Raw genomic sequence first — 144,179 nt, forward strand, 5'->3', positions numbered from 1 at the left:
CCCTTGTACGAAGGGAAAGGAGTTTTATATTTGACAAACAAGGGTTGTAGAGCCTTTGGTTGCTGCCATACCTTAGGACATCAGTCTCTTAAGGCAAGGTTGGGATATAACTGTATAAATGTATGAAAGCAGTGTGGATGTTGGGTCCAAGTGAAGAATATTATTCAGAGAATGAATTATATATTAACTTAAAAAAAATCAAAACATATGTATCTGATATGGCTAAATCTTTTGTTTCTCTGTAATTTAGTGTAACCTAATGTATTTAGGGATCTCACTGATATTAGTGCTTTGATATACTTGTGTAAAACTTCTTTTAAGATAATTCCTTGGTCTGTTCCTAGCTGAGGCTTTGGTCTTTTTTTTCCTTTAATTTGTTTTACTTGCATGAGCTGTGGAGTAAGAATCTGTGACATTCCAGTGCTTTAAGTCTGTGCATATGTTTTAATACAGTCTAATCCAAACTTACTTATTGGTAAATGCATGTGATTGTGGAAAGATCATATCCCATTCCGTTGGAAGGTGGAGAGAACAGCTTTTGCCAGGGTAAATGCTTACCACCAGTGAACAAATCTTTGCTATGGAGATGTGTCTCTCATTGTTGCTCTAAATGCAACAAAAAGTTTTCTTGAAGCAATGGAATAAGTTTTAAAATAGAAGCACGTATTAGGATCAGCCAAGACAGACTCTTCTGAATTGGATAAAAGAGAACAGAATTTGGAATAAAGCACAAATAGCGGAAGAAGAATTAGATCAGACTCCATCCAGTTTAGAGTTTTTGATTCGTTCTTCTTCACTAATAATAGTGAACTTACAAACCTGACCATGGCTTGGGTAGTTTTATTGCACTTTGTATAAATTTAGCTTGTTGTATGACCCTTTTCAGTACCTGCAGAACCAGTCCTGAAAGCTGTGAGCTCTTGGCTCCTGCTTTCATCAGACAGTGGCAAAGGGTGTGCAGCACTTCTTAGCATCTTTCTGAGATGAGTTTCCTAATATGAAGTATGGGGAATAGAAGAGATGAATGCATTGCTTTCAAAGCTTCCCTGCTCTGGATAGAAGGCTGGCCTGATGACCTATTAAGGTCTTTTCTGGTCCTGTGACTCTTAAAGATGTGAGTACATGTACCCTTGCACATTTTGCCTTTCTGTGCTTTAGTTGACCATGTTTTTTTTCTTCCCTTGAAGGCTGGTGGTAGGCACATCGGTGCTCCACAGATGCCTCAGACAGTCCTGTTGTCCTCCTGTCTTTGAGCATTACCTCATCCTCTTCTGGTTAACTCCCACTGACTGGCTCTGAATCAGGCAGCCTCCATATCCTTTGGTATCTCCTGTTAAAGGCCAGCCATGACTCAGAGTAATTTTTTTTCAAAGCTTTTGAAAGCAATTATAATTCACTGTCCTTAATAAAGTTGGTTCCACATCACCACAGTGTTATGTTTTTCTTAGCCGCTCCTCAACTTGAGGAGTTACTGGTGTTTGTTTTCCCCCAAAGGGACACACCATTTTGCCTGATAGCAGCAGGACAGACAGATCATCACTACCAGTGTTGCTGCACTGAGGCAAAATGTTGTGGTGAGAAATTAGGGACGTGTGGCTGAGAAAGTAACCCCTCCACCCAAGAGCCTTGATTCTGACCCAGTGCTTTGCTTTGGAGAAAAAAAAAGAAGCCTACATTACAGAAACAATCCCTGTTGCCACTGATCTTGAATGCTGCTGTTGCTGCTGCGGGCTTCTGAAGACACCTTCATTCTACTTGAATTTCTGCAGTTGTACTGTATTGGCCTTCTGTCTTGTCATGCTGTTCTCTGAGTTCCGGTCTGCTGGATGTGCTGTTGGCAGTGTCAGACTGATAGGAAGGTAAATGCTCTGAGGTGAGCAAATCTTGTTCTCGCTACTTGCACGTGTGTACACAACTGTGCAACACTTCTGCTGAGTCCCAGAATGACTGATTGTTCTTATAAAAACCACTAAATAACTTATTTTTCTAAAGCTTGCCTTTATTGCTGACGATGCTGATCCTTCCCCGTTCCCAAGAGATGCTCTTATCTTCCTCATTTTTGCAGTTGTTTGATGGATGCATACTGAATGTTCAGGATTAGCTGTCTGTATTGCACTTTTAAATCCCACACTTTTTGTCTACAGATGTCCTAGAAATGCCCCTTCAGCAGCTACTCAGCAGCTTAGGTGTCCAGTTTGGAAAGCTTGTGGGAGGCCTTGGGAATCCAGCTATTATTGTCAGAGCCTGCCAAATGCGAGCAAGCTTTCTTCCAGAAAACTTTGTGAAAACTTCAGGTGAGCTGCAACTGCACGATTGCTGGCTACATGGGCTCATTTTCTAAAGCAATAAGATATGGTAGGCGGTACGACTTCTTGGCAATTTCTAGCCTGCCTGGTGTGGTGGTGGGGTACATGTGAGTTCAGAGGTCAGCCTAATTAATGTGCAGTAGTTGTTCAGAAATTTGTCAGGCTTGCAGCCCTGGTGGAATGGGAAACAGCTCTGTTTGCTGGGCAATTCATATGGGATGGTGGCGTTACTAACGAGAGGTCTGGTAGATTCTGCAGTAGTCCTGGCTTTAAAGCCATTTCCAAATTCCCCACTGAGCCCTGCCGAACGGCATCACAGTCCTTGCTCCTCTGCTTTCTAAATACTCTCCATATTCACAGGCTTTTCTGTTTGATCTCTCTCTTTTTTTTTTTTTTAATAGCCTAATGGACAAATGTTTGATTTGCCTCTGTGTGTCTGTTTCAGTAGCAGTAGGATCTCTTTGCTTCAAAACCTGTAATTTTGATTGTGCCCCTTAGAGTTTGAAGCTGTGGAGATGCTTGTTCAAGTGTACTGTCCTGAAAGCCACCTTCTCTCCCCTTTGAGAGAGATGCTAATTGTAGTTCTGGTGTGTAAATAGTGTTTGAAATGTAAATAGTAGCATGCAGATTAAATGATTCTTGCACATGACTGCTTTTCAGCCTAAAAGTGTTTATTCTAGATGTGAAAGGTGTCCACCATCAGAGTTTGCTGATGATAACCGAGTGGTGGTGGTTCCAGCTCACCTCACCCCGGAGGTGAGGCGGGAGTGCTTTAACCGCCTGCCCTCTAGTGTCTCCCCAGCCGAGCTGCAGCAGGCCCCGCGGGCAGGTAAAACCCTCGGGTTAGTAGCAGGATCTCCCTTGCCTTTTCCCTTTGCTACTTGGAGTTAGAACAGCATTAGACTGTAAAACGGGGGGTCGGATTCAGCACCCCCTACCAGTTGTGGGAGATTGCCATCACTTGCGGCAGGACGCAACATGGTGCTATAAGAACCATCCTGAACGTTGCTCCTGTGTTTTTACTACTTCAGAGATGCCCTTGGTAAAATTGATTCTGATTGACAATGCTGGTTACAAGAGAAACTCTTGTGTGAACTTTTGATTCCATTTCCCTTCTTGCTGTTGTGTGCCTTTTGGGTGCATTGAAGTGGCAGTTCTGCAAACACTTACGAAGGAGATTAGATTGCAACAGGTGTTGAGTGCTGTTGAAGGTTCCAGTTCTTCCCCCCCATCTTTGTTTTCTCTCTGAAACTTTTTCAGATATCTGTAATTGGTCATGAAACTGTCTAAAGCAAACAAAATAAAACTAGCCCGTTGGATCCATTAGCTACCAAATTTTGCCACTTGAAGAAAAGAAAAAAGTCTCCCTTAACACACAGTATAAAAATAAGTGGTGTGACTACTAGCGTGAACCAGGCAGCACTGCTAGCTGCCTCTTGTGTTTCAGCAATATAAATGTGTTAATAAAAAGCTCCATCCTTATCTGTGTTCATGTTCATGCTGTGTACATAGTAGAGATGGATCTGATGCTACCTTGAGCTCTGAGGAGATTGGAATTTGGGTTTGGTGACTCAGACCCCTCTCCGATACACACGTTCCAGATTAGTTCCAACTGATTCTCTCTGGTTCATCCTGGGGTGTACGGCAAGGTGTTGGTATTTACCCTTTATGTATCATTCCTTTTTATACGAATGTATTCTCTTGTGTTCCTTTTTTTTTAATCAGTTGTAAAAATTGATTGTAAAAGCCAACTACACTTACCGGTTGAAAGTATTGCTATAACAGAACTGCATGCCCAGTAGAGTTTGACTTGAGCTTTAGTTTTCTGATTTTGGACTGGTTACCTTCAGTCTAGGAGAAAAGCATAGACCAGGTACATAATGTATTACTTGTCATCTTTAGCAATTAGGCTGTGGTATTGTATCACATGCTGATCTCAATGGATGTAACTGGAGTCTACTTAGGAAGTCAATGCAACTTCCTGGTAATTCATTTTAAGCTATTGAAAGTGGTCTTGATCATGCTACTTGTGTTCTTGGGTTTTTGTTTTTTAATAGAGGCATTTTTTAGGAATGTTTTAATACACTTATGATGGACAATACAATAGTTTTAATAGTTGTGCAGTATTCTGTATTTACTTGAAGTAAATCATTTTATATGCAATTTGTTAGATAATTACCATTTTATAAATAAAATTGCGTGAAGTATGATGTTGTGAATGCGTACTCTTGATGTAGCACTTAACATTACTGGTACAAAGATACGTTCGTGCAAACTTCCTCCAGGAGAAGACCTCCCCCAAACTAACAGGTGAAATAAATTCCGAAGTGTCTCATATGCAATATAGAAGATTGTGTTCTAATTAAGTCACAAAGCACACTATCATGCCACCAGAGGCTGCCCTTAAATAAATAATAAGCTAGTACGTGAAGAGCACGTCCCCACATGAGGAGATCCCATATCTACTGTCAACTGTTGTTGAGGTCTCTGGCTAACGAACATGCTCTGCTTCTTTCTGGCAGGTCGTTGGTGTTCCTCGGGCTGCTGCATCTGCTGGTTAGTACAACTGTTGGAGCTCTCCCTGTAATCATGTTGGTGACCCTGAAGTGTTCAGAAGTTGCTGCTTTGCAGGGAGCAGTACAAAGGGCATTTGTCACAACTTAATTAAACTTTTGTAAAGGGAGGTGGTGAGAATTTCACTTTTCAAAGTGCAAGGTGGGTAATGACGTCTTGTGCATGTTTAGACGCAGCCCAGATTTTTAGTATTTCAAAAACTGTAGAGCAAGCTAATCCAATCCAATATCTCAAACCTATAGTTTTGTTTGCAAAACGCCACCATGACTGATTTAAAAGCCCATCTCTATATCCAAATTGAAGTCCAACGCCTTTTGTGTATTTCAGGTGTATCCGTTGATCTGTGCGTATGGAAGTGACTTGGCAAAATAAGAATGCACATGTGGAGGAGGCCTTGGGTGGGGAGGGAAGAACAGAAGTCAGCCAAAAAGAAGCAAAGTTGAGGGCACTGACTAAGTCTTTGTAACATGCAGTAGATGTGACACACTTGGGTAGGCCACTTTCACAGTGGAGGGGTACTAAGAGTGGCTACCTGCATTCTGTCAAACTCTTAGCACATTTGCATACTGTTTCTTGAAGTTGTGTCTAGTTACCATTTCTAGGACTTTTGAAACCGATAACCTTTTCTGGGTCTTGTGGCCTCATTTGACCAAAGAGTCCTCTGGATCCAACAGCACAGCATTTGTGTGGATAGATACAGTCTCTTCGATTACCTCCTCCTACTGTGACATACACCCGTCTTTGCCCTTGTGCAGACTTTCCTTCTGCATCTAGGCACAGATCTTGCTTAGAGATGTAAGTCACTTGATATTCCATCCAGGGAAGCCACCTGAAAGTAGAAGGATGTCACAGTTGGCCTTTGTGCTTGCTGTGACAGTGGTGTCCCAAACACAAATTTGGTGATAAGGATATGGCTGATGCTTAACCCTAGATCCAGTTAGACAAGTGGGTGAATAGGAATTCTGTCAGTGTCGCAACTTTGGTTATGATGAGCTTGTGTGAGTGCTTGTGGTTTATGCCGATGTCAAAAGGAATAGTCTCTTTCTAGACCCGGGTAAGTCGTTGGTAACTGGCCTTTCAAATGTATTTCAGGATCTATTTAGATCAATGGGAATTATTTCCATGCCCGAGAACACTTGGGCTCACATGGGTCCACTGTGAACTGTCTAAACATGCTGGTTATGTTCAGGAGTGCGGAGGGTCTGTGCTATTTGGAGCCTGATGTCACAGGGTCCTGGTCTGTTCGCAGCTCTACATTCTGTCAGTGGCTTTATTGCACTATTACTAGCAAATCTATTTGGAATGTTTTTTTTTAAATAAGAGGCTGTTGTACAGTTTTGTATTAGAGGCTTTTTCTGTGCATTTCTGTCACTGGATTAAATGGACGTGGAATCTCTGCTGTGTGAATACTCCTGCAGCATCCACTGTGTTTTGGCACAGTCTTGGAGCGTAAACCAGCTATTTAAGGCAAGTTTCTTTTCATAGCCAGCTTATGTACATAATCCCTTCCTCATCGTGACAGGCATCTTCCCATCACAGGGTCTGTGGGATAGCCAGTGGTTTCATGGAGCTGGGAAGTGAATCTGGGAAGGTCAAAAGCAGCGTTTTTGCAACCACATGGCATGGGATCGCATGGGTGCTTGGCCTCTGGGTTTGCCACCTCTGCTGATTAAAAAACGAGCCTGAAACTTCTTTGGCACAGGGAGTGCTGAATTCACTTTAAAATGTTACAGACCTTACAATCTTTGTGCATCGTAGGCTTGATCAAGCTAGACAATGGCATCGCACAGTCAAAAAAAACATGTGCTGGCTGGCTGGAACCTGCTATCCCAGCTGCTCCCTCTTTTCCCAAAGAGTTGTCTGCTGGCTTGCTCGCTGGCATGTGACAAACCTACAAAAGAGCAGCTGTGAGATAAGATGCTTAAACTGGCAATTTCTCCTCTCCTTTACCTAGGAAAGGAGAAAAAGGAAGACTTCTTGCATGCTTTCTTTCTCACTCCATGGGGTTCTGTTGAAAAGTTGCTGCACAATAACGCCTTTAAAAATCCATCTACAAAAAACCCTCAACAAACAAAAACCCAATCCCAAGCAAGCCCGAGAGGACTCGTACCCACGTGGCTTTATGGGATAAGGATTGCATAGTGTATTCCTGTTAAAAAGCACGATTGTTAAACCACACAGTGCCTCTGTGTGAGCACACACAGTGAAAGTGGTTGGAATAGTTTCCTTTGTATTCGTTTAGCTGAAAGGCAGTGATTGCATCGGGGCCAGAGCCAAGAACGGAAAGGGCTCCTCACCAGTGCATGGTGGTGCAGGTGTGGCTTCTGCGTGTGGCTACAAAAAAGGACAAACCACAGGATAAAGTGAGAGCACTGAAATTTTTATTTGTTACCTCTAGGTACCACGAGCCTGACATTAATAGGCAAGACCAGTGAATGAGCAGCAGCACGTTGCATTCAAACCCGAATCTCCAAAGCACCAAAAATGGAGCTAGATTTACTTCTTAATCCTATGGTCGGCACACTAGCCTGGACTTGCTGCATCTTGTATTGTCCCTAATTTAGTAGTAGTACATTGTTATGCAGTTAGGGGGCGTGAGGAAAGAGTCATTGTGTAGTACCACTTCTACATCATCATAGGACTACAACATGCACATTCTACTATGTGGCCCAAGCAACAAGAATACAAGTAGAACAGTTATGGGTGGAGACAGGTTCATGTTGACACCACCTATGAATTTGTAGAAACCTTTTTGGGTGGGTACCTACAGCAGTTCATCAGTTTGTGTGGGAACATTACACGCATGCACGAGTGATACAGTGGAAAACAGAGCAGGAGCGGCAGCAGGATGGAGGACAAAGGTGAAATCTGTGATGGGATGCACTGGAAACACGACCTTCCTCAGCTTTCTACAGCAAGTCTCTGCTCTGTTAGCAAGGCCTGCTGGGCAACAGTTTTGTTCTCGTGGCTGCGGAGTTTTGATACGACTTCTAGAAACGCCATACTCTGCACTTCCTTTTGAAGGGATTCTGGAAAAAAGAAATAGTAAAAGAAACGGCGCTTTGTATGAGATGGGCAAAAGAACAGGAAAGCTTGGTGAGTGTGAAAAACTTTTCTACTGAAGCTGGTACACACATAAGCACACAAATGTGCGTCAACACATCATCTGTTTACTTTTTCGAATTGTTTTTGAGGATGGAGAGAAAACTCTCTGGGACCCGGGGCATTCACAGACTCCACAAATTTCTGGTAGAGATGAAGGATGAAGCTGCTGCATAGCAGTTAAAGAAAATCCACTTGGATTGCCTTCCACAGCAGGTGCTTAAGAAGTAATTTTAGTGAAAATATTTTTCTGCTTTATTCCTTAAACTAGCCTGACCAAGTGAGCTTGCCTTGAAAGGTTCACTACATCGTTTGTCTGTACTGAATCAGCTCTGATGGGTTGTGCAGGAGTGGGAAGTGGGTGAGATGGTTCTTTAATGGATGTGTCACCACCTGGTCACTGTTAGCTGTCCATCTACCATTCAGCACTGAAGTCAATACAAATACAACACGTGGCACATTGCTCGATGCGGTGCATAGGCATACGGCACTTATGCTTTACTTGAAACTATGAGATGCTCTTCTACAATTCTGGTCCTGGATTGCACTGTACTTTGTACTAATAAGGAAAGGTTGGGAACAATCCATAAAACTAAGCAAGATTTTAAAAATGTGATGAGTTTTTTCAAAGACCTGTACTCTAGACATCTTCCAGCTGAGGTCCAAAGCAGTTGGTTTTGTTTCATGCCCTGTTCAGGCCACTCTAGTGAATGCCTACTCAGCAACAAACACCTATATACTTTTTGTTTTGCTTACCAGGTGCTGCTGGGAGCCTAATCCCTGAGCTTCCCAGGAGAAATCCCAACCATCTGTTTCAGATTAGCTATGCTGTGTACTATGCACATTTCCTTTTTTTAATACCAAACTTTGACATTTGTTTCCTTTCCTACCTACTTTCTTGTTCACACGTTTTCAGTTTTCTTGCAGTTTAACCCCTGCTGTGCAAGAGCTGGGAACTCTCATGCTGCCGTGCACCTGGGAACCTGTATATACAGAGTGATACCAGTGAAGCTGCTGGGGTGTCTGTGCGGTGTAAGCACTTCCTGCTCTCCTCCTCTTTCTGAGATGATATTGTGTGTAAGCAGGTGTTACTGAACTGAATTTCAGGAATTTGCTGTGCTTTACAGTGGCTGAAACACTTCTGCTTAACATCCAGATTCCTGTGAGCCTGGAGACCCTCACACAGAGAAGTGGCTGTGCTAGCTATGAATGCTCTGCTTTTGCTTATTGTTTTATGTGTTGCCATTTTCCATTGTCCTCATTTTTCCCTCTTTCCATCCATTCACTCGGTTGCAAGAGCAACTTCCAGACAGCAAAAATAACATATATGTCTATTTACTGCTTAATACACAGCTGTTGGCAATATCAAGTTAAATGTGGTGCCAGATACCCTGTCACAAAGGACAGACAGTAACAACAGCAGTCACTGGAGAATTAAACTTACCAATAATTAAATCAGTGCAATCACTTCTAGTCTTTATGGAACTATACTGGGGTCAGTATCTTTAAAATGGCTACACAGATCTGTTTACAATAGAATACTGGAACATGTAAATATAAATGCTCACTGTGTGGAGATGGTGAAAGTAAGTTAGAGGCAACAGGGCTGGCAGAGATGTGTATTAGTATTTTCACGTGTAAAGAGGAGACTTGATTAAAATAGTTAAAAAAAAAAAAGTTAATACCAGGGTTGCTCAGTCATTAGTCTTATGTACTCACTAATTTTGCACAGGTCCGTTCATCAGGGCTGAGCACTGGGTCTTTACAGCTGCATATTGCAATAACGTGCCGTCTGTTCCGTGAGCCTGGCAGCAGGCTGAGAAGCCTCATGTCTTAGGCAAAGCTTACAGCGTGGTGGCAGACTGAACTCTGCCAATTGGATAACCCTAAAGAAAACCCCCTAAGACAAGGCTGCTGCTTACTCTGGTGGAATAGAGACACAGGTATTTGACTTTAAATAACGCTGTCAGTCTGGCAGGTGGCAATGCTCAGGGAAGGGAAAATGTAAGTCTCAGGCAGAATTTCTGAGTATGGTTATTTTGGCTGGAAGCAATGGGAATACATACAAGAACAACACAGGCTGAGGGGGAACCTCTGCAGAAAGGCTTCTGCTCTAAAATGGATGGCTAATCCAAGCACAAAATGGCTCAAGAAAGTTGTGAGTGACAACTAAATCACATGTCTCAACTAATTAAAGTGAATGCTTACTGGGAGCTAAGGCTTGTTAGTAATTTTTGAGTATAATCTTTGTACACTGAGATGTATATACTGCTCTAAAAACAAATACTTGTTCCTTTAAGATGGCAGTAATAATTCACTCGCATGGATACACAGGTCACCAGAGATACACTTACAGTAGGCATGGTGACCTCTGTTTAAGAGGGGGGGAAAAAAAAAGCAGCTTTGTTTACAGGGAGAGCACACAATTAGCTATGATAACTTCTAACTAACTCAATTGAATTGCTGTAAATTTTTCTCTGAGAACCTTCAAATGTTTCACACTTGGCACTGCGTGTGCTGACAGGCTCTGAGTTTCCACCTTTCTGTGCTTAATCCAGTTCTGTGTCATCTTAGTTGCCTGCAAATTTCATTCCATATAGTTTTCCGGAATTTGCTCTCCTTCTAGAGTTCTGAGAACTGAATGAAAGAAGCGTAGCCACTTCTTGAAACCTCAGCTGGAAATCAAATTTCCCTATGATACCTTTCTCTTTTTTTGTTTGCTTGTTTTTGTTTGCCCACACACAGGTGGGAAGTTGCAGTATCAAGCCACAGCCTGCTACACCATCCTAGAGCAGTCTGACCTTCAGCAGAGGGATAGCTCAGAAAGATTAGATGTTACAGTGTCCAGCAAGAGCATGTGTTAGAGCACGTCCTCCTTGTCTTTCAAAGCAACCATGAGCAGTTGTGCTTGGTGGCTGAGCACGTGAGGGCTGCTGAGGGAAGGAGTCCTCTCAGTGAGGTAAGTGTAAGGATCCCTCCTAAAGCAAGATTCTAGCCTACGTGCTGTACTAAGTACTCATTTGTGTGCACATATGTCCTTGCAAATATTACCTGCATCTTTGTTTCCTACCATTCTTGTAGGAATTTAAAACTACAGGTGAAGAGGCTCCTTGCAAAATTCCACTGAATTTTACTCGACTAAGTTGACCAACAAAAAAAAGCCACCGCATATCAGTTAAGGGGAACTTGCAGCTAAAGGTGAAAATAAAGTTCTTGTTATCTGCATATTTGGAAAGAGAGCCTAATACTGTATAGTTTTAAATGCCTTCCATTTTTCTCCTGTCAGTTGAAGTTTGAGCTAACTGCATCCTGCAGAAGCCAGAGTCCAATTTCTGCCATTAATATCCAAAACTGAGTTAACAGCCTCTTTCTTGACACTATAAATAAACACTATAAATGAAGTGTCATAGTAAATTGAACCCTTCTGTGTACACTCATTGTGAACAGAGAACCAGTCTTAGGGTGTGTTTGCACGTGTTCTATGTTCAAGCTAAAAGAGAGAACCAAGTTTAAATACATAAATCTCTTAAGAAAGCAGCCCCTCCTGAATACTCACCAGATCCTATAAGTGCACAGATCAGCACCATGGAGTTGTATTTTATTTCTGGAGCACTCCTGTCGTCTGAGAGCAGTCTGTGTAGAATCTGAACAAGCTGAGCATTTTCAAGATCCTTTTCAGCAGTAACTGAAATACAAGTGAAAATCTGTAAGTCTGGAAGTTCCGCTTGCTTTGATGCTTCTGTGTGTTAGCCATTTACTGAAATGGGGATCTCTCACCACAGTGAAAGTGGTGCTGTGGTACATAACTCACTGGCGTAGAACTGAAGCATGTATTAGACTGTACGATGATAGGAATCACAGCTCTTGCTATGAAAATGTAAAATAGCCTAACTGCTTGAAAGGGCAATCACAGAGTTTAATGATAAAATCCAATCTTAAATGTGCAGTGAGCTGATGGAAGAGCCACCAGGGTTTCTAGTGGTTTAAGCCAACACCTGCAATATTCCAGTTTTCAAGAGTTCCATTGCCTGAATTTGCTTTTGGAAATTTTGTCTAGGTAATACAGATGGTGTAATTCTTGATTCCACAGTAGAGGGAACTCAGGGTCCACTGTAAAGGCTGTGAAAAACTTTTCAAGATCAGAGTGTGAGTTATTTCCTCTGTAGTTTTCTAAGAAACTTTATATACAGAGTTCAGGCTTGAAACCTTTAAATGTCTGAAGACAAGACAAAGAAGGGTTAGACAATTCATGTGAATAGGAACATTGTTCCTTTTAATTAAAACAATTCCCTGATGCATTGGCAGCAACTTGGAAGTTGAACACAGCATTCCTATAGTACATGATGGCAAGAGATGAAATCAAGAGCAAAAATGTGTAATGTTGCCTGTTTAGTTTGTTACCTTAGTTAATCAGCAAGCAAATAGGATAAACAAAACCTCTCTTGGGCATCTACCATTTTGCTTGGTAAGCTGAGGTACTACAAAGGCAGCTCAAGACACGTAATCATCTCTGCTTTCATATGGCAGCTCTTGCACCTATTTCTGTGGAACTTAATAAAGACCTGTTGGGGGCATCATCCACCCCTGCGCGTATTCTCTAGCTCTCACTAGCAAAAAAATTCCAGTGTAAGAATGTAGTCAGGTCATATAGTCTGCACTTTAAAGTACCGTTTTCTTAACTGTTAGCCTTTTGGGTTTTGAAAGTTATGTTCCAGGGCCTTTCCAGATCACGTGATCACCTACCAGAATGATGGAGCAGACACAGCATTAGCGGCAAACTCCAGTTTTCTGCGTAACCTTATTGCCTGCCTGTGCCTGCGTGAACTGTCAGGTAGTTCCATGCTACTGAAAGACAGGTGGGAGGAGGAGGCTTTTCTATGTTGCCAAAGAAACTCCCACAACTCTCCCTCTACAGCTTCTCTTGGGCACAGACTGGAAAGAAAACAGGTAGAGTTCACCACCGGGATACTCACCTAACTCTAAAGCCGCTATTAATGCCAGCGCAACAAGAGCTTCGTTTTGCATTATTACATGTTCACTGGTTGCCATGGTTACTAAATGCTTGATGCCACCACTCTGTACAATGGTCCTAATTACATCCTAAAATAAATAACATAGAAATGAGAAAATTCTGCATTGCATACAAACTGTATTAAATAATGAAATTGTCAGGGATGCTGTTATCCTTGCGCAAGGATACTCGTTGGCTTTATGCACATATAGTCACTTCATACATAAATGTACATACATGTGGGCCTCCAAATTGTCTGCTATTACTCAGCAATTATAAGGTACAACCTGTTAAACCAAGCCAGTTAACCACATGATTAAGTTGAGACAGATGTAACGAACCCTTTTCCTGGGTATACTGTGTAACTCAAGTTCTCACGGTGTGCTATCAACTGCCTAACCATGAGTCCACTCTGTCATGTTTGAATGCAGCTGGTGTTCAAAGATGGTTAGTTTTCCCTTCTTGATGTTATGTTCAGAGCAGCTTATCGAAAGCACCCAACAACAATTTATTTGGAATAAGGAGACACAAGAATATAGTTTTAATGAAGTTATCAAATCCTTCATCTCTCTCCATGAATTTTCAGAGTTTCTTCAAAATGTTCAGAGAAGTGAGATCACAAGTATTACACCTTACTACGTAACAGAAATGGTGTACTTGAAATGAAAATGCTGACTGGGTTAAATGGCTTTTAAAAGCAGTTTAAAAATATGCAGCTGGGATTCTGTTTTCAAGTCCAAACTTTGATCCAACTTACATATATAACAAAGGATGAATAAAGGCTTCTGGTCTCTGCATGTCTTTGATTACTTGTTAATTATAATTTTAAAAAGTGAGTTTGCACCTAATGTTTTTACCATTATATGTCCCAAAATGTTTGTGTGAAAATTGGGTCACATGGCATGCTGAAGGGAAGCTGTTCAAGGAAACGTGGTTTGTTTTTTATTATTTTTTAATTTGTTCTGTGGGTGTGCAAAGTTTTGAAATAGTAGTTATTTCTTGAAATAAGAATCTGATTTAAATTTTTAATGTGTTGAATTACCTTTTAAAGCACACATCCTTTTCTAACTCCAGCCACAAGCCAAACCTTGATACATGTGTTTAGAATGATTTACGTTCCAGTGCTTGCACAGGCTATGCAGTGACATCCTTTATGCAAGGAAACAGACATAATATGATCATAATCCCTGAAAACTGCGATACATTAGATAATCATACTGAAGGTGCTAGTGGCACAAGTCATAGCCTAATGACTCGAGAATTTCACATTTAAAACCTATTTCTTCTGCATGAAGGCATGTAAGTATTTTTTTTTTTCCTTACTCGCAGTGATGTGTTTTATTATTTCTGTTTTATTTTTTTCTGGTGGAACTCCAAAGTAGTTTTGAGACTTCATGGAATAATCTCGGAACCACTAATTTCTACTTAAATTGGTGTGGAATTTTGGCTATATAAGCCTTGGGAATCAATCAGCACCTTTGACATCTTTTTTTTAAATTTTTTTTTTATTTTGTAGGTGAACATCACCCTCTAAAAGGCAGTACCAAATAGAAGAGGTGACAGCAGTTGGGTTTGGTGCTAGTGTGGCTTAACTCACAAGTACCTACTCAATTTTTTAGAATGAGACTTAAGTTTTCTAAACTACTGTCACCTTTGTAAATATTACCCCAAATCCTTTAAAATTAAAAACCAAATAAAAATCTAATGTGCTGTAAAAAATCAGAGTTCTACTCAAACCTAGAGGGCACTAAAAGCATTTAAGCCCCCCCCTCCCCCCCACTTCTCAGCTCTGTTTTCCTCTTCCAGTCAAGTTTCCTCTATGAGTACCTAAACCACATAAAAGTTCACCTGTGATAATTCTCTTAACTTTTGTATTAATATCTATTTGATGCCATCAAAAATGTCTTTGTATTTAGGATGGAATTCTGTTTTCCTCTAAAGAGTACTGATAAAAACTTGCATCTGTGGTGGCGTATGCCATCTACATATGCATCTTATGGACTGTATGGGGAGGGTGTAGAAAAAATGAGAACTCAGAAAAAATGAAACCTGATCAGTTTTAGAGGCTGAAAATAAAGTGGAGAAACGGGCATTAGAAAGAGACAGTGATATTAGAAATCAGCCAAGATTTAAATCTCTTTAAATCCTGTTGATTTGGTTTTGGAGATGCTGAGTATAGAGCAGGTCCACAATATGTTTGTCACTTTGCAAATGCCATGCATGAATGAAGAGGTCCCTGTTCAAGTTTGAGTTCTCCAAATCAGCTCAGTCACACAGCTTGTGTTCATGTCAGTGAACACACTAAATGAAGTCGGAGCCTGAAATAGCTTGTTTCCTGAGGACATGCTTTTGTCCCTTCTAAGGCTGAGTTTTGCCTAATACTTTCCAGAGCAAGGACTGTGGGCTTGGACTGCTTATGTAAAGGTATTTGGTTGATGCAAAGGTGATGGGAGGGACAGAACTCATCTGTCCCACAGTTTCTCTTAATGCCATACCTTTTGCCATGTACAAGCAAGCTTCTGTTAGAATTTGGAATAAATGATCATTTCTAACGATCCACTAGAATCTTAAAACTCTGAAATACGCTGTATGAAGAATAGGGGGACAGACTGTTTCTGGATCTCAATTTTGTATAAATATATAGCAAGATCATAACGATTGAGTGCAATGATTCTTCATATATAGCATCATTAAACCATAGAAAATATGGCATGCTGAACTTCTACAGGACACAATACATACAAAAATGAGTCGAGGCCTATCCACGTGAATCCTAACAGCATTTCTTCAACTGGCCTGCCACTCTGAAATTGTTTTGCTTTGTTTAAATTTTTTTTTTTAACTACATCGTTCTGGTGAGCATTTAAACCTGTTGCTTGCGTCTGACTGGCAGGTCCTGGGGGCAGAGGAGATGTAACACATGAATTAACCAACCTGGTGCTCTAGAAGGATTAAATACTGGAGTCCTTGGCTACCGATACCAAGTGCGGAGGTAACTCTTCGTTCTTACAAGGTGACCTTCACCACCACTAACTTACTTTTGATTTGCTGTGTCGGATGAGTGCAGAAAGTAGTCTGTTGGACTCTCCCATCACACCTGCATGATCCTTGGCTTCACACCACTCCACCAATCGTTCCACCAGTTTTACATTTTTGCCCAGCTGTTCAGCTGCTTCCGCTACACAATGCCGGAGCCAAAAACACAACAAAAAAGTTGTCACTTTTTTTTTAAGCAAGTGCTAGAAAAACGAGCTGAAAGTTACTAACTAGAAGGAGTTTGTTAAGTAGAACTTCACTAGCTTGCTCCAACAGTGGGAGAACTCTAGGGTATATGGAAGCAAGTAAAGCCAGTCAAAATGGAAAGAAAATACAGAAAAACATTCATAATCCAGTTTCTGGAAACAACTTATCAGCCCAGTTACTGAGGCTTGCGCAGTGATTAGAAGTAGGGAAAATACAGGTGATGTCACACTCCCAGGAGAGCTGCCTGAAAGGGAGCACTGTGGTCAGTTAGATTAGGTTTTATAGACTATAAGTCACATAGACATTCACTGAAGAAACTTAGTTCACATCTAATAGCTTTACTGGAACTGGAACGGATCTTTTGAAAAAATCTGCAGGACTAGGTCAAAGATATACTACTTGGCTAATTTATGTCATTAACTACTATTGGTTTTTAGCAGACTTCTGATTGTTCTCATCCTGGAACAAGCTGTTACACTAAAAGCTGCTTGTTCATTTTGAAATTGCAGTTTATCACTTAACAAGTGCACTAGTCTGTTCCAAGGAGCTAGGTACAGCCAGAAACACAGTTAAGTGAACAGCAAAACAGGAGTGGTAGCTTAAAACACTCACACCTCAATACATACTCGTAATGTGACAGTGTAGGAGAGTTCTGAAATACAAAAGTAAATAAGCATTTGACACTTATTCTGAGGCTCCCTGGTAGTCAATTTAGAAGTTCTGGGGGAAAAAAAAAATCAACCCACATCCCTCTCCCTTTGCATATATATTAGATTTATTCCAAAACTTCAGGAATAAAATTTTTTAAAACCCTCCGCTTCCCTCTTGAAGAACCTTGGCAGCATATCACAGACTGAACCAAAGAGAATCACTTAACATAGAGAACAGTTTATTTTTACCTTGTGCATCTATTAACATTCTTAATGTTCCCAGCAGCTTGAATTGAACAGGGGGCATCTCCGATCTGAGAAATTTCAATACAGCTTCTGCAACACCAGCTGATAGCATCTTAGCCTTATTTACAACTGCATGAATAAAGAACAGGAATGATCTCATAGAACATTTCTGGAAGATGCAGTTTGCTTCTAAGATGGTCTTGAAGGAAATTTTCAGACACAGTTTGAAAACTAGCTTGTGAACACAGACTTCATGAACAATACTGCATTGTGGAAGAAGTCATGCTTGCTACAACACAGGTATGAAATTAAGTGCTTTCTCCTAGCATGCACATCCTATTTTCAGTGTTCAGCCTGACCATAAACTGAAGGCTGCTTTCCTTTTCTCCCTCAGTCTAGGAAAAGTGTCTTCCACAAAATGCGTGAAGCAGTAGCCCAGGCTAGTCCTTGCACCCCAAAATATGAGGAAACTTCTCCGATTCCTAGCAACACTCTTCTATTTCACATAGGCAAAGGAACTAACACATCTAATTAACAGAATAACCTCTTAGCCAGTTCCAATACTTTATACAAACAACACTGTGGCCTGATGTGTCTGGAGCCTGTAGTCCTTGTATCGCTCCCCCAAAGTCTTTCATCCCCTCCACTACTTTAAGTTCTCCACTTTCATGGAGCTCTCTGAAATGTATGTGAGGTGCAAACTTGGTCCAATATTGTACTTAGAAAAAAGTACTTATTTCATATTCAAAGTAGTGTTTAACGAGCAGTTCATCACTGAGACCATGTATTACTTGCTCATTTTTCTATAACAATACACGTTAAATCTTATGTAGGTCTCTGGCAGACATCCTTGGGCACAGGCTACAGGGAAGCTTGCTGACTGATGGACGTTAATAGAATTACTCACCTGAGAAAGGTAAGCAAATCGCATACTACTAAAGCTGCATGGGTTTAGTGATGTATGCATGACCATTTTTAAAAAGTTATTGTTTGTCAAAACTGAAAATAGTAAAAGAAGGTTAAATGGATGAAGGAGTTATTTTTGGCTTGGTATGAGAGCATACACAAGCACTGCAGGCTTGTTTTGTTTTTGTGTTCATGTGCTCTGCCTTTTATGCTTAGGTAATCAAAACTCATGCAAATTAAGTTACTAAACGTGACAAAATTAGCATTCAGTTCATTGCTTACAAACAGTAACTAATTGCAATAGGCTGTCTATTCTAACAGTCTACCTCCAACTCTAATTTGTGAATTGTCAAAGCCGGAGGAAGTTATAGTACGATGCAGTATTTTAACAAAGTAGGCACTGCTCTCTTGTGGGGACTCTCAGCTGTGAGAGAGAACCCAAATGAAACAAAACAAAACAAAACGCAGGGCTCTGCACAGAAAGGATTGAGAAATCCTATCCGAGGCCTCCTCAGCTCCCTGCCTATTACAAAGCTGCCCCTTCCTTGGTGGGGGATGATACTGTGGGATCAAAGTGGCAAAGGATGGTCAATAGGCCTATGCCACATTTACAACTGCTGTGCAAAAGACATACAAGCGATGATGGGCCGGCATGAAAAGCAGCAGTCTGACCTGCCTCTAGGACTGTTAGGCAGTTCTCCCACTCATGCCCTGGGGGCGTGCAGTGGGAGAACAGAATGTCACTTTCGGGTAATTAGCAATGCCAAGTGAGGCTTACCAGGAATAGCCAGGTTTCTGAGAGCACTCAGTGCAGCGTGCTGCACAGTTACATTTCCATCCTCCACATGTCTGTCTAGCAGATCCATCAGCTTTTGAACTATGCCGTTATCCACCATATGGATGCAGTTTCCGTCTGCGAGATGAGACAAGTCATTTGTAAATGGAAGATTATTACTAAGATTTTTACAAGAGCTTTGTAAGAATAGAAGGGTTATTTCCTTGATCCTTTCTAGATTTTTATTGTTGAGAATTTGACCACCGTCATCAATGGGAGTTGCAGTGCTCATGACAAATTTAGAAGAATGATGTAAGAAACACTGAAGAAGGCAGAAATCCCTTATAACTCTCTACAAATGTGAAATGGTATTTTTAAAGCAGGCTTAACGCTTTTCAGGATTGTCAAGTATAAAACTACTGATGTTGCCGTATAGCTCAATGCCAGTTTTACTGTAACACACAGTTTTTGTCCGTACAGACAGGGCATGATAGAAGGGCACAGATAAATTAACATAAGCTATTATGGCATATTCTTACCATTTCTGGCAAAATTCGCAATAGCTAATGCTCCTGCAAGCTGTAGCTGATGGCTATTGGAAGGAATCCATGAAAGTACTCTTTGGAACACACTGCCTTTTCCTCCTTCAAATAACTTTTGCATGGATTCATCTGGGGTAAAAAGCACAGACAGTCAGCAAGCCAAAGATGTATTTGTTAGGGAAAATTCTCTTTGTATCTGCGAAGCTCTGCTAGCTTCACTACAATTAATTCAGTCCTGCAATGGGGTGAGAGATAAAATCTGACCCATTAAATGTTAACTGGCAGGTAGCAGGTCCTCTAAGTTATTTAAAAAATTAAAAAATAGTAAAATTCAGCAGCTGAATGGCATTACAGGTATTTGCTGTTGCTTTGCAGAAGGTGGTGAAACACTGTACTTGCCTCCAAGCAATAATAAAACCATAAGATCAGAAGCTGTTTTAAGCTCTGCAATATCATCCTCTTTGTCACTGTCCACAGTCTTCTGGACGATCTCAAGTAAGCACTCCACCAAGCCTGCTTCAACCAGCTGCAGTTTAATGACATCTGAAGAATAACATGGATAACAGGAGTCAGAATCATAACTTTAAATACATCTATTGTACATACACACAGGACAGACTGTGAAAAGAAGTAGCGATGTCAATACACTTCATGTACAGAAGAGCTACTGAGACATGCAAGTATAAAATACAGAACTTTTTGATGAAATCTCAGAGCAAGTAATCACCCATTTCTTTTAGCTGAGCCAAGATTTCTGCCATTCATTGAAAGGGCTGCAGGTGTAGAGTAAGGCCGGATCCCAAAGGCTGGGTTGGGGAAGGAAGTTGTTGTAATTTAAGAAAAACTGGAAAGTGATGAGGAAAACTAGTTAGTTGTTAGTGCCAACAAGTCTCAACAGAGAAGGTGACAAACATATTTTTCAGGTGGTGAAATAGGACTGGGGAGCAGTAATTTTTCTGCTGTATCTACAACACAATCTTTAACAGATTCTTCCCTGTGAACTTGGAGCTGGGAATGTCCTTTACATGCCAAAACTCCCTTTCTGTTAAGCGGGAATGGCAGGTCATCTGATACTGTGTTAAGTCTTTTTGTTACGTCAAAGTGATTCTGTTAGTTTTTGCATGCTGATTTTAGAAACATAGTCACAAACCTCTGCAGAAACATGCAAACAAATGGATTTCTCTTAGCTTTCTGCAGGAAATGGTGTTTTAACAATAAGGAGTTTAACCAAAGTTAAAATATTTTTAAAGGCCAAAGGTTTGGAAATATTTTTTTCATACAGTCTACAAGTGACAGCTGGCTGAGGAGAAGTGTTCTGCCTCTGGTGAAGGATGTGACTGACTCTGTTTCCTGTTGTCACTAGGCTTTTCACGTGAGTGAAATTCATTGTTCGTCTAAAAGCGGCTGAGCTTCTGATGAACTTTGTTAGGGAATGCAACATATCCAGTTGCGATTTTTTTACAAAAACTTTTTACTTTTACTTTTGCACTGAGGTACTTAAAAAAAAAAAGTAGAGAGTTCCCTTAGTTACAGAATACCAGGTTGCAGGGGTGCTGTGATTTGAAATATAAATTGCTACACCAGTGTCCCTAACAACAAAACAAAACACAAAAAAACCTCAAAAAACCCCAACCACCAAAATCCAGACTCTGCAAATACTTCATTTAGATGTTTTTGCCTGCTGACCTATTGATAATTATCTACAATCAAAAGCACCTAAATGGTACCAGCACAGTGAACTCATTTAAGAATGCCTTGAATCCACAGTGGAGGAGTTCAGCTGACTACCTTGTAACATGTTACACAAGCACCCGAGTTATGTTCAGCAGCAGTAAACTTAACAAATTTTATTGTGACTATAAAACATAGTCTAAGAAAAACTAAGCATTTGAACTGAAATGTCAAAGTTGCAAAAGGTTGAACCCAATTCTGTGTCAGTCTCCAAGGATGGAACTAGCTTAGAGCAATTGTTATTATGTAATAAATGAATATATTTTGCTAAAATGTGCATTTCTAGAACTGAAAAAAGGAATCCTGTTTTTATGTACCACTTAAAAGACCAGTTAACTTTTTAAATTGATATAAAAATTTATCTTGATTTATACTATGCAAAACAGACACAGTGTGTGTGTACAAGAGTAGGATAAAACCTAAATCTTTAGAATCTACAATTCTAGCTAATAAGTTATTCCATTCAAACAAGCTTTAATGCTGAGGTGATTAAACAAGGTTACAGAGCCATTAAATACTTTGATGTCTTCCTTATGCAGAACTGCTTCCCAGGTCAGTCCAGCTCCACCTGTTAACTCGTTTCTCCGTTTCCCTTAAGGGCAGAGGTAGATTATACAAACCACCCAGAACTCACTTAGGAGGAACATCCTGGAGGGCTGACTGGGCACACATCACTTCCCGCTCTGGCTTTGAGCAGTGACTGAAACTCAAGTCTCCTGGGGCTACCATAATATACGCCACCAAACACGCAAATTAATGTGATCTCTCAATTAACAGTACAGGGAGAGTGTTCAGCTCTTGGCTCTGCAATTAATGTGCCCCTTGCAAAATATGTCCGTATGAAATGGAACCGCCAGTAGTTCCCTGTTCCAGTTCCCTGGACCCCAGGAAATGACATAATAACTCAGGTCCTGTTGCTGTAATGGACTGTGAACGCTTGAGCCAGTGATTTGCAGACAAAAAAACCCAAAAAGCAGCTTTGGATATTCCCACTGCAGGTACAGGGAAATAAAATATAACATAATCATATACGGAGTGAATCAGAGGTGGAATTAGCATCAACAATTTCTTGGATCCTGTCATATGCTCAGACAATTAAGACCTATTAAATTCATATGACACTGTCATCAGAATGATCAACCATGGTGGCTCCTGAACAAGGTAGCCAGTTACTCTGCATTTAGTCCCTGAAAAAGACACTGATATACTGAAATACATATAAGGGAATGAATAAAAAATAGTGTAAGGAAAAAAATCAAATTCTCACCATTTTCTGCTAGTGGAGCCAAAACTTCAAAAATCATCTCTTTTTTATCATGCTCTATTTGCTTCTTGAACAGTTTCACAAGCTCTTCAGCAATGTTTGTGTAGGCAAACTGCTCTTTACTTGACTCTGTGAAGCAAAAGGGAAAATTCAGTATCAAGTAAACACAGACATCAAAAGGTAGGACTGTTTTTTTTTCTTCATTACCAGGTTTATTCAGTAAGGTGACTAATAGTGCTCTTCACAGACAAGAACAATAGACATGTGCTTGTCACTAAATGAAAAGAAAAATTTCTAACACTTTAAGATAAATGTGCTGACCTGAATTAATTATGATTAAGGCTGTTAAAAATATATAAATATATGATCAAGGCTGCTGGGGCTATTTCTGCCCAAGAGAATGTAAAGGTAGCTATAGAAACAGTAACATTAGAAAGATACCTATTAAGTCTTTGATTCCCCTCAGCTTAACAGGAAGACTAACAGATTATATACTGCATTTTCTGTGGGAGACATGAGGAGTGTTACTGAACACTTTAATATTTACATGGTTTCACAATGGTGACTTTTCCTTTGAAATCTGTGCATGGCTGTTGCAGGGCCATTTCATACCGCACAGATAGCACAAAGCAGCTTTACTGATGGGCTACCTTGCTACCAGGAGGTTAGCCAGCAGGTAACAGTCCTTCAAATGTAGATTCAACAAAAACATCTCTTACTTCATTGCCTGTATCTTATTCCTCCTCACTGGCAGTGTTACAGGGGATGCAGGTGGTAGGGCTGGTGTTCTGCATTCTCCAGTTGTCACCTCCTGAGGGCCATCTGTAGTTAGAAAACCTTCCTGCACCTTTGCTACTGCTCTAATGGATGGTTAGGGATTATTTTAACGTAGAATTGACCCCAAGGACTGGGGAAAAGCATGAACTGCAGACCTAGACCCTTTTGTGCACGTCCCATTATTGTTTTCTCTCAATATGCATGACTGCATAGCATATTCTGAGTGGATTTTTGACCTTTCCAGTATTTTTAAAAGCAGAACCATCACTCTATTGGGTTTTTGCCCTGCTTTGACACAGAATAAGAGTTTCATACAATGCTTTTCAAGGGATCTGTAGAATGCAGTTGTCTCTTAAGTGATGAAAAATGACAACCTGACAATAAAATTCCCTGAAGTTACAAGGCAAAAATAAAATATTACAGTTACAATGTGATTGACTAAACTATTGCTTAAGGGAGATTAAAGTATTACAAGCTAAATTAATTTTGTGCCAATCTTAAAGAACGAGCATCTTTTCAGCGTATGGGAACAGGAAGGGAAGCAGCTGCTGTTAAGCTTCTTTCCCATGGTTCTTATTACTCAACCGGACAAAGCTGGATCTTTGCAAAGAGGGAAAGGAAATGTAGTTCTCAGTGAAGATACCACTTATGATATTTAATATCCTTATGGTTTTAGTTGCATTTTTAGCACTAGAATTTCCAATATATGGCTCGTCTGCACAGCAGAAAGTATAACACACAACACATAGTGGCTATCTTTAACATCTCTGATCTATTAATTTCTGTAGTGTTTTATGTCTCTGTGTTGTTGTTCTGTTAAATAGACTTGTCTGCTATAAGCAAAGGTATTATGCGTGTGATCAGGCTACACTAGATAACGTGATATTCTCTCTGGCCTTGAAATCTATGAACTTAGAACAGCTGTGAATAACTTCAGGCCATCAAAGAGTACAAACTCAGAGATATATTTTTCATATTTTGAACTGCTGAATCTTCTTAGAAATACAGGATATAACTGGTATATTATTGTACTCCAGTGCAAAAAAACTCAGACTAAAATTTCACTGAACAGGTTAGCAAAAGAACAGCAGCAATGTAAACCATTAAGTGCTAATAAAACACAAGCCCTAACAACCTGTTGGTTTACGCTTTGTGGGATTCCACTGAAAACTAATTCACTTGCAAAGACACTGGATCAAAGCAGGACCCCAAACCTCAATTTAAATGAAGTTGTAACTAAACTTGCCAAAAATAACATCTACAGCTTAGTAGTATTCATGATTTATACATGCAAGTATTTAGTCTAGAACATGTTAAAACTCTACACTTAGAATATTGTATAGGCAGATTTATGAACTGTGCCCGTCTCAGTTTCATTCAGTGATTTCCATGAACCAAATTTAAGCCCAGTATAACTTTGTGGAGCTACACCAGGATACATTATTTATGTTATTAATAAATAATTCATAGTAAGTAGCAGCACTCAGGAAATACTGTTTAGATGATTTAAAATGTGCTTAGTTGCATTGAAGAATGTTAACATAGAACATAAGGTTGCACTAAGTACCCAAATAAATTTCAGTTACTGAAGGGGAAAAAAAAAAAGACACAACTATAGATTTTAGAGACAATAAGCAGAAATTGCTTGCTTTGAATTCTGAATGTACCAAAAAGAATGGAACAAGCATTAGTGCAAGGCTTTTGTTAGTCTTAAGATTAACCTTTACAAAAACTGGATGTAAATTTGAGATTAATATTGTGGACTTACCAAGTTCTGCTAAATTGCCAAATGCAACAAGGCACATCTCTGTCAGAGCTGCATTTTGGCAATGAATACCCAACAATTTCACTAATGTAGGAATAACACCCATATTGATAAGCTGTGACTGCAGGGTATCTACATAAAGAAAAAAGTAAAACAGCGAGTTAGCATTTCTGTTTCTAGTACTATTCTTTAAACCAAAAAAGCATTTTTCACACAAAGCAACTTCTAGGCTAAGCAGCATTAAAATGTATGTCTCCTCTGCTCTTCTACACTAGGATCTGGTCCAGACTTGAGATATGGACTTATAATTGCCCCTGCCCCTGGCAATGGGATGTATTCCCAGAAATCTTCCCTCCTGATATAGGGTATAATGGCTTACACAGCTACTGATAATTTTATGATTATCAAGTTCCTAATACATGTTGGGTTTGATCTGAACTCACTGAGACTAGCTGACTGAAATCAAACAAAACTATGTCAATGAAATAGTTATTTATCTGAGAGCATGTTCCTATATACTGTTTTCCCTTAAAGATCAAAACTGGAAAATTATAATTAGAATGAATATAAACTGGCACTGAAATAAACATGAAGAGTTTTATAAACACAGGAAGTCACAATGTAGATTATGAGGAGCTTGAGAAAAAAGAAAGTTTAATAAAGACAAAAAAATGGAAGGTTTAAGAAAAGTCCTTAGAAGCCATTCTGATAATTTCTTGCATAGGATGAAAGTTTATAGTATTTACAAGTAGGAAAGTTATTGCTCCTAGATGTCTGCAAATAGAAAGATGCTTTGATGGTTAGGCAGAAACATGACTGTTTTAAAGGATTATTTATAACAATATTTTCTCTTACACATTTTACCTATTAACATAGCAAGAAAGAAAAATGTTGTTTCACAGCTGAATAGAATGAAGCAGACATGAACATACCAGATGTTGTTTAGTAATTTTCCTAAGCATCTTTTTTCCTTTGTTTCTAAGCACTTTAACTATGTTCAAATGTTACAGACTCAAAAGACAAGGACCCAAAGCCCAGTGAATTCAAGAGGATTGTTATTACTTCATTTAGCTTTGGGTGAAGACCTACAGGAGAATTCATTTTTTTCCTTTTAAGGACTTAATTCTGAGCAACTGAAATAAGTTGGAGTTTTTATATCTGTGCAATCAGAGCCATAAAAATTGCAGATTTTTACAGGGAGATAAAAACATATTGCAAATTAAGTCTAGCAAATTTAGTATCATCTCATGCTTTTGGAAAAGTTTGCCCTCGAGATTCTGCCAGGTGTGTTTGAAATTTTCATATAACAAAAATTTTGAAAAGATTCTGGAATGTTTAGTTCATTTATATTCAGTGTAAAATACTTTTATAATAATTATCATTTTGGTACCCTAAGTAAGTAAATGGCATGGTTGTTACAGGTTATTGGGGATGTGCAGGAATCCTTATGGCTTGACATCTTTAATAAAACTGTATTACTTACCAGTAACTGAATTTTCTCTTTTTTTTTTTTGGGGGGGGGGGGTACCTCTGCCACAGATTTGTGGTCTTTAGAGAAATTTATGAGAACGCCATGTCAGACATGAAAGAGCTGTTGAAGTTGTCAAATTTCAGGTAAGTGCAAATTGCAGTAGCGCATGCATTGAATGCCATTTTACCTCCAGCAGATGTGTGAGTCACTACTATACCCTCCTACTTTGTTCCAAACTGACTGTAAACATCTATGTCCTGAATAGGAAAATTGGGGAGGGGGAGCTGGAATGGTTCTGTGGAGAAAATGATCGTGTAGGAGAACTCAAGTTACTGGTAAATAATCTGGTTTTGTCCTTGGTTTGTGATTGTCCCCTGCAGACACTTAAAAATTCTGAAGGAAAAATGGTAGTCATGGAGAGTAGGAGAACAAAGACACAAACCACAAATGCCATAGAAAATTATGTGGAAAGAAATTGCTTTGTTACTAGACTATGCCTTTAGTCACTCTAAAATCACTTTATCCAACTGTAATGTACAAAGCGACAATCTCTATGGGCTTCATTTGGCAAAGTGTTCTGACATCAGAAACATAAACTCTCTATTTTGAGCAGGATGGTTTTTTTTCTGCTGTCTCTTAATACAAAACATATAAAAAGTGCAGAGGAGAAGGCTGGCGGAAAAAGGGAAACCATATTAATCTTTGAAAGAGAATAGGAATCTTAGGAGCCAAATAGAAGGATGCGTTATTGTTCAAGACAGCTGCACTGATTAAAGGGCCTCTAGAATTCCTGAGTAGGAAAAAAGGAAAAAAAATATACCAAGAAAGAACAACTGTACTGGGTCAATAATCAGGTATTCAGGGCAAAAATCAGGTATGGTATATATATATATTATATCATATGTGATATGATTCCGCATCAGCCTTATTTCCCTGGAGTAGAAGGATGGCACCTGAGCACAGGAATGGTCTACAGTGATAGGAACAGGATTACGAGAATTGCCAATAAGGTAAATTTTATTGCCTTAACCACAGTAAGCGAAAGGATAAATTTTCTCCTCTGCCAAACACAGGACAACCCTGTGAGTCACAAAGCTGCACAGGAAGCAAAACCTTTGAAAATAAAAGGCTGCCAGCAGCTATTTCCTACATTTATACCTAAGCCTGGGCTTGCCACACAAATGCTGAACTTGTCATTGACATCTGTCGCTACCACCAATAGGAGGCTCTTTCTCTAGTGAAAACAAGAGCAAAGTCTATCAAGAAGAAGTTTAAGAGAAAAGTATTAGGCTTCTCACTGATATGGAGACCTACAGTGCTTTTTAGTTCAGGGAAATTAAAAATATCTAAGTGGTTCAGTCTGAACTGAAGGGACTGACAGCGGTTCTCAGGCTCTCCCATGAAAGGCTGCAGACTGGTTAAATTGGAATAACTGTGTATGTCAGCCTTTCATTGCAGCAAGTGTTAAGGCCCTACTAGAGCAGGAGACACATGCATCCATCCTACAGGCAGCTGCCTGACACAGGGCTAAAGTGAGCCACGAAGCCAGGCAACATCGTGTCTCGGGATGAAACTGCATTGCTATCAGCTTCCTAAGCAGAACTTTATGCACAGTAAGCAGGAAGCATGAAAAACTAAATGCCTCTTCTGAATTTATGACTTAAAGCCACAACAGAAATCCTCTCAAATTTTACACTGCTACCATGTGTTGCGCTAGTAAGACGCCTCTGTATTCTCTTGGGGTGAAAAGCACTGACAGTGATGCTGTACAGATGCATATACAGGTAGATAAAAGGCAATCAATACATGCGCCAGCACAAAGAATTACCTACCTAAAACTTGAATTTCAATGGCTCCATGTCCTTCGGTGACACACATGGAAACTCCAAAGAGTAAGATCTGGGGAGAATATCCCAAATTGAGAACTTTATTGGGGGCATTTGAGTTTAAAATGCTGATTTAGGCTAGTTCACGATTTTGGACAGAATTTCAGAAAACGACTAGTCATTTCATGTTTCATCAGTAACTGTGACTCTAATGCTAAAGGAAAATTTGTTTTGTACAAATTGGTGGCACAATTTTGTATGCTAGAGAAACCTTCTTGCAATCCCAACATCTATGTCAAATCATCATATAAGTGATTGTATTGATTATCTCACTATCATAAGAAACATAGTTTTTATCTGCTTTTACATGCTCTAGGTTACTTTGCATTTGTATATTTAGGTCTTGAAAGCATGCTAGACATCTTTAGCTGTGATGTAAATGAAACAAAAACCATGGTAAGCATGAAAATTAACAAAGGTAAGTCTTAGAAGGAAGCATTACTGAAATATTGCTGTTAGACCATAATAATGGTGCCATAAATCTCCCTTTCATTTCTTGTGTATTTACATAGCTTCTGCAGATGATGAACAGTGCAAATCAGTCCCCAACATTCATTTCAGTCACTAAGAGTTTTGTGAGAATAAGAAAGGCTTGGCAGATTTAACATCAGAATGTTATATTTTACAAAGGCGCTGAAGGAAATACAACCTTGACAGACTGAAGTTTAATATGAAATGAGATGAAGAAGCAATCTTTAAACATAATTATTTTTATCTACATATATATGCTCATATACAAATATATGTGTACTTTCACACATGCATACTGTATCCAGTTAACGTCTGATCTCCAACTTAGGTTTACCTAATAAGCCAATTGGCCTAGTTCTTCCATCATTTCTCCATTTCTTTAAAAATGCTTTCAGTTTGTTTTACAAATCTCAAGAGACAATCAGCTACCTTATACTGATCCCATTAACTTGTATATAGTCTTCACTCACAGGGTTATGAGATCTGTAGAATAACTGTTCATGTAACTAACTTTTTTACGTAACTGTTTGCACATGTTTATTGGCTTTATTAGTTACTAGTTTTTCACTCTTTATCCAAACCTGCTTTGCCTCTTGCTCTTAAGTAGATTCATAGCTACACAGCGACTATATGTAATGATAGCAGTCTTCAGAATGGGACAAGCACAACAACATACTGAACCCACTGAAAGGTGCCAAAACAGCAGCTTTAAGCACAGGTGCTCTGTGTCCCAAATAAAGTTTGCATAACTTGACAAAGAAAGAATTATTATAGGTTTTTGTCAAGACTTGCTTCTTTCAGGATTAAGCTATGAGCAAAAACATTCACAAAAGTGTGACATGTTTGTTTCATTCCTAGTGATACCTGCAAGTTTGTGTTTTAAGAACTAATAATGGAAAGCAGGGATAAGCTGCATCTGATTGAATTTGGGTAGTAAAATATGATTATGACAGAGGGTCAAGATAATCTGGGCTGAAGGCAAAGCGATGTGTTCCATCGGAAAACCCCTCTGATTTCTAGCAATGCAATTAAAAATCAACACTTTTTTTTAATAAGCTTAAAAGAACCTCAAAAGATGCCAAAGCTGAGTTTCTTCTGTTAACATTGTAGTGACTAATGAAATGATAAGATACCAAGGTGGCAAAGGAAGAATTGAGAGACAACAGGCAAAAATAATTCCTGAACACAGCAGATGGCACAAGAACCTTGTAAAGGGAATCTTAGTTTTAAAGCTTAGACAACAGTGTTATGAATGGAGTTACAACTGCAAGCTGAGTGTCCAGAATCGGGACGAGATGCAAGAACGCTCCATTTATTTGCTCTGTTTAGGAGAAGAAAATACTCCTTGTAGCTGCTCTTCAGTTGCCATTTCTGTAAAACTCATGTGTGATAAATCGCTATGCTAATCCAAAAACTTGAAGTACTCAAGAATGAGTTTCCCATGTTAAAAAATAAGGTATTTGGTAACTATTGAAAATAAAGTATTAGGTATTGGAAAAAGAGAGCAATTAGTTGACTGGGAATGATGAACTGTTTAGAATCAAATAAACCAATTTATATACTCTTTGCTCCTAAAATGGTAAGGATTAGAAAATATGAGGGTGTTCACAGATAATTAGATGGAACTAAGAACCAAATGTGCTGTAATCATCCTTATCTGGATAGCTAGTGCAACTTGAAAGAGTGCAAGTCGTTTAAAAGTGGTAAAGAAATCTTCAAAGTCCCCACCTGTAATTTTGCAGCATAGCATGCTAAGCAGGAAAAGATTACAGAAACAAGAAAAAGGAAGGTAGAAGTGCTGTTTCAAAGACTGGAACACTTCCTCCTTCCATTTCCAATATTTTTTCTTTTTTTTTTTTCCAATTTGTTTCCATAACTACTGATAAAGTAATCTGGGACTCTAGGCTGCAATCCCATACTCCTCACCCTTCAGCAAAACCAATGCAGTGTTTATCTTCTTTCTAAGTAACATGGGATCAAGCCTTTGCAAGTAAATCCTGAAAATGGTATCTGCTAATCTGTGAGTAGGACTGTCAGGACAATCTGAGTTTTCATGTTTAACAGGTCAGCAAAGAACTGCATTTATTCAGAATATTATCCACCTGATGCTGCAATGCGTGGAAGTAAGTAGTTTCTCAGGCTCATATCTGACACTGACTATTGTCCTGAAAATTTATGATGGTCCACAGGTGACATTTTCAGAGCAGTTCACAGCTATGGTCCAGTTGTACTTGTGGCTCTTAAAACAAAACTGGCAAGACAGGCCATCTACCTGTCTCTGCATTTACATGCTGCAGTATGGTCACTGAGTTTTCTTCTAAAAATTTAATCCACTAATTACTTTTTGTTGTTGTTGCTGTTTTTAATATTGATTTGGCAGATTATTTGGGGTTTAATTCAGTGGTTGCCCTAGTCAGTGGGCAAATTCACAATGGAACTACTGGACACAAGTCTTACACAGCATATCCATGGGTGCTGGGCCAAACAGGAGCTGGGTCCCTACCAAAAGGTCCTTTCTCATGGAGACCACCAAGTATGTGGGGTAAAGTAAGGGTTTGGTAAGCCTCCGGCAATCCTCCCTGATGTGGCGGTAGGACAGGATGGTGGTGTGCACCCAGATCCAGGAGCTGGGAATACTCCTGCATTTCTCACTTCTGACATTGCTTCAGTGGCTCCTGTGAATATTGCGTCAGTTTGTTAGTTCGTGCGAGATGAAAGATGTCTTTTAGCTGCGTAGAGAGCAGCTAGTGAATCCTCCTAGTTGTCACTGAACTACACAACTGCTTTATTGATTGCATCAGAATAAGCAATCTTCCTACATGGAATGAGTCATTTATTCAATGTTCATAACAGTTAAACTGTTCAGAAGCTGCTTGATTGGGAGATCTCTCTCATAATTAGTTTTCCTAGGGAAGGTCTGCTGGGAGCTTGGTCACTGAAGCAAAACTGATACAGTATCTCTACACAGTGCTTTTAGACTGGTCTGTCTTGAGCTACCAAATACACTGGATGCTCATTAGTCTTAATTAATCCAGAGGATTCTGGTAGCTTAGAGGTGAGAATATCTCTTTGCTCCAAGTATTTTAACAAATAAAGAAAATACAGAGTTAACACTATGAAATGTAATAAAACGTGACACTCATGCAGACATAAAGCAAAACAGTTCCTGAAAAATATAAGAAATAAAGGAACAAGGAAAAACTGTAAACAAGTATTCTTAAATAACACTAGGAAAAGAGGAGGAAAAAAAGAATGTAAGAACAAGAGAAAGAGATGAGACACATAGAATAGTGATATTTGGAGGTGTATAAGTAACACTAATAGCAAGAGCTCCAGAGAGGTGGCACAGAAAACACATAAGGAAACTATGCTAGAAGATATGATAAAGCAGATTAAAAATTTATACAGTAAAGGTTAAAAAAAAGAAGTTAAGCCTAAGGACCTTCCTGAAAAGTAGAAGAGTTTCAGGGACATAGGTTTGGAAAGTGAGTTATAGCAGGTGATAACTTTAAGGAAATGGTGAGCAGCTAATAAAGAAGCTATTTCTTCCTAAGATAAAACAGTATAATTCAGGAAATGGGCATGATTGAAGAAACAATGTGAGTAGCTAACTACATTTGCAATCTGTGCCATTGCAAGTCAGGAGAACAGCCTCTGTTTAGCTTTCCGCATTTATCCCAATTTTCCTAGAGATTCAAATTTTGAGAAACTTGGAAATGTGTGAATGCTGTAAAATATGCTTTGGCATATTGCCACGCTTGTGCGCAGCAGCAAACTAGGTACTAAAATATCAGTATGTATGTACAACTAGTGTAGAACACTAATTTCTTACCCTCAGTGGCCAAGGTTTTCTCATTTAAGATACTATCTTGTGGTTTTGTCCCAGTCCCTAAACATGTCCATGTCATGGGATAAAGAACATAAGCTTGCAATTTGTAGACACAGAAGAGTGTTTAATATACACTTAAATTATTCCCCATTTATCTTAGAAGAAAATAACATATGGTTTTGTATACATTTCACAAGGAGAAAAATGATTAAGGAAAACTGTTTGGCATATATACCCCAAATCATCAACAAGACAACACCGCATGCCTGTCACAAATTAGTCTTATGGTGTTGTTTGATACTAAATGAACAAGAGAGGACTTAATGTAGCCTTCTAGTTTACTTCTGTAAATCTGTTTTTTCCTAAGCTGTATGATATATCTCCATGTATTGCTTTTAGACAAAGTAGTAAACTCCAGATGTTAATTTTAAAACTTTATACAATATACTATATGGAATTGCATCAGGAAGATATCTAGTATTTTTGGGGACGTAATTTTACTGAAACAGAACATTGTATATGTGAATTGAGGTACTTGGTCTTTTCAGAATAACTTAGTGTTAGTATCCACAATATAAACCTACAGTTGACTTTAATTTTTATCTTTTTTTTTTTTTTTTAATGGGGTTGTTCTCCTGGCAGACATAAAGCAAATTTTCGGTGTTGTTTACCATTCTCATTGCTATAGTTCATCAGCATGCCACAAAAGACAGTCAAGAGCTTCTCACTGGCTGGATCTGTTTTACTGCAAAGTGATCTTATATGGTCTACTACAATATGTGCACCACCTGCACGGTCAACTGCGTTCCTGCCCTCATCTGTAAAACAAAGAGTTACATTTAAAAAAAAAATGAAACCAAAACCCACCGTAGAGTCCCGAACATAACAGTAATCATACAAAATGAAGTTTTTAAACAGAGTGAAGTCAATTCTCCAGTGTTGTCAAATTCATCTAGAGAGATGCTTGAGGGCCAGCTTTTAGTGCAACAGAGCTAGGAAAGTGAAAACACCTACAACAAAAGGGATTAACCACCCGGCACTAATACCTTTGTAAAGAAGCTCAGTGTTTGAGGCAGAGCCGCTGGAGCCGATAAATGGTATTTTGCAGATACATTGGGTTTGCCAGAGGGAGGTTCTGAGCACTTTACAAAGCCTAGTCCATAGACACACAGGTAAATTACTCTAGCCGTTATGCAGATCAAGAAATTGAAATACAGAAAATAAATTGCTTAGGTTACTTAAAAACAAAACGGGGAATAAAACAAACAAAGCAGACAGAGGTACTAGTTCCCAGTCACAAACTCTGTTCATGCACTCACTCTGTCACACAGCATGTTCTTTGTACTTTTATACCCGAAATTTAATATTACTATCAGATTCTTTTTGTATGGCTAAAAGAAATATTTGCCCTGCATCTATAATATACTACAATGTTCTGAGATTTCGTAAATAACACACCATAATCTTTGCATGGAACTTTTTCTGTATAACAAATCAGATTTGATGTACAAATAAAGGAAAAACTGGCCTTCTATTACAGTAATCAACAATACCACTTCCTTTGCCAGCAGGCAATCAGCAACAGACAACAGTCAGTAACCTAAATTCCAGGGCTTCCAAAAGGAGAGATTTCCAAGTGAGTTACAGTTGGAATTAACTGGAAAACCTAGATGAAAACAAAACCTTGGGGGGAGGGAAATCACTAAAGCAAGTTTTGCAAAGTAAGAAAAAATCCCCAACTCTCTCCTCAATTTCTTAATAGCTCCAAAGCAAATCTCCTTTTTCCCTTGTTATTCACCACTCTATCGTCATTCCTCTCTCTCCCCATCATACGTGGAGGTCAAGCTACCACGTTTTCCCCGTTCTGCAGATATTCAGTATGAAAACCAAGGTTGTCCACATTTATAATATGATCTTCCACTATAAAGTGTTCCAGAGGTCTGCAAAAAGACGTTTCTAAATGTTACAATTCTTGTTAATACTATTTATGAGGCACTGATAACCCTTACATACTATATATAAGTAAAAGCATAATAATTATTGTGTGTATATATATATGCTATAGTATATTCATAAATATATATACACATATATATATGAGGGGTAAATATAGGGACTTCAGATAATTTACCGAGTGGAGCTGAAGGAGGAACGGTAATTCTTGGTGGATCTTAACTATTAAATTTATTACCAAAGTAATAAATGTTTTGCAGAATAACTCTGACACATGCAACAGAGGAAGAACATCACTGCCATGACTGTCTCCACCTTGGACACAATCAGGACATCAGGGGACTGTGTTTCATTGCAGGTATGCATATTCCATTTTGAAAAAGGAGAAAGTGGAATCTGTTCACAGTCAAACAAATTCAAGATAAGATTCTATGTCAAAGAAGGACTATAAAAAAAGGAGAGAGAGAAATAAATCTCTCGCATCCTTGATGCAGTGACAAACAAAGGCAGAATGCTGAAATGAAAGGAAGTCCTGCTATAGTGAGACAACATAGTCAGGTATTCAGATTCAGTGCAAATCGTCAGGAAAAAACACCAAACTTGGCTGGAATATTCCAGCATCCTGTTTTATGTATTCTCTTCTTGTATTTTTTATTACAAAAGTTATGCAAATACACGATTTGTATTTGACTCCCCTGTTTTGTCTGTCTGTATTGATTTCTGTGGCTGGCTGTGTGTGTAAATACATTTGTATCGTGTATGTATTTGTATGCCTAGTGGGAATACACACTCAGCCTTGCTAGTGGGTGGACCTAGGGAAAGGGAGCAGCAGCAACCTCGCCGCTACTGGGCTATTGGTTTCAGTAAACCCAAATCTAACTATTTGATTTGGGGTTACTGAAACCAATAGCCCAACTGAATAACTAGTGAACAGTTTGATTCACTTCTAGCCATCCTAGAGCATTTAGGACATCAATCAAGCCATGCTTACTGCACGGCACTTTTTAGACGGACAGCGGTACATTTTGTCAACATTAGGAAAAATAGGCTTTCTATGTTTCATCCCAACCTTGTCAATAGTTTCTGTGCTACAGCAGTTCAGAATCTGTGAAGATGGATCCAATCTTAGACTAAATGAAGAAAGGAAAAATAGGGGTGGAACGCAAAAGGGGCAATCCTGTGGTTTTACAGTCATAAATTTACTGGGGGCAGAGGAAGGAAAAAAACTAGAAGTCTTTGACTCACTTTTGTGAGTCAAAACAGGTGTGCAAAGTGAAACTGAATCACTGATTCTGGATCAGATGGACTGAATGTGGTCCTCAAGTTACTATAATGCAATTGAAATCAACAAACTAAAAGCATGATAAAATTAAGCTTGATATAAGAATCAGGTATCAAGCTTGTTCCTGTATCTTGATATGGAACTGCATATAAAGTATGTAAGCAAATAATAACATAAAGGTTAAGTCGGGTGAGGGTTTGGAAGCAAGGGTTAAAAAAACAAAAACCAGTTACAAGCCATATTCCTTACCTGGATGTAATGTGGCACAATTCCACCGAAAATAATGGTGTGATAGTATTTTACAACAAATGAAAATCTAATTTGTGTATCCTTTTACTTCAATTCTCTCTGGTTTGTAAAAGAAGTTATATATGAAAAACTGCTGTATCTTTAAGTACATAATAGCCTCTCACTTCAAATATGTGAAAAAACACTTATCCACACAATATTTTTGTCAGGTAGTAGATAGATAATCAGCTTCTGCTGTTCGGACAGCAAAAGTGAGGTGGAAAGTTTCAGAAACAAATCTCACTCCAAGAAATGTCTCTCTGTCTGTACAGTATACTTAAAATGTTAGGGTAAAATGAACTTCAGGATCCCTCCCAAGTAGGTGGCAGGCTATATGTACCAGACTTTGACATGACTACATAGGCTAGTAGATTTGTAAAAGAGGTGCCTTAATTGAGTTTGTTCCTCCACCTCTTTCCTATGCTAGAGCTCACATTCTGTAGCTGCTTCTCTGCCCTAGGCAGCTGGGTGAAGAATAGACCTGGGCTGGTGCTATAATTAGGATCTCCTAGTGCTGCCTTCTTATGCTCAAGAGTATTAACTCAGCTCATTAGTGCAGGGCCGCAAAGAATCCTGTGCCAGATGTAGGAGGAAAAGGTAGCCTAGCCCTGACTACCCACTCCAAGCTCAGGCTATGACACTCCATTGCATTCCCAACCAAAAAGCGTATTTCAGACTCAGAATGCTCCACGTACTCATTACCGACTCACTTCTCCCTGCTGTCGCTAAGAAACAGATTTTGCACACAAGAATACTCACCGAACTCCAAATCATTTACAGTCAAAACAAGACCACAGCATGTTGCTGTGTCTTGTTCTCAGTCCAACTATTACCTTGCAGTTCAGCAGCTCTATGAACTCCCACACTTAACGTGGTTCCAGCCTCCCAGAAGCTGTGTTGAAATTTTTTCCTGTGACCTTTTTAAATAAACATTTGCTATTCCTAAGACATCGGTGATTGAATAGTTTAATGAGAGCATTCACATTTCTGCTTAAAAATGCTTCACTACAGCTCACAAAGGGCAATGCTGTTGCATAGCTTTTTTTAAGCACACGTAGCACTGTTTAAAGATGCCAGAATGACAACAACCCAAGAGACCAGAGGGATTTTTTTTCCTACAAAATGCACAGTAAGATTTATTACAGAATGAGTTATTACTTCCTCAATGCTCTTTAGCCCAATGCAATGCAACCATCTTTAAGAATCGGTACAGTCTCTTTTTCTATCCTGAGTTGCTCCCAGGAGTTTTATGCAAAACTGGGTTTTAATGTGGATTATCAAATTGCTGTGACTGCTCACATTCCCCCTATGAACAGTCTCGTCAAATTTCCCTGTCGCTCAGCCGTGCCTGCTCCAATGGATGCCCAAGTCAAAGACCAACATTTTCTTAATGCATATGATTGGTAGGTCTTTAAAATGCAGCACTTAGAGTAGTTTCAATTTACTTTTCCGAAGATGTGTTTGCATAATTTTCCCTTGAGTTTTCTTCCCCAGTTTACTAAACCCTAAAACAAACTACTAAGTCATAAAAGGTTAACAGGAAAAAAGAATTAAAGTGACCCCTCGAAGTATGAAAGCAATGTAAAGCATAAGCTATATACAGCCAATGAGTTATTTCTAAAGCACGTGCACCAACGCTTTGATTTTTGTCACCGCTGTAAGGTTATTATTTCTGGAAATATAGTTACATCAAGCAAATGGCTGTGCCATAGTATAGGCAGATATCAGAAAGTATTTTTGCTTTACTATAAACCTTGAATTAGCTTTTTGAATATAAAGTTTAAGCTCTGCCAATTCAAGTGACATTAAAGAAGGAGATGCATGTCATACTGATTTGGACAAAAATGTTTCTTGTTAATGTTCTATTAGGATATAGAGCTGGGTTCTTCACAAGAAAAAAACAGCACAGTTTCAGACAGTTCTAAAAACTTGTGTTTCACCCAATTTTGAATTAAATTTAAAAATTTTTTTTTTTTTGGTTCCTCCATTACTCCAAACTTTTCTCTTCATCATCTCTAATACTTAACTATTGTTTAGAAGTCATTTGTACTTCAGTAATGATCCTGGTCCTGCAAAGATGCACACCATATGCACACACATATACACACACACAAGTGTATATATGATGAGTAAACCCACAGGCTGGTAAAAATTAGGTGGGTGTCTACGATTCTGGTGATGATGGCATCTTTGATCTAAAAGCACAGAAAATTATGTTCAACATAGTGATGTACTGAATGGTTGGTTGAAAGCTTGTCTATTTTTTTTCCTCATAAAAAAGGTAAGGTATGAACAGTCCTATTACCTTTGCCTGTCGTATCTTTACATCATGATGGCCACAGTGCCACTGCTTTCCAAACAGTTCTTTGCTAAGTCTTTGTTACTGTATCTTCATTCTGAAATGCAAATTTTGTGCTTCACACTACAATTTCATATATATATTTCTCAGTAGGGGCCCCATATTGGTTTGCAGATTCAAAACGCAAAAAATAGATTTAAAACTCAAAAATAGATTTAACCTTTAAAAAGCACCAGAAATCAGAAGTTGACCTGTTGTTACTATGTTTATTATATATGTAGGCTTCAAGAAAATACCCACTTCTCAGACAATCAGCTAGAAAACTATTTGACAGCATTTCTTAAAAATTATCTTTTGGGCTTCAAATTTAAGCTTTGTACTTTGAAATGTTCTGGTTTTGTCTTGCAACTGGAAACCTGAATTCTCCTTTCTCCAACGAATGTTCTACAAAAGTTTATTAGTGTAAATAGTTGCACTGGTATAAATGGTGCAAGTCAGTGAAGAAAAGGATGATTTGTATGATCAAGGTCCCTGAGTTGCATAAACCAAGCTGCCAAGACAGTAGCTTTCGGTGACATGGAAAAAATATAGTATTCCTTTTTAAACTCTTTTAGTCTGCAATTCGGTGTAATGATCAAATCATTCAAATGACATACTGCCATTTTACTTTAAATGCTTCATCTTTACTGTGTTTGGCTCCAATCCTCCATTCTTTTTGACCAAAATATTGCTTAGGTTAGACCAGTGCTTTATGGATAACTTTTTTTTTTTTAAAAGATGAACTAATTTACAGTAGCCCAAGATGTGGAGGGGAAGTTCCTCTGATTTTTAATTAGGTCCTCTTTGCATAGTTTTTGTACTGATGCATTCACCTGCTCCTGCTGCTTATTCTTGCACCTGAAGTCATAATCTTCTGTGATATCACACTGACTACCACAGAGGAAATTGTGATGTGACATACAGAAAATTATGACCATCCGTGGGGAAAAAACAGCAGGAGGAGAACTCCAAAGGAAGAAAGGTCCTGCTTACATGTTTTCTTTCTTCTTGTTAAGAAAATAGAAAGAGAAAATATTAAAAAAACAGTTTTAGGGGCAAACCCTTAGCTAGTGTAAACCCTGTTATTTATATAGACATTAGGAAAAACATTGCCACTTAAATAAACTGGGAGTTTACCTTTTTTTTCCCCCCCACTGCCTGAACACTGTGAAGATAAAACTTTTAAAGCAATGCTGTCATTCAGTTTTAATACGTGACCTTACTTTTAATCTGAATCTGTGTATGCTTTTAAATCACTAGATTCTGGACTCTGTCAATTGTTTGACTGCAAGACTACAGACTACAACCCTGTTACAGAACACAAAGCAGCATTGCATAAATCGTATTTTTTCAAGGAAAGTAAGCTTCACGTAATTATATTGCGCTATTAGTTTTTTGTTGCTTTTGCCATGTCTTCTGTGCACTTGTCTACACAGGACTGGACATGGCAATACCGTATTTTGAGAGTCCCTTTACTTAAATCCTTCAGGAATTTTAGGACTCTGATTACCAGAAGTACAGTTTTGTTTTATTTTCTTATTGATTTAAAATCAATCAATATAGCCTTAAAATGTTTGCTTTATGTAGAAAACATAATTTTGAATTAGCATGCTTGCTTCAGAGATAAACAGAACGGTCTTGTAGTAAGTTAATCTTAAACTGCTGGCAACTATCCTTAGCCCTAAGCCCAGCTGCGTTGAGGGTATTGTCTCATAAGTTATTTTTCTAGAAATTATTGCTAAAATAGTAAATATGTAAACAGTGAACTTGAAATGCTAACAGAACACTGTCTTTTAATATAGTGCCTTCACGGACTGAAAATATATAGCATTGATCTATTTGAATAAAACTGTTGCCAGCATATTTGCTGGTCAATGACAACTGATACAGCAGCATACGGCCTCTCTTGTGAAACTGGTTTATTTCAACAAATACAATTTTAAAATGTGTACCAGTGGAGATCTAGGGGTATTTTTGGTAGGGTCCTTATATTATGTTCAATGTGTGGACCATAGGATATCAATGCCAAGATGCCCTAATCTCTCTCATGAGTATTGTGGGATTTCTTTTGTCTACAGTCAGAAGTTTGGCAGAAACATTTGAAGGGAGGGGTACATGTACCAGTATGACAATCTCCCTAATGTTATGCTCAGGTAGCAGTCAATGCAAGCCAGAGTCAACACAAGCCAGAGTCAACTCCACAACTTAACTGCAATAACATTTGCTTGTTTTTCATATTCCTCTTATGCCAGATATATAGGAGAAAAATCATGTGTTTCTGATTTCAGACAAAAGAACAGTGATGAGTTTATTGTTCAAGACTTTTCAATACTTCACTTCCAGTCAAATTCTACTAGTGGACCCGAGATTTCAATATAAAGCAGAAATGTTTTTATCAGCAACAAGACATAAAATACTATTAGTCTCAGTATTGGCAGGTGATTTGTTCTGGATTCCAAGGAGATTTTAGTTTTAAAAAGTAGTCATTTCCACTACTGAATTCTATTTGAAAATAAAGAAGCCAAGCAGTATGTAAAAGTTCTACTAGATACATAAAAGTCACGTAAAGGCCCTCAAGGTTGAATGTAACACTTCGCTCTGTCTTCCTTTCCATGTGCAATATGCTTACAGTACATTCTTCAGCTGACTTTATAACTCTATGCAACTCCTTAGTAATTCCATTGCAGTCAAACAAATTACTCTAGGTTTATGAGAGCATAAGTCAGAGCTGAAGCCAGCCTATGCTTATTATTTCATACAGCATGAAGTAAATCATGGAATTCAATTATACAGTAAAACATCAGGCAGTTTTTCTATACTGGTAAATAGGTATTTATAGCATCTCACGCTATTAACAGACTAAACCTGCACACAGCAATTAATTTAGAATTTTTACTCCCAGGCTTTGAGTGCAATGCTATCTCTCAGCTTCAAACTCTCGAAGAACAAGGGTGTGAACTGAGCATGGTGTGGTCACAGTCCAGTACAGAACAGGGACGTTCTGCTGGGTGCTGCTGAAAGGAACCTGGCAAGAGGCTTAACCCGGTATTTTGTAAGAATGGTACTGCTAGCTGAAGGAGCTTGAAGGAGCTCTGGGTCTCCACCAAAGCAGCCAGAGGAGCAGTCGCAGAAAGTGTGTAGCCCATGGGGATTTGGAGTAGGGTGTGAAAAGCCCAAGAAGCAAAAAACTAAATCAAACCAAAAAACCTGCCATAAAGCATATTTGTGGATCCTGCTAGGCCCTGGGAATAAAGCAAAATATTCAGAAAAGTGAGAAAGTAGCAAGTGGCCCTGGGATCCAAGAGAAGCTGGGGTGAGTCTTGGGTTTGGGATTAGCGCTATCATGAAGCCTAGAGGGAATGAGAGGACCCGGTCTTCTAAAGCAACTCCAAGCAGCAGTGTGTGTGCTGCTGCTTGATAGTGTGCAGTCTGCATGGAGGAGCTGACCTGTAGAAGATTCTTGTATCTGAAAAGTTGCAGGATACAGCCCGAGAAACACCAGCAAAGTGTGTTGTTTTAGGAAAACTTTTACCTCCTTAGTAGAAGGCAACCCATTGATTTGACTGGAGGGCACTAGCAGTGCACTACGACTGCAGAACAGCCTGCACTCAAGAGGCCAGGTGGTGCCAAGATGTGGGCGATAAACTGGACACTGTCTCAGGTAAGTGACTCTTTTTGCAGGGAAATATGAATGTTGTTGCAGATAGGGTATTCAAGGCATCCACCCCGCTTCCTCAGTTGTGCTGGCTGCACAACTAACCAGACACACAGCAGTCTCGGATCAAGAAGGCTCAAAGATCAGCTCTCTTTGTACATACTGACACCTCATGTGACAGGAAGACAGCTTTGTTATTGCTAATGCTAACCATCTTGCTATTATCTGTAGTTTTACCTAACTCTTTCCTCACCATCTTTTATTGAATACTTAGGCTGCAACTTGGAATCATAGAATAGTTAGGGTTGGAAGGGACCTTTAAAGGTCATTTAGTCCAACCCCTCTGCAATGAGCAGGGACTTCAACTAGATATAATTCTGCTTGATATAACTTCCTGTGGTGGACACTGTCTCTTGATCACATTAGTGTACAAACAGTATTATAGAAACCTTCTAACCAAACACAGCCCTGGTCCCCTGGCTGAAACATTCAAGAGCTTCAATGCATTAAGGAATAGATTTTACTAATACAGTTCTTTGCCAATAATATCCAATTTATGTTTGAAAGTTGCACAGTATTCCTTAGATATGAACACAACAAATGTAACTGAATTTAGGTGGTTTGCATATGTTGTATGTTAACTCTACGCTGTTATTGCACTGTATGAAATGCTGTATAAAACCAGATGTCTGTATAGCTACCATATGAACAACTAAAAGGCTTGGCCTGTGCAATATATGCGCAGTTGATATTTATAGTCACATAATGCCTACTTTTCTAAATAAAGTAGAATAAGCTAGCCACTCTGGCCATGTCTAGACATTCAACTAACAAGCCTTGTTTTCTGAGGGGCTTGAAAGCAACAACATGTGACCGTGCAGTTATCTATAAATATGAACAATTTCAAATATCTTAAAAGGCAAAGTGAAAAGAGATATGAAAAGGGAGGTTGAATTGAAAGGAGAAGAGTGAGTTACATATTTTGTATTGTTCACTTATTGTTACTGAAATTCTAAAAGCTTTTCTTCCTGATAAGGAATTTTTTTTCAGTCTTCATAAATATTACGAGAATCCCAAGTTTTTGCCTTTCCTACTTTGTTTACCTTTGAAGTATGAAGAAATAGCTCAGTCCTTAATCAAAGTTTGAATCTTTAACTTGCTTTTAGGGTCGCAGCAAAGGTCTAGTGAATAAAGCAGGTTTTCTTTCCAAGTCTGCTCATGACCTTCTTTATGACCCTGGAAACACTTTCCATCTCTTATCTGTTTTTTTTTTCTTTTTCCTTGTTGCCTGTGGCTTCTATTTTGACTGTAAATCAAGCAGGTGTCTCTAAGCCTGTTGGAATATGAGCAATACACAAACTTTAAAGACTGTGAATGAAATGCTGGAGGGGGAGAAAGTAAGGAATCAGAAAAAGTCTGCTTTGTTTCTTAGATTTTATTTTCTTTGTACCTGTACTGACAGAATTCTGATCTACTTATTCTTCTTATTCAAATAATCTTCCTGGAAAAAACAGGAAGAGGAAAAATATTTGCACTGCAGAAAATAAGTAGGACCTATCATACCTATACTCTTTAAAACAAACAGAAAATCAGGCCTCATACCTTCATCTTAAGGGAAAAGTTGAAAATCTATGGCAATTTGAGTTTTGTTCTTTTTTTTATTATTATTATTTATTTTTTCCCCATGTGGGCTTCTGTTAAGTTTTGGCTTAAGTCATGATAATTTTGCCACTTGTTTCAGTAGAGTAAATATTTAGAATGTAAATTTTAAAAAGAGTAATAGCCTGAGAATGAGAATTCATGTTTTTCCTGTCACCTCTCGAATGGCTCTTTCTGGTGCTTTAGGAAGAATTCCTCATCATTCTGATTCCATTTAGGCTGGCTATAAAATAAGTAAATTAGAATAATATCATTTAACAGCTTCCTAAGAACATTCATGATTAATTGCTGATAAGCACTAAATATTACTGTGAAAGTATGTGTTGGCATGCATATGGTATGCTTAGTTTCTAGCTGATGCAATACTTGTGCTGCAGAGGCTTGGAAAAAATACTGCATTATCAAGGACTTCTAACAAAAAATGCTATAGTTTTCTAAGACTGACTATTGCTGTACAATTAAAAACTAGAATTTTAATTCTCTGTAAACTGTTGTAAACAATCAGTTTTCAAACAAGTTAAAGCCTCTGGTCTCAATTTCATGATATTGCTTGGGAAACAGCTTAGTAGGTGGCATTTGCATTTGGTAGGATCTAGTACAATGAAAACTGAAAGACTGTGCTAAAATGCTGCCTGGCTGCATGAATCAGGGTGACCTTCATAAAACTGATTAGCCAGTAGTGTGCCATTATGAACACCAGTTGTGTTCTAGGATTCTGCTGGTTTTCCATATGGTACTGAAAAAGGTTATGCCATTTTTTGAAGAAAACTGACTTTGACTTCATTCCAGTATGTTTAATTCTTAAGTGTCTGGTTTTCTGCTTTAAATCCTGAAATTAACCTCAGCATCTGAGAGCAGATGTATGTAACTGTACAAATTAGTAGTTTTTTTTTTTTTACTTAGCCTTTCTTAGCAGATCTCTGCAAGAGGTCTGCACATCCTTAAAGGATGTGCAGCTGAGTATACAGAATTTATACCACGTGCGAGATCTTTTTAACAAGAAGTGGTATAATGTTCATGGTCTGGTGTTAAGGCTGGGATCAAGAGAGATCTGGGTCTATGTGAAAGGCCACATCGCTGAAATTCAGCGAGGAGTCTTGCCATCAATACAAGTAAGAATGAGTAGATAATAAAGAAATGTACAGCTTGGGAAATGAGAAAAGGATCCAGTAAATTTCCTGCTGAAAAAGGCAGATAAGCAGCTGTCAGAGGAGAGCCTTTATAGAATGAGTTGGCGGTTTTAGTTTCTTTCCAATTCTCTAGTTGTTTACACCATGAAGTATGGTTGGTGAGAACATGTACCCAGGCTGGTGGTTTCATGAAGAAACAAGGTTGTGCATGAGTTCAAAAAGCAATAGCTTTGAGATTTCCCCAAGGAAGTCTCTAAGCATTACCATTAATATGAATATTATGGAAGGGCAGAATGGGAAATTTTTCATTTCCCTTACAAGATATATGGAGAGCTTATTTCCCTTTGATAGCTTTCAGAATATGTAGATGCTCTAAACAGCAAGGAGGAGTTATTTTCTAATGGGTAAGAGTCTAATCTAATGTCAACTGAAGTCAATCAGAATGATTCTCTCTAGTCTGTATGGCTACTGAATAGGCTCTAAAAACCATACCCTTTTACTTCCTCTTATAATTATCACTTTTATTGCATAATTATGGTAGTTTCTACAGCGTGCTCAATGATATAAAACCACAGGAAAATAGTTTGTCATCAGTTCAAAACTGAGGTGTGTAACAAGCTGTGGAAAGATCACTGAGATCAAGACAGCATGAGCATCATAAACTTAATGATAAAAAATACCGTGAGGCTATTATCTGCTAAGAAAATAATAATATTTCACTATAGCATCATCTTCCATTAAAATTCTTGACTAAAATTCATCTGGTTGGCCTGATCTTTCATCTATACAAACTGCATTGGTGTGTGAGGTGTCAGAGCAGGACAGAGACCTGGCTACAGACAGGTTTTGTGTTTCTCCTGCATTATCATGTGGCTCTTGAAAGAAGGCAGGCCTAACTTGAAAACTGTGGTCTCGCTCTCCCTGTCCCCCAAGCACTCAATCTATCTGCCACATGATTCAAGTCACCAGAGTCTTCCCAGTCTATTAGGAAAGAAGCCAGCAGAAAGAGCTGAGGTGTGTACTAGCCCTGAGGCTGTTCACGAAGTGATCCCAAGCTGCAATTTGGATACTGCTATTCTTTCTTTAGCTTAATATCCCAACTATCAGAGTGGATAGTAGCAAATCATTTTTAGGCTTTATCTACAGCAGAATTAACTGTTCTGCTCTGACTTAAGAAACTGCTTTTTGTTGCAAGAACCATGTTATATGTTAAACGTAACCTTTCGCAACAATGGAGATGAGATCTTCATGTTGCGTGTGGAACCAAGGTGCGGGGCAAACTTAGTTTTGGAGGTATGCCCTACTAGTCTGTAACATCAGTACATCTGTAACCAGCCCTAAATGAACAAACTTACTAAAGAAACAGCACTGGGGAGAATGGTGGGGGGTGAGGGTGGTGGGGCTGGGGCTGGAAAGACTGGCAGTAGGCGAGTAGCTATAGTTTGATTCATGGATAAGGAGTGGTGAAGCAGCTAAATGTATAGGTCTTATGCTCTGACTGGACAATGCCAAAGAATTCAGCTTTGATTATAAGTGAAAAAAGGTAACCGGTGATTAAAAGGTATGAGTGGGATAGGAGCTTTGCATCTAGTAACAGAGTTCAGCCAAAATTCTGTCCCTGAGCGAGGCTGAGGTATCCGTTGTCTGGGGATATGGAAGTACAAGCAGCTGTCCTTGGTACAGGCTCTAGATAGTGGGGGAGAAAGCAGGAGGGAGTGGAGGAGAGATCTTTGCTTTGCACTTTCTGCTTTGACGAAAATTTGGGGGCCGATGTGTATGTGGCATTTACTAGGTAAAGTATGTAGAACAATTACAGACTGTACAGGAACATACAGTAGTGTATCTGTTCTTAAATTGCAGGACAGCGCTGAACAGTCTGCATACTGTGATTAGTTAAATTCATTGGTTCTGACTTAAAATCTTTTTGTCTGCCTCAATTGTTTTTTTCACGTCTGCACACAAGAGGAAGGCTGGGAGACTAGAAGCCTCATCAGTAATAACAAAGCTTCCTTCTTCTACTCTACTTCGTAATTATACTTGCTTGTATTCTTGATGTTCAGAGACTCACATAAAGCAGATCTCTTCACAACATAAATACTTTATAAAGGATGCTCTCAAGGCTGCTTGCGATAAAGTTGACCTATTTTTTCCTTTTCAACTGTTTATGAAATGCATTTAATTCTTTGTATTTCTTCCATGTTCAACCAGGTGATTCAGTATTATTTTAAGGGGCTAACACTGACGAGCACTCAGACAATAACACTGTGCACGTGTACATCAAACTTAATAGAGAAGAAAATCTGTCAGTAAGTTGACAGGTTTTCATTTCATGTTTTCTGCGGAGATGAATGTGTTCAGTAAAGGCCTCTGGCCAGCAAGTGTGTAATTCCCTTTTTACCTTTTGGAACGTACTAAACCTCTTCCAGCACTGGGACTTAGCCATGGATTACCTTTCCACAGCAGCCATGTTTCAGGAGTAGCTCCTCCTGAACTTAGGTGAAAATGGTCTTACCTTCGTGTAGCAACTCTGAGAAACCACTGCCATTTTCATTTAATCAAGAAAAAATTTCAGGCAATCCTTCTCTGCAAGGCCACTTTTAAGGGGCCTTCCCTATAGGAAAAGCCATTTGTCCCTCAATTTTCATCCTGCGCCATACAGACTTCCCTCAAAAATAGAGACACGATTAACTCCTTCTTGCACAAACTGTCACTAAACAGTGATGCATGCTTGCTGGGATGAAATACAGGATAATTGGGGCTTTCGATAAACAGAAATGTTGCTATGAGCCATTCAATATGGGCTTGATTTTGTAATTTCAGCCTAGCATTGATTTAGGACTTAAAGACCTTCCTCATTACTGCATGTTATAATTACATGGGCAGCAGAAGTGAAAAAATGCTCATGTATATGGTAAAATATAGATACTGATGTATTTCAAGTTCCTATACGAGTACAAATTATCAGAAGGGTAACAGCTGCTTTTGTCTCAATTGAAAAGAAAAAGACTATCAATACATAACAACATTTTTAACTAGAACTATTGTCTTCCGCATCTTGTCTTTGTTATACTTTAAAGCTCTTTGTTAGGGAAAATAATAGTCATACATAGAAATACATTACACTTTATAGTAATAAACATATTGAATGTATTTGTTCTAAATGAGAATTTAGGATAGGGTATATAACTGCATAATCATTACACATTAAGATAACATACAAAATAAAGTCAGATAGGGTGGATGTGATAAATGAGGACTGCAAACAGCCTCTTCTACTCAAATCCAAGATGCTAATCTTGTTTTTTGTGACATTTTATTATATTCTATTCAATAATCTTATTCAAATACACAGGGATGGTATACACATGTGGTATACAGAACGCGTGTCTGCCTACTGTAGATTCTACCAGTGCCAGCTTTGCTCCACAGAAGGGCAACACAAGGCATGTAAATACAGCTCTTCTGTACTGGATAAATCCTGCACTGTAAAAGCCAGCAGTAGTTCACAATACCCGATACTACAAAACCATTTTTGTGTGTTCTTATCATACTTAATGAAAAAATGTGGGTTGAATAACAATGACAGGAACAGTTATGTAGATTTTACTTATATGAAATAAATCAGTGCCACCTGGGAGTGAGTTTTATATCACATATGACCCTGAAATAAAATACAGTAAATAAATTATGTTATAGAAAGCTCAACAGCTTCTACTCGAAGTTTCCATGGGGGGAAGCAGCTGTTCAGTTGATTGGTCACCTTAAAGAAAATCCTGAATGAAAGAATTATGCATTAACATCCTCAAGCAGTGGTTGTCTGTAAATGGAAATGCCAGCACGAAAAATCTGATTAACTTCCCTGAGGTCAAAGGCAAGGTAATTTAAAACAATATAAAATGTAAACTTAAAACTAGGATGAAAAAAGTAGCAAGGAGAAAAGCTACTAATAATTCTGTTTTTTTCAACAGACTATTCAGAACAGCAAAACTTTTAGTAAATGCAACACATAGTATAATGAAAATTTCTTGCCATATGAAATAAGGCACTACATCTCAGGATAACAAAATGCTTTTACAGTTTCATCTCCCTTCCCATCTGCAGACATCCATAGGCTTCTAATTCCTTCATGTGCATAGAAAGATGTTTTATGGTGATGAGATGGTGTTTCTGCTTCTGTACCATATTTATCATGTACTGGCTTTTATCAAAGTATTTAAAGTAGAGGATAACGAGGCTGCATTTTCAAAACACTGCAACCACTGGTTTGGTTTTGCAAATGACATATCCATGCATGTAATCAGCACATGGAGTCACAATTGCATTTCAAAACTCAATTGCTTGGCAGTGCAAGATTTGTTGTGCCCACAAAAAGCTAAAAAAACCTCACCAACCCCTGCCCCCTCCCCCACCATAACCCCTGACTACCAAAAATACCAATATGTAATCTTAGAGCAACTGACTGGCCACATAAGAATTCTGAGAATCAGCAGCAGAGCTCAGGCATCATTTCAGCCACAGATGTAGCTCTGCACAGCTTTGAGACTGGTAGAATATGAATATTCCCTTCTGACTGTCTTTTCTCTTTGAGACATTCTATTTGAGGAAAAATTAACTATTCAGGCCTCTGTGTATGTAGCACCTGCTCTTTGAAAACCTAGCTTATTATGTTTAGAAAAAAACAACATAGGATCACAATCTTTTCTATTCTTATATCCAGTTGTATCACAATACTGGAACAGTTTTTTTCATCTTCCTGTCACAAAAGCATAATGCAAGTGTGACACTCAATTGTCCCATACAATCAGAAGAGTTGTGTTGCAAATAAAAATCAAGAAAAGAGGAAAATAACTCCTCAGTACACAATGTAAAGAACACCAAAATATTCCCCTCCCTCCTCCAAGAGCATCTACAAAATATGGCATATTTCAACACTCACGGCTATCATAGCATATATTGCCCAGGGCACGTCCTGTTTGGAGCAATACTTCCTGGTCTTTGCAGTTTAACAGCTGCACCAAAGGAGGGATCAACCCAGCATCCACACATGGGTTCCGCATAAATTCTGCAAATAATACAAAGACTGTTAAAACAAGTCAGCTATTTTCAGTTTCTTCCATTCTAGTTACACTGGCATTGCAACTGGGCTTTTTGTGAGAATAAACACATGCATAGACATCGTAAGTTCTCAGGCAAGTTTCTAGAGAATAAGCCCAGGTCAGGATTTTGGCTTATGTTCTTTCCATTATTCATTAATTCAGAAGGAATTAATAGTATTTAATTGACTTCCATGGAACCTAATTTAACATGGCTCAGACTGAGCATGTTTTTAGCATCATAAAGAAGTGCTGAAAAGAACAGTGAATTCACAACCTTTTCTTCCACCCCAACAAATTCGACATAAATCAAAATCACCAAATAACACAAAAGATGATTTAAAACTAGTATTCACACTCCAAAATGAGTGACATTTTTTTACTCTCTATTCCCTTGATTAGAACTCCTGAAAAGCTTTTGCTTTAAAAAAAAAAAAAATTTAAAAAGGAATTAAAGCTAAATAACAGGCTCTTTATTTGGAAGGTAAGGAAAGGAAAAGAAAAAGAATGAGAAATACAAGAGAGATTATGTAAGCCCAAAGACCTGTACCTTTCCACAGTCTAACTGATGCCTACCATGGGAGAAAAGCTAGAGGACTCATCCACTGGGAAGCTCTCTGCCTTTCTGTCCTTCATTCCTGATATGTCCCCCAGCCACAGAGAACCAAAATATTATTTCAAGTCATAGATAGAGAATTATCCTGGTGTCAGCGAGACAAAGGACCGGTCTTCACAATGAGCTATAGTTAGGCAGGCACTGTGCTGCACATTTTGCAAGGGAAGTTTACAGAAGCAACCACCTGATACACCAGTAGTGTTACTTAGTAATTTACTACAGAGCACCCTTCAGACATGTAGCATTGTAACAGGCAAAAGGTCAGTAAGTTTTTGATTTGTTGTGAATTGCAAATTATGTCTCTTCTGATCCTAGACTATGCTGGGTCTCCAAAACTAGCTTACCTTTGTGTTACTTTGCCATTTATGTGATAGACTGAACCAGGGTGTACAAGCCCCATAAAAAGAAATGAGAAAGGCTTTCTGATTCTGTATCAACAGAAACCCTCACACCAATAACTCAAAGATTTCATACAATTCTTGAAGTACAAATACATCTTCTTAAATACTCCCTTTGTTGCACTTATTACAATGTTTAATGTTTCTGTAGCTACAAAATCTTACATCTTTTGTAGTTAATCTTGCAGTGTTGTTTTAGCCAAAGATATAATTCAGAGGTATATCTACTTTGATATATCAACAAGTAAATGAAGTAGTATCAGCTATATCTATACACTTGCACAGATCCAACAGAAGATACCAGTCAGCACAATCAACCCACCTTCCTAAGATACTGTAAGGTTTAAAAAATGTAGACAGATTCTGTACCATTATAAATGGTGATGGTATCTACCATAATGAACAGAACAAATACCAGATACATCTGTTCTTTAAAATTGGTCTTGCCTTGTCCTTGTAACCTTTTATCTATTTCTTTATGATGCACTTTCATCTTCATATCAATGTTTATTTACTAAATGTATTAATGTTCCTCCCTGTGTCTTCTTTGTCCCCTCAGACTCTTCTTCCCTTAATTGCCTATAAAAATTCTTCTCTGTTCTTCTGCTTCTCCCTACATTACTTTTTTACACTCACTAGTATACCATAGTCTCTACATCATCAAAGTCAGATTATTTTTTTTTCTCCTAGTCTGTAACAGGAAATTCAACTTGTGCTCTCCTAAAAGATTTGAGAGTTCTCAGTCTGTTCTGCTCTATGTTTAGATTCTTGCTCATGTGGTGAAAAGGAGTAAGAAACTCTTCCTCTGCCCTCCTTCTATTTGGAGCGAGCAGAATCTTTTAAGTCTCCCATTCAGCAACAAAATAATTAGCCAATATGCTGAGCAAACGTCTATTTTTCAAGGTAAGAGCAAGCAGTAGAAGAAATGGTGTCATATATAGCAAAATAGATCTGTGAGATAGCAACAAAAATGTGGTAACTGCAACTATATTTGCAGGTGATACTACACAGAAGTAATAGAAGAAAGAGAAGGTAGTCAAGAACAGACTCATTTAGAAGGTTTCCACTAACCTGGAGGGGAAATGAAGCAGATCCTTTGAAGGAAACAGTGAAGAATTGCTTAAGAAGTTAGGAGGGGAACTACTGAGGACAGACTAACATAAACAAAAGGAGGACAAGATTTCAAAAGAGAAATGTAATTGTGTTGTAGTATTACAGACTATGAAGATAATGTTCTCATTCCTACACCTGGTAAAGAAGAGGAGACTAAAGACCTTGGAACAGGGTTTAAAAGGTCCACAGTGGGGAAAGAAACTCCACCTAGCAAGTGTGTCTGAGCCTTCAGTATGCTCACAGTTGAAAGTGAAATGGCTGTAGCTGGAGCAAGACTGACTATAAAAGGCGTTTTGTGTGTTTGGATATTTAAAATGGGAGAGTCTAACACGAGATCATGTTGGGAGGAAGAAGAATCATGTGAGCAGGAGAGGAGAAACAGAGCAAGAGCACAAAGAGGTGAAAAGGAGATGAAACATGACAAAACCACTGAGGTAAGCAGAGGGATTTGTTGTGACCAGATGTGTGTGTGTGTGGAGGACCAGATGAGGTGAATGAGAAAGGAAAACAAGAAGTGGGGAAGAAAAAGATGTTCTTTTATCAGTAAAGCCCAGATTCAGAGGCACTACTCCCAGCTCTGCCAGCACTGCATGGCACGACAAGACCGTAGGAAAATCAGTTCAATTGCCTGGGTTTAATGCCTACTATCTGCAGGATGTTGATAACACAAATTTCTCAAAGTGTCTGAAGCTTGTTGAAAAAAGGTGCAATATAAGCATGAAACATTTGTATTCTTATGTAAGACAAAAACAACAGAATTCAAATGAGGTGTTCCCTGCTATCCTGCTTAAGCAACTGTTTCAACAGAGTTAGAATCCAAAGAGAAACACCCAGCTCATCTCAGACTTGAAAGCACTGGGCACCTTAAATAATTTTTGAATACCTTCGCTTTAATCAGACACTTCACTTTAACTGGGACCTCTAGCAGCGAGTTACACTTGCTAATAACTCTTAAGACAAAAAGCTATTTTGTATGATGAACCAGGTAAAATACCAGTACTTCTGAAGGAGTGTACTCATAACAGCAATTTAAAAGGTGGCAGGGAAAAGGATACATTAGAAACTATTCAGAGATTTCATGTACTAATTGAGATTTGAAAGATATCGGCTAAAATGCTCTGTAAGAGAATCTTGCTGGATTCTGTACAGTAATCGGTTAAGCTACTGTGAACATTGTTTTTATTCTTAACTTTCCCCCTTCTGAGGTATAAGCTAAAAGGACCAACTGTGATGATACACAGTTCACTGCAATATTTTAAATATACTTATTATGAATTAATTAAGTACAGAAAAAACATGTGGTACAGTTGCATGAATCTATCATTCTGAAACATTTAAAAGTTTAAATTTCTGTGTTTACATTTTTTACTGGCTACTTATCTAAATAATTTTAAAAATTAAAAACTAACGAAGTTTATCTTCTTTTCTTGTTAATGTTGTTTCTGAATATCCATTGTGTCAAAATCAGTGAATTGGGTGGAGGAGGTCACACAGGGGTTATTAGTAAGAAGCTCTAGTATTGTGATTCCAAAGAAAAGGTGGAAAGGGAATGTGGAAATAGTCAGCAATAATGTAGTGCCTTCCCTGAGGAGGCATCAGCATGAGAGTTTACAGAGGGAGAGAGAGATATGGCTGCCAGGCATGCATGTGGACAGCAGTTAAGATACCTCCTACTTTTCCCTGCCTGGCCTCTGGGGAAGGAAAGAGCAAAATGCAATCTCTGCCTCTTTGGTTGGGAGAGCAGCAAGCCAAGGAGTGAGAAGAGTTGGCCATAAACCTCCACTACCATCATCACAGGGTCTGCCAGTAGTGCCTGCCTGCAGATATGAGGCCATTCTTTTGAACTCAAGGTATGCAGGGTATTGGGTGAACTTTAAGATAATTCTTTCTAAAGAAAATAAATTTAAATAGTTTTAGATTATCTCCTACATTATATGACTATATGTATATAATACATACCAAAATGGACCCTTGATTCTTGTTTGGGATCTTGGGTTCTTACTCTAACAAATATACTCCTACCTCTTTAGGTAGGAGTAACTGGTTTTGATGTGGTATCAAAGGCCTCATAACGGTAATAATGTTATCGCAAATCTCAGACCAAAGAAACAATCAACTGTTGTACGTGGAACATACAACAATCCCTGTTGTAACTACATGCACTATGTGTAACTGGATGCACAAATAATGCATTTTTTTTCCCATATGCATTTCATAAAGCCAATGGCGTGCTACTTCTGCCCAATAAATTATACTATTGATTGTTCAAAAAACAAATTGCATGAAAGTAAGGACTAAAAAAATTCCAGCAGTCAGATGCTGTTTTGATTGTATTAAAAAAGTAGAGACACAAAATTTGACAAAACAAAAACAAAAAGAGTGAAAGGGAGGGATATGAAAGGTGTCAAATCTACAAAATGAAAACATAAATGAAGTAAAACATACTGACAAGTGAGGTGAAAAACTGAAGATGTTCCAGCAGAAAAGTTCTTGTAGAAAACCTCACCATTTCTGGCTACTTCTGCTATGATGTTAGCTACTTTTGCTGTGCAGGAAGATTGTGGCGCCAACAGACTTGCAAACACCTGAAGAGCTCCACTTTTCTGGATTTTTTCACTTGTCTCCATATCTGAAAAACATATCACACAAAAATGACTTGTGCATCAGCTTGCTTTGGGGAAGAAAAGAAAGAAAAGCAGAAGGGAAGTTAAGTCTCCTCAAAGGTAATTATTAAAGTACTTATTTTCCCATATAAGAAACCAACTGCTATTCAGTAATCATATTTACTTTATATGACGTGCTCATAGAACTTAATTCTTTGCCATTCCTAATCAGCTGATCTTTATAAGATGACTCTGTGTTACATAGATTACAAAATACAGATACATACTCATGCATACATAGGGAAACTACTGGGGAGACCAGTAGAAAGACCAGTCATGGAGCGATATGCAGCATCCCAAAATACTATGTAAAAATCAAGGAATGGTACTCTGAAGTGATTAATTATTGGAAATGTTCAAGGAATGATGGGGGAAAGGCCCTGCAGAGGGCACAGCTTAATGCAGTGTCGGAGTCAGAAACTGGAGAAGAGGGAGAGTTAAGCAGATCCTGGTCTACTCCTCTTACACTCAGCTTGAGTATCTTCTATGTTACTCTGCTAAAGCTACAGTAGCTCCAGTACAGTTTCAATAGAAGGGAAAGGGAAAAATAACACTGAGTTTCTTGTAGTAGAGATCAAAGGTTCAGGACAACACTTTTCCTTTTTCTGCCTGTACTAGAGAGGAATTCTGCAGCTTCTCCCACCTAGCGTTGCTTGCCAACAGCTCTGTAGCAAACTGAAAATTATCATTGATTTGACTGCAATTAAAGATAAGGTACTAGATGCTAAAACATATTTTGCTAATGCTTTCAAGTAACAGCATATTTGAGATGAATATTAGTGTGACATACAATATGATTAGATGGCAGCTATCACTTTAGGAAGCAGCATGACTCCTTAAGCCACTCATAATGGAAGATACTTGCATTCTCCAAAGATGGCTGTGAGATGCTCTAATTGATGACTTTTGCAGAACAAATCCATCTGCATGCAAGTCTGTTGTTCGACAACCCTGTCTCACAGGGGCACTTTTAAGCACTACAACATGCACAAACCCCCTCACATCACTTAAAATAAAAGCTTTACAGTAAGTACAAGTTAAAATTTTAAAAAATTGCTACAGCTTGCCAGTAACAGTGAGAAACAGATGTAGACATTTCAGAGTTGAAAAGACAGGCCTCTGGCACCCTTGCGCTGGTGCAAGAGCTATCAAGACAGGCTGGGCAGCAATAGTAGTGATCAATGGATTTTGGTTTTATATAGTATGTTTCAAATCTGGGAGAAAAGGGAGCAATATTATATACTCTTGGACAGCAAAGGAGGAGCCTTAACTAATCCAATAGTTTTTTCAAGACAACGTTCTCTGTTTTCCCCCTAAACAAGTAAATGCTTATTTTGTGCACCACAACTAGCTAGCAGCAGTTTGCAACCACTCTTTAGCTGTGCTCCACCTGTGAATTGGTAATGACCTGTGACAGGGCTCACCACCTCCTCTCTCCCCCTCCTCCTCCTCCCTTTCCCCATTCTCAGGGCTGCAATTGATTTTTGACTTTGTGGCAGCTCCAGGACAATGCCTGCTGCCTCTGAGCATGGCAGAGACCCACTCGAGTTGACCCTGAACAGAAGCCAGCAGAAGCCGGGCAGAAGTGACTCACATGGGTTTTGTGGCTCACATACAGTACATACATGCTTCAGTGGCTGGGTGCCAGTGATGTTTAGGTGACCAAAATGGACTAAGAGGAGAGAATTTCAAGTCTGGATTGCAGTAATGCCTCTCTATTTCTGTATTCAATTCCATCTTGGGATGCTGGCGTTTGGCTAGGACTACTCATCTACAATATGTCAGTGATGACACCTGATTATAAACAGATTAGGTATAAAATGAGGATTGATTAATTTCAACATATCATGTATAATGTAAGTGCTAATTATTATTAACCTGTTTGCAGTCTAGTTAACTGCAGTTTTTGAAAGGCACTGAGAAACCCTCACAGAAGATATAATGTAAAGGCTCATATGGCTCCTTTAGGAAGCTTTTATAAGTTCTGACACACAGCGTATACTTAGTAGATGTATTCTCCCATGGATATATAAAGATGAAAGAAAAGTTTGAATTCAGAGAAAATCACGTCAGGACTAAAGACTGGCCCAGACATCTTAGCTGTCCGTTAAAGAAGAGATCCTCCTTCTCCCTTAAGTTCAAAACTGAAAGTACAGAATTCATAATTGAAAATGTAGATATCTGTGAACCTGTATTAGTAGGCAGGACACATTAATGCATTTTCTCCTGCCACGCTCCTGAGATATACAGTATCCAGTCTTATTTTTATGATCTGTAGTTTGATGGACTCATTACTGTGCAAAGAATAAATTACATAAATAGAACAAAATATATCCTGCAAGAAGTGGGAAAATAAAATTATAAATGCTTCTCCAGGCCACATGTGTGTAGTAGATATGCACTGATTTATTTTAGTAAGATAAGCAAGTGAGCACCAATAAAAGCACAGGGCTTAACAGACCTGTCGGAAATTGGGAAATCAGCTAGCTGGGATCACAAAGATGAAAACAGACCACTGAGTTTTTTCTTGCTCTTATGCAGGTGTGCCTCCTGTACTGCTTATATTCCCCCCTTCAAACCAACATCCCACTGCTTCTTGTTACCCAGTCCGAGTACCAATGTCAAACTTTTGCTAGTCACAAAAGAGGGAAGACTGATTATTTTGACCCGCAGCAAGCGTATCTCTCCTATCACTGAGCAGGGACGCACTTACCTCCCCTCTACCCTCAGTGCCTGCTCAAGCGTAATTGTTTGTGGGGAAAAGCACATTATTCTGGCATCAGGCAAAAGAATAGCTACTAACTATGCGGCCCACAGTGCTCTCCAAGGCGTTTTTGCTAGTAATTGCTTGGGTGTAAAAAATGCCATGGGGCACTTCAGCTTGCCTACTCCAAGTCTGCCTAAACTCTGCTCTTCCTCCGCAGAACACTTAAAATTTACACTTGGTGTAACATACAAATTAATCCAGTGTCAAAATAGAGATGTGACAGTATGACATTAAATCCTTGCAGGTAGTTTATAGTACATCCTCCGTATAAGGCATCCTAAGGGAATGTGCCAATAAAATTACTGTTAAAACCTCATGCACATTACTCTAAATTGTCCTGTTCTGTATGTGCAGAACAAATGCATTTTTTTCAGGGATTCTGTCTTCATCGCATTGAAGTTCTAATAAAGAAGGTGGGAAAAAAGAATGTGCTGAAATATACAAATTAATTTCTTAAGCCACATGTAATTGGCAGACATTTTAGTTAATCAATCTTTCTGGTGGGCTTTTGAAATGCTTACACAAGCAAGGGTATTTTGATTGCAACAAGGTATCTTATATATAAACCCAAAATTGCCTTGTTAAATCTGGCATTTTTGGTCATGATTTTTATATTTTTTTTTAAACAAGGAGGGCTTAACAGGCCAATGATGCACAGGGCTGCCCTTTGGAAATTGTGAAGGCTGAATGAAGATCTTCAGCCACTCTTCACTTGTCTGAAGAGTCAACTGTACGCTCAGTTCAGGTAGTAAGTGTTGAAATACATGGCTGTAGAAGAAAATACCCAGTTGGAGGTTTTGAAGATGATTTCAGCAAAGCTGTAGGTATAAGCAGTTTGTCTGTCTCTTAGAAGTTCCCAAATGGGACAATTACTTTGTGGCTACTTACAAACATGAACTAAGAGTCTTGTATATGACTCTGTGCACATGTATGCATGCAGTTCTAGGCCCCGTTCTGTAGGATGCACTGAAGGTATAACTGGTAGGAAGGGACTGCAGCTACAGACAGCACTGAAAAGCAAGCTGAGATTTTTTTCTCCTTGTTTTCCACTTGCAACTAGAGAATGGCATGGTTGTTAGGGCAGGGGCATTAGGAAGTACGGATATAGACTGCCCATGCACCTCTGTCTCTTTTTTGCTCAGCTCCATATAACACGAGTCCTGTATAAATGCAGAAAAGGCAAAGGGACATAAGACAGGGACAGAAATTAAGGAAAGTGTGTGTATGTGGCATTATTCTTTTGGAGAGAACAGAGAATGGTCATGTTTATGTAGCAGTATTTTCACTGTGATTGATTGTAAAAACCATGATTTGGCTTTCCTTCTGCAGAACGTAAGACTGGAAGATCACACACCAATGTTGCCAAAAGGCTAGTGCCCATACCACTGCCTGGGGCTAGAAGAAACAGTTTGGGGCTTGCTGAAAATTAGAAAATGCTAATGGTTTTAGCATAGGCAACCTTGCCTTTATTTGTTCTCTTCAGAGTCTGGAGAAGGCCTGCCTGGCTTCCTGTCTACATGTATATGCACGGAAGAGGTATTATTTTTTCAGGATATGAATCTGCTGCATGCTAGTTTCATTCTGAGCATCCTAGTAAATCATTAGAGGCTAAACTATTTTGAAAACTTATTTCAATTGTAGTCTTTTGAATTGCTACCTCAATGTATTGTCAACTGTAGTTGGAGCAAGTAAAACCAAAAGTTTCTCTAAGAGCAAGAAAGATCTAGGTAAAATCTTCACCACATAATCTCCTTCCTTGCTTTCTGTAATGGAGAAAAAGGAAATTATAGCCAACATTAATCACATGCTAAAAGGTTACCATTATGCTTACCAGTTTAACTCCTTTAGCAGAATTGCAGTCCCTTTCAAATCTGTTCAATTTGTCTCTTAAGGAAACCTAACAATCTAGGACGCCTGACGTTAGGGTGCCACACCTCAAAATCCTTTTGCTATATGTGATATCGAGATCTCAAATGCTTTCTTTTAAAGCCTGATTTTCAGTCTGCGTGAACAAACCCACCCACAGAGCACCCACTGCCCCCTATCTTAAAGCAAAGAAACTATAGGACTGTAATAATGCTGCCTTAGGAACAGCCCTTTTGCACACAATATAACACAGTGATGTGCCATGGCAGCATAATTGGGGGAAAAAACTTCTAAGGTTAAACCTGCAGCTTTAGATGTCTCTTTATATCACCAGATATCAATACAAAGGGTATGTTAGATCACATAGTGCCAAAATCTTATTAATGTCATAGCTGTGTGATTAAAATGCCAATATCCTTGCTTTTCATGGTTTTTCCAGTGCCTGAAGTCAAAATAATAAAGGATGTGGGCAGGAAATTCTTTAATGCCATAGATCAGAGCTGGAGAGCTGAGCACCGTGGCTACCAGACTGCTTAATTAAGTAGCAGAAATCACTATAGGAAAAAATCCAATGAGTGTCTCAAATTAAATTCTACACTCTCTCAGCTCTATTTCTTGTGAAATTTCACTCCTCTCTATTCACTCTTTTCTCCTCTCTGCATCATTTCATCCACTTTCAAGTGAAAGAAAAGGCAGGGAGGGGGAAGGGAAAGGCAAGGCATATCTGTCAGAAGTACTACTACTTGGCCCTTGCTAGCCGAAGAAGAAAACTGTAGGTTCACCGTTCCCATTCTCTATGAAAAATGAATTTAAGTTACACTATTAGATGTAGCCCAACAGTAGTGAATGCTAGCACTGCAATAATTCCCATGTTGTGGAGCTTTACATGAGAAATGAGGCACACCACAGAATTGTAAATGAGCAGCTTCCTGAGTGTCCTCTTTATTAAGCCAACCGTGTTTGCAGTGTAGTCTTTTGAAAAATTTATGTATTTCTAGCTGCAAAGATGTTTTATAAACCTCCTGAAACTACTGCAGAAAATTACCTTGGCTTTATAATGTTCCTCCTACATGTACTCTCATCAGAAAGAGAAAGATGAATACATGAATAAATAATGATAAGCCACGTATATCATGAAAGGAACCTTCCATCTGCTCTTTCAGAAGCCAGAAGGGAGCAGAATGAAGGGAGCAAGGGATATCTTTCTAACTGGCACATTCTCCTAACCACCACAGTAAAAAAAGTTCACGTGACCAAGAGCAAGTATTGATGCTCTCTCCATATACGGCCTCCCTCGAGAAGCACTGTCTGTCTCTCTCTCCATAGCCTCCTACTGTATTTTCCAAACCACAGAATGGAGGTTTTAGTCTGACTACAAAAGCACAAAAAGTGGGTTGTGAAGAAGCTCAGTGAAACAAATGATGTGCTCTCATGCAACAAAGAATGCACCACTGATAAAAAGGTTTTTGCTTAACATACCTTAGCCAAAAAGACCATTCCAATTATCGAGTTGTTTTTAGAGATAAAAGTCCTCTAATAATACTCTAAATTTATAGAAATAAATATACAAATATAACTTCCTTTTGGCATGCTCCTCCTCGCATGGGGAAATCCCCACAAATACAATCTGCTTGCTCACCTATCCTTCAAACTAGACCCCCAGGAGGAAGGGAGGGAGGACTCTCCCTTAGCTGTGCAAAAGCTTCCATCATGGTGTTTGCTCTGTTCTGTCTCTGCCAGCAGCAGCAGGGCAACTTCAATTCCTATTTTTAATGAAGAAACTGAGATAGTGCACCGATGTTTGTAATTAAAAACTCAGCTCTAACAAGGAAAGGAAGGACAGATGGAGAGACAGATTCATTAACCAACTAGCTGCATGATTCCCACTGATTAAATTCTCCAAAAGCTATGTCCAAAGAATAAAAGTGAATTTCAGAATGAGACCCACCCCTTGAATAGCCTGTTGCAGATACCAGTGAAGTAATTTAATAAAAATACATGCCAGCTTTGCCTTACACTTAAGAAATATGCACATCAGTACTTGCACAGATATGTCACAGCACAGGGCAGAATATTAAAGCTAGGCAGCTCGGACCTTCTGAGTTCCTGAACTGGATCTAGTTTAGAGCCCTGACACAGTTTGGTGGATTTATCTGAACTGTTAGTTCTCCCGCTCTCCCTTCTGACTCACCCTCTGCAGGAGGTAACCTCTTTGGTAGCACAGTTGCTGACAGAGTTTGATATTAGTGACTCAGCTGCCAAATTCGTTGTCTGGCATCTTAGTACAAATGTCATCTACAAGCATCTTCTTGTTTTATTCAGCCTGTGTGGACATTTTAATCTGCCTCCTCTGTTACTTGTACTAGCTGGACTTACTACAGGACCCTGGGTAAAGCCTTACGTACCCTCATGCTTTAGCTTTTCAATCTGTATAACAGAAATACTAGGCCCACAGTGTAAAAATCCTTTTTCCAAATTAATTTCTGTTTAAAAATCAAATCAGATTTGAAAGCTGAGCATTATATACACAGGAAATGTTTCATATTCCTTTTAAGCAATCTCTTAAGACTGCTCTCAAGCAAGCTTAAATGCCTGCTGTAAAATTCTGCCTAGTGCTTATTGGAAGAGTACCTCTACATACAAAGGAATTTTTTAGGTACTGATGTTTTTAAAAAGTTTTGCTGCCAAAGTAGCTTAAGGAAAAGCTAGTCTAAAATAGATCATGTTTGTAATCATAAGGGACTAGGACAAAACTAAGAATGAAATTTCAGACCTGACGTTGTGAATTGCATGATCACTAACTATTTTTTGTAAAAAGCAGGCCTTTTCTTTTGCTTCTGTATTGCATTTCAAAAATGCAATCTAAAAAGAAATTTGTCAATTCTATTATCTGGAACTGCTATTCACTGATGCCTTCTGCAAAGAAAATATATATAATATTTAATCTTTATTTGGCACATTGTGTATTCACTGAATAGCACTTGGAATTTAACACTTGAATAAACATCATTTAACTATCTGGCACTAACTAAATACATCACTATTAAGAGGAATTTATGTAAAATATAATCCCACTAAGCAGCAGTGATTATCATTCAGTATCATTAGGGTATGTCAGTTTACTGGGAGACAGTCCAATAAAAAGCAGTCACCTTGATTTAGTATGTTCCAATTAAATAGGTATACTGTAATAATATATTATGTACAGCACTTATGATGAAACATTTCTGGATTATGTGTGTACAGTGCCATGAAAAGGCAACAGCTTCATGAGCTAAGATGCAACAAACATTCTTCTTCAGCAAAAAGGAGGAATGCTTTGTAACACAGTATTTGAGTCCAAACTCCCTCTTACAAAATACCCATCGCAATCCCCAACTTTCAGAAATTAATTTGACTAGAAATCTCCCCAGGTAAACTTAATGGACTGCAATGAACTTAACGGGCTGAGCTGGCCCAATTCAATTTGAACCTCTGGCTCGGCTACAAGAGATTATCTGCACCACAAGCAGACTAGAAATTCTTGCTTGTATGAGTACACTGGCCTAAGACACACGTCTTTCGTTTGACAGCTTCCTACCTGCAAACCCTTACTGCTGATGCAGCTATACTGTCAAAAGCTACAAAAACAATAAACGTCTGTTTTGTTGGTAACGTTACTTTCAGAAGGATCTGGTGCAAGGTATTGTAGCAAAGGAATTTTTAGCCAGTAGAAACTGTATCTGTACTAAGATGGTTTGCATCCTCACTAGTGCAAAAGCAGGTCTAAGCCTTCCCTAGCAGCAGAACATGAAACCTTCCTCAGGGTTTTATGTACTATCTTAATTTCCTCACCAAAACTCCCTCCCTCTATGAAAATATTCCCATAAAAATTTTTTTCCTCTGTAATCCATTATGACCATTTATGTGAGCATAACACTTGATTTTATGCATACAAGCCAATCAAAATGATTTTTGGTCATGCAAAATATTACCAATTATGTTAAATGTTATATTAACTTCTACTAGTATAAATGTTGTAAAACAATTCAATGGCAAAAGCTAAATGCTTACGTCATGCTTTTTCCTTTATTTTTATAGCTTTATACTCTCCATCAAGAAAGACAGGTTTATGTGACAGTCAGCAAAGACAGTGTACTAAGAAATAAACTAGAAATCCACCTTTGAAGGAAGAACACTTTCCTTGACACCTACTGTCATATAAGAATCAAGACTGATGGTAACCCCAAACAAAAGAATCGCTAAAAGAGGCTGTACATACTTTGGCTCTGAACTTGCAAATGCCTTGCCACGTATATAGCTTTATACATACAAATATACCTCTTGAGCCCGGTGGGACTATCAGAACGTAAGTATCTATGTCTTTAAAGGTAAGAATATATATAAATGTTGGCAGAATCAGGACCTTTCTTTACATTCCTTTCACTCTGTGAAAAGAAGAATTTTACCCTGTGTTCTAAATGTGTTTAACTGCAGTAACTAAAGCTAAATAAATAGTGAGCTAAATCAATAGAGATACTGAGTGTAAGCAGTTGTTGTAAGAGGCTGTGGTTATTATGAAGATATGGCATCCATTGCTGGTTAGGTACCTGCATTTAGCTTGTTTTCTTTCAAAGATTTTATCTTTAAATCTATTCCTCCCTTCTCCCATTTCTCTTCTTCCTCTAAAAAATGTTATGCACTACTTTGTTCCTTGTTACTCATCCACTTACTTTCATTTCTTCCTTTTTCATTTCTATTCCATCTCCCTCCCTTGGTTTCAGTAGACATTAAATACATTATCCCTCCACCACTGAAGTCCAAGGAAGCTCGATCAAGGTTTAGCAGTTGCTAAACAGACACCACTTCAAGTCTCCAACATGCAAAGAAAAGAAGTTGTACAACATACTACTCTTAATACTTTTGTAGTTTCCAAGACAAACCAGGAACAATAAAGTATTAAAATCTTTGTCATGGGCTAAGGTCACCGTCTTCCTAAAGAATACTTTAATCTCAGCAGATAACTGTAGACTTCAGTAGACAATTAGCAATAATACTGTTTTGTTTTTGTCTTTTTTGAGGAGGATGTTTCCTTTTCATATACACCATAAATGTCTGTTGCCTCTTTGAATGTTCAGGCTGGGACACTTAGATACCAGGACTAACATGCAAGTATGTCTTTGCTGTGTCTGAGTATACATACATCCACGGGTGGCCTCCTCCTCCTCCTAAGATCACAGGTGGGTGACATACACTAGGGATCACTGGAGGGCAGATCTGAGTAGGATCAAAAATCCACCTGTAACAGAGACTGCTGCTAAGAAGAAAGGGAGATGCTAAAGATCAAAGAGCAGAGAATAGCTCTATTTGTCATTGGACTTAATTCTACTAGTTATCAGTTGGTTTTATAGGCCACTGATCCAATTCGTACTATTGTCTCCCCACTTGCTTGTGCTATGCTACCTTGATGTGCTTGTGCACTGGTTTGTGTTTACAACTTACTTGTTAGCAATATGTATTAAATCTGTGGGGAGGTTGAGTGCTCTCTTTTTATTTATATGAAACAACAGTAGCCAAAAGTTAATCCTACATGTAAGGGTCAGAATAGGGCCTACAGACAATTATTGTTTTGTTTTCAACTATAATGCTGTGCAAGCATTCACAGTCATGACAGCATTGTTACTTGGTCACAATCCACATGAAATGATTGTCACCTCATTTACACCTCGTTTTACTCTTACTCTGTTCAAACACTCTCTTCAGAACAGAGAAAGGTTAGTTTGGTGATGTTTAAGGACAGGTTTGCTTGAGCAAGCTGTGAAATGTAGCGTTTTTTCTCCATGCTTCAGCAAGGGAAAGGAATAAGCTTAAAATGTCTAGCCAATAGGAAAAAAATAAAGTGATTTCAGGTAATGTTTATACCTTAGAATAACTCTGCTAGGACAAAAGGTTTTACAACTTAATTTTTTCTGTGTTTGGGGTTGGAGGGTAGAATGTCTTTTACTTTCATACTAATGTGTGAGAGGATAATGGAAACAAAAGATTAAATGACTGTTGCTTAATCCCGTGTGTACTAAAGAGGTACAAGATTTCACTGAAATCAGATGGCACTCTCATGTGCTAAAAGTTAAGCAGATAGCAGCTTACCTGACTCTGCAATGAATAAAAAAAGAGTATATACACTGAACTGTCAAAAACTTGAGGGTGGTGAAACACTGGCACAGGTTGCCCAGAGAGGTGGTAGATGCCCCATCCCTGGAAACATTCAAGGTCAGGTTGGATGGGGCTCTGAGCAACCTGATCTAGTTAAAAATGCTCACTGCAGGGGGGTCAGACTAAATGACCTTTAAAGGTCCCTTCCAACCCAAACTATTCTATGATTCTATGAAAATGTCCAAAAAGGAAACACATTAAAATAGGTAAAGCTCTCATATTTTTATAAACCAAAGGCATTAATAGTGACAATAATACATTTAAAATTTCAGAGAAGCAATTTTTTTTTTAGTTGAACCCTGAATTTAAATATTACAAAACATTGTCTCTAAATTCTCCATGATTGTTCTTCTCCAGTAGAGGAATCGTTCCATCTTCCACGGCCAGTGAAGATCAGAATAAGGAACAGCAAGTAAAGGAAGAGCATGAGAACTAACTAAATTCAACAACATATGGAAGTCACAGCTATAAAGAACAGAATAAAATGAAGAATTTCCAACTCAAATATAACCTCTGTGTTAACATATGGTTGTGAGAACTGGAAATCCACCAAAACATTAAAGACAGGAAACTAGATGCCTTTGAAAGCAAATGCCTACAGAAGATTCAGGGCATTGGATGGAAAGTTTAATCACTGATGAAGGAATGTGAGAAATCTGCAGTCTCTGCAGTAATCCAACATTTTCTTAAGCACTCCAGATGCTAACACATCCTCCTCTGTGATGCCACCAAATAGGAACCAATGCATTTCAGAAAACCCACTGGTGACTCTCAAGAGAAAACCTGAACAGAAGCTTTAGGTAGGAGGGCTGAGCTCAGGATCTCAACACCACAGAGCTGAACAGCAGGAAGTGATGGCAGAGGCTTGCTAGCAGTTGCTCCGGAAGTCTGTAACATAATGTTATTTTCTCTGATACAACACAGTGAGTATACTCAAAACAAAATATGGCTACAGTATATAGCCAAAATATGTTTTGGGGCAAAACAAAATAGCATATAGAAACTGCGTTCATTACAGGGAGAAAAATGACATGCCAAAGAAGCCTTAGAACAATGCTGACATTTCCAGGTTCAAACATGAATTTAAAGTTTCCATGTGTCATTTGATGGTTCTTTGCGTTACCAGGTATCAGCATAGCTCAACAAATAGAAAACAGGGCATCTTAGCCAACCACATCTTCAAGGTAAAGTGCATTATTTTAAACCTTCTTCTTTGAACTGCAGGAGCTTTCAAAAATTTCTAAATTCCTTTCAAAATTGGGGTCCTGCTCTCTCACTTAAGCTTATCTTTATTGGTGTGATTTTGCTTAACCGTTTTCACACACAAACTTGTAAACTCATACTCTTAGCCTCCCAAAAAGTATATGTAAAAAAATGTTTCAAATGCATGTGCTAACTTTTGCACTTCAATTACATGTCAGACATTTTTCAGAGTCGGGTCCTGAAGGCTGGGATTAGTGGGCATTTTCAGCCTCTTACACTGCGTATATAAGAGCCAAAAATAACATTCTCATCAGACTTTTAGATTTCTCATTTATCAAAACTGGGTTATTTATGTCTGCTATAACCTCCTGTATCTGAAATGCAGCATGTCTAGACTAGCAATAACACTTTTTTTGTTGTTGTTACTGCAATAATTATGTCCCAGAAGGCCTGTGGTTTAAAAGAAAACTTCTATTTCCTTCTTTTTTTCTTGTTCTCAGGCAGTCCTTTCTTGTGGACCTCTATTTTAGGATCTTAGGATAACTGCACTTTTCTGAGAGGCACAATATTTATGAGATGAGTCTTAATAGGTATGAATCTGTATATGTTGATATAAAATGATGGCCAATATTGTTTTTTGTTGTATTTCCCTATACAATACAATTAACCTATTGTTCCCTAAATCCAATAGTAAATACCCGTATTTTTCTTAGGGTGCAAGATAAAAAAATAAAGCTTTTACTACTACTTCGCAGAAATGTAAGCATACGAGCTTTCAAAATACTTTTCTTCAGTGCATAAATGCTTTACTCATTCTTTTGACAAGCTTTTTTTTTTAAAAAAGAGATTCCAAGCTGCAAAGCATACATTAAGCTATCATGTTTTTCTCTGTTAGTTTAGCCTGCCGTTGATTAATGCCTAAATTAAAAATATCTGAGCCAATAAAATCATAAATGGATGTAGTTGTACTCATTGTGCCACAGATCTTTTTCTACATATAACTAGTTTGGTTCTAACTACTATGTTATTTGAATTATGATAGTAAACCATCTAACATTGTACTTTTAGAACAGAACTCTTGAAACCAATAATTGTCATCTTTTTCACAAGGTAGGTTTTGGTTTCAAAATAGAAAGTACCTTGAGCTTGTAACATTCAGCTGTTTTCTATTATTCACTATAACAAGATTCAGTAATATGGCCAGTCTAATGATGCCACTGGAGCTGGTGTTTTAATACTGTCATTTTTCTACAGTATTTGGACTGAGAATTTCTGTTGGTCAGGAAAGCAAATATGCCTCCCTTGCATTTTTGGCATAACTTTCAACACCACTTGTACGTAGGAGAATGAGATTTCAGAGAATGTTCTTCTGTAAGTTGTCATTAAAAAAGAACCCCACAAAATACCCTTGAATTTCAAAGTTGCTAAATATGACAGAAACTTAGCAAAAATATCAGAGCAAATATACAACTTCGATAACTATGGCTAAGACCTTAAGGTAGATGGCTGTGGGCTGCAGACAAGTATGTGATATTTGTGTGTTGGTCAGAGGGCAGCCTGAAGCCCAGGGGGAAGGAACTTGCTCACCCTTCTGCAGCGAGCACAGAGAGGGGACACAACTGCATTTCTCTGAGAAAAATGCATCCAGATTCACCTACCAGAGCTCTCCTTCCCCCAATTTCCTCTTGTGTTTTTTTCTGCAGACTTCATTACTTCTCTTCTTTACACACATTATTATAAAGCAGCTACATGATAAGCTGTTTACTACTCTAGCCCATTTTTTGGGGGGGAAGGGGGGAGAGAACCCCTGTTTGTAAAAAGTCTCAAATTATAATGTAAGGGGTTCTGACATATTAAGTAGAAAATTAAATATAATTTTGCAATGCGCAGTTAATCTCAGAAGGTTTTTTTAAAGCTGAATCAAAAAAGCTGCAGAACCTCAGAATCATATTCTCTGACAAAGTAATACCTTGCGTTTTCCCTTTTCTGATTGTTATGATCATTCTATGCTCCATATTACTGTAAACAGTCTGCTTCCAGATCAGCAAAAGACAGTAACACATCAAACCATGCCTATATAGAAAGAATCAAAATTCTATGGAGCAGACAATGGTGTGATTTGGTTTAATATATAGTTTTTAAAAGAAAACACATGCAACATATGAATCTCACATCCTGATTCAGCAGAAGCCAGAAGACCGTGTTTCATTTAGTGCATGGTTGAGCTCTATTTCTTTTGCTGTTAACATTGCTTATGGATCATGAACCACAGCCTTCCTTAAAAAATCTAAATTATGGGAAGTTTAGCAGCCTAGAGATGGTGGGTGGAAAGAGATCAAGCATTCGTGTTTTACCTTCAGAAGTAAGGTGGACAGAATCACAGCTTACATGAATGAGGTGGATCCACAGAGGTGAATGGAGCTGTGCTGACTTACATTAGCTGGGAATCTAGACTAAGGCTACTGCATGTCTTCATCACTGCAGGCCTTATAGGTACAAAGTCCCCAGCTACACCAGATGACTTCACTGGGAATGCTGAAGGAAGTCCACACAAAATGAGGTATGTTCTTATTATTCTAAAGCATTTTTAATGCATGTTTATCTCTTATTCTTCTGTCGTTGTTCCCTCTTTCATCCTAAAGTCCCCAGTTTTATCTTGTGCCTCAAGCTAGGCCATATATAACTGGCATCAGCCAGACGTGCTGGTGACAGATAAGAACTACAATATCTGCATAAATAGGAATACACATCTTTCTAAACAATGTCTCCTAAAGAAACCATCTGAGCAGGATTTTCAGACCAGGGTGTCAGACGTGAAGGGCTATACAACCATCTCCCTAGACAAACAGTAGTTAAAACCATTTAAATTTGGCTTGCCAAATATTTACCAGCAGTTACCTCATTCAGCAAACTATTTGATTCACCCTTGTGTAGTATAGCATATGTGTGTGCACCTTAATTTGATTGGTGTGACAAATGGCAGAACAGCTCAAAGCCAGACAGGAGGTATCATGTTCCAGGGCACTACAGCCTGTCTGGGATTATCAAAAGATCATCTGTCAGAAGTGTAAAAAACAAAAGAAAAAGCAGCAGATTACATAAAAAGAAATTAAAAGCTACAATATTCATCACAACTTTGCCATCTCTTTCTATATGGTAGACAATATGGGAAGAAAGTAGTTTGTAACATTTCAACATAATGAAAAGTTAAAAGACTGTATGCAAAGTAAATGGAACTATAACTGTTACTGTATTGTTAGAGACTAAGGAATTTAACTTACGTTTCCACAGCAACCACAACCCTATGCTGCATGCATGCAGTTAGCAATTAAAAGCAGTGTAATGGTCTCTGAAACATTCATATGTACATGCAGTATGCCCAAACTGAAGTTGAGGAAATGATTATTTCCTTTGTTAAAAATCTCAGTGTTGTATTAACACAGGGTTTAACTGCTGGTTTTGGCTGGCAGTAGATGGGAGTGGGTTGCATTAGTATATTAGTAATATACTAAATTTTGTATAAGACAAAATAATATTTTTACTCTGAGTCTTAATGAGTTGTCACTTACAATACCACCATGAACCCCCAATGAAATCATAGTCTTATAAAATTCTCTTAAAATAACTCTATTCCTTGCATGGCTTATTTTTCTAGTGTTACTCTAATATCATGATTTACTGAACTATAATCACAATGTGTACTTCATTAATATAATCATACACATTGGAATATACTAAAGGAGAGCAGAATAATTGTTTGAGAAATCATTTAAATAATTTCTGTGTTGCCATTAACATGTAATTTTATAGAAAAAATCTGATTTCTAATTATTATTGTATAATAATTTATACACAGACACAGAGATACAGTATATATATACAATATGTACTGATATATATATCAGACATATTCTGATACAGATATATCATATATATGATAATACACACTGTAACTAAAACAATCAATCAATTAATAAAATCCATATTAAGATGTTAACTGGATGGATGAGAACTATGAGAAAGGACATTCATTTGTTGTTTGGTTAAAGGAAGGACAGTCATAATATATTGGTAGCCCAATAATAACTCAGAGACTGCAGCATTTAGAAAGCTGATTCTATACCTATTTCTTGAATCAATCTGTTACATGCAATTTACCTCATCATCTCTGAAGTCTTTTGAATGTACTGCTGTTCTCACAAATTTATTCCAAACCAGAAAACGGTCTTTTTTAAGGATTTTTTTTTCCCCAAATCATCAGACTATCTTGAGGACTAAAGCCTGTTGTCTAAAGAAACTCAGCAAAACTTAGTTATTGAAGTGTCTAATTCACTTGAAAGGGAATTGATATATAGGTTCCTAAATCACCAGAAAGCTGTTGAAAAAACTGTCCTATCTAACCCATCTAATTTTCAGTGAGTTATTTTAGTTGCCCTCAACCTTGGGCAACTGAAAATATGTGGAGCTGTATATCATATGGCAGCTCGCAGGGTCATATTCATGTTACTGATTTACACTTATAGAACATGGCAAATGGTGGAGGGATTATAGCTAAATTTTCTTAAACTTCTACCCAAAAGAGAGAGGTCAAAATCCTAATAATCTGCTTATCTGATCCAGCAGCTACAAGACTAGAAGAGAAAAGATTTTGGAAGGAAGAGCAAAGCCCTTGACTGAGACAGTCATCTGGTTGCAAGGAAGCATAGGTAAGTTTGCTGTACGTTAGTCAAAATTATTTTGGATCTGCCAAACTTGTTCTGTGACACAGCTATGTGACCTTCATAGGCAAAATAGTAAACTCTGTTATTTACACTAAGTACTTTGTCACTTTTCATACCATCTTCTTTTTAGTACTTATTAAGTATTAGACTTAAGAGTACTGGAAATACCAAATCCAATTGGACGTTGGGTTAAAGTATTGGAGATACCTTAGAAATAAACCCATGAGAAAAATCATTCGGCATCTTCAAAAAATGAGTTGATCTATAAAACAAATATTTTATTATTTACTGGCTAACATCTCCTTGCAAAATAATCAGAATTAAAACCCCTCTACCATTAAATGCAGGGACTGTTATAATCCATATTTGATTTGATATGGATGGTGCTTACATTCTGTTGCGAAAAACCTCATGAAGTATTTTACACCAACTATGCCAAAAGGCTGTGATTTATAGAACAACATCATGGGAAAGAAACAGGATATATTAATAGTATGTACTTTTGAGTGTATTGATATTTACAATGGACTAACTTTTTTAAAGAATTTCTAATCATGGCTTGTATCTATCCTGACAAGTTTTTCAATCTGAAATTGTACACAGATTTTTCTTCTGCCACCATCTGAAGCGCTAAGAAAGTTAAACTTGGAAAAGCCTTATAAGCTGCCATCTTCATTGACCATACATTTCTACCCGCTGTGAGTGGGGACACGCATTCTACAGCTTTTGAGGAAAAACACATCTTGTTCCATTCTTAAGTTATTTTTGTTATCATACCACATGTCAAATTTGGACCATCTTTGGATATCCAGCCTATTTCTGCTAATTGAGAGTACTGGAAATAAGAAATATGTGATCAGAAGTATGAGGAATAATACATTACAAATAGAAAACTATACTATTCTAACCAGAATTAGCAAGCAGTTGCCATATCCCTCTCACTATCCTATCAGGCTTGTTTGTCGATCCCAGTTCTTTGTTTCTTGAGTGATCAATTTGAAAAGTAATTGTGCTACTTCATCATATTAGAAAAAGGACTGGACTACAGCTGTTCCAAATATCCAGGTATTTACCTGTCAGTCTTTGTTGCTACCTGAATGTTAAAAAAACCAAAACCCAGAACAGCCAGTCCAGCAGCCTACTGCTTAAGTCAGTCCTTCTGCCACATTTTACTACTTCCATTTTAATTCACTGAACTCATCATACAATTTAAAATTTGAAAGGTCCATACAACTTACTGTTTTGTGCCAGAGCTTGAAGCAGACAGTCCAAGCATCCCTCTAAGCTATCTGCTGTGCTGTCAGTGGTTGTTATCTTCAGCTTTTTCAGGGCGTCACTTAGATTATCTGCTTGGTAAACACAAAGAAAAGAGAAATCAGTGTCCTCATCAATGTGGTAACAGCATTATAGCCTTGAATGTAAATAGTTACTGTAAAGTAAACAAGATCCTGTATCAATGAAGGCGGCAGGTATGGTCTGTATTCTGAGGATACAAAAAGCCAGGAGCCAAAGGTTATAGATGAAATTAAACTTGTCAAATTTAAATATACATTAATTATTCTGCATCTAAGAACAGGATGCCAGCAGGCACTTTATGAAATGCCACTGCAATTTAGCCATCAATATTTTCTCAGCCTAGCTGGTGCAGAAAATCAGCAGCCGTTTCTTTCCTTCTATCCTTGTGTGTGGGGAAAAAAACATGATGGAAATAAGCACATCTTGATTTTTTTTCATCAATAAAAGGAAAGTAATTGAAAATGCCATTTTCTGCATGCTGTGTAGGCTTCCATCTTGGCTACAGATTCACAGATCCCTAGTGCTAAGTTTATAGCCTTTTAAGTATTATAACATTTTCTACCACAATGTTACAAGCACCACTGTTTATATGAACCATGTTAACTCTTTAAATTCAACCGAGCTATAAAAACATAAGGCATCTTCTAGAAATAAGAAAGTTCTATTGTGGATTTCAGATAATTAAATAACTCTTTCCTCTTTAAAAAAAACCAAACAAACAAAACACAATACCCAAACCAAAACCACATAATATAATCCTGAATAGATGCATATTTTTTCCCATATAAGTTGAGGTAATATGACCACTACCACTTTGAATATTCTGTCTATTCATGAGCAAGGTGTAAGTGTTAGCAGCTGCAGCCCGAGACTCTTTGGTTTGCCCGCTGATAACTAACCTCACTCTGAATGGACTACCCTTTTAAAAAATGAGTGCTGATTCAGTCTCCATGCCAACTCTGTCAGTAAGCAGAAAGTGTTACTCAAAACAAATAATGTTACATAGTGTCTATCTGCCTCTTGTTCCCCACTGACTAACCAAAAAGCCTTGACCCAGGCCCTGCAGAACCGTAGGTACAGTTTCTTTGCAATGCATCGCTGTTATCTTCTGAGCCTGAATAGCAGCCAGTGCTGCCTCAGAGCTTCACACCAGTGTAGGAAGCCCTCTTCATAGACGGGTTGGCAGCTGCTGTGCTTTGCCTCCTCTTCACTTGCCCACATATGGGATGGTAAAAAATAAAGGAGGCATGGCAAGAACTTCCCTTTATGCTCCCTTTACTTGTCTTTGAGGCACTGACTGCCCAGTGGAGACACAGCAGGCATCCCATGAAGAGGGTGGAATCTCACTCCTCCTGGAGCTGCTCTGCTTCTCAGCCAAAGCTGTGGCTTTTGTTCCACTTCTGTTTTTTATAAGCATAAGCTTTTGTAGCCCAGTATCCCATATAAATAAAGGTCAGATGCTACGATGCTTCATTTTTGAAGTGCTCTGTATTTAGGTATGAAATTTGTCATGAAATTTTTTATCAGGCAGTTAGTTTGCCTATTCAATAATGAACATGTTCTTAGCTACACTATAGCCAGGAATCCCATTACTCTGTAAAAGCCTTTGGGGCAGCTGCATTTGGTTGTGCTCCCTGAGATCTTAAATCTGCCTTCCTACAACCTCTCCTTGCTATGGTGAATTGACACCTCCTGGAACAAGCTATCAAGATAATAAGTCCCCTGTACTGACTTATGTGACGCTCTAGCTGGCTTACTGCAGCACATCTACTAAATGACACATAATCAACACTAGAGCTGAATATGCACTGCAAAGTCTCATTGCTTAAATAAATTATTCAGAAAATATCACTGGAATTTATAAAAACGCACATGTGTAGGGTACCTAGTGACCAGCCCCAGTACTATAGTTTAAAATTGTGTGCTCCACCTCCTCCTATACGTTCCTCACCCACCTCCCTCTCATATTCTTCTCTTCAGTTTTCTACTAATATAGCCCTAAGTCTCTTCCATCCTACAGGCATCTCATCTTGCCGTATACCCACACACTTAGCTTTGAAACTGTAGCAACCGTTTATAGTAAGAGGACTAAATCTACTATATATATAAAAAGCAGGGGTTCCCACAATATGGGGAAGAAGAAAATGCATAGGTAAGAAATTCACCTTCACACCACATTTTGCACACTATGGGGGGAGGTTATTGCTATCAGAGAGCACATCCAGATTTTATTTCTCTCTTCTAGCCTCTTCTATGTTGCATGTGCCAAATAAATCACAAGTTCTCACTTATTATTTCATTTCACTGTGCAAAGAGATGAACGCTTTACCTCAAATACTGGTATTTTCTTCCACTCTGTGCCACATCAGAACCTGCAGTGGAGTTAGGAAGGTCTCTCCAGTCTTATTTCCTTCCTCCCCTTTCTGCTCAGTGCCACATTAAGTTTTTCTGAGAAAAGCCCACTATTTTAATACTATACAGTTACACGTGATATGCAGAATGCTGCATTTTGGGCAAAATTTTCCAATGTGGCTATCCAAATATTTCATTCCCTAGGACAAACAACTCAATTTTTCATGGTACTGAGCATGTGCACATCCCACTGACATACACGGGCATTTAACTTCAACTTCAGACACACACTTAACAGAATCAATGCACAGGTGTGGCAATGGTATACCATGTACTTTTAAAACATCTTATGAAATGATGTTGCAATATGTGCCAAATTGCCATTTCACTAGGTATGATGGGATACTATAGGTACTTTTAAAATAAGAATAGAAATTAAACTAGGAACCATATGCATAAGGTGTGTTTCTAAAATAAATTACAATAAACCTTGATTTTCTAACAAGCCTGCAACTCTAAACTTATTGCAGCTCAAGACTCCTGTGCAAAAGAAGAAAACGTAAGTAGGAATACTGTAGAAACAACAGCCCTCTTGGCACAATGTCAGAAGGCCACAGGCACAGAAGGGAAAAACCTCCCTTCAGGGAAGACTTAATTTGCCCACTTTGATTCTTTCTGTCAAAGCCAGTCTCCTTTCTAAACAGGGTCAATACCTTGAAAGATACATTTACTTCTGAAAGCTGAGAGTCTCAGATGTATGCAAATACATCTTAAATAGATTCAAAGGCTTTGTTATACTTTTTTTTTCTTTTGCTGTTCTGAAAAGAACAAAACCTTACAATTGAGATTACACTAACAGGGATATTCAGAGAGGAAGGACTGCAGTATTCCAGTGGGCTCTCAACATATAATCACACAAGGCTTCCTGACTTCTGCAGTTTCACAGGTGCCCTTAAACCTGTCATTTAGAGAACAAGCTGCAGATGTTTGTCTTCCATGTACAAAACTCGGGTTGTTTTCCTGTGATCATCTCCTGCTTACCTTTCTGTCTCTTTCTCTCTTTTTAGAGAAGCTGTTTCCAGTAGGCTTGTTACTGCGTAGGCTGATCAGATTCTCAGAGACAACTACCCATCGAATAAAACCAGTAAAACAGTATAAGGAATCTTTTTGGCTGAGTGTCAGGGAAATGTGAATAAGTAGATTTTGTCAATATGCAAGGTCATGTGAAAGCTCACACTAGTTGGGAAGATCTAAGGGGGCAAGATCAGGATGGCAAAGGTAAAAATGAGGCTCATAATGTTCCCTATGGCACAGTTGCTCAGCAATCTGGGATCAGGTCGTGAGTTTTTGAGGCATCAAGACAGAAGTTTAACAGAAGTACCAACTATGTTGTTGATGACACCAAGCACAGGGAGTCGCTCATACTTACACCTGGCTTACCGGATTGCTTTCAGAAGAGTTAGTTCTCTTATCTGGTCAGAAAGCCCTGAATCCCACAGACCTTAATCCCATATACCCTAACAATACAAACTAAGTCAGGAAGTGGAATCTGGCAAGAGCTGTCAGACCTGTCTGGCCTATCCCACCTACTGTGGCATTTTGTTTTCCCCTGGTAACTACTCCTGCACAAACACTCAGAAAAATTAGGTGGTTAAAATATTATAGTAGCCCACATTGCTTTTGGTGGCACAGCATTAGTTCTCTCTCACAAACTTTTGCTATCTCTTGCACAGGCATTTTTACAGAGAAAAATAGCCAGAAATTAAGATAAGTGAATGCTCTAATATTCCAGTTCATTTCATCATACCCTTTTTTCTGAGTGCTTTTCTGTGACTCATTCCTATTTTCAATCACTAACTTGTTTTATTTATATATAAAATATATGTTTGTATATGTTCATATATATGAATATATATGAAAATATATAGATATGAAAATATATATATGAAAATATAAATTTTCATCTCGTAAAAATTTGGTAGTTGATCTACCTTGTTTAGGGTCAGGGCCACAGGAATGCTGGCTAGACTGCAAGTAGGTTTGCAAGGTACCCAATAGTGTATCCAGGGACGCAGCTTCGGTGGACTAGAACTAGCTTGCTAACTTGGCTTTAAGTTCACAGCATCTCCATCCAAACCACAGAAAAAAAATCAAGGTACACAAAAAAGCCATCTTCTAAGACTCACATTAAAAAAATTTAGAATGTTTTAGCCAAGCATTTAGATTGACAGTTTTTGTCTGGACAGTTTGGTTTTATGTATCTTGTGATCTTTTTCCTGTATAGATATTTTCTTTAAAAATAAGACTTTGTTTGAACATACCATTAACATTTCCTATATCTTTTGATTGACACCTAGTATACTGCTGTTTTTACAGGGACTATTATACATGCAACTTAACAGATAAGGAATTCAAAATTAATAGATATTGAAATGGGATGTACTGAAACAGGCTGATCAGATAAGAAAAGAAGTTCAAGCAGTTCTGATTTTACAGGGATGGTGGCCGTGTTAGCCTCAGAGCCTTCTGCGTCTGTTTCAGTGTCTCAGGAAACAGTGAGACATCAAACTGAGCAGAAAGAATTATGCCATTTTATGGGTCTCCTTGTGTTATAATGGCATAAATACCTTAAAAATTTAAGTGTGTATGACTACATGGACTAGACTAATTACTTAATTTTCTTGTACAGACTTTAACTTCCTAGAATTTCAGTACCAACTAACCTATATTGAAAATCCACCACTGACTCATCACTGTTGTTTTTGACAAGTGTATTCTGAGGTTATGTTATTTGAGGACTTAGAAACTGACACAAAGATCAGACATGTAACCCATTTAGGCCAGCATCCAGCTCCCAAGCCATCCTTACCCCATTCTCTTCACTTCCCTTCTGATACCACCTGTGCTTCTATCTCATACAGACCCCACGCCACCGCAGAGCACTCCATGCACAACCATATTCAGAGGTGCCTGAGGTGCCCTGTGGTATATAATGCCCACCTGATAACATCCCACGGGGTGGGGGGCAGCGGGATCAGGGAGGGTGGTGGTTTGTTGACCCTGAAGCTGGCTGCCTGAAGAGTAGGCATATTTGGCCTGAATTACTTTTTGCAGCAGGAAGCCCAGCAAATGGTCAGACTTGTAGCATGCCTTTGGTCTTTAATGACCCCAGACGCCCCTTGCACAAAGAAAGCATGGAAGACTGGCACAAAATTATCAGAGCCCATTAATTCCCAGGACATTGAATAAGCTGACAGGAATGCACAGGATGGGTCCTTCTTGAATCTACATAAGGAAAAGCTAAGATTCTTCCCCTTGGATACCTTGTCAGAAGATACCTAGTTCCATACAACAGTTTATCTACCTAGACAGGCAAAATACTCCAAATACACAGTTTATTGAGGGCAGAAGAACTTTGTCCTCATGTTTAGGCCATTGCCAAAAAATACTCCCTCCCTTCCTTTCTTTGCAGCAGCTGCCCTCAGGTGCTCCCAATTGTACAGTGTTTTCTGTCAAACCAAATCCATCATTAGAAACAACTCTCTATTCTTAGCCCACTCAGGAAATTTTGAAACTTGGCATCTAATGAGGAAGTAGATACATGCTGCCAGATGCTGGCTGTAAAGAATTAGTTTTTGATAGGTAATGCCAGGAGAAACTTAGATGGCTGTTGTCTCCTAAAAATAATAGATGTTACAGTGCTCCTCTAATAGCAAAGAAAGTCCAGTGTGACTCAATGGATCCCCAGACCATTTTACTCTTCTCAGTAATGGCCTGGATGAGAGCGGGTCCTTGTGAATGCTGCCAGGACACAGCTGGGACAACCCCAATGTGAACCACATCTGACACACTCACAGACTGGATTAGCAACTGCCTGGCACAGACAGGAGATAGATTTGCATGTGCTACGTGAATCTGTGCTCCACCTTGCTTCTCTGCTACTTAATGGCATTGCAGGCCAGAGCTGAGAGACGGAGGTGTGGCCATCAAACTAACCAATTGCCCTTTTTCCTTACCAGGCCCTCTTGTGCTTGGCTGCTGTGGAAATTTAGACCACCTGAGAATTACAGGCCCTGTTCTGCAGGTGCTGTTCAGTCAGAAGTGTTAGAGAAGGCTCTGCAGGGACAGAGAAATACGTCTCAGGAAGCTGACAAACAGGCATGGGTGCTGTAGCCATGCTGATTATATCTGCAGGTGGCTCTTTGCAGTCAACATCGTTTGAACAAGATGCTTTTGGCTGCGCTGGTGCTCTTGTATGTAACCTTTCCAAGGCATATGACAACCTGGCATAGGATTCCTCTTTGGTCCTTAGAGATGTTCCTTCTGGGAGTTATGCCATCTGTGGAACAGGCAGTCTGAAAGCATCCCTGTTCCCTTGAGTCTTTGGAGAGACACAGCATGTCTCCGGGGTGCATGCGTATAGCATGAGCCCCAGGATGCTGGTTCTGCTCCGCTGCCCTGCAAGATGTGTGCTGGCAGCCTGGGGTTATCCCCAGCAGGAGGTCATCTAAACTGCCTGAGGATGCACAACCAGGAGACGTGGTAAGGACAGAGCAGACCAAATGGTCTATGACAATTCAGAGGTCTACAGCTTTGTTGAGAAATGAACAGGACTAGCCACTATTTTGCCACTGTTAAATGATTACTATGCACCCACATTACTCATGCTGCAAATGACATGCTGCAGAACTAGAAAAGGCAAAGAGATGGCTGAGCAAAGGTAAGGAACAACTACTCCTCAAGAAGTAAAACAGGCAAGGACTCTTCATTCTGAAAAAAAGATGACAGGCTAAAAAATGATGTAGATGTATGGAATCATAAGTAGGACTGAAGTAATGAAAAGAAAGCTAATATTTACTCTTTCCCCTAACACAACTACTAGAATACCAAATTGAAATTATCAAGCAACAAACTTAAAGAGGAGAAAATATATTTTTACACCACACAACAGAACTGTGGAACTGTTAAGAAGCTGGAGCTATAAACAGATTCATTTATCCAATTAGAAAAAAAATATGAGGAAACTAAAGTCCATGCATGGCTATTAATATTATGATATGCATAAAACTTCTGGATTAGGAAATTCCTAAACATCAGATTACTGGAAATTGGGACAGTACCATCCTGTACTCACCCACCTCTTGTCCCTGCCCTACCCAGTGTTTTCCCAGACTTCAGCTACTGGTCATTCACTGTCAGAAATAGGACAACTGGGTGCACTGGCTTTGCACTGACTTGCATTGTCACATTGCGCCTCAGTGTTCTGGTTCACCAAGAAATGAAAATGGCCAAACAAATCTCCCAAGAAGCATTTGGACTTTATTGGGCCATCAGTTTGGATCCAGCAAGCTGGAAAAGATTTTGGGCTCTGCGGTTTCTCCACAGCCAGTAAGGTAATTAATTCCTCTGTTATCAGCTGCATCTTTGGTGCTGATCCTGGCTCTAAACCAGATTAACACTTAAATCCATGAATCCAGACATTTTAATCACGGAGGAACCTTTTTTTTTTTTTTTTTAAAGAAATCCTGCCTATTTGTTTCTGTCCTGCCATGTTCACTGAGGTGGGTTAACTTTTTTTTCCTCCAACTAATTTTACTAGTTCTAGGGAAATATTGATAGATCGTTAACTGCAGGGCTCCTGCTGCAACCTGTTTTTAATTTAGGTACATTTGCTCTACTTTTCTAGCATAGTAACTAATTTTAATGAGAGTGCCTATTTTTGTCAACAGTTCAGCTGCTTCATTCTTAAACACTTTCTGAATCTTAGATATATACCATCTGGTCTTAGAGACTTGTTACTCCTTCATTTATCCATTTTCTTCCACATCTGTTCTTTTGACACCTCAATCTCTCAGAGCTTCATTTTTATTACCTGAAAATACTGACACACTATGACTCATTGCCACCTGAGCAGTAAGCTAATTATTTTTGGTAATTAGCAGGTCAGCCTATACATACTAATAACTACTTAGCAGTTTGTATTCAAAATCAGGATAGAACCCTGAACGAAGCAGCATCAGCCAGCATTCAATTCACTTGGAATCTCTTGCCAATGCAAAATTTTCAGTTTGATGTAAAATTCTGGATAATTTTAAGCAAAAAGAGTGGTGTGGTGTTGGTTTTTTTACTACTTCTGAATTCCCTCAATAACATGGTATGTAAGTAGAATTAAAAGGATCAACCCTACAGATAACCAAAACCAGAGATTAGCGAGAATTACTTTTTTTCTTGTTTTCTGTTTTGTTTTTTGTTTTTTTTTTCTTGGGGGAAATTTGAGATCTTTGAAAACATTTTTGTGTATTATTGTTACTGTAGTCACAGATAAACAATAGATATTAATACAAATATATTTACACTATTGGAAGGTATATTGATGTGCAGCTGCTGTTAATCGGTTTCTGCGTACTAACGATCCTTTCCTTATTACTTAAATCCTGAGTTGCAAAGGCTAGCCTATAAGAACGAGATTTCAGAAGAATTTTTGCCCCCTCCCTAGGAAGATGTGGTACAGATTTAGGTTTCTTTATATTTCGTAATTAAACACTAACGATCTGGAATTATCCTAAGTTCCAAAGAAACTGATTAAAATTTCAGAGAAAAACGTTTTGGGTGCTGAATGGAAGAAAAATGTCTTATTGTCTCAACCCTAAGTAATATATAATTTTCCTCTGTGTCCTCTGGTTCAATTTCATATGACTCTTTTTTATAAATGTATTAATTTCATAAATTCATGCATATTGCCATTAATTTCTTCAGAGTCACCCTACTGAATAGATCCTACTCTTTTCCCTTACTTTTTAGAAAGCTTTTCTAAAGACAATCTTTAAGTGATTTTTCTCTCCAAATTACCATTCAGGGTACTTGCATTTCTGGAAAGCAGCATCAGAATTTTGAATATGAAGGAAAATTCAAAGTTCATTGCAGCAATTTTCCCATATGGAGAAAAAAGGCTAAGGCAGGGTAGAGCACCTGCCCTCTGTCATTACAAAATAGAAATGTCCTTTGACACTTTAGCTACTGCCAGTGATAACATGGAAAGAAAAGCTGCAAGATAGTCATAAGCCTAACTTTAGCATCTTGGGAGTTTGTGTGGTTCTTATCTGCCCACTTATGCTACATGGAATCTCTAAACCTCTTCCAAGGAAATCTGTACAGGTAATGTAGTGCAGAAATAGCAATCTTCCAAACCTTCCTACTGTAATTACATGAAAAAAGTACTAACTCATTTCCTTGGTGAAGAGATCACATCATCATCAGAAATAACAGCTCAGGCATAGATGTATGTCAAAACCAAAAGAAAATTATAAAACATGTATCACAACCTAAGCCTTCAAATAGTGAGTCCTGTTAAGGCTCAACTTTTTACATCCCGAGAATATAGCTAATGCAGGAGAAAAATACCTGTGCATCATGGTGTATATGGATTTTTCTTACTCTAACTGGCCAACAAAAACGCAATGGTATTTAATAGATAAAATATTCTCATATTGACAGATTGTGTCAAGACCTATGCTACTAGCCATGCTGTGTAGAAGCAGTAAGTCCAAGGGGCACTGCTGTCTGTAGACAAATACACTTAACAGGTTGTTCAGAAAAAAGAAGGGGAACATACAATTAAGAATTTGAAAGCACGCTGTGTAAGTGCACCATTGCACACCTATGCTTGCTGGGTGTGATGGGTGTTAGGCTCCTTCTTCCTTCTGCCTTCCCCTAGGTCTGATCTGTGGCAATATAACACGTGACGGCTCATGTGAAGAATGACTGGGAGCTGAAGCTCAGGCTGCAGGTATCCTTTCTTTCAGCACTGCTGGTCTCCCTATCAGTCCCTGCTGAAGGACAAGAGTGGCCACCAAGAAGTAGGTAGGTTTCTTCCAGGATTTAAGCTACTACAGGCTGCAGTGAACTGGCTTTATGAAAGAGCCAACCAGCTGGCCACTGTATGTAACCACAGCACTCGGTTCACAGACTCTTTCTGTTGTCAGCCAGATTCTGGCTTTTTAGACCAAACTATGGAAAGGAATTGTTCCCACACCAGCTCCCAAGAACAGTTAAAATAATGCAATTCCCAGGTTGTCAATTGTCACAATATTATAATGCATTAGCTGGTGTTTCTCCAAAGGCATGCCTCTCAATAAGTCTCAAATACCTGAGAATATAGGGTTTCATTTCTCAACATACACTTTTTTAGCCTTCGCATCTGCAAAAAAAACCCAGCAACTTGAAAATACAAATCAGATATTACAAGAGTAAATGGAAACAACCCAAAGACTTATTTTTACAAAATAATGACTTTTAAAGCCAATCTCAATGATTATTTTTGTTTTGCTCATCATTTGGCATTTTCAAGTTCCATTGTTGTTTTTTTTCCACAGTTACACCTATACTTGTCACGATTTCCTTAAGTTGGTTAGATTTAAACAAATACTGTTACTAATGTAATCCCCCAAATAAGTAAAATATGTATCTGTGCAAAAGTTGCATGTATTCCATGTTATAAGAGCTCCATAATTCCCTTATCTTAGCAATAGGTGTGTGTACATGCACAAACACATGTAGTATATACATACACTACTGCAAACAAAAAATTGCTAGGGTGATACTACATTTCATAGTTAGGTATTAAAAACACAGAAGGTTCCAGAATTTAATCAACCCACATACATTTGACCATGTAAAATAACTGCCATATAATACAGTACATGTGAAGATATACACACGATGAATGCTGTTTTTTCCAAGGGACTTCTATCTCTTTCAGGACAAATGTTCTGTCAAAGAACAGCTACTTAATGTCTTCTCTTCTCCTCCTCCTTGGCATGTGGTTCTCATCTTATTTACCAGATACGATTAAAAAATCCTGTTCTGAAGGATTACTTCCTTTCTCATTGGCAATTATAAAGTTAGTATCATTACATGATGTCATAGTGTTTCAAAGATATTAACGTGCTTGTTTTCACCGGGCATTTGTAAGGTAAGATGGAATCTTAAAACTTAAGGTCAAAAGTATTTCTGTAGGAATCTGAGGTTTCCAACATGAGATAGCTCCTGATTTTCAAGTTCCAGAGTTACTGCTCATTCTGGATTCCTTTGGAGTCTTCAGATGCAGATATGAATTATCCTCAGCATTTCTATAAAGCAGACTACAACATATCACAGGTAGATGTCAAGAAAGCATGAGATTTGATAAGAGATTAAAAGGGATACATTTGGTTTAAAAAATTGCCTACCATATTTTCCCAAAAGAACTGGGTCCTGCGGGAGGGGGGATCCAGTTCTTTGTGGGAACATTCAACTATTAACTATCAGACCAATTCTTCTCTATGCATGGCCACCCCTCCTTAATTTATGACATGGCTTTCAAGTACTGCAACATAAGAGGTAGTGTCCTTGAGACAACAGAAGGTCTCTGTCACCAGATTATCCTGGATTACTGCCCACCCTATGCACAGAATGAAAAAAATCTTATGGGGGAAAACAAGAGGACTGAAATAGTCTCTTAAATGACCACTGATACTTCAGACAATAGTCCAAACCTGTTTCTTGCTAATGCTAAAACAAACACTCACCAAGCAAATGAAAATGGACAGCCTAAAGCAGACATTTGGTATAGAATATAGCTCTTCCTGAAAAGTCAGTAAATGACTGAAACAGGATCTTATAAATGAAGGGGTAACCTTAATAATGGTTACTATTATGAATGCTATCATTCCCTACAATGCTATATTACATATAAATAGACAACCATACAGAGCAGGAGTATACAAAAGAAAAAGTTATGTGTGCGTGTGCAACTAGCAGGGCTTGCATCTCTTCGCTGACTCTTTTTTCATTCATGTTAGCTGTTTTATTGTGTTCTTTTGTCCTCTTTCTTTTCCCTTCCTCTTCTGCCCCTCCAGATGCTTTCTGCCTGAAGCATTTTTAATCTAGCAAGCAAGAGACACTTTGTCAAGTCAAGACAGCAAGAACAGAGAACAAGTGATAGAAAACAAACAAAAGAAAATTAATCTACAGAAATAGTACAGTCCAGAAACAGCACGTTTAAAACTGTTAGCGCTCTCAGCTTGATCACTTCTTTGGGATGATCTTCGTCTATGCTACTGCATGTAACCTTTTCTGACTGTACCTACTCTAAAAATCTTTATCCTAATGTGATTCAAGTTGACTGACTACACATGGCAAATGCTAATCTAGACCTTACACAAACAAGTAAGAGGAAAACACTTTCCTAAAATGTTTTTTAATTTCCCTTTAAATTATTTCCTTTACTATATTAGAACAAACACTGATTTAATAGATATATAGATATATTATAGATATATATTATAATATTAGAACAAACACTGATATTTTTTTCCTTGCATAATTTAATGGGGCTCCCAATTCTCTACAATTTTTTCAAGTTCTGTGCAAAACGTGGCTTGTTAAGCAACGAAATAACACATATGTAATGCCAGAAGTTAGTCTGAATGGACATTTGCAGGATGCTATAACGCAGGACAATGACTTAGATTTGAAGTATACATTCCTAATCCGTATAACAAGGTTAATCTACTGTTAGCTTTTTCAATAAATAAATTAAAATTGATTTTTCCCCTTGTAATGATACTGGGCCTACCATCTTCTCCTACATGAAAGGTATAAACAGAGCTGGAGCTGTAACAAAAATTAATTAATTAATTAAAAATCTGGTAATGAAGGCTGAGGATACAAAGTTCCAGGACTGGCAACAATACTGAAGAAGAAGCTGAGAAAAACTCTCATTGACTTTAACAAGCTCTGGATCTGGTCTCTGGCCTACACGAATAGTGTAAGTACATATAAATTACACAATATAAGTATATAGTACAATATGTGTCATAACTACACTTATGCTACCAGTTTCAGTTATTGAACAAACATGGGATCTGATTCTGTACAAAGCCCTCAGGCTCATCTTTCACCAGCAACAGTGAGAATTTTGCCTGAGTAAAATATCCGGGCTCAGTAATGCTAACTAATTGTATGTCACATCAGTGTTCTGTCAGATGTTACAAAATACTAATCTGTAACCCCACATGTTTCTAGCCATCATGAGTTCCCTGAAAACCTTGAATATGGAAAGGAAGTACGTAAAAGGCACAGAGCAACTCATGAGTCCACAGTGTGTTACCTATTTTGTTTCTTTGCTTGACCTGGTTTGAAGGTCATCCTGTGATTTACCAGAGACAATGGAGATTTTCAGTTTTAAGATATTTCTTACTGACAATAAATAAATCCATGATGATGCCAGAAAGGGAGGATCTGCATAAATTCACATAGTTTTGTATGTTTACCAGAGTCCTTAAATGGAAATCTGACATCACTACTGCTGGTAGTTATTGATGTCAGGAATCAAGGTTATTTTAATACTAGATATTTTTTGTTCTCTCTTATAAAAATACATTCTTTAAGTCTGTTTATTAAAAAGCTTGTTTCTAAATTCTGCTTTTAATATGACCACTAATTGTGTATATAAAACCACCTTTTTAAAACCCACTAAAAAGTTGTGATATTTAAATTACCATACATCTCATGTATCTTTTCTTACCCACCTTACAGAAATTACCACCTCTGAAGCAGTCAACATCTTTGCATTAAGGGAAGGTATATGTGTAATTTTGCATAGTAGGAAAAAATATCAAGCTTTCTGACACATTCCCTACAAATGTTTCAAATATAGTTACGTTAAGAAACAAAATCTCAGCCCTTGTCCTGTTGAGTGTTAATAAAATTCCATCTGGTCACTTAGGAGCAGTGCCAACATTACCACACAAAGAGCCTTTGAGCTGTTTGAATGTTCAAGAGTTATTTGACAGCTTTTTTATTTACCATTTCCCCCCCCCCCCCCCAAATATGCACCTAATAGTGTACAGATGGCTAGGTTCTAACAAGTTTACTTGCATGTAAACTTGAAACTAACCTTGAAAGTAAACTGCTGAGGTTTTGCTTTGGGCTGTTGCTTGGGTTTATATATTTTTTCTAACATTTTGGATTGTTCAGTCTACTGCTGCTCCAAGTTCCTTATTAGGCAAATACAATATGAAAGTGAAAACCTGGTGCTTAGTTGTTCTAAAACTGCATACGTAGTAAGAATCTGCTCAGCTTGCTCAGAGCCAATGGAATGGGAGTAGTTACAGGAGTTAAAGTCACAGCAGACAGCAAGTTAAAAGAAATGTTCAGTGACAAAAATCTTCACAGGGGGAAAAAAAATCTCAAAAACCGCTCTAAGCAATGAGAGAGATTTCAGCAACAGATGGGTATTATGCTCAGTGTATATTAAGTATATATCTTTTAGTGTCAAAATCAGTTATAAGTTTATTCTCTAGTCACTGTGCTAAAATATGTGCATTTAATAGAGAAAAATTAATTCCATATTGTAATTTATATTCAAATTTGCTTTGCAAAACCAAAATTTTTTTTGCCAAAAAACTTCACCCCAATTAAAAACAACGCGCTGAGCAACCTGATCTAGCTTCAAAGTCAGCCCAGCTTGGCACAGGAGGTTGTAGGTGACCTCTGATGTCCCTAATGACTTCATTTTTCTTGTGATGCTATGAGTCTTTCTGATAAGGTTGTATACATGAGAAACACATAGCATTGAACTGCTTGGCCTGGTCTAGAGCTGTCAATGCAAACCAGCTACTAAAATAATCACAGTAATAGCCAAATTATCAGGGAGGATTCAAAATGTTGCAAGACTGGCAGAGTCAGCACTACATTGAGTCAAAAGAGGCAACTAAAACAATACTGAATGTTCCACCAGACTCTCAGCTAGAGGATCAATTGTTTGGGATGTGAGAAATATACAGTGAGAAAAAAAAAAATGCTATTTCAGTTATAAGAAGTAGTTTAGTAACACTCCCTCCTCACTCCTATCCCTCAACACCTTTTAACTGAATCAAGTATAAAATCTGTGAATTAATGGGATTAATTTATATCTTAAATCTCTGTAGGATAAGCACTCAGAAGACAGGGTCCTGATTCTGTCACTACTTATCTGTGAGTAACTTTTTCATTCTTACGGGAGTCTTCCACATCTGCATGAACACTTGGAGGTCCTGACACGTAATGAGATACTAAAGAGAATAAAACTGTAAAATATAGACTATTTTTATTATTGTTTTAATTAATTTGTTGATTAATTTATTTAATGAAATTCAACAAAATGGCAATTCAACAAACTGGAGTTTTGGAAAGGATTTGAATAGGAAGATCTTTGCTTTGACATTCTCTTTCAGCTCTTGGCTGTAGACTTAATTAAAACTAGCTACTCCAATCTTCAAAGCTATAACACATATGATTAGGACCCAAAGAGCAATCTACTACAGAAAATAAAATAGGCCTGAACAGTGGAAACGTAGTGACAAATCTATGAAAAGCTGTGAAGCTTTAAGGAAAGGCTATAAAAGACCTAATAACAGAACATAACAATGTTTCTACAGATATTCTATAATTACTTAGTGCTACATTTTTAAAGGTATATTGGCACCTTAAATGAAGTTGTCATTGAAAATTAACAATTTATGTAATCTGCTTTTGTACTCCTGGTCTGAAATCTTACATTTTTATCAGTTAATAACTTTCCTTTGTTTTGTTACAGTCTTTTTGCATGTGACTATGGGATATAAATTGTTGTACCTGCCTGCAAATGCATATCATTCTAGAAGGAAGTCTAGACCTTGAGCATCTTTCTGAATGGTAAGCCCTTTAAAAACTCTTAAAATACAGAGACTTGAATTCCCCAGTCCTCTTCCAAGCTAAGAAATTGTTTTGTTTGCTGCATCTTCATGCAGCTAGTTTTAAATTCAAGGTTGATCAGAGCACTCTAGCAACCCATTTTCTCCTGGTCCAGCTATTGACTTGAGTTTCTCCATAGCAGTTGCTACCATGGTGTCCCATGCTGATATAGTTCTCTCAGCATGTTAGCTCTGTGAGAAACCTCTCTGATGCCTGCCACAGTACCTAACACTTGACATTGAAAGACTGAGGGCTCGCACAATGCACTTCAACAAAACCTCATCAAGGAGAGTAAATATTTATCCTGATATAATTACAAAGGTTACTTTGTATTCTGTTCTTTTACATTTTATGTAGAGATATAAATATAAAATAATACAGCTATCACTGGCAAAATAAAGCTTAAAAACAAATTTAAAAAAAAGCCATAAATGAAATTAACTCAGCTGTTCCTAACTTAAAAGACCTAAGACATTCTGTTACGCAACAACACTCATGCAGGTTCCATTTTCCTTCTTGACAACAAGATATCCTAAACCAGCTGATCTATTACACTTGTCCCCGCAGTTATCTTTTTATGGAAACATGCAATTTTCCCCCAATTATCTATCCCAGCAAAAGGCTGAGAGTTGCAGCCTCTGCATCTTGTCAGACTGGGGGACTTCACAATGATGTCCCAAAGAGCACATACTCGTTAGATAAGCTAAGTCTTAATGGTGGTTTATGCTGTTCTCCAGAGAATTTTCAAAATTTGCTTTTAATTTGTTTTTATTTAATTTTCCCCAAAAATCACTACTTTACTTTTAATTACAAGCTACCTGATAATTACAAACTATGCATGAAAGCTTCCAGCCCTGAAAATATACTGTTTGAATTTGATGAGTGTGTGCAAACAAGTTCATAATGGAAGTGACCTGCTGTTTGTGCTATGGTTTGGTTTTCAGTGAAAGTTTGTTAGAAAGAGATGGGTTGCAAATCTAATACGTGACACTAAACCCCTTTATGTACAAATGTCTTACAATAAAAAATTCATATGGTGGTAAATACTTCTTTGCCTGTATTCTCCTATGAAAGTTACTCTCAGCAAAACATTTTTTTTCCCAAGGAAGGGAGGGAAAGACTATCACATAAGAATGTGCCTTTCCTCCCGAAAACACAATTGTTAAAACCTGTAATTAAAACATTTTCTTTAACCACAGTAGGGCTGATAGAAGTGTGACAGTCTCCTCATGTCTTGGAGAAAAAGGCTTTTAATATTCTCTAATGTCAATGAAGGATACGAAGGAAATTAAGTTAATCCTGGAAAGCACTGCTTCGTGGCTGGTGAGATTGTCTGATGCTGCTGGTCCTTCAAGTTAGCAGTTTAGCACAAATTACAAAGATGTCCCCAAATCAACAATATGCACTTTGTAGGCAGATTGTGGTGCTCACATGTTGTAAATTGTAGACTGGGTTGTCAGTATCATTTGGCTATAGGTTTTTAGGGCTAAAATATACTCTGGAGTTTGTTTTTATAGGTATCATGTACTGCCTTAAACCTGGTGTTATTAAGATTAGTAGACATCTGTGGTTAATCCCTCTCATCATAAATATTTACCTATTAATGCAGTTATTTGTTCTCACTTAGGAATGCATAGGATGTAGAGCTTCAATAAAAACACTGCAGTGATAGGATCAGCTCAGATGTTCTCTAGAGGAAAAGGATTCCACTGAGTTTTCATGTAAGACTGACTTAAAACTGCATAATCAGATGGCAAAATTAAAATGGTGCACAAAATGCTTAATATAACCCTATTTTAAAGAAAGATTTCCACAGAACCCACTAGTGTTCTGCATGACTGCTGCAGTTATAAGTGATCATTAACCTCTGCACAGCATTTTAAGAGCTTTATTTAGTAAAAATTATACAACAGTGACAATGTAGTAAACATGATACTGATGTTCTAAGGCAGCACATTACAGTACGTAGGCACAGCTGAGTAAATCATAACCCAAATTTTATAGGCCTCAAGTATTACTTCAAACCATTATGATGCACATTTGAATGAGTGAGAAGATGCAATATGTATCCACTGAAAGTGTGTTTTTGGAGAGAGAAAATCTGACAGTGCAAATCAGGGGGAAAAAATCTTCAAAAGAAAAGGCTACTTTATAGGTCTTAAATCTCATGACTCAACCAAACTATTAATCCCCATTCTGCAATCAGCTGTGTTTGGACAACATCTGAAAAACAAGTTAAATGCTCCCAAGGCACATGTATTTGCAGGATGCTCAATAAAAAAAGACAACCAAGATTTTTTTTTTCCCCCCAAAAAGAAACACATTTTTAAAAGACAAAAGATTTCTGCAAAATGCCACTTGTTACATTAAATCACAAGTCATTTGTTTCCCTCACAAGTAGGATCTGAGTGTGTTGCGAAGTGGAGGAGTGCTTTGCTTTCACTGCTTAATAACCATCTCTTAGACTAAGTAAAGAGTCATGTTGACAGAAACTGAAAGGAGCCAGGCTCTGCATATAATCTGCAGGTCTCAGGAACGGAAGGCAAAGCTAATAGCAGATGAAGAGGAGAAACAAGTCCTTGGGCTGTGTTTCACAAGGGGTGCAAGGTTCTGTGACAACTGGATACAGTTGCAAATGTTGTGGATTTAAACACAATTTCCCAGAAACATACTCAAATCAGATTTTTATATTTTTCATGTGAGGACTGAAACACCTTCTACCTCTTCTTGAGGTTGAGATATATTTTACATTAAGCAGTCATTGCATAAAACAAATGAGCAGTCACAGGAAAAAGTGCTGGAACTAAACACCTCCACCTTTTAAAAAACATGCCTTGGCTAATAGGCAATGAATGCATGCCAGTATTAGGCCTGGTTTTCTGGTCTGTTTGAGGGTGCAGCTTCAATTTCAGCCAGAAAAAAGCCTGGACTATTCTCTTTCCTGCATAAACATGTGCCTATCCCAAGGAAGATGAAGGTTGTAACCCAGCCATGCCTCTTCCTCCATTCATATTTGAAAAGAAGGAGGAATAAAGGTTCAGACTTTCATAGAAAAAGTGCAGGCATCCACCTCTAAGAAATAATTCCAGGCCCTGGGCTTAAGGCAGAAACTGTGCTGGTCAGAAAACGGTATGCATATTAATTATAGGTGGTTTCCTGCTGAGCTTGGTAGTGGATCCTACCCTGAATTCTCCAGCCTGTTTAGAGAGCCAAAATACCTGGCTCAGGTTTCTGAATGCAACAACTGGGAACTAGCACCTAAAATCCAGAGCATATGTGTAATGCAGTCCATCCCTAAACATGCATCTACAGAGAAACATCTACTGCAGAAAGTATTTCAAGATATCCAAGTTACTTGTTTTATGCCACTTTCAATCACTGTCTCAGAGAATTGTATCACTGTTAACTGCAGTTGTGCTGTTACACAGGTCTATGGCATCAGTAAAACTACCCAACATGGGCAGATTCTTAGAGTACCAAGCTACTGACCAACTGCTAGTCCTTTTGCCATTAGGGATGAAAGATGCAGTGATACTTCAGAAGGAAGAGACGCAGGGAACAGAAGTCAAAACCTAGGACGATTTTCTGAGAGGTGATTTCCTGACCAGCTCCTGCATGTAGCAAGGATGCTGCAGCTTTTAGCATAACTGCATGCACTGAGGAGTTATTTATGGACTGCTTGACAGTCAAGAGACACTAAGAATCTTTGCAACAGTCTGTCAGTAGTCTGAAAAACTCCAACAATGTGTCCTAGCCCATCCTCCACTAGGAATCTTGCACCAACATTAAGGAACAGCACAGTCCTGTCTATACTGTGTGTTTATAGTGTTTGCGCCAAGGAAATTCCTCTCAGTCAGCATATATAACTCCCACAATTGCCAGCCACAAAGGGACCACAGCAGAGGAAAGAACCTCTCCTATTAAGTTTTCCAATTATGTTTTTCTGAATCTTTATTTTCTCAATTATAATGGATCCCTTGAAATTGGAAGGAAAGGGAAGTGGAGAAAAGAATAGTTCAGAAGTTGTCACATGTTACAGTGGGAAAGCTTAAAGACACACTTCATGGACTAAATGTGTGGATTATGCACAAGCCAAAAGCTGCTGTCAATTTTAACTACTGTTGATATACTGAGGTTTTAATGAAACGAGAGGAAAAGACTAAGATGCTTCTTTGTCAGCAGGCACAGATCAGTGCAACTTTGTTGCTGGCCATATTCCATCTACTTCCAGAAGATGCATATAAGAATAAAAATTTTTAAAAGCATTATCAGGTTTAATATCCTGCATCTTCATTTTACTAACACACAAAAGCCTCCTACGGAATGTTATTGGGTAATATTAATTAATACAGTCAGCAATCAATCCTTAAAGCAGTATTTATCAGGAAAATTGCTAATGTTTCAGCTATAAGCACAAGATACAAAGTCATCTTTCTCCTGTCCCATGGAAATAGGCAGCTAAGCACAATAAGAACAAACTGCTGAAAAGACCCAGGGGTTACAGTCGATGCCAAGTAAAACATGAGACAGCAGCATGCTCTCAAGGTAAATAAAGCAAACTGTATATTGGATATATTAGGAGCCTGGCCAGCAGATCAAGGCTCTGCTTGATGGCTGGCAAGGATTTGTGTGTCCCAAAATTCTTTGTCTGGTTCTGGGTGTCCCAGATCAAGAAGGATACTGAAAAACTGGGGAGATTCTAGGACAGGGCTACCAAGATGGGCATGTGCCCACAACATGACATGTAAGGGGAGGTTGGAGGCTTCTTTCGTGTGGCAAAGAGGAGGCTAAGGGGGGCCTGCAGCTACCTGAAGGGGCATTACCAAGACTACGGAGGCTTCAAGTAGTAGCTAGACAAAGTCATAGTTGACTTGTTTCTAGCATTGGCAACAGTCCTGCTTCAAAACCCTTCCAAATGACAATTCTGTATTTCTTCTATCATTCCACGAATCCGTTCAAATTTCAGCTCAAAACACCTTCACGGTTTCTACCACAGGGCTTATTAGAGTGCCTCCAAGTAGGACATGCTTATTACAGGTACGACTAAGTCTTGCTGTGTAACAGAAATGGAACTGCTTGGTCTTACCAAAAATTAGCAGAGCACAGATTGGAAAAATCCTGATCTGACTATGCCTGCTATCTAACTCTTACAGATCTTTTCCTTTTCTTTCCAAACAGGTAAGTAGCCTTTTGTTCTACAAAATGTAGCAGTTTTGGGCTGAAGAAGAAAAATCTTTAAACATGAGTAAGAGAGGACTCTTTTGTATGTACAAAATTATTTCCTTTTTCCTGCTAACATACTGTTAATTTTTATTCTGAGATTCTTGTCTTGCATTTACTCAAGAGTGTATGTATTTTTGGTACTGCATGAATTCCCAGATATGAGAAGACAGATAGATGTGATTGTAAAATATCACAGAGGCTAAGTCTATTGGGAAAAGCAACTTGTTGAGTATGATGCAAAATTATCTTAATTTGATAAGTCCTTCATGTTATTCCAGAAGGACCTGAGCACAACCTTGAAGAACAGAGAAGGTGGACTCCCTGTCACTGCGGTCTTCAGTTGTAAAAGTAAACAAAAAGAGCTTGAGTGAGGCTTGCTGTCTGTAGCAATATTTTAATACTGAAGAAAGTTTATTAATAATTTCTATCTCTGAAAAGAAAAAAGCGATTAAAAATGTGACTTCTTGCTAAAAAATCTCAAAGTTTGTGAGATGACTGTGTACATGACAAAAATGGAACAGAAGTACCACAGAGGTGATTTTGGGAACTAGTAGAACTACAAAAGTATATTAAATCTCCACATTCCTATTACAAGTGGTTAGGACTTCCCAGCCTACTAATTGTTAGGAGGTGATACGTATATAATGAAATAATTATCAAAATACCCAGAAACTTTGTATTTTGAGGTGAATAAGGAGTTGTGGTCTGAACACAGGCCATTGGAAATGCTGCTTTTAATTCTAGCTGTCATTATGATACCTTTTGCACCTTGGTATCTCTTTTAATGATGCAGTGTCACACCAGAAAACCACATTTTAGGAGCAAATGCTTTCACACATATCCAACCAACATCTCTTTTGCACAAAGTGCCTTTAATTTGTTAGGCTACTTGTTTACTTCCATGTTTCAGAGTTTAAGGTAAAAATCTAGTTTTCACTTATTTCCTATTTCTCTATCTGGGTCAATAGCAGCCTTCTGCAATACATTAACTTTAAATTCTGCATGGGAATGAGAGTAGAGAGGAAGATAGCTTTTTACAGTCTAGTCTCTTGGTCTTGTTGTTTCCACATTTTTAAAGAAATGGATTGGAGGGGGAGGGTTAAATTTGAGTTTGGTTTTATTTCCCTGCTTTACTTTTCATGTAGTTAAACATAATTATTGTCTTCACTCTCTCACTTAAAAGGTTATTTAGATGAATTAATGTTTATAGACCCTTCTGAAGAGGATTTTTTTTAATGATAGAGCTCAGTGCTCTTATCTTTTCAGTAACTGTCTGTCACCCATGGCCAGCATATCTACCTTTTCTCTCTAATGCATGGGAAGTCAGATTTCCTCATCTGTGTTTGACATCATGATACACTGGACCAACTACAGCCTTTTGGGAATACAACTCTTAATTCCCTTGTGCTGCAAATTCTCCAGTGCACCAAACGTCTGCAGCTTTTTCTGGCTTCCACAGATGTGAGTCACTGCAGCCTCAAAACTGTGTGCAGATCTTAAAACCATTACTTCTACTAAACCGCGATAAGTATTTAAAAATAAGACTTCTTCAAGTCATCTCAAATATGAAGGCACCATGGGCATCATTTTATTACCCATCACTTTATTACCCATTATCCTATGGTCATTTATGCCCAGGCAGAATATAAAAGCTACAATTTGGGCCCAATTACCATCTTAAATCAAACTTGCAGTCACTTTATGCATAATACAGGGCAATTGGGAACTGAGGCCATAATGCGACTACACGGAGGCTTCAGCAGCAAAGCTGGTTTGAACAGATTACCTTTTCTAAATGCTCTGCAAGCAGGTCACTTAAAGCACTGCAATACAGTGTCATTTAAAACTACAACACACACTTAAACCTGTCATTCAATGGAATTTGCTGTATTCAATTTAAAAGAAGTCATGTCTCAGCACTGAAAAAAAGTTTTACTTTCATTAAATTAATACCTCTTTATAAGCTCTGTGTTGAGCATACAAATCTTTCATGTCAAAGCAACCAGACTTTGTCTGATGGTTTTACATTACCCTTGGATTGTATTGGAGGAAGCAGCAGAAACCTCTAAAATGAAAAGATTCAAATGATATGCTGAGTCCTGGGGACAAATTAGTTCCACAAATACAGAGCAGAACAGTATGTTCATGTAAACAAGCAGAATTTGGCTTCTAAACTTGAACTGACCCTCTGAAGGTGTTAAAAAATAACATGCTACATGATCAAAGCCTAAGAAGTACAGAATCTTTTACAGTTATATAAATGCAGTATCTGTATTTATTGTAATACAATTTCAATTGTAACACCAGAATTAGAGTAAGTTTTTGATCGCCACAGTAACTATAATGGCAATCAAAAACTTATTCTGATCATTCTTTGAGAGCAATTAAGTGTTAAACCAAAAATTGTTAAAACAAAAATATTTTAATTCCAAATTGTGACCAAAATCAGGATAGACCTGTTTTGTTACAATGGCTGCTTTTGCACTCACTCTCCACATGAGTCTGGGGAGAAGAAAGAAGGGAAAAAATCAGGAGGTTGCAAGAATTCCTGAATTGTCAAGTTTGATATCTAATCCTTCATCTCAGAGTTACATCATTCCTGCCCAAACATAGTCTAATCTTAATCCGCAAGCAGGCTCCTCAACATATTTCTTACTGTAAGAAATAAATTTCTGGTAATGGGGAAAAAAATTAATAGGCTTATCTATTTTTTAAGACATAAAAAGGGTCAAACAGAAAAGGTTTCAAAAAACCTGCCAAAGATTAAGTAATTTTGTAAAATGTGCCTATTAACCAGCTTTCAAAAAACCCAGCAAGTTCTTTATGTACAGCCAAAAATGCTGTTTTGTTGATGACCATTTCTAATTTTAGAAAAGAAAGCAGTTTAGTTTAAATAGTTGCTGAAGTATCCCGCCTTCCGAGTGACACCTTGCTGTTGTGATCACCGAAGTACAGAAAACTGCTCAGAATCAGAAGAGTCAAGTAGGCTAAAAACAATCCAGTAGTCCACAGCTGTTGCTTTTTATAAGAAAGCCTATTTAATATCAATTTAGAGGAAAAAAAAAGAAAAAGCAAAACAGGCCACCCCTTGCTAACATGAAGTGCGGTATTATCTAGGGCATTTCTCGCTCCAGACATCTGTTTTGAACTGGGTATATGCACTGAACTCACATTTTAGGTTCACAAGAGAACTCTTCCAGTCTCTTCTAGAGACAGTATAAGAAGTCTTAAATTCTACCTTGTTCTCAACAGCCAAAAAAAGAACTGCAATGCCTTCACCCTCCTCGTAAAGGGAGAAGTTATGGCCTTCATAAAGATAAACAAGCACTTCAGATGATTTCTGGGATGAAGATGCATTCTGAAAAAGTGTATTGAATTGCTTCACCATTCTTGCCTTTGGAGCACTAAGTGTCCACACTCCTAAATATATGTCATTAGAAGCATGATGTATAGTGGTCTTGCAAAGAGGGATTCCTAACATTTTCTGGGAATATCAACAAGCATCAAAAGTCATCATCTAATGGCTACAAAGTGAGTTTCTGAAACAGGTTTCTGAAAACATAATTTTTCTTTTTCCCTGTGCTGCTACAAGATAGAACAAAGGTCACTGCATGTATATTAATAGCTTATGACACTGTGCTTACTATTCCTTTTACAGGAGGATGTTCTAATATGATCATCCCCATGTTAAATTTGCTTCTACTTTGATATAACAAATTATATAAACTATATAGTTCCATCAATTTTTAAGAAATATCAAGTTCACCACATAATTTTTTTAATCATAGGATGTGGTGCATTCTTCACTTGACAAGTTCCTTCAGATGCTACATGTTAGCATCATACCTATGAATAAAAGATGTTCTAATAGTGCCTCTGACAGTCAAAAAATCAGTCCAATGTCTGCCATTTTTCCCACAACTGTATAAACTGGAGAGCAAATATTACTATGTCTTGAAAGGATGGAGTGATGCATAACATTTTGCATGGTTTCAGCAAAACAGGACAATTTAAACTCTACTACAGCTGAGTCAGAAAAGCAGAATCCCAGTGACTTCAGTGCTACTCAGTGTGGGCACAAGAATGCTGTATAAATAGCATTTACATGAATAGGGCCCAATTCTATATAATTTCTTTCCTACAAGATACATTCTTTCATATATTCTCACTTATTGTACATTAGGGAAAACTGAAGCATGATTTTAAACTGGTTGTAAATAACTGCTATTTAGAATCACAGCATAGTTTGGGTTGGAAGGGACCTTTGAAGGTAATCTAGTCCAACATCCCTGCAAAAATTTAACTGAAGAGAAGAAAAAAATCACTTCAGCTATTGAAATTAGAAAGTGGAACACAAGTCTTCCAATTCTGTCCCTCATGAAGATAGTAGAAAGGGCAGATGATGGAAGAAGCTGTCAGATATTTAATTAATAAAGACAGAATCAACGGAGGAGAGTGGCAGATGGGAGGGAAGATGGAAAAAAACAGACAACTGGAGGAAGTAGACATTATAGAAAACTGGGCAATGAAATAAAGAAGCCTGAAGGCATAGGATGGCTGTGGAAGACAGTGCAATCAGTAAGAACGGATTCTTAGGTAAAATAGAAAAGACTTGAATACGTACATTGTAACACCAGATAGAGAAATGTGTTTTTTGCCTGGAAAGTGCACACTGTAATTTGGGCACTGCTACATGTAAATGTATCAATTAGTAGCTTTGATTGACTAAAGCACTATCTTGCTGTAAACGAGTGATGGAATTTTTTATTGCAAAAGTTTAAAAAAAAAAACAACAAACAAACAACTCTGAACCTGCTTGGTTCCTGTCACCAATCCCATATGCACGTTCCATCTTTTTCCCCTCAATCACCAACGTTTCCTTGCTTTTCCCCTAATTCCATATGCAGGAGCCAGCATGTCTGTGTATTCTCCCTGAGCTTCATGGAGAACCAGGTAAGAAAGGGGACTGCCCAATAGGTTTTGCAGGATGAGAGCAAATGTATTTACATAAAGTCTATTAATGGATTTCTAAATTCATTTAATCATACCAGCCATTTTTACAATGAATGTGTTCACAGACCAGTGTTGGCCTTGCGGCTGGCCTTCCCTGCCCACCCCCCCCCCAACATCTTGATCAGTTCAACACATAGGCACGGAAAGGAAGGAGGAAAAATAATGGCAACTAGTTACTTAGGGGAGAAGAAAAAAAAAAAAAGGAAAGAAGGTAAGTGTGAAAATACTTCATAACTATTCATTGCTGCTGCCACTCCTTTTGAAGGTCACATTCACTCACTACATTTCCTCTTAAATTGCTCACTAAAGTTCAGGAGGGCTGTCTTAGGTATTTGTACAACAGGGTCCTAACATGACCAGTAATCCAATGACTTCTGGAACGCACATCAGAAGATTGCTTGAGGAAGAGGTCAGAGATACGAAGATGCTATTACCAAATACACCAGACTTGGAAGACTGACTTTAGTCAGTTCCTACAGAGGCCCAGGAGGGGTAAGTTAAACATTCTGTGGACAGGGAAGATTTAAATAAGAAAGATGTGTACAATCCTGCTTTTCTCTTCCCATGCTTCATTCCTGCTGTCCAGATAAAATAGCATTTTGATTTAAGGAAATTGTTCCAAAGCCTTCATGTAGCACAAGCAGCTATCTGGCTGAAGTTATGCCTGCAGGGTACTGGGTGCTGTCGACTGTGAGCACGATGGGATTTCTGCATAGAGAAGCGATACAGGAATGAACTGAGCAAGGCTAGAGAAGGGAACAGGTATGCTACGGGTCCTGTAAATAGTGACATGCACTTGTAATGTTGAATTTAACATTAGAAATGCTAAAATAGTCCCATTAATTTAAGTCACTGGACTGTTATGTCCAACAGCAAAGACAGGAAGCATTTCTAAATATGGTCCCCAGAGGAGCTCCTAGCTGCCAAAGACCAGGCCACTCAGCAACACGCTGACCTCCCCAGCCAAACACTCCGTTTAGCCTAGAAACCATAAAGGTTGGCAGGTGTTCATGTTTTATGGGTTTTGATATTTATGTTAAGTAGCTAAGCTAGCAGAATTTTCAGCTTCCAGCCACAAAAAGTTGTCACAGAATTAATCCACATGGTTCAATGCAATTTTCGATTGCAGTCTGGGTATAATTAAGGGCAAATGGAGTAGAATAGAGTTTGGGAAGTGCTGGGTATGAGGGAGTTTTCTTCCAACTGTAGACCTCTACTGTATGGAAGCTAGGATAAGAGAAGGATGAGTATTGTGTTACATCTGGAAGGTTTTTTGAACTGGTGTGTTCTAGCAGTAAAGACATTTACTGAAAGGCAAAGACTGCAAATAAGGATAGGGTTTTCAACTGCAGGTTTTGTGCCCTGATGCTCCCATATTAGTGTATCAAGAAGGTCACAAAATTGCACAGGCGGCTGACAGTGGATATGTAAAGTCAAGAATACCAGGAGATGCCTAGCTGTCACTTCTACAGGTCTCCCAAATGCAGGCCTGCTCCTCGCAGGCTCACTGGTAGCCTCATCTATCCTCATCATATTCTCCATCCTGTACTGCTTAGCTGCTCTCCTCCACAAATCTCAGTCTTCTCACTCAGTCTCCATCTCTCTTGTAATTTCCATATTACCCTCTGTCCAGTCTTACTCCCAAGTACATTTGCAGATCACAGGCAGTAAGCCTGAAAGGAAGGGTGCTATTGACCATGTGAATTTAAACATCTGTCTAACTGGATTTTATCACATACTGAAAGGACTTGTCAAATTTGAGTCAACTGATAGGAAGGGTTAACAAAAAATTAAAATAAAAATTATACACAAATTTTGCATATTTCTTCAAAATTATTGTGTCCATCAGGTTGGCAAGTATCAGTGGATGGAACCAACTACTGAATTTCAACAACACTGACTGACTTTCATGTCCCTGAGCTATCATTAACACAAGAAATAGCTCAGTGTTTTATTAAAACGTATGTATTTTCATATTTACTTATGCCCCACATTGTCCTATAATACACCACTATGAAGCAGTAAGCTTGTAAGAGTTGTGAAATATGAGGAAAATGGGACCTAATATTGAAATGTATCACTTGAAATCTTTCCTTTGCAAAGTGTGATTTTTTTTTTTAATTTTTCCTGATTTTTAAATGTGTAAATGTGATTTTTATAACAGGTATGAAAGGAAAACACTTCATTTATTTTAAACTGCAAATTTTAACACAGCTTTGTACAGGCATCTATATTGTCTCAATTTACGCACATTTTGAACTCCAGTTACTTCAGACACACACATTTATTCCCTGACATTTCTTATCAGAATTTGTGAAGATGTATCTGAAAGTGCTTCAAGTCAGAGGTATTTCTAAGACACATGCCTTGCCAGTGCACACTTATACGGGTACAGTTAAGGTAGGCTGTATTTATTTGCAGGTCCCAAAGCATCCTGCACTGAATTCTGTCCTCTCATCTGGAGTTAAATGAACAGCAGTTATCTGGTTTATAGATTTAACAAATTCTTCTGAGCATCTGTCAACTTTGTAATCTACATGAACTACAGCTTAAGAACAGTATGAGATCACCAGGATTTCTGGACAACTTGAAAGCTCCCTAAGATAGAAGTGCACAACTCTCAGGCTGAACAAACGTCACCAGGCTGCGTGCTCAGCTTTGAGGTTCCTTGAACCACAGCCACTGTTTCAGAGAGTTTATAAATTCTATTGGGCATATCTGGAGCGCACATAAATTCTAATACACATCAGCTATTTTTTGCACTAAAAGGAACTTCAACATTCAGAAGTCCGTGGTTTTTAACTATCATTTTATTCTACCCAGACAAATTTCATTTGGTTGCCATTATACGAAAATTGTAAATAGAAACAATCTTCTAGACCATATTTAACAAAAAGAGGCCCTAGGAGATTATAAGTAGCAGCTTTCACTGCAAGGACAAAATCCCTTACTAGGAAAAGCTCCTTGCCTAATTAAAATTCAAACTGTCATTAAAAAAATTCTCCACTAGCTGGAGAACACACATCAACATTTTAAGACTCCTAATTTCCAGACATTTAGCTGTAGTTCCTAATCTATTTTAACCTGGAAACATTAAACATAATGCCTCCAACAGTATCAAGACAGCAGGGATGCTTGTTTTCTTGAACGTACAGCATCTGAACAGACCGAGGTGGACTAGTCAACAGTGGAAAGTGGGTTTTCTCTTACGTAAGTAACTGGGTCACTGTTTAATGTCCCTTTGTCATCCTAAGACATGAACTGCATCCTGCAACACAGTTAAGAAGGGATAACAACCAACTTCCTTGACAGATGCCATAGAAGAATCTTCATATCTTTCTCTCCTGTCAAATGGTGATGACATTGTTCTCTCTTTTATTGAGCAAATGCTAGTTTATGTTAATCTTTTTTTTTTAATATATATTTATAAATAATTAAATTCTCAGAACTTCCAGAAATACATCAGCTTTACTTGAGGAAGATGGAAAATTATAATGAGTCTTCTCAAGGACTGTCAGCAGCTGCCAAACGGTACTACAAAAAGGAGGGTAAAAATTATCTGATTTTTTTTCCATTCATACTCCAACTATTTTCTTAACTTTTTTTTTCTGGGAGGAGGGGGAGTCGGTGGGTAGGCAGAGTAGAGCTCCTAAATTCTTTTTCCTATTTCTGTCCTCTGCTGTTCCATTCATCCACTTATTAACCCCATCCTTCCTCTGCTTCTAATATTTCTCTCCCTCCGCTCATTTCCCTTAAGGGACTTTTGTTCCCTTCTATTCTTGTCTCTTGTCTTGGTAGCTTTCTCATTTCCATTACTACTGCTTTGTTTCCTTCACGTTTCAGCTGTTGTTTTGCCCTTTCTTTTTCCATTTTTATTTTGACGCTACAGAAAGCCAGATATTCCTTACAGACTTCTGAAACTACCTCTGAATATTCTGTTCTCAGGAAACACACTTGTGAATGAAGCCTTTAACCTAAAGCTAAAGATAAAATTGGTTGGTTTCAGTCTCACATAATAACAAAAGATCACAAATATTGGCCTGAACACAGGAACAGTTATTCATTAAGGAAGGTCAGTCAGAACTAACCTAACCTCTCTGGCTGCTTCAGAAGCACACTTCGAGGAACATTACTGAAGCAAGAGATGCAGTCTAAAAGCAGCTTCCTCCGTGTTTGTGTTTTAAAGACAAAACTTTTACCAAAATCAGTCTCATTTTCAGGGAATGCTAATGTAACATTTTATACTGGCTTAAATTGGTGTATTCCGGCTGAGTAGAACTTGTATGCTAGTGGAGTTAGAAGTCTCATTGTTTTAGCAAAAACATTAAAAGAATTAAAAATTATCTTTTTGTGCAATTGATACATCTCTCTTCCAAGCAGTTTATTAGGCTGACTTGCATCTCCTGTGAGAAAACTAGCAAAAGACTTCTCAAAATGGAAGACTTTTTTTCATTATCTTTCATTCCTCTCCTGTCTGAAGCTCCCGATTACATTTTCTAATAAAAAGCAGGCCGGTTTAATCCTATCTTCCCAAAAGCAATATTGCACACAGCCATGCCTGAAGCTGCACACCCTCTCGCCTGCTTTATTTCATGAACCAGCGTCCTGAAGACAGGCACTGGCCTGTTACACCCTGATCTGTGGTTCAGTTTGCATTTGGTGTTTGACAACCACCAGGCTGACCCCAAAACTTGATACATAGTTGTAAGTGGTAATTCTCCAGGGAGATGGTGGGAGAAAATGGAGTATACTGGGAGGAGAGGGGCAATACGAATCTTTGTTCTGACAACAGTAGCTAAATAGACAGTACTTAAATCCATCTACGTTACAGCCTGTGTACGTTATAGATCTTGTCATCGTGCTATTACTGGTAGGTATTGTAAAAAGAGTCTAGCAGGTTGCGCTCTCAGTTTGTTGCCCAACTAAGCACCTAAGTATCTATTAAGCTTCATCAGAGGAGAGGCTGCCTTCCATTTTCTGCCAACAAACCAGTACTCTCAAAATGGAAGAATATTTTTATGAGCTTTCATTGTTACAGACCATACCATCGACACTTCAAACTGGTATGTGCCATAAAAAAGACTGTGATCTGTATTTGTATTCTGCATACAAGTTCTCATACATGGTGTTTCTCCATCTTGGGGGGGGGGGGGAATGGATTACTGGTTGAGTGGTCAACATGCAACCAAGTTCCTGATTTTTATTGTATTAATTTATATCTGTGGAATAACTGCAGCCTGCTTATAACCGCCACAGGCCACTGCTCTAAAACACATTTTCTTGGATACAGTGTGTTTGCACAAGTTTACCAGTTGTGTTTTTTGACATTAAAAACAAGAACTGACCGGGGAAAGGGGCCATTCATTGTGAAACTGAAGCATTACATTAGTAACTGAAAAGCAAAAACCTGTAATTGTTCTTATAAATACAGAAGTAAAGTACTGGTGGTGCACGTCATCTCAAGTATTCAAAGTGCTCTACTGCCAAGAGTACTTTAAGGCAACTTGCCTCTTGAGGCCAAAAGTTGAATATTGTTTAAATTGTACTCAGACACAACTTTAAAAAGTATAAATGCAAGCAACAAAAATGATGATTTTGGAAAGAACTGATATTAATGAGAGGAAATCACTATCCTCTAGGAGGAAACAACTGCCATGAGAATGTCTTCAGAAGGAGAATACCACGTGGAACCAGAGTGGCAGCAGAGATATTTCTACACAGTAAAGATAATGCAGATCCATGTATACATAGTAAGTCTTTTCAATGACAGAAATTTTTTTATTAGAGCTAGAATATACCTTCTTGGGCTTCCATTTTGTATCATTAGTATACAAAACAGCCAATACCATACCAACCTTCATAAATACAGAATAGACCATATGTTTAACTGTAAGATATTACTGCAGTCTCTGCCACAAATGCTTGTTTGTTGAGCATGATTTATGGAATGATACACAAGCTATAGGAAGAACAAATTCATCCTTCATTTAATTATAAGGATTTTCAGCTTTTATAAAATGCATTACCAAAAAGAATACTATAAGCCGAATGAAGGAAGGTAGTGCACTGATTGTATGAGCTTAAACATAGATCTTTAACATGGAAAGTCATTATTACTTGCTAGCCAAGGTGAAACCAATCTCTGCCTTTGCCACTCACTCCTTGGAGCAAGAAGATCTGCTTCAGCAGCTACTTAGAGTTTGCCTTGATTTTAAGGTAAGTTTGTCTTGATTTCCAAGATAGTGGAATCAGGCCCCTGGTATGTGAAGAAGCGAGGAAGGGAAAAAGTTCCTCTGTATTTTCACAAGCAATCTCTCAGGGCAATGATGGACAGGTGCTGGTAGATTCTACAGGAAAATTATTTCATTCTTCCCAAAAATAATTATAACTACTTTTACTTGTGCAGCAAGCTGTAGCATATTCTCAAACTGTTTACAAACTTGCCTGCAAGTGAAGTGTGGTCTTATTTAGACAGGAGTGCTATGCTCATTCAGCACCAGCTTTTCTGAACAGCTTTTAGCTGATGTCCTGAGGTTCTTATTTTTGGAACCCAAAACAGTTAGCTACAACTAGATTTTGACCAGAATGATGAGATTAATAGTCTCCCTTTGTGAATGGAGACAGGAAACGTGCAAACTAAATCCTGGCGTCTTATCTTTTCCACCTACACGAAAAGAGAGACCTTCACTACATCATTATAGTTTTACCCAATCCTGATAAAATCTGATAGTTATTCCTCATACCTGTCCCTGGCATCTTCTAATCTGAAACATTCACCAAAGGTTCTCCATTACTTTAAAGGAGGTAAGTAAGTATTTATCCTCATTTCACAATCAGAAAAACTGAGGCACTACAACTGCTTCTTGCCATGGAAACTTCTAGTTAAAAAGTCAAAGATGTGCATGATCTGCACAGAAACTACTAGTTTACCTAAAGCCACAGGAAGCACAGATGTCAAACCCCTGAGCCGAGTTCAGGAACTGCCACCTCCTTACCCTGGTTGCGAACTACAGCTCCTTGCTGTCCGGATCTGCAACCTAGATCCCACCATAACATTTGGCAGGCTGGCTGGGTCTTTGACAGCTCAAGGTGGGGCACTCCTTATCCATCTCTGCGATCTATGTTACAGCCAGATTTCTGGAAAATCCATTTTACGATAGCTGTTTAATACCAGGAGAGCTGTAGTTTGTCCCAGAGGAAGAGGTGAAGAAGGCAAGAGAAATTGGCTGAGCACTTTGGAAAGAAAAATCAAATACTATACTTCCTAGTGGTATTTGTTGGAAGCTTCATGCAAGTGGCCATAACTGTGAAACTAGTTAATTTACAATCTTAAAATAAAAAAGGCAGAGGTAATATGGCTGCATTTGTTGCCATGAGTAATGCTCTTTCTAAAAGCCGGAAAAATACGAGGATCCTTGTGCCTTCCACAAACAACAAACGGAGATTATAAACTAATCTCCTAAACGTATTACCCCAACTGTCTCCATTACGCAAACAGTAACTGGGAAAGCGTCCTGGGGGTGCCTTATATAACTCCTTGCTCCGAACCTCCCTTCGCACTCGGGGGAATTTCTCTTTCCTCTAACCCGCCTGAATTCAGACCCAGGACGGCGAGTGCCGTGCGGGGAGCACCACGAGGCTGCCCAGCCAGGCGCCGGGCTGGGAGAGAGCCGGCAGGCGGGGCCGCCCGGCAGCAGCGCGGGAGACGCGGAAACTTTCCGCCGCAGGGGCAAGGGCCGGGCAGCGGCCACGGCAGCGCCGGCGAGTGGGGGGGGCTCGGCGGAGCCCCGCGGCCGCCCCGGCCCTCCTCCCGGGATGAGGCGCGGAGGGGAGGAAGGCGACCGACGAGGAAGTTGCACCAGTCGCCTCTCCCCGTCCGCCGGAGAGCGGTCTCCGGGGGCAGAAGGGCGGCGGCAGGGGGCTGCATAGTGCGGAGCTGGGGCGACTTACCCATGATGCCGCCGCGGCCTCCTCCTTCCTCTACTACTGCTGCTGCTGCAGCCACCGCCGCCTCTCCGCTGGCGCGGAGGGAGGCGCGGGAGGCGTGTGCGTGGAGTAGGGCAGGCAAGCGCTGCAGCGACGCGGAGCCTGCGTGCGGCGCGGCTATGAGTCAGGGTAGCACATCCGGGCAAGGCCGCCTGGGAGACACCCCGCCCGCCCGGCGGCACCCTGCCGCCGCCGGGGAGGGGCGGGCAGCCACAGAGGGAGGGAGGAGGCGGTGCGGGGCTGGCGGTAGCGCCCCCAGCCGGGAAGGAGGGAGTTGAGTGGGCGGGTCCCGGCGAGCAGCGGGACCTCTCGCCCCGGTCTCGGCCCCGGGCCTCTTTTGTTAGAGGGGCCGGGGGTGGGGCCGCCCGCTGGGCTGGGGGCGGCATGGCGGTGAGGGAGCGAGGGGCGCCGGTCTGACCGTTAGTAACGGCTGTCAGGAGCGCGCGGCGCTGCAATTCCCTCCCTCCCCCCTCCCCCCCCCCCCAAAACACTGCTCGCGCTGTGGGCGCCTGAGGCCGTTCCTCTGTCTTTTCCCGCCGCCCCACGCCCGCCCAGGTCCTCCGCGGAGAAGGGGTTGAAGGTTTTATACCTACGGGGCGGCAGGAGGGGATTTTCGGCGATGCTGCCCGTCCCTGAATGTTTTGTGGAAGGCGGGCCGTCTCGGCCGCGGGGAAGGAAAGCGGGGCTGGGGACCGGGGCCGGCGGTGGGGCCACGGACGCCGAGGGGACTGCGCCCCGGGTCCGCCGTCGCTGGGCAGCCGGCAGCCGCCTCGTCTAAGTTGCTGCAGAGGCCCAGGCCCCGCCGAGGCTGCCTCCCCGCAGCCCCCGTACCGGGAGGAGGTGGGGTGGTTTAAAAATGGGGAGCGGGGCGTTTAAATTCGTATTTAAGAAGATGGACCCGAGGAAGCGCGTTTTGCAAGGCGGGGGATATTAAGCTGTATGGAAAAGCGGTTTTTAGGTGGGCTGTGTGAGGAAAAGACTCGGCGGAGGAAACCGCCAGGTGAAGTCCAATTGCTGTACATTTTGTTGAGCCAACATTATGAGTTTTACACCCAAAACTGAAAGGCTTCTGCACAAGGTAGTTATATGTGGAAGGCATTTTTAAGAACAAAATTAATCTCTGTTTTCAGTGTTTTCCCTCTTCCTTTCTGCCCCGGGCATACTCAGTCTCTGTGACACAGGGAACAATGATTGCTGTTACAGTCCTCTCATTACAGCGCTTTCACTGGGAACCATTGAGGGTGGTGGGGTGTGTGTGAAATTGAGTAGTTCTTGTGGCATTTTCACTTTTTCCAAATCTTTCCATATCTATGTATCCACAGGTTTACCTGAGTAAATCCTAAAATATGGTTAAAATAGAGTAGGACCAAAGAATATGACAGAGAGCCTTGCTCTATAGAAATGGATCAGCCAGGGACCATTCAGATGAGAGAAGCAAAAAGAAGTTGCGGATGAGTCAGCCCCCACAGTGGCTTCACAAGGGACACCAGTAGTCCGTTTCACCAGCAGTCAGCAGCTGCCAGGGGTTTCCTCTCTGGAAGAGGTCCCGGCAGCTTTCATGCCTGTAAAAGGGCAGTGTGATATGACAAGCAAAGAATAATTCATCAGTCCTTTTGCAAAGCACAGACCGAACATGTTGAGGTTTGTCCATTTACTTTGGTGTAGCCCTGTGATTCACCAACTCTTTCCTTAGGACATCAGCAGCATTTTGCAGTTGGCTTCGATGTGGTTAACCGCTGTTCCAGCATGCAGAACTTGACACTGAAGATATGTAATTTTATGATCAGCTGATACTGGAAAATCAGTATGTTTTTACAATGGCTAGACAACTAAAACACTTTTGTTACTGTTTTCACTGCACCGTGACTGCAGAAAATTCAAACCAGCACATTTTGGTTTTTTACTGCAGGGTTTGTCTAATTCAGTACCTAATAAAATACAGGGATTCTTAAATGAGTCTAAGTGGTGAAAAGTAGTATTCTTCTGCTTTCATTTATTTTAAATCTTGCCTGAAATTCATCTTTGTCCTATGTTTTCGCCTCCTTATTTCTTCCACTCAGCAATAAATTTTGCTTTGGCTTTATAACTGTCTCAAATGTTTCCTCTGTTTGTCTGGGGAAAAAGGCAGTGAAATTCTGTTTGTACTGATCCATCTCTGAGGGATCATGGAGGAGGTAGTCCATACATTATTCCATATTATTTCCCACTTGGATACCTGTGATGAATCAGAACAATCTGTAAAATGCATGGGTTTCAAGTTTATTTGCTTGTCCTAGTTGAAATGCACACATATATGTTTGCAAGATCCAGAAAGGTAACACTGTTACCTGCTCCAAGAGAGGATTTTGAGGACAGTGACTTCTAAAGGGTTCTGCTTTCAAAAAAAATTGCCAGAAAGAGGCCTGGCACTACAGAATGTCTTGGATTATAATTGGTTTTAGTGAGTCCAAAAAGAACCACATAAAACTCGGGAGACTTTTTGATCTTTTGACTTGAATGCTTACTATTCGAGAGGAGGAAGAGAAAACTCTGAAGGAGGTAAGGACTTGATTTTTTGTCAGTTTCTCAATTAGGTACAAGTTTACAACAGAACAAAGGGGCTGTTGTAAAAAAGAAAAAAATCCAAATAAAGCCCTGCCCTTCTTGTAGTTGAATGCAAGATCCTGTATGGCTACTTATGGTATAGTGCAAAAGGGAGAGGAGTCTTCATGAGGGGAATTTGCATCTCCAGGAGACTACATGGACGACCTTTGGGCCATCAGGCTGTAGATACCAAACCTATAGAAGACAATATGCAAAATCAGTGTGCTGACTTTTTTTGAAGTGATTAGCGCCTGTGAGAACATCTCATTAAAAACAATGAAATAATGATGTTCTTGATGCATTCATCGAGGAAAAAATTAACTGAAAAACAAGTCTTTGAGGAAAACTGGGAACTAGAAGCAATGTATTAAGTTACCAGTGAGACTTGCAATAGAATTTGGGAAGAAACCTGTACAAGGACGTTCTGTGGATTTCAGGTGATGTTTAATTTCAGCAGTGGGGAAGAGAATGAAAGAATCTTTGATAAAAATATCCTTTAAAACAGCTTCTAAGATCACTGTTTGTTTCTGTGCTTGTAATGCAGCTGTGAAAATTGAGTTGTAGGCTACAGAAATTATGAAGTTATCAACAAGCACTATCTCTGCACTCCCAAACACGGACTGTGTCTGATGTCCTGCAAGAAAATGGAAAATGGGGTCAAAGTGACCTTCCAGTGCTTACTACTTTATGAATTTTCTTTTTCATATCTTGCATCAGTTTCAAATTCTCAGCACATCCTCACCCCTGACATAGCAACTCCTTGAAAATCTTCTCGCATTCATTATATCATTTAATTTGGCACAAAGGTGCATGTAAAGAATGTATTTTTCATTGCCTCTGTACTGATGTTAGAAACCTACATGAGCAACAGGAGGATGTTGGCATGCTTGAATACATAGGGGAATATGATATGGTACTGTAGCTTAGTGGAATTTGGATCATCTGATGGGAATAGGCACATGGAAAATAGGACAAGCTACTTCTTGAGACCTTCCTGTGATATGTGAATGGGAAGACAACAGAGTGTGCACAGGGAAAGAGTGTTGCCACGGATGACTTGACATTCTTCTCCCTGAGAGTAAGCTGCCTCACATTTTCCATGGGATAAGAGCAGTTATTAATAAAGAAGTGAACACCTGACGTTGTCCTATGATAACTCATTCATGTTCCCATACCCAGTGTTTAAGTATTCATGATAAAGTCTTTCTGGTAAGTGCTGGAAGTTTAAATTAGACAACTCCAGCCTCGACATAAGGTACAACTTTCTAGCTGTGAGTGCAATTTAAATACCAGAATGGCTGACCTGGGAAAGTGAGATCTGAGAAACTCATGGTGGTTTTGTATCTCTCAATCCCAAGCTTTCAAAGCAAAGCTTTAATCTGGCTGAAGGAAAAATCTGTGTGCGCTATGCATGAGCGTATATGCATTGTGTGTCATGCTAAAAGATTGCAGTAACCCTTTCTGGCCTGGAAATTTGGGACTTCTTGAATTATCAGCATCTCCCGCTTTCTTCCTGGGTATTGGGGAGAGTAAAAATGGCACATGATGCTTGGTACATTCATGACACGTGAAGACAATAGCTATAGGCTAGTATTACATTTTAGAGCTGAAGGAGGTTTCCTGCACAGTCAGGAAGGAATTTCTTCCTTCTTCCCCTCAAACATAACTGGGCAGTTGTATTATTTTTTGTTTGCTTGCTAGGTTTTTTTTATTTATTATGGCTTATCTTCAGCCCTCAAGAAGAGATAGGAGAGAAACTTGGAGGGAAAAGTTGCTCCAAGATTATTTTGTGTGTATAAAAATCTACTTGGGTGACCTAGTCACAAGATCTGGGCTTGGGAAGTCACAAGATTTGGGCTTTGCTCCAGGTGAGAGTGGTAGGGGGCTTGCCTATATTTGCCTTTCCCTTCACTATGGGAGGTGTTTTGCCAGCTGGACTCTCTCTGTAAATCTCACCTAACCAGCATCCACTCATGCAGCTGTCTTGGGTATAAGAACTTGGTGGTTCCCATTCCTTAGTTGTGGTACACTGTCAAATTTGACTAAATCTCAGGTTCAGGTGGGTAAAGCCAGACTAATTTAGGGAACGTCTAGGTTAAATTTACTGGCCTGTGATACACAGGTGACCTAATGGCCCCTGCTGGCATTTATGCTTAAGGAAGTGATTCAAGACAGCTGAGAAGGCTGGGAGAAAAAAAGTAGAGAAGGATGAACTTGCTTTCTGGTTTATATTGCTTAAAGGCAAGTGAGAACTCAGCTTTCCTCAGCCAATTTAAATACCATAAAATGAAAGATGTTATAATATTTACCAAAAAGGGGTTTTGTCTGTTGATGTCTCCAGCTGCTCTGTAAGTATGTTCTTCCTAATATTGACTGGTTATGATCACCTAATTTTAGTAATTTTCCTGCTTAAGGTAGAGGAATGTGGAAAAAAAAAAACACCCAAAAAACCCTAAACCCTCTTTATAGATTCACACCACTATTTCTGAATAAGTGCTAATCCACATTCATGTTCTTGGGTAAAGGTTTACTTTGGAGTTCTTAGACGTACAAAGCAATTATACAGTGCTCTTTATTTTTAACTGTGTACCTTTAGTATATCTTAATTTGTGTAAATCACATGTTTTTGGACTTAATCCAGTGAAATGTATGCATCCATGGTAGAATTTGCTACAGTGTGTTTTATTTAAGTGTTATGAAGCATTTTATATTTAAATGTTATAATTTATTACCACATAAATAATAATAATTATTATGTCCTATTTATTTTTCTGCTTCCATCAATTTCTCTATTTTCCCAAATAAAACTAATCCCTGTAAGTAACTTTGAATTTCTAAAGACAGCTTCTGACTTAGTAGTACTAACAGAGATAACTTGAATTCTACCTAAGCAATAGTAATTGTGAGAGCGAAGCTGTAGCTAAGGCCACTGTGCTCAGCTCTTAGTGATGCATAAACCAGAAGACTACAATACAAGGAAAAGGACATTTTAGGGAACAGTTAGAAAAAAAAGACCTGGTTTGAAATCCCACCTTTTATACTTCCTAGGCAGTATAGGCAAGTTACTTTTGTCTGTGATTGTATGTTCATGAAGACACCCTTTCAGCAACTGATGGATAAGAATCAATCTATTGTTTGTTGTAGGTATTCTGACAAAATCAAATTGCAAAAAAAAAAAGTCCAAGAAAAACTCCCCTTTCTTTAGCACAGTGTATCCCTCAGTGCCATGTTCAATACTGCAGTGCTTTAATAACATAAGTAAGCTCTCAGAATGTAAATAAGATATTGCAGGGGTATGTATACCAGCCTTTTTTGTTTAAATCTTTCTGCCCTTTTTCAGCCTTGCAGTCCAGTGAGCTTGTGCTTCCCCGGGACTCTTTAACTCTTTCTCTGTTTTGACTGCATTTGCTTTGTCCCTGTCAGGAAATAATTTTGCCACACTTGACAACTGAACTAATTCTCCCTGAAGTCAACAAATGAATAACATATTAGCCAGATGACTGTCTTGGTAACAGAGGAATTGGCAAGTTTGAGGCAGTGTCTTGCTGCATTATTGCCCACAACATGCTAGTGTTGTGTTAAGCTGGAGAAAGGAATATACAGCTGCCTGGGCTGTGTCATTTTAAAGCCTGTCTTTAGTTCAAGCAGCTGAAATATGAATTCTGTGGTTTCTTTAATTTTTTGTTCTTTAGTGCAGGAATTTAGGCCATACATCCTAAGATAGCAAAAATTCTTTAGTGTGTATGTATGCAGGACCCTGTATGTTTTGTGGTTCCTTAACTGTAGGAACCTTAGGCTATAGGTTTCATTGAATTTTGGAAACAGAAATTTCACTAAACATATTTCCCTAAATATATACATACCTATATCTTCAAATATATTTAATATGTATGTGTCTATATATATGCACACAAATATGTATACATGCATAGATATTTCTGGTCTGTCTTAAAAATATAAATTGGGTATGAACTGGAAAAAAAAAGCCTTTTTGCATTTGTGGAAGTCTGAAATAATAACTCTGAATATCACAGACAATATCCTCAGGCTTTACTTTTTCAATATGATAGAATTTGGTATTTTCCCAAATATGTTACAGTTTTTACATTCCTGTTGAAAGCATCATTTTGCTGCTGCAGCTGCATGCACACACCCCCCCCTTATTTTTTCTTTTTCCTTTCTATCCCTGGAGCTACTGCAACCCATATTTCTTTGGCTGCATTCCACAACATAAATAATTATTTGCACCCTGTTGTCCTGGGTCTTAGAGGTAGAGCCTGCTTTGCAACCAGGCAGCTCCAGGAATAACCTGGTGATTTGAAATAATTTGAGTTGTAATTTTTCTCTCAAAACTTGTCATGCATTTGAGATACTGCAGGAAACTTAGCCTGTAATAACATCTGTGATTTCTATAGCTGAAAGCATGCAGTTGGGAAAATCTGAGAAGAAAACTGAATTTTCAGATAGATGTTGAGCTCTGGTCTGATCTGCTCGCTCTCAAGCTTCTTTTCCTTCTGTTTCCTTCTACCATGCAGCTCAGGAGGTTGGGGTGGAATAGCAACTTGTGCTGTGAAAGTGATTAATGTGTAACAACAAAGACAGGGTGTGGATCTGTCTATGTGAGTGTAAAAGCTGCGTGACAGAGCAATTAACTGGAAGTGCTGCTTCAGGCAATGAAGATGCTGGTGTTCATGAGGGGATCAGCAAGTGTCAGTTTTGTTAGTTGTGAATTTTGTATTCTTTTGATCTTGTTGTTGAAATTATATTGATGGTACCTAGATTTCAACACAAAAATGACTCTGTGATGGAGTGACCACATCAGTGGACACGGGAAGAGCTATGGATATCATCTACCTGGACTTCGATCAGCCTTTGATATGGTCCCCCACAACATCCTTCTCTCTAAATTGAAGATATGGATTTGATGGGTGGACTGTTGGGTCAATGAGGAATTGGTTGGACAGTCGCACCCAGAGAGTCAATGGCTCAATGTCCAGATGGAGATCGGTGACGAGCAGTGTCCCTCAGGGGTCTGTACTGGGACCAGTACTCTTTAATACCTTCATCAGTGACATAGACAGTGGGATCGAGTGCACCCTCAGCAAGTTTGCAGATGACACCAAACTGAGTGGTGCGGTTGACACACCTGAGGGATGGGATGCCATCCAGAGGGATCTGGACAAGCTTGATTAGTGGGCCTGTGTGAACCTCATGAGGTTCAACAAGGCCAAGTGCAGGGTCTTGCACCTGGGTTGGGGCAGCCCCCGGTATCAATATAGACTGGGGGATGAAGGGCTTGAGAGTAGCCTGCTGAGAAGGACTTGGGGGTACTGGTGGATGAAATGCTGGACGTGAGCCAGCAATGTGCGCTCGCAGCCCAGAAGGCCAACTATGTCCTGGACTGCATCGAAAGCAGCGTGGCCAGCAGGTCGAGGGAGGCAATTCCGCCCCTCTGCTCTGGCGAGACCCCAGTTGGAGTCTTGCGTCCAGCTCTGGAGCCCTCTGCACAGGAAAGACATGGACCTGTTGGAGTGGGCCCAGAGGAGGGCCACAAAGATGATCAGAGAGATGGAACACCTCTCCTACAGAGAAAGGCAGAGAGAGTTGGGGTGGTTCAGCCTGGAGAAAAGAAGGCTCCAGGGAGACCTTATTGCAGGCTGCCAGTCCTTAAAGGGGGCTCATAAGAAAGATGGGGACAGGCTTTTTAGCAGGGCCTGTTGCAACAGGACAAGGGGTAATGGTTTTAAACTGAAAGAGGGCAAATTTAGACTAGATATAAGGAAGAAATTTTTCACAACAAGGGTGGTAAAACACTGGCACAGGTTGCCCAGAGAGGTGGTAGATGCCACATCCCTGGAAGAATTCAAAGACAGATTGAACAAGGCTCTGAGCAACCTGATCTAGTTGATGATGTCCCTGCTCGCTGCAGGGAGGTTGGACTAGGTGACCTTTGAGGGTCCCCTTTAACCCAAAGATTCTATCATTCTATGACATTACCAGTAAAAACCACATCTATTGTAGCATCAAGAATAAACTGTAGCAATTCTAGAGAAAGACTGTGTCTTCCAAAACTAGAATTAGGGAAAATCTGCACCTAGGCACGAGCAATGAGGTTGATATCTTCTCTGAATATTGTAGCGAGCTCTTGGCAAACTTGCCTGTTTCACCAAGGCTGAGAATTTCAGAAAGGAAATTCTGAGGCATTCAAATGCCCACAAGAGCTACTCTCAGGATGTCAAAGCATTTTGCTCTGTAACTACTTGATAAGTTAAATCTAGCTGTTTGATTCTTCAGATTTCTTCAGATTTGCATCCACAGAAGGCTTAATATCTCAAAATGTTTGTTTCAGTTTGGCCTTCTGTAATGTCCTTTCCTTTTCCTCGAGAAGGGCATTAATCCTACATACAGTAGCAGGAGAGCTCAAAAGTTGTAAAATGTGCTTATTTAAACTGTCTCCCACAAAACATTACTGACACAACTTCACTGAGCCAGGTTCCCCACTTTGTATTGTTCGCCTTTGTAAGGTTTGGTCCACGTGAAAAAAAACAACATCATAATATTTACTCTCCCTGGACTGAGAGTGGAAATACAATAATAGCATTGTTTAAAAAAAAAAAAAATTAAAAGAATCTTGCCTTTGGGGACAGGTTCAGTTGCCTCTAAGCTCCTTGGGTTGTACATAAGACTTGTCTTCCTTGAGAAAGATTGAGTTCTCAATAAAACAGGCACATGAATAATACAGGGCATCAGGATTGTTGATGAATGTGAAAGAGAAAAGGTGTTGCTTGGTCTACAGTCTTTAAGATGATACTTGAAAGGGTGGTTGGACTTGATGGATGAGGATTCCAGGTATATGACAGCAGCTTGACAGCCGTTCAGACCAGGAAGGGACTAAGGAGTAAAAAAGATGATAGGACTGTGAAGAGTTTACACTTGTATTGTGAAATTACACTTGAGATAAAGAAATAAGATTATTACCTCTCATACTCCAAGTAGTGAGGGAAAGCTGATATCTGATGCATCAGGAGAAAAGAAGGCAATAGAGAGATTAAAAAAAATCTAATGTTTATATTGCATGATGGAAAAGATTTGTGGTCAGCAGTAGTATTCTGACATGTAGGGAAAGCTGCCAAGCTAGAAGATGTTCAGGCTATAGCAGCAGCAAGAGAGGATCAGATCACAGGCAGAATTGAATGCCAGTGCAATTAGAAATGCAGAGATCCTTTAATATTTCCATGTTTTTATTACATGCTGAACAAGCTACCAAAACCAAAAAGAAAATAAAATGTGAATTAAAGAGAAATCAAATCCAGACTGTTGAATCATTTAAGGATTATTTCCATCAGCGTTTTAGGCTGAAGTCTGAGTTATTCCTGACTGTATGGAAGCCTCAAAATTGACATAACACAAGAAAGTGCAAGAATAGAAAGTTTCAGTGTTCTTTTCCTTCCTGTGAAGAACATTGTGGGACAGACTCATTCCGAGTCTGTCATGAAACTCGGACCTCATTTTCCAGTGACTATACAGGTGTGCTCCCAATGTTTGGGACCACATCTGAGCATGGCTGAACATGACCATTTACTAGCATAGAGGCAGCCTATGTATTGTACAAGTAGCACATACAATTGTGTTCACAGTTGTAGCTCTCTTTCTGAAAGCTGCTAGATCCATGCTTTTTCTAATATTGGGTATACTGGTTTTACTAATCAGGCTTTCTAATTTTGAAGCTTAGAGCTGATTTGAAGTTGCCCTATTTTAGTTCTGCATATGTATGTTAGCTTATTTTTCCCACCACCACAACTGTTAATTTAGGCTGTCAGGTACTGTGACGAACTGTGAGACCTTGCAGGTACTTGTCGTGTCTGGAAACTTTATCCATAGCAGTGCAAGTGGGGGTGGAAATTGCAACAAAGGCAATTACCCCGTATCTTCGCCTTCAGGCAATGGAGGTTACTCTTAGAAGTGATCTCCCTTGGAGGAGAATGGGGAGGTCGGGGTCGGAGCCTGCGGTGCTGACTTGGTGCACTCTGAACGATTTTTGACATGGTGAGGAATTGTCCTTTCCTCCACCTTGCAGCGGCATAGGACTTGCCATCTGTGAGAGGAAATACATCAACACCACGTGGGGCACAAACTGAAGCTGGAGGAAAGACGATGGGAGGGAGAACATGTAAAACTTCCATTTTAAAACCTCCTTCTTTATAAGAGGTATGTTTTCTTTAGCCTTATAAAGACATTTCTGATTTAAATGACAGTTTTCCAGTACTCTCTACTATGCTTTTTCTGGCTTTATGTTATGGCCCCAACTTCCCCTTTACCCTAAATGATACTGTGGTTTGCCTGTTGATAGTTTCTGTGTTGATGCTAGCCTGTGTTCAGGGACACCCACATCTCAGTATTTTTAGTTCTAAGGACCTCTGGAATTGAAACCAAAGCACTGTTGTCTTGCGGGCCAACAACAAACTGAGAAGCCTTTGAAAAATTATCTTTGAAGTCTTCCATTTCTTGCTGCAGGGCTGATGGCAGCTGTGCTTCTTGCAGTTCCTGATGGCAAGGACTGCAGGGATGCTTAAGAAGAATTTTCAAGTAATCTCACTGCTGCTTTGTATTACTGAATTTTGATTTCTGATGTTGCGTTCTTGATGTTGCAATTCACTGTATTGTGCATTGACACAATATAGTCCTCTTTGTGTATGAAACTGGTAACTACCCAAGGTTTAAGTTTTAAAAACATTTAAAATCAGTTAAAAGATCTCTAGTATTCTCAACTAACAGTCCCCCAAACTGTTTTATCGTCACAAACCTAATTAATAAACACACAATTAGAAGGAGAAAATTAAAAACTAATAAAAAGTCACGAACCAGTATGGTTAAAAAGGCTGTTTGCTTCGATACCTTTGTACTGCATCAATCTTTACAGACTGTTTTATTACAGGAAGTTTTCTAAGCTCCTGTGAATGTTATCCTGAATGGAAGCCCCAGTGAGAATGCTGCTTAGTGAAAGCGCATTTCCCTCCATTCTTGGGTTTGCATTAGTGATGATGAGTTTCTCATGGAGCTTTCACAGCTCTTGCCAGAAAGATAAGGCTATGATTTCTTTGCTGTTGCCATTCATTATAGTTGTTGCTGCTTGGTGATGTGCCAAGAATAGTTCAGGGATTAGCTGGAGCTGGGCCTATGGGCACACCTGTGTATTCATGATAATTGTATGAAAATAGTGGACTTGGAACTATGAAGTATGTGCAAATCTGTATGCTTTGTACCTGAAAATTACAGAGATGTAGGTCTGAAAAATCTGACAACACCTCTAATGCAAAACACTTGCATAAAATTGCTCTGCGAGAGAGCAATGCCTACATCAGTCTGTAGAGAGACAACTTCATCTTTTTTATTTTTCCTTGTACCATCCCCTATATATTGTATTTTTCCTAGTTCACCTTCTCCACAGAGATTCTGTAAGGCTATGTATTTTGTAGGGAAGCCTCTTCCCTTTTCTCTTTGCGCATGTGTAACTCTAGGCAACCTCCACCTCTCCCCCTGGACTAACAGTGAGAACTGTGGCTTAATCTAATTAAGCTTAACTGCTTAATGCAGCTCTGCATTCTGACAACATCCACGCACACCAAAGCCTAAGCTGAGCCCCCTAGACCCCATATTTGCTCGTACACAGATGCCTGTGTGATCTGATGCTATCAAAATTCAGCATTACGAATGGCTTATCTACATAAAATATCTGGAAGTGAGAGCAAACAATGACTAGCGAATGGAGTATTCAGAAGGGAAGAGTTAATGATCAGTGCTTGATAGCATATTACCCTGATAAATTGGAAGGCTTGAAAATGTCCGTGGGTGATTTTTACAAGAGGGAACAAACATAAATAACTGGAGCCTTCAGCAACTGTAACTTCTGCCCCAGAGTTTCACTGCAATATTTGATCCACTTTCCCTTGATACCTTGCTTTACCAAATTAGAAGCATTATTAAGATGGATGGTATTTACTTGTGAGAGAGAGCAATAAGGGGATACTGCACTATGGTTCCTTATTGGCTTTTGGACCCAGGTCTTTATTCTCTGACGGAAAAAATTCTACTGCTCTTCAGGCTTCTTATTTTAATGGAATTTAGTGTTCTGCAGGGCAGGTAGGATACAACCACTTCAAAATGAACAAACAAATTTCAGATACAGTATTTAGCAGAAATTAAATATTGCCAAAGCTTCAAACTTTGGGGAGCTGGGACTGCCTCTCCAACAGCACAGATATCTTCCTAAGGGTCAGGCTTCTGTTATCAAAAAAGATGATGAGTCAAACCGAGCTAACTGGCTTTATAAAACTCTGAGCTCTAGGAATTCTGCTGTTGTGGACATTTTTTCAGAGCTTTTTATATCCTAGGCAAAACCTCATTTGCATTGTGGTATTGTTATGTGTTTTCCTTTGATCTCCTACTTTGGATTTCTAAGACTGAGTGCTATTTTTTTTTTCCCTTGTGAATTTGCATTGCCCCAGGATATGAGAGGTTTGTTTGAACTCATTTAATTGGCCAGTGACTGGAAAAAAGATCATTTTCTATATTGGAAATGAGTCCAAGTAACCCTTTATGGAGTCCTTACAACCTACTGTAACTTTCCATGCATTTCTACTGGCTCAGGATTATCTTGTCTGGAAGGAGAATGAACACTTCTAATCTTTTCCAGGTTTGTAGACATTGATTTTGGGTTTATAAGATATCACCATAAAAAAAAATACAGAAAATCAAAAGATAATTAGCCATGATCTTCAGTGTTCTTATTTCAGCAAAAATGATACAACTGCAATTAAATCAAAGGGGATAATACCAATAGATATGATGTGCCGAAGAATAAAATTGAGCTTGCTTTTTTACATTTGTTTTCATGCTGGTTTGTATTGTAAACTCAGTGAGGTTACCTTTTAATTACACAGAGGCTATAATTTTATGGGGTGTTTTTGGACAAGAAGAAATTTTTTTTAACCCTTTGAAAAGCTTGGATGCAGGAATCTAACCTAAATTGTACAAAAGCTGCGTGACTGATCTTCAAAACTAACATGCTTTACTAAAATATTCTTATTAGCATTCATGACATGTTACAATTGCTTGTTGAATTTTGGAATGTTTAGAGGAGGAAACTAAAATTGTATACATTGTAATTTCAGGATAAAATGCCAAATTTAAGTACATTGAAGTATAAACTGTTTCTCCTATCAACCTTATCAATAATCCTACATTTCCAGCCATCTCTCATCTCGTCCTGCCCCATGGCACAGTCCTCCCCTGTAACGTTTTACTCACAGTTGCCAAGCCCTGCAACCAGACGTTGTGTATTTCCTTTTAGTCGTATTTAAAAGGAACTTGTCTGTACCTTGAGACTATGAGGAAAAAATGGTAATTTACTTAGCTTCTGTGCTGTTCAGAATCATCAGCTCCTTCTTCTATTTTTTTTCCTTTTCTCAGCTCCTAATTTAAATAATGTTTACATTGAAGTTATTTGTGGGGTTTTGTTTTGTTTTTTAAATAAGTCTTCTGCTACTGCTGGTCTATAGGATCCTAAGTGGTTTAGCTAATGTGGACACATAGTTTTGCTGTTGGGTCTCATGTAGCACTGCTTTAAACTCTTTACTGAAGATTGAAACTTGTGATTGCTGAGCAACAGGGCCCTTATGAGGCCTGTGGGTACATGCGTTATGGTACAATTGCTGTCTTGTTGTTTGTGATGATTATGCCTTCGAACTTGTATGTGTTTATTGAAAATCACAGTTAATCTTAATTTCCTATTCTTCAGTGCAGATGTTGAATAATGGTAGTTTCATCTGTATAAAACTGCTTAGTAAGAAAGGTGACCATGTTTCACGTAGTTTTACATTTCTCTAAGGCATGGTAGCTATAGGAAAAAATGTCATAAACAAATCGGTGGTGAACACAAATCTGAGGAATAGAAATTAGTCTTAACTACTGAAATCTATTTCACTACATAGTGTAGAGCTGAAGTATTAAGATGACAGGGATGGCTGGTGTTTATCATTCTCAATTTTACCTTCTATAGCTCATGAAAGTAATTTCTATTGCATGTATGTGGTCAGTTCTACTGCTCTTGGTGGTCATGAATGTAATCCCCTTGCAAGGGATGGCTATGGCCTGCTTGCCATGCAAAGGCACATATCAGAGATGTTATTTTAGAGCAGTTACCATAGTTCTGCAAGCTGTTCATCAGACGTTCTGTATAATAGAATTAATTGGTCATGCTTGGGCTTTCCAAAGGGAAATTCCAGATTGAAACTGAGAGTGTCATTTGCATCACATCGCAGACAGCGCAAGAAAATAATCACAAAGAAAAAAGGAACAGAAAGGCTGCGTTCCAGGAGTTTTATGCTGTCTGCTTCTATTTCAGAGTGAACGTGCACCATAGGTAGAAGTATCCAGACTGGGAGGGATCTACACAATACACTATTTCCATTTAATTTTTCTTCTGAGGAAAATCCAGACCTTTAGGTTCAGGTTATCAAATTATTAACTTTCATATTACATTTTGCAGAGTTTAACAACTAAGAAATATTCCAGGAAACAAACACAAGATTCTTCTTCTGTAAACAATGTATTTTTGGAACTATCTAAACTAAACGGTTGCAGAAGATGTATAGGAGGCTGCCAGCTGTCTCGGGGATGACCTCCTTTCAAATATTTCCAACTTGCAAGCTCTCCTATGTATCCAGCAATAGATTTGGTGAACTTTTTGTATGTAAACCCTAGTAAAACTTCCCAGTCTTTGATTTCAATAACTGATTTACTGATTTCTATACTTCTGCAAGCTTATTATTAAATTAATACCACAGATAACATGTGACTGCAGTTAAACATATCTGTGTTCTCACTTCTTCTATTAGTGTTCTAAATCTATTGATTAAGTAGTACTGCATTCTTTCCTAATGTACCACATAAAGTATCTTTTTTGAAATTGAGAGCAGGAGGTAAACGAGATGTGAAATATGACTACAAGTTCACAAAACCCAGCAAAACACTGACTTTCTTTTTTTCTCATATTTGCCCTTGGCTAAGGGGGAAATGAGATTAAAACATCTACCACAAAAGACCTGTTCGATGCAAGGTCCTGGTGTGGACAGGTTACATTTACACCCTTGTGTGTTCCCAAATAGATTCCCTCTACAGATGAGCCCTCAGATCAGTTGACAGGAATGATGTTTCACTGATGGATGTATGCATATCTTAATTAAGGGGACACATTGCTGGAACTGACAGGAATGTCAGGTTCTTTAGATTCCCAGAAATACTCTAAGCCTGACAGATATGAAACCAGCATCAGCTAAGTGCTTTCAGAAAACTTTTGACAAAAGATGAGTCATTCTTCTTCCTATACAAATTAGTACCATTCCCATAATCAGCATCTGAATCTTCCCTATCTCTGTGAGATTTTTTTGTAATGCTTTACAAGTCAAAGACAGAGCTATGTATGTTATACTACCCAACAAACACATAAATGCAAGAGTATGCTGTACTTTTGAAACGTACTTAGAATTTTACTGCCTTTAGGAAAACTCACTAAAGGCTTAAGTGTTGTCAAGGACATATATTGAGATGCAAATGTATCTCATAGAAGAAATTTTGTTATTTTTTCTGGACAGAGACACAGTAACTATCAAAACATGATTAAATCTTGGAAAATACAAAGTGTCCTGTAGCTGAGGGAAAGGGGGTTTGTCCTGGTACTTCTAGGTGCTTCATTTAAGTTATATCTTACCCAAACCTTTAAAGAGCAGATCCTAACATTGTGTGGTGCTATGAGTAGTTACTCTGGTCTAGTAAATAAAGGTTTTTGTGGTGTGTTTTTTGTTTGTTTTTTAAATATAAAACTGGCATACTGATAAAATCCCTGGTGTGGAAACAATTTTATGGGGAAGATATACTTTAAACGTGTAGCTATCAGTGGAAATCACCTTTTAAGCAGACACCAATTTGTCAGTAAAATAAGTACTGTTTAACTATATCAATTGCATCATAGTATGTAAACCCACTTTTCTTTCTGGAATTTGGTTCAAGTAGTCATTTAGGTCAGAACTACACTACAAAGTTTTGCCAGCAATGCTGTTGTTACTTTTATTTAATGGTCAGTAGCCACTGATTTCCTTTAATCTTTTATTCATAGTAATTCTTTTCTTTGTATATAGTTGCCAATAAAATAGTCTTTCAAGTAAAAGACCCCAAAAGTCTGAGATCTACCTGCTGGAGCAGGAATAGAAACTAATGAGCTCAGTGAGGGAACAGACTTGCGCCTCATGGGAGATTGTCAGAGAAATTAAATGGACTGGGCATGAGGTTTTAGGCAGAGCATAATTGCATCCCTCAGCACTGAGGAAGTGCTCTGAATACTACAGATAGGACTGAGAAGGAAAATGATCTAAAAGATACCAAGCACTCTGGTACTAATGATAATGAAGACAATTTTCAGAATATTTGGAAGGTAATTGCTGAAAACAAGTATTTGTCTTGGTATGAACAATGGTTGCAAGTTAACGAATTGTCTAACAGTTCGGTTGTGTCAGTACTAAGTACAGTTTATTTATGAGTTCAGTGTAAGTTTTCTGCCAATATTAATTTTGATGAAGGCCGTTAGAACTGGATGTTGCCCTGGCATAAGTACAAAACCACATACACAGGAGGATTCTATCTCTTTTGTTGCAGTTGGTCCTTAGTTAGTGGCACAAAATCTGTGTGGACAATCCAGAAATTAAAAAAAAAAAAGTGTAACAAAACATCATCAAAAAGGGGGGGGGGAAATTTCAAAATGCAGCATGAAATTCTTCCTGAGCCTACTTGCATTAACCTGATCCATTAGCAACAAAGGGCTAAATGAGCAGAAAATGGCCAATTACTTTAGTCTTTTCAGTCTCCCTATTTTAGTGATACAAGGGAATAAATATGGGCTGGGTTTGGCACTTCTTTCAGTCTAGACTGTAATCAAGGATCTGCTTTTTTCTTTTGCAATAAATAATGTGGGGTTTAAGAGAGTTCAAGTAAGAGGGATGTGTGCATTAATCCAGGGCTTCATCTCCTGTTAGATGCTCAGATATACACATCCTTAATAATGTTTCTTCTCTAGCATCTCATAAGTCTCTTGATCAGTTTCCAACATGAAATTTCAAGCTGTAAGATGCCTCTTATTGGTTAGATCTCATTTAGGATCTCAATATTATGATTACCCATGTTCAGGAAAGGCAAATTCAAATTTGCCTTACAGGAAAATGGAGTATGTATTTCAAAAGTGGAGTATGACCTGCTGTGTAGCCTGAAAATGGAGGCTGAAAGACCACATTTGTTCTCTACGAGTATACCGAGGTGAGATAAAAATCGGAGAGGAAGAAAACCAGAATTAAACTAGGGCGGGCATATGGACATAGGAGCATAGCCTGTTCATTAATTAATTTAGGCAGGACAGAAGAAGCAGCAGCTATTTAATTAAAAGAAAAATAAGATTCTAGAATAGCCTTCTGAAGAGTTGAAGTACCTGAGTGGTTTTAAGATGGAGATGAATGTGCTGGTGAGCATGACTGACAGTGTTACAAAAGGTGGAAGTTTATTGCTTTCTTCAATTTTCAATCAGTTCCTAAACTTTAAGACAGTTTAAAGCTTTATTTGCCAGTTTGGTAATACCTAAATGGTCTCTATCTGCACTGTAGGGTATAGATGCCAATTAGCAAACACACAGTTAATTTGAAACTGTGATCATTCAATCCATGCTAATTCCAGAAGCAACTATTTATCAACATCAGAAAGGTAGGACCTCAGTTTTTGTGCAGTTTGGTGTTTGTAGTATTATAGGACTACTGAGCAACTAGAATTCAATTGGTCTCTTCCAACATCTAATAAGACTTTGTGGCACTGATCCAGACTCATCTGGACAAGAGCTAGTCCTTGGACTAGTGCAATTTTCATTGCTATCTGGGCATGCTGTCAGTTTGGTGTTGTGGGGTGGTTTTTTTTTTTTGTTCATGTGTTTTCTCAAGATTTACCCGATACCAAACAAAAATGCTGCTCTGCATATGAGCAGCTGCTGCTTAGTGTCAGACAGGAGGCACAAAGCGGCCCTGCAGCTGCCTTAACAGTAGCATCACAGCACAGGCACGATGCAGAGCTTGCCTAAGGGCTCCTATGATCCTCAGCTACCAGAAGAGAGGGTATCGGCAAGTAAAGGAGGTGTGGATGTATCATAGTAACTTCAGCAGGCCAAGCTAATAGCCCGAAGCCCTCCACAGCTAGCCTGCTGCTCAGGTGCTATGTTAATGACAGATGGAAGACAGGCATTTAACACTTGGACAACAGTGGGCTTTGCTAACCCTGTCCATGATCTTTAACTTTTAAGGGCTATAATACATGAAACAATAAAAGTGCTATCCAAGACATTCAACGTACATAGAGACCCTAAATTTTGATGTGCTGGTGTCTAAGTGAGAGAATTTCTAGGAAGGAAATGTGTAACATAATATTCCCAGTAAGTCCAAACAGAAGGTGCTGGGTGCAGTGAGAGGTGACCAAAAGATGTTAAAAGAAGTCCAAGAAATGAGACGTAAGAACTAGAGGTATTGCAAAATGATTGGAGATGATTTGTTCGAGGAAATAAAAACTCTGTTAGCCATGCAGCTAAAAGCATCTGAGTGAATGTAGAAGCCAAATCACAGAGCTCTTGGTCTGTAAGAGCAAGACAGATTGATTGAGGTGCTCAAGTGGCCTGACTGTCATGACCCAGAAAGTTTTCCAGGAAATAGAAGACACATGGAAACTACTGGCCAACGTGGAAAATGTTGAGATAAGATGCTGTATGTAGTGAAGGGACTAAATAATTGGCTCATAAAGAAAGAAAAAGATTTCAGGCCATAGTAGGAGCTAGCTCTCTGGGTAAGGTGTTTCAAATATCCAGAGGACTTGGGTAAGAAAGGACATTTTTCCATCTTGCTTTTATACCTTATTCATAATCTGCAGAAGGCAGAGGCAAGAAATTGGATTGCCCCAGTTTAAGTGATGTTATCTTTGAAGAGAAAACTCCTTGTGATGATTATGTGACTGTACTGGACAAAAAGAATTTCAGTAGACAGCTTAAGTGACTCACCTCTGAGGATGCTGCAGAATTTACCTGCAGGAAAACAAATCACATCATCCGCAGCTTAAACGAATCTGTAATATGCACCTTAGAACCACCCATCCATCTCAGTTGGCCAAGAGACACTTGAGCACTAGAAAGGAAGAAAAAAGAAATTTCATCTGGACTGTTAAAGGTATGAGGTGATATTTGTTCCTTACACAGCCAAAAGCCCTTGAGGCATTCTAGAGTAGATTGGTAGTGTGACAATTTCTTGTTCATCGGAATTTAAGGCTGAAGATGAAAAGCCCCAGCAGAAGACAAAGCAACTGCTAGTGAGAATACTAAAGGAGAGTGCTTAGTCTGAATGAATATTGATGTCATGTAGCCTTGCTTGAGAGAGCCTGGCAGTTAGTGTTCTTTAATACCTGTGCTAATAAAGCAATTTATAAAATAGTTGGAAATCTAGCTGGAAGCAATCCAAAATGTTATAACAATGTCCAAGTTCTGTTGACTAAATTCTTCATTGCATTTGTGGTTCTGAATTACAAATATTTAATTCTAAGTACATTAAAAAAAGTGCTGGAAACCTAGATCCATTCTGATGATTTGGAGAAGGAAGGAGCCATATAGGTGAGGAAGCTGGAAGGTGTTGCAGGGTTTGAGGGCTCCTTGATTTACTGTGTATAAGGCCAAAGCTGAAATAGCCTTTGGGCACTTGAGATCATGCAGCAGCTAAAACTGCTCATGTAAGTCCTGTATGAGAGCATTAACACAAATATTGTCCACAGTCTATAGGAAGCCTGTCGGGTGGCTTCTATGGTTTAAAGGCAAGCAGTAACATTTAATGAATTGTGATACAATAGGCATGGTTTATACACTAGCCTTTCAGTTTCCAGAGGTTTTGCAAAATGCCAATTGAATGAGAGCAGTACATACTTCGTTAACTGATTTAATAGTTGTGGGCTAGAATTGCAAGGCAGGGGAGCACACTGTATTATGCGGGAGCAGGCACTAGGAAGCCACGGTGGACTTCATTCAAGATAATGCATGGACTAGTCATCCTTCCTAAAGGCTAAATGGAAGAGACAGTCAAATTACTTTATTAAATAAGACAGCTAAAAATTCTGAAGTCTTTGCCTGGGATCCTGTGCCATGAATGCATGAGTGGGAGGAAGTGAAACTTGATTCAAGAAGAAAACAGACTTGGGTCAGGCTAGTTGCAGCTGTGGCTGTCCATGGTAAGTTAGACACAGAAGGTAACCAGAAAAAGTAAACAAGAAGTAGAGAAGATGTCATGAGCATGAACACGAACACATATTTCATTGCTCAGATATTCCAGGATTAATGTGTCCTCTCCTTTTTATCCAATGTTCAAAATCACTCTCTTTTTATGCTTGAATTTGAAAACACTTTATATTTTCCTGTTTTGTTTTGTTGGGTTTTTTAATACAATGAAGAAGAACTAAATTGAATATGTTTGTGAAGATGTCTTTAGAAATCCATATATTTTACTGAAAACTAACTAAGTGAAACAAATCCAATTAGGTACAATTTAAGATTGAAATAAAAAAACCCAGAAGAATTGAGAAAAGCTTTTATGATATAAAGTCAGGCATCCTGAAAAACATATATATTTTGTAGAAAACATTAATAATTCAGAAAACATTTGTAAAAGTTTGCTCTCATGTCAGAGGAAATATTTACATTATATATTCTTCTAAACATAACAATAGAAGTGCACAATGTTGCTTAGCATTTTGGGAACAACCTTTACTTCTGGAAAGTGCTGATTACTCCTAATCAGTCATTCCTCAGATTTTACATTTAAAGTGTCTGTATAACAGTGTGTTTTAAAACAATAAAACCTCCTTTCCCTCTTCATCAGCAACCTTCAGGCATGTAGGTTAGAGATCTTAAATTCTGTGTCTTTGTTTACAAAGCAGGTATTTTAGCAGCATAGAGTCTAGCGAAGATCAAGGTGCTACATACAGTACAAATGCATCATAATAATCAATTCCCTGAAGAATTTCCATTTCTAGAGGTGGAAAGGAGGATATAACATATTTACATGTAATTTATGTGTATATATATTAGTGGAATAGCAAAGTATATTTGGCAAGTGTTAGATCCACAGTGTACCACAGTTTTATTTCTGTATTTGTTAATATTGAAGTATGGTTTGGTTGGGAGAGAGCTGAGCTAAACAGAAAGACAAAAGGAGGATTTAGACTTTATTTTCCAGGGGAGGGGGAAGAATGGAAGTAAGCATGGGCAGGGCAACACCTAGGAGCTCAGAGGAACGATGTCAGCCTTTTGCTGTTCCACTGGATTCACCCCAGTGCTATTTCCACTTTCCTGGCAGCTCTAATAGATACTCTTTTACCATTAGATGTGCATGTGGCTGCTAGCTGGAACACACCAAAAGCTTTTAGAGCCTCACAAGCCCTCATCCGCAGCGAACAGCCAGGTTGTGCTGGCTGCTCCCAAAAAACACACAAAATAATTTCTAATGTAACTTTTGCCTGTACTTAAGGACTGAATTGCCAAATGGCATTATACACTTGCAAATGGGAATGAGAAGTCCAGCATTTACGAGTGAGGTGGGAGAGTGACCCATCTATAGGAAAAGGAGTCTCCTAAAGTGCTGTCAGCATATTAGAGCAGCAGCAAAAAAAAAAAGTTAGGGAACGCTGTGCTGGAGCTTACAGCGCCTGCTGTTTAAAATGCCCACATTGCTTGCCTCTGAGCTCACAATACAGCTGGCATGCTATCGAATATCTCAAAGGGTATTAGCAGTGGGATTATAGTAAAAGCCTCTGTGTTTAATAGCCAGTGCTGTTTTTAAATAAAAACTTATCCAGCGCTAAGTAGAGGGGAAGGACCTAACAAAAACCCAATTGTGCACGTCTTTCTTTTATTTCAATATGCATGTGTCTTTGTAGAGCAAGGCTTTTGCTGATGCAAGTATTGTTCCTAGAAACGGTTCACATCTTTCCACCTTACTACTACAATTAGCTTTTTTTTTGTGGTCCGAGTTTTCAAAATTTTTTGTCTCCTCTTTCTCCTGGAAATAGCCTTGTGTTTAGCTTCTGACCCTCCCTTTTCCTTTCACCCCTGGAGTGCCGACCTAACTTCTAAAAGCTTTGAGAAATATATGTCCATGAAGTCCTTTCCCCTTGACCCCTTCCTGACTGCTGCTGGAAGTGCAGTTCTATGTGGCATCTGTACATTTTCACCTGTCCTTATAGTTACCATAGAAACCAGCCACAGGCTTCATAAAGCCACCGATGAGGCAAGGAGGAAGGGAGTTCCTAAAAATAGAGTAAGTGTAGGGCTGAGAACAAATCTCACTCTAATTGTCCAGGGCGCACACCCAGCAAAGGATGAATTCTGGCGGTGCCATAGAGTAGCATTCAAATAACATAGATTATTCAAGGAAATATATGCACTGCTCCAGCTCAGCCGTTCTTCTCGCACTGCCATGGGGGATCATCACGTTCCCAAACGGACCTGTGACTGGGCAAGCTGTTATGGAAGCTCATAAAGCTCTTGTGCCAGAAAACACCTCAGAGTCACAACCGTTGAAACAGAAAGGGTGTAGGATGCTTTGCTTTTACTTTAAGAGGGGAAACTCTTGCTCTCTTTTGCATTTGCACCGGCTTGTGCAAGAGAATTCTTTGGCCGGGTGAACAGGATTGAATTTGGCTGGCTTCAGTTCTGAGATAAATATCCAAGTCTTTCTGTGAGAAGAGGTGATGCTGATTTTTCTGCAGCTTTAGGGCCTGGGTTATTGTTTTCGCCTGGGCAATGTGAATATTGAGCACAGGTATTCTGCTCCTGTGGCAATCGACAGAGATGGTGGAAGTGCTCGCGTAACGTGTGAGCTGAAGACACAGGCTGGTAAAAGCTGCAGCCGGGCAAACCTGCAGCCAGTGAATGTAGCAGAAACTCAGCTGACATCCAAGCTCAGCCTTGGCAATCTGTTTTGCTTCTGAACGTGGGTGGCGTTTTGGGTGCCACTGAAGTGATACCACTGCACGCCCAGAACACTGGGGAGCTGGAAGCTTAAGTCTTTTTCCTTCTGTCTTGCTCTCAGATTTAAGTTTCTCCAGTAGTAAGAAGTTACTAGGAAAAGACCTATTTTGCTGGATTTACTAAAGCCTGAGTTTGGTAACTTCAAGATTTAACAGGAGATAGGCATCCCAAAGTATTGGATAACTATTTAGCAGAAGGGTTAATGAACAAAAAGTTCTATATACCTCACTGATTTCTTGAGGGAAGGTAATGAAAGGCTTTAAAGGGCAATAATGGCCCGTGCACCACATATATACTTAGAACATATGTTGCAGGCAGGCATGGGCAAGCACAACTTGCTCTTAAAGGCAACCAGAAGTTACATGACTGTACCACTACAGTCCTGAGCTGAGGCTAACATTGAAATTTCATGAGGGCTTATTAGTTCAGCGCTGGTGTGACACTAGCTGCAAACACATAGCTTTGGCCGGTGCAGAATACGGACAAAACTGCTGAATCTACGGATTTGCCTCACTGTCAGCTTGATTCTGCTTTTTTCTGAGCCAGGCAGCTGTTCACTGGCAACTGGGGTAAGAACACTGTGCTCTCAGTTCCCACAAGCTGCTGAACAGTTGTCAAGGGGAAGCTAATATCTATTAACTACTTTTCCTGACTGCATTTGAATTGGGAACGACTTTGTATTCGGTTACCAGTTCTTTGCAACTGCTGATGATGGATGCTGGTCTGATTTATAGCAACTGATTTGGATTACACGTTGACTTCATCACACTTGCTTTTCACTGAATTGCATTATAAGTGAGACTGACCGACACCCCCGCCCTTCAACCTTACTAAAGCCTTAATATCATTTCTGTGTAGCCCCATGGTATGTTTCAGTGGGTCTTATTCAACCTCTCTGTGCATAATAAAACTCAGTAATAGTTGCATTTGTCTGAATATTTATTTTTCTTTGGAATTACTATGTTTTTAACATCATAATGAGAAATGTTTTAAATAAATTCTAACATATTAAATACAGTGATATTAAAAAGGTGGCTTGTAAATATATTGTATCTGATTTGTAAGACTATGGAACTCAACTTGAAAAAGAAGTTTCTCAGCTGCCTAGTGAGAAAATACCACCAGTTTATTAACAAAGGAAAATATGTTACAGATGAGATTACTCTGGTGCCGCATTTATGTCGGCAGTATGTGTTCGCTTATCCAGTTCCTCATGAAAATAACAGATAGAACATACTAAATTCAGCTAGCTATGTAGATTATGCTGCTTAAGTAGTTTTATTTTGAGAAGTGTCCGCTTGCCCATAGACTCAGACACCACTAAACATTTTTTTATTCTACAAAATACAAGTCCAGGTCCACTACTTTTTATCAGAGACTCCATGGTTTATAATCACAGATTATTATTTTCTAATAATGTTCTTGTCATGACAGAATATCAAAAAGCCCTGCAATTCTTTCTTTCATGTGCATGGCTGAATGCAGAGTCTAACTAGAACTCTTGAACTACTAAATATATCCATGGCCTGCAGTGTTCGCTATTCTGCTTCTTGAGATAGCTGATGGAATTTGTTTCCAAGGGATCAAGACTGCTAAAATGATGTTCTGTAGCAGAAGATGGTTATTCTTCATGCAGCCAGCTTTTAACTAGCTCCTGTGAAGAGACATTTGGATTGATAGCAAAGGTGGCTACATGCATGCACTACGAATGTTAACAGAAAATAGTAAGTAGTTAAAATTAAGACAGCTTTATGCATTTGAAAGCATTTTATCTGTAATAATCACCCCTTATCTGTAATAATTACCCCTTTGCACTGGAGAATTATAATACATATTTATATTACATGGTGTGAAAGCTTAAACTCTCCTGAATCACAGCTGTAATATAATGCTTTTATTTATAATATCTTCTTGTTTAACAAAAAAAACCCACACAACCCACTTCTTTAGCTTTTGTCCAATGTTTAGAAATCCAATATTCAGCTTCAGTAAGTAATGCAACTTGCTACCTTTCTCAACCTACAGCATGTCTTGGAAGCTGTGCAATTGTTTCTAACATATTGTGGCAGTACGAAGTGCAAATCTGGGAACACACTTATCAATGCAACTTGCTTATTTTAAAAATTATTCTGCTGACAGCACTGGCATTTCTCTATTTGCAGAAGTCTTTGTATTCATGTGTATGGACTGTACTTACTGCATTGAGGATTTAATCCTGGATTTGGTGTTTTGGATGCAACTGAAATATATATAAATAATGATAAATAGAAAACATGCATGCAGAATTAGAGGACAGTATTGGAACTAGGGAAAACAATTGGAAAAATAAGTATGTCTTTAGATCAGAACTGTCCTTAGCCAGACCAGTGTCTTTTCTTCTCCAGACAAACACCGTATGTACAATTTGTCCATGCAGTAACCCAATGGTAGCAGTAGATTCAGCATTGCAATTTGCTGCCTGTATAGCTATTTGGAAATGGGAAAAAGAAATGAATCAACAAATCTCAACAGTGGATTGGAATATGATAATGTAAGCAGAGAGACGTCTGAGCCGCAGAAAGAATCCTGGTGGAAAACTCTTGTTAGGTATTTTCACATGCCAGGCTTGAAAAATGAAACAGATGCAGAATTTGCACCAGGATGTAGAAAGAAATGCTAGGGTAAGGAGGATCATTTCTTGGGAATATTCCTAAGAGAAAGACATCTGGCCTAGGATTAGAAATCTGGACTACTTAATCTGAATAATTTAAAAACATTTATAATTTATCTTGGTCATCTTCAGCTTCCCTGTTCAGTGGGGTGTTTTTCTGGGTTTGGGTTTTGTGTGGTGTTTGGTTGTTTTTTTTTTTTTATAAGCCCATTTTTCCTGTCTTCCCCCTCTATTTTTTTTCAGTGTAGTCCCTTCTCACTGCTACATTGTCTTTAACCAGCATCTTTGTAGAGTGTAATTCAGAGTAGATTAATTTTGGAGTCTATACGCTCATATGTGCATCAGAAATAGGAGCACAGCATTATTAAAGCACCTTTTCATACTGCGTGGGCACCTTTTTTTTTTTTAAAAAAAATTGATTTAATGCTTTGTATTTTTAATATTTACATTTTTATTTTAAAGATATCTATTTACATTATTTAATTTCTACAAGTTTCATGAAACACTCTTTACTAGGAAGCTTTCCTTCATGCCTAATGGCTCTGTCTCTCATACTGCATTTTAAGCCTAGGACTTCTGGACTTTTTTTTTCTGTATTCTAGTATCTTGGCGAACTGCTTATCTGCTAATTTAATGTTGTGAAATTGGTTTTTACAGGGATGCCTATGTGAGTCTTCTGAATTTCTTTGGTGATGTAAAACACATCTATTTTCATTGGCTTCCTTTCCTTACAAGATTTTATGCTACAGGAATTTCTTTCCAACCTTAGATAGGAATATATGACTACACCCAATTCAAATAGGGATTATACCAGAAAAAGAGAGGAGCAGAAGCTTGCAGGTTTTGCTGCACGAAGCCTGATGCAGAAATTATTAGAGCAGCAGAGACTTCTGTGTACTGAGTGCAGTTATTGGCACAGCACACGGGGGCCACTGTTGGTCCTGCATCAGAGGCCCATACTCAGGTGAACTCTGATCCTCACCATGAATATTTAAGATTTTGCTTATGTGAGAGCTCCACTAGCATTTCACATACCTAACCTGTATAAAAATCATGAATACTTTCCCTAAACAGGAAGTATATGTAAGAGTTTCATTATTGATTTCTACTTGTAGCAGCTTTTTAAAGTGATCCTTATTGCATGTAATTCTGGAATGGATGTTGATGAAGCATGATTTCTTCATGTGAGGAGATAGCACGATATGGATATGTTTAATCTCGGAGCTGTAGTAGCCTGAAGATATTATTTGTAAATACTTTTGTTGGTGAAAGTACTGGAAATGGGAAAGATTTCTGCTGCATCATGTTTACAATGGTGAAATGGGCAGAGTTCAGTTGTACTGCATATAACCTGAGGAAAATTGGGGAAATATGCCATCTACAGCTGCCTCTGTAGTATTTCTTTTCTTGTGGTTGTGTGTTTCTTTTTTTTTTTTAATGTCTTTTCTATAAAGCTATTGTTGAAAACTGTATCAAGAAATTCTGTCTGTTAGTACAAATGAAGGAGCGTAAATATGTTTAACCTTGTGTATATTGCCAATTCTTTCACATATGCAGGCCTAATGTTAATAAAAAAATAATTCTATTGAGAATTAAATACCTCTGAGTTTAAATTTTATTACTGTATTTTTAGTTTTTCAGGTTGGTGGCTAAATTCGCTGCCTGCACAGCCAGCTCTGGTCACAAGGAATCTGTACTGGCTTTGTACAAAATGCTCTGTTTGAATGGAAGAAAGATGTTCCCAGAAAGGCTGAGGGATGTTTAAATAGGGGACTTGGAACCTTAACATGCCCTCAGTAAATACAATGCTAATAAAAAGTGTAGGTTGATGGAAACAATAGGGTGTGAATGATCACCTGCTTGGAGGTAACTGCTTTACCTATGCATGTCATTTTTCAGCAGTGGGAAATATATCATGTATCATCTCCCATCTGAATGCACATGTCAAGGGAGAAAATGTGCTCTTTTGTTTGTCTTCCCACATTTCTCCGTGGTTTAATGGGTGTACCAGGATGTGGTATCAAGTCTCTTCAGGAAATCACCTGTACTCTTCGGTGGTAAGCTTGGTGCAGAGAAACAAGTCATCTAGCTGCTCCTGGGGTCCAAGCAGAAAGAGGGCACGCTTGAACACAGCGTTGCATTTAGAGAGCAGACGGCGAGGCCAGTCATCAGCAGTTTGGAAATCAGTGCTGCGTATGGACGCAAGGTTAGAAACTATGCATGTGCTCAGTCACTGGTGTGGGAGCAAAAACATTGTTTGTGATCAGCATTTCTCACTTTAGAGTTTTTGGGAAACAAAGGTGGAAACAGCACAACACATAATAATAAATATTGTAATTATTAGCAATAATCATTTCAGGGGCTAGTTTAGCCTCTCGAGGCTTGCTGGAGGAAAGCTTTGCTGCCTGTTTTTGAGACATGCTACTTATCTCTCAGAAGTCTGTGTTGTCTCTTCACCTCTCCTACAGCTTCTGCAGGACACAGGTACTTTAACTGAGGGATTCCTGCTGCCGTTACTACTCTATAAACGAGGACACAGAATCAGGTAAGGCCTATTAAAATAACCAGGCTAAGGCCATTCAAAAGCGCCATCACTGTATTTCCTTCTGCTTTACCGTGACTCTTGTGAGGAGGCTGAAGGGTGGCAGCTGCCACTGCAGGATGAACGTGACATAAGGCTCTGCTGCAGGCTCAGTACCACTGTAAAGGATGAAACTTTAAAGAAAATTTAACTTTAAGATTTAAACTTTAAAGAAAGAAATGAGAAGGAGTAACTCGTTTATGAGCAGGCCTCCTCAGAGCCTCCCCGTGGCTGCAGCGGGGACCCCCGAGCCTGACTCGGTGCCCGGGGAAAGCCGCTACGGCCCGGGTCGGGGCAGGCCGCGGGGGCCGCCAGCCCTGCCACGGGCCCCACGCCGTGAAGAGCTTTAGCGGAAAACTGCAAGGCCCGACCGCGGGAAGGCTGAGGAGGAAGAGAGAAAGAAGGCGGCAGCAGCCGCGGCGCTGGGCTGAGGGGCACCGCCCGCGGGGCGTGTAGGGGGCCCGGCTCCTCCCGCCCCGGGCTGGAGAGGCGGCGAAGGGCACGCAATGGCGGAGGGCGGGCGCCTGCCAGCCGCACGGCCGAGCCCCTCTGGCGCGGCGCAGTCTGCAATGCCTAGCTCCACGCCGGCCGGCTTCGGGAGTGTAAACTTACCTGTGCGCCGTCCTTCAGCGAGATTCGCTCAGGTATTTACCTTAGCTTGGAGATCACCCCGCTTTGCATAAAAAGCGTAAAAGCACCCCCCCCCCGCCCCGCCCCGCCTTGCCTTGGGGGACTCCTGTGAAGTAGGTTTGCCCTTTTTGAGTAGGAAGGTAATAGCATCTTTTCTTTAAGGTTAAAAATGATTTAAGAAGTTCTATCACGGCCTAAAGTAGAACTGAATTTCAAATAGATATTAGTGTACAGCGAGGTGTAAGTATACTTTACTGTTAATGTTTGTATTTCTTTGTAACAACGTAAGGTTTACTAATTTTTTGTTAGGAAGACTAAGACGATGTAACCTAGTATAGGAATAGACTAGACTAGACTATTTCAGTGGGAAGGGACCTACAACGATCATCTAGTCCAACTGCCTGACTAGTTCAGGGCTGAGCACAAGTTAAAGCATGTTGTTATGGGCACTGTCAAAATGCCTCTGAAACACCGACAGGCTTGGGGCATGGACCACCTCTCTGGGAAACCTGTTCCAGTGTCTGACCACCCACTTCATAAAGCAATGCTTCCTCATGTCCAGCCTAAACCTCCCCTAATGTAGCTGGGAACCATTCCCACACATCCTATCACTGGATACCAGGGAGGAGAGCTCAGCACCTCCCTCTCCAACTTCCCGTCTTCAGAAGCTGCAAAGAGTAATGAGTAATGAGTAATGCTTCTCAGCCTCCTTTTCGCCAAACTAGACAAGCTTGAAGTCCTTAGGCTCCTCATAGGACATGCCTTCCAGCCCTTTCACCAGCTTTGTTGCCCTGCTCTAGATATATTCAAGGACCTTCACATCCTTCTCAAATTGTGGGGCACATACCTGCACACAGTAATCCAGGTGAGGCTGCAGCAACTCATCCCACTGTAGTGGGATGATCACCTCTTTTGACCAGCTGGCTTTACTGTATTTAATGCGGTTTGCCCTCTTGGCTGCCATGGTATGATAGTATGAAGCCAGTATAATTTTTTCCACCTCCACTAAGCCTTAAAATTACTTGAACTTATCAATGACTTCATACATCCACTTGTAGCACATACACTTTTCTCTTTGGCCTCATTAACTTCCTTCCCCTCCCCCCCCGCACTATATCTATTTCTAAAATGTTGCCAAATGATATAAACATTACTCCTTTCCCTATCCTCAGATCTGCAACTACTAGGATATGTGATGACTCTAAACCCCTCTTTTAAACCCCTTTAGAGCAAATTACTTAGCTGTTCTGAAAATACAGAATTCCTTGTTTTCTGGTAATGGTGGAAATAAAGATATGGTTTATAAGAATAAAAACATTGAAGTCCATGAGACTCATATTTAGGGTTAGGTGAGAAATTTTCTGCTTTAAATTAATTTTAGAAGTTTTAGGCTATTTACTTTGACTTGCTGAAAGAAAATATCAACAACGGTCAAAAGTATATAAAATAATTTTTTTTTTTTTTCTTGGTTTCTTTTGCCTTTACTTTGACATTGTTGCAGTGTAGAAATAAAGTGACAAATAGCTTGAAAACTACTCCAGTGACCCTGAAAACAGTAATGCATTTGAGGACAACAAAGTCTCAGCTGAAAATAAATTTGCAGTTAGGCATTGCCTAACTCACAGAGAAACAGATACAACCTTAAAATTGTTTCCTATGTGCTTTTATTGATCCACCAGTTTCTACTTACCATTTTTATAGGGTATGTGATCATAATGATCCCAGTTTAAAATATTTAAGTTCCATAGCAATTTTAGAGGTAAGCGATAGGGGAGGGGAGAGTTGGAGATTAGATGGTAAAAGATGCATGGAGATGGAACCAGCTGCCCAGGGAAGTGGTTGAGTCACCGTCCCTGGAGGTACTTAAAAGATGTGTAGACGTGGTAGTTGGGGACATGGTGTAATAGTGGACTTGGCAGTGTTAGGTTAAAAGTTGGACTCTATCTTAAAGGTTTCTTCCAACATAAATGATTCCATGATTCTATGACTACTAAAGTTTGAAACCTTGTTCTTAGGATGGCAACCATCAGCAGTATTCTTGTAACAGTATTCTTGTTCTTAGCAGTATTCTTGTATTCTTGATTGGAATAACCTCTTCTTACCATTAAGTTGGCTGACAATGGGGGTGGGGGGGAATAGGAAGATACCATTTGTATGATTGTTATTTAAGCTCATGTATCCTATCAGTTTCCCCTAGTTTATTCTTTTTTCTGTAGTAAGATTCTTATAATGTAGCCCCTGAAGCTGAATGCTACCTGGTATTTAAAAATCTCAGTTTTGTCGTAGTCTTTTTAAATAGTTGTTCTGTTGTCTAAACATTTTTTTGTTCCTTATTCAAAGCTATAGAATGTGCTGTGCTTTGTAGCTTAATGAACTAATAAGAGAACAATTTCTAAGAATTGTACATTAGTTTTGCTAAGCACTTGTCTCTGAAAGAGGAAAGTGAATTCAGTGGACTTTGAGAGTAAAGGTAGAGACCTTCCCAAGGTGAGCAGATTTCTACTACTTTATTTTACATATACATTTATTTTGAAATAATAACAAACCAGAAAACTTGTAATTTAATTGAATGACATTTTTCATATGTTTAGTAGTTGTTTTTGTTGATTAATGTTGTATTTCCTGAACTAGAAATGTAACTGTTTGAAGATCTTGCAGATCTGGGATCATGTCGTCTTAAACCATGCATAAAAGAGAGCAGGAGTTTGGCAGGCCTTATGGCTGAGGTGTGCCTGCCTCCCATCAGAACATATAACCCAACTGTGCATTAAGATCCTATTGTTTAAACTAGGGCTAGGGGCAAAAGTGGCATGTGTGCAAGGTTACAGAATTTGGCATGGTATATCCTCTTGCTAGTGAAGTTGTAAAAACCTGAAATAAAGATAGGACAAATGTTAGTAAAACTTACTAGGCAAATAGGCAGCTGAACTAAGTATTCATGCTTTTTTTTATAGGTCTTATAAATATAAAAAATAGGAAAAGAGAACCGGACTGCTTGGTTTTAAAGCCACATAAAACATACCAGAAATTGGTGGAAAGAAAACAATCAACTGATCTTTGTTAGTATATGAATTGTTTAAGAGCAACAGGATATTTTGTGTTAACTGCAGTTTGTAAAACAAAACAAATCCCCAAACCCACACAAACTATCCCTACCTGAGTCCCCTCAAAGTCAGATCATACAAGTAAGTTTTTTTTTTATTGACAGCTATTATAAACTGAACTGAAATTCCATGCCTCAGTAGCAAAGTATGATGCTAGACTGGTAGGAGTGGTGACATACCAACGAAGATCAGGTGGGCTGAGGTGACAGAAATGGAATTATGGGGAAGATTTTGATTACCCCTCCACATTTTGAGTTGAGATCTCATCAGGTTTGACAGTGTGCTGAGAGTGGCATAACACTCTTTAGTCACAATAGAGAAATGATTCATGGACTGTGGAAGTGCGAGCTAATTTTGACCTTCCTAGCAGCATGTTTCAGAATGTTACTACTGACTAGCTAGTCTAAGAGTGGTCATAAAGTACTTAAATTTAGCATTCTGGAAAGAACAGGAAAAGCTCTAGTAGTAAACAGTAGGTGTGTTTAATTTCAAAAAGGAGAATTCCATAGAATAATAAAGCTTTTTGCAAAGAAATAGAAGGGCTCAGCCAAATGAGTGAAATGTTTCCAAGTGGCATGGAGTCTTAACAAAAATTATACTGGAATTGTAGGGCAAATGCCTATCACTTATCTGGATTCTAAGCAATTAAAACACAACAACGTACATTAAATCTGGGTAAAATGACTTATTGAGAGTAAGAAGAAACTCTTACACTTGCAAATTCAATGTAAAACCACAATAGGAATGGTCAAAATGATTATGAGGAATGAGTTACCAAAGAAATAAAAACTACTAAGAATCCTTGTACAATTACATCACAAGTAGGAAGCCTGCTGGAGAATTTACAGGGCAAACAGCTGATGCTTTTACAGGTATAAAAGGATTATCCAAAGAAAATAAAGTCATGAGGGGGGAAGGCTGAAAGGTGAATCTTGTCCTTGTTGACCTGAAAGGAGCTTAAGGAGGTTCGCACAGTATCGTCTCCCTTTGTATGCATTTTGAAGGAGCTTTCTTAGAATTAGTTTGTTGGGAGAAGAAATTGCCAAGATAAGATCCCTGAGCAAGATCATGTTCACCGAAGAGTTTTAATGAAACTCTGTTAGTCAGTCAACGGTTTCACACCTATGGTGTGCAAACTATTGCTTATGATTTTGTTAGTACTGAGAGAACAGGTGATGGTGTACATGACACCCATTTTTGAAGAGTTTTAACAGAAACATTGGGAACTGTAGGGCTAGTAAGTTTTGCTTCTGTAGTAAGTCATTTGGTAGAATTTATGTAATAAAGGATAGAGCTGTAGGCATGTGGATAAGGTTAATATAATGGGAAAGACAGCAACTTGTAGAGGGTTCCTTACAAACCTATTGGAGGCCTTTGAAAGGGCCAGTAAACAACCAGTAATTTTGATTTACTTGATGTATTCTACAAGAGTTTACAGAAAGACTTTAAGTGGTGTCACTCACCAAATGGGTTTAAAGAAATTGAACTTCCATTTGTCAAGAAATTGAAGTTCCATTTATCAATAATTGTCAACAAATACAAAACAAGATGAGAAATAATTACTGGCTTTCCTGTGTAAGGGAGTCTCACAGGAGCTTGTTGTAGGGTCTCTGCCATTTAATATCCCTGGAAGTGATCTGGAAGAAAGGGATGAACAAGGTAGTAAACTTTACTCATTGCACTGATTTTTTTCAAGGTAGTAAAAATGAAATCTTGTTAAAAAGAACTGTAGAAAGATTTCATGATACTGCATGATGGAGTGATTAAATGGCAGGTGAGATCCAGTGCAAATAAATGCACCTGGGAAAACCAATCTTAATTTTCCACATTAAAACCAAGGATACTGAATTAGATATGACACGAGAGAGATCTTGAAATTATAACACTTCATTCTAAGCAAGTGCTAGCTCAAAGCACAAAAAAAAAAAAGGCAACTAGACTCTTAGGAGTTATTAGAAGTGGGATAGAAAACAAACCATAAAACCTTATTATGCCTTTGCATAAATGCCATAGTTTGCCTGCAGCTTCATTGTTACCTGAAGTTTTGGTTACCCCTCTTCTGAAAGTGTATTATGAAATACATACAGAGAAGGGCAACAAGGATGATCATAGAAATGAAAAGACATTTTTTTAAGGAGTCCTTAGGTGAATTAGGGATCTTTATCCTGGAAAAATTGCAACCAAGATGATAGTCTATATGTAATGTTGAGTTTCATAGAACAGATGAATGAAAAGTGATGGTTTGATTTCTTTTTTTCTTCCTAATTTAAAAAATGAGGGATATCATGCGAAATTACCCAGTGGCATGTTCAAAACAAAAGGGTACACAGTTATGTGATCAAAGAATAGACAAATTGGTGGAAGCAGAAATTCCAAAGAGCTATTAAATGTACTTTAGTAGGAAGTTCTTTAGCTGCAGGTTGCTAGAATCTGGCAAAGAGTATTAGAAATATTGCTGCATGTTTACCCTTCTACAGCGGATCAGCAAGAAAGACAGTAATGCAGGGCAAGGTGGACTTCTAGTTTGATCCAGTATTGTCATTCTTCTCTTTATGTGATGGGAACAAAATGTGGCAGAGGCTGCAGCAGGTGTTTGGTTGCCTTCCTCTACAAGCGCTGTGCATGCGGCCGGAGAGGCTGCCACCGCGGCGTTTCCCCCTCTCCTGCTCTGGAGCCCAACCTGCCTGTTGCAATTGTGTGAGGTCTCAAAGCTGGAGGATGGCTGAGGTTTTAAGTTGGTGCGTCATAGACTGCTGGTATTTTAGCTAGGGAGCATGAAGTGGGGATCAGGTGGAAAAAAATCAGAATTGGGCATGACTCTTGTGAAATCTGTGGGAAGAGATGTACTTTAAGTTCTCCTCACTTCTTCATCCTTGCACCACAAAATGCTGCAGTTGCAGTCCTGTTCTTGGAATGAAGAAGTCTGATCTTTCTAATGCTTTCTTGAGTACTTCTAGGCATTGTAGGTAAATGTGTGGAAACAGTGCCTCTCACTAGTTGATGTTGTTTGTCTGAGGCAGTACTTACTGCTCTCAAAGAAGAGTGATGCTTATAGCTTGAAATGGAACCCATCTTTATATATGTAATTAAGTCCTTAAGAAGAAAAATGTAAATTCAGCTTAAGCTTTAATATGTGGGGTAAGCTTTATAGGAAAGAGCATAGCATGACTCTGAAGTAGTATCAGTGCTAACACCTACAAAATACATAAAACAATGCACCTATAGAGCTAGACTGTCTAAAGCATAGGGCTAACTGACAGTGAAGAAATGTGATTATATGATAGTATGTCATGTAGTGTACTTATTTTTAGTGTGGGTTTTTTTTTTCTTACTATGCAATCATTTAAGACAGGCTGACTACTATATAAATTCCCAAGTGGGAGAAGGTGATAAAGCTGTTTGTAATAATACATTGTAGTCTATGACTGTGATTTTTATCATTCTACAACAAAACTTAATGCAAAGTGTCTTCACTGCTCTTCCTTGTTTATCTTTTTTCCTGAATCTTCCTCCAGCTCCAGTTATGATGGAAAAAGATCAAACAACTCATTAAGTAATGATGTTACGTGTAAGAACCTTTACTCTGTTTTTACGCATACTGGTTTGAAATTAGTGATGTAAATGTAAAAGACACTTATCTTTGGCACTTCTATTTGATTATTGGTTGTTTGTTGTGGAAGCTGGGGATCACCATTGGGTTTTATGAGAGCATAATGGTGAGAAGAATAGGCTACAAAAACTGGCAGATGACAGGTTTTGCAGAATGGCATCTTTTCTTCATGTTTCAACTGAGATACATCATGTTATGTATTTCTGTTAATTTATTCTTGTACTACACTGTTTTCCATCACACCTGCCGTAATAGATAATGTGTTCTGATGTGAGATATCATTGGCCAAAAATAAAGCAAGCTATATCTGAAAACTTACATTTATTAAAGATGCTTATTTTAAAAGTCTGCATTTTCAATGGTTGACAGTTACAGTAGTGTTAGTTACTAATGAAGAAGTTGTTTGGCACTCTGCTAAGGTTTTCTTCACAGTTCCTGTTTTACATCCCATTTAGAGTAGTGCGAAGTCAAGTATTTCAGTCTTAATTTTCTTGGCAGATGATGACATTTTTTTCCCAACATCTACAACAGGCTATCTCCACTGTTTTAAGAATTACCATGGATCTCATTTGTAAAACCATATAGATCCTCCAGAATGTATAAAAAAAATGAATGCTGTGGCTTCTTAGTTATTAAGGAAACCACAGTATATCAGTTCTAGTTTCACATCCTTAAGTATAGAGGTTTCTGTACATAAAGCTCAAGTATAACTAAGATGTTTAGGATACTAAAATGTTTAAACTGAAGGAACTGATACTGATTAGATTACTG

General features: G+C 38.8%; 1 protein-coding gene across 1 annotated transcript; it reads right to left on the reverse strand.

Moving 5' to 3' along the window:
* Positions 1-7,781: 7,781 nt before the first annotated feature.
* RAP1GDS1 (Rap1 GTPase-GDP dissociation stimulator 1) lies at positions 7,782-107,079 on the reverse strand (the record flags this gene model as incomplete). The annotated part of the gene is made up of 15 exons (XM_081998885.1): positions 7,782-7,909; positions 11,539-11,667; positions 12,956-13,082; positions 16,032-16,171; positions 17,136-17,261; positions 18,817-18,951; positions 19,353-19,484; positions 19,746-19,898; positions 22,354-22,479; positions 24,896-25,024; positions 33,221-33,367; positions 49,791-49,916; positions 54,581-54,703; positions 72,725-72,832; positions 106,674-107,079. The coding sequence occupies 15 exons, from the start codon at positions 107,077-107,079 to the stop codon at positions 7,782-7,784; spliced, it is 2,235 nt and encodes a 744-aa protein (XP_081855011.1).
* Between the last annotated feature and the right edge of the window lie 37,100 nt (positions 107,080-144,179).

The sequence above is a fragment of the Phaethon aethereus genome (assembly GCF_964289735.1).
Source record: "Phaethon aethereus genome assembly, chromosome: 4".
NCBI classification, from domain to species: domain Eukaryota; kingdom Metazoa; phylum Chordata; class Aves; order Phaethontiformes; family Phaethontidae; genus Phaethon; species Phaethon aethereus.